A 144179-nucleotide genomic window follows, 5' to 3' on the forward strand; every position below is an offset into this window, starting at 1 on the left:
CTCCCCATAGCCTTTCTCTAAGCCAGCTGCCCATTCCTCCCAGGCCCAGGATCAGGACAGAATTCTTTTCCTGACTTGGTTAGGTACCTGTAACCCACCACCCAGTGACTGGGTGTCTAAAATCCTGATATCTGGTTACCTCTGTGTGAGATTCCTTTTATCTGATTTTGTAAGTCAGAATGAGAAAGTACATTCCTGGGGCCATGACTGGAATTATCATATTCAAGTTATGCTGATAAATTGCACTGACAGCAAACAGTGAATCCTTCCTTACAGACATGCTCAGGTCTTGATTTCTCTAAAACTGAATTTTCCAAGCAGACTGATGGAAGGGACCAAGAAGTGAGAGGTGAATGAAGAGATTTAGGATCAGTTTTACCAGAGTTTTATGTAACCTTGAACATGTCACTTTAACCTTGAGGGACTCAGGTTTCCCACGCACAAAATGAGATCGGATGATGAACTCTGCATTCTTTGATTGTAGGGCAATCATTAAGTCATCTGAGCAGCCCTGGTAGGTTGCTAGAACGTTTTCTCCACCGTGCCTTTCGCATGTCTGTTAAAAGCGCAAGCGTGTATGTGGCGCTGCCTAGGACATTCAAATACAAAGATTCTGGCTTAGATTCCAGGCTGGGAAATTTCGCCTGGACCCTGCAGTTAACTGCCTGTGGTCTGGTGGCCAGGGCGAGTCCGAGAACTCTACACCTACAATCCGGGATGACGGTGATTCATGCGCTTGTCACATCAGCCGACCGTAAACCTCGGATGCTAGATTGTGCTGGGAACAGCGCTGGAGATAAGATAAGACCAGAGAACCGATCAACCCGCAAGTCTTTCCCCAGACTCCCCATGTGGTGGTTTACAGCTTCAGGGCCCTGGAATTTCAGCCTTTCCTGTTTCATTGGATTCCATTTCAAACCCTTCGGTTAACTGTAAGCATGTCCACTTCCATCCCACCCGCAGACCCCCAAGGATGAGTCTGGTGCCAGTGGTGGTGCCTGGTGCTCAGCAGAGCTCCGGATGCAGACGGCTACCAAGTCCCGGCTGCGCCCAATCCCCAGGAGCAGACGGCAGGAACGATCTGCCCTGAAGTCGAACACGGATTGCCTTGACATTGAGGGTTGGGGGAGGGACGGACCGTTTGCCTCGGGACAGAATTGTTCCCGATCTTTTATTTTAAGATGTGAGTTCCAGAATGCGGCAGCGGCTGTAGCCATACATAGCTCCCAGAGTCGGGCAAGCAGCCAAATTTCGAGGACTCTATGAGGAAATGAGACTGGGTCCAACCGGTTAATTTTTTTTTTTTTTTTTTTTTTTTAAGCAGTCAGATCCTGAAGCTCTTGTCTCTCCATTCACAATTCTCAGCAGGCTGCCTCTCTGGCATTTTCCACCGTGGCACCAGATCTGCTAGGCAAACGCCTCCTCCCGGAAGACCACGGGTCGGGGCTGTGGCCGCCACGCGGATTCCTGCAACCCGACCTCTAATCCGTAGGGTGCACGGAAGCTGACTCGACCCTTCCAGGTTCCTTCCCGGTTCCTCAGATTAAAATCCGTCCGTTCAAAAATTAAATTTACAACTATTTCCAAAGAAAAACACAGGACTAAGAAAGATGGAAACGAATTTAACTGGTCCACTCATATCCCGGGAAGGATCTCCCTGGACACCGCACAGGGTGCTATCCCTCTTTACACTTTTAGATGTCGCTTGAACTTGGTCATCCAGTACTCCTCCCCCAGTACCTATTCTTGGCGATCTTCGGACCAGAGTGTGGCGGACACGGTCTTGGAAGAGAATGGGGCGGAACGAGCTGCCCTACCTACAGTATTAAATCTGGAACCCCACCCCTTTCCCCCGCCACTGAAGCAGATGTGCACAAAAAGTCCCCAGACTGGCAACCAAGGCGCCACAATTGACTGAGATTAAGGATGCGATAGTGAGGCATTAAGTGCTTCTCGGAGATAAGGTCCTGGAATCTTGGAGGAATTTAACCTCTCTTCCTTACGTCAGCAAGTTGCCTCTTGTTTGTGTCACCTGCCGCCCCACTCACCTGGAGGGAGAAGTGGACCCCAGACGTAGCTGGGGAAGACCCTCCATTCCCCCACTCCCGAAGGCCACGACACGAGATTTGCTTACTTCTGGCGAAAGTCACAAGATGCTAAGTGAGAAAATACATCAAGGGTCAGGCGCAAGGAAGCTCCCTTTTCATAAACATTATTCCAAATGTGTTAAAGACTAAGTGATTTTTATTGTTTGGAACCTCTGAACACCGTAGGGAGCGGAACTAAGAGAGAATAGTTTCCAAAGGAACATATATGCCACTTAACCTTATCCAAAAGGCTCCAATGATTTTTATTAGGGAAGTTACAATTAAGAAATTACATTTCCAGTTAAATAAAATTTAGTTCTCTTAGTCATTTTACAGTTTTTATAAACTGATGTCATTTGGTTATAAAACTTTACTTTGCAAAAAAAATATTGCTCCTTTTTCAAATGATAGCATCATAGTAGCAAATAGTATGGCCAGCTTTTAATTACAGTCATTTGGAAACAAAATGTTTTCAACTACCTAGAAGCATATACACAACAGTAAAAATAAGGTTATATTTTAGAAATTGTAATCATTCCCCTCTAGATATAAAAATTTACCCCAAGAAAGAACAGCTAAATCTGATTAAACAACTTTTCAATTCTCAGGCATGGGTTGGAAAATAATACACGAATATTTGCAAGAAAACATTAAACAGCATGAAGCATGATAAAAATGCCTGTACAATCTTCCTAGTAAGACATAATTTATCACACATTTCATAGATAACCCCATTAAACTGTCACTTATTACTCTTGCACTTTTATGAAATATATTCACTTATAATATTCATATTTTGTAGCAAAATTGGAAAAAGGTAATATCACTTACCCTAATTTAAAGCTCCCCCAAACGAGAGACTTGGAGTCTAAATAGCAAATATTGAAATTTAAAATGTGAAGGAATTAGCTACTTGAAAATGTTTCTGCAACTTTAGAGGTTGTATTTGTGGGGTTGTCACTCTCTTATTTCTATATTTGACATGGGTAAATAATTGGGTGACCCTCACCATTTTCCCCACATAAGCCATGCATATTAGGTAAGAGAAATTAAATTTGAAATTCTTATTTATTTTTATAGTGATATGTATTATTGTTATAGTGAGGTGAGTAAGCTAAAAGCTTTTTAGTCACAATAATGGAGCAAATATAAGTCCTGCTCTATTGTTGACACTGAAAGGCAAGACTTATAAGCTGATCGATATTTAAAAAAATGTGTATCGAATGCTTTAGTCAGCATAGTTATATAATGTGTGTTTTTTTATTAGAATAAAAATTAACATCAGGATTATAGAGTTAGCTTTATTCTGAATTAAGGAGAACTTCTGAAAACACAGCATAAGAGAGTAAAAAATATCTACCACACACATTGGAAACCCAAACTTCCTATCCCCAGTGAAGCAGGAATAATCCTCTTATTCCATTAAAATGGTCACTAACCTTATAAAAAGAAAGGAATGTTCTAATCTCTTACCTGAAGAAGTCTTGTCAATGTAACAGGAACTGAAATTGTGACTGCTCTGTGGTGCTGCCTATTACAGTACAGGGTTCTGTACAGCATTGCCTTTGTGAAGGCTAAAGTAATAATGTATGACTATGGCCTCCCGGGACCCTTATGAAAATGAGATATGTAGCTGGTTCACATGAATGCTGTAGACCTCAAGGGATGTAGTTGAGAAAAACAAATTATTTCATACACACTAAAACATAATTAAAGTGTTATTCTTAACTATAGTGTTTGCATGTATGTTATTTTGTATGTGCATATTAAAGTTATATGCCATCACAAAGATATGTTATGAAATTTTTGTACTTATGGAAATGTTACTCAGACTTTGTCAAAGGGGCAAAGTTGCCTTAAAAAGCAACTGCATTGTAACTTCCACTTTCAAAGTCTTCAGAGACTGGATATTTTAATTTATTACCCCCCCACCACCACTCCTGGCAGTGCTAGGGGATCAAATTCAGGGCTTTGAGCATTATGGATAAGTATTGTACCACTCTGCAACTCCCCAGCCCACATCTTTTTCATTCTCTTAAAAATTTTTGGCTTCTTCACAGATGGCATTTAAATTTTCTGTTGTTTTTTTTTAGACTCTGTATTTAAGGTTGTATTTTCCATTGACCATCAAAATAAAGTAATTGTTATTTTGGGATATTATATTTATTTGAAAGTGTGTGCATATTTGTTTAAAAGTATGAACTCTGGGAAGAATTCTAATTCTATGAAATATAAGTGAGTTTTATGTGATGAATAGCTACTGTTTCAGCTAATAAAAATAAAATTTGTATCTCAGTAACATTATTAAAATGTATTATTATTTTGTCAACCTACATTCATACTGATTTGAAAACAAGAATAAGCTTTTTAAATAAACTATTGGCAGACTATATGTCATGTATATAGGGTTTTATTTATTTGTTTGTTTGTTGGAAGACTTTAAAGAAATTAAGGTGGATTATCTAGTAAATTTTTCCAGTTTAAATTTTAAGGTGCTAAAACATAATTTAACATTTCACTTTTTGAAGTTCATTTTTAAAAAAAATCTCAAAAATCAAACACTTCTTAGAGGAAAACTCTATTTAAAATCATAAAAGTCATTCACACCTTTAGGTTCACTGAAGTAGAAACATGAAATGATATTATGTAAAAGGAAAATAAAAAATATGACATATATTCATATATATGTGTATGTGTGGCTTTTTTTTAAAAAAGAAGGATAAAAGGATTTCATAATTTTGAGCAGTGGGAAAAGGGATTAACAAACAGCACAATCCAAAGCAAGAATAAATCTAAGAATGGCTTTTAAACAAAGAAGAAAGGGTATATTTAGTTTTATTTGGGGCAGTTGGGATGAAAGAGAAGCAGGTTTTCACTGAATGAAATTATCTGGATTATCTGACTACATGGAGTAATAGAGACATATCCAAATGAGTTATGTAGATACACCCATAACATGAGAATATAGACCCCCACTATTTACTTTTAAATAATTTATATTTTCCTTTCAGTTTTGGTAACATCATTTTGAGACTTAATTTTCAATTACATATTCCCTATAACAATATTCTTTAAGTGCAGCACACCTCTAGTGAGTGCTCACCATTTATATAACAGCTATTTACTGACTGCCTGTTAACATCCAGGCACTATTTTAGGGTCTCCAAAGAGCAAAACAAAGAAAATAACTACCCTAGGTGGAGTTAGGACTTTTTCTGGAGAGTATGGAAATTAATCATTAGAGGTAGAAAATCCTGTCTCCAAAGAGCAAAACAAAGAAAATAACTACCCTAGGTGGAGTTAGGACTTTTTCTGGAGAGTATGGAAATTAATCATTAGAGGTAGAAAATCCTGTAGTTTTCAGTTTATCCACTAGGTGGCAAAGTGTGCAAAACTGACAGCATAATATGCAAAGAATAGAGGCTTTTGGACATATCTTGAGTGAAAATTTCCAGCATATCTTGCTACAAATGTCTCTGTTTGAGTGTTACAGTTAATAGATAAATGGTCAGAATACATCTTGCATTTAATTTTAACAAAGCATTCCTTGCTAGAGATCTCTCCTAGGAAAGAAGAGAGCCAGCTGTATTCCTTAGAGGCCCATTTGCAAGATCCCCAAGCTTATCTTAAAATTTTTCTCTCATTTCCTCCCCTTATTTCTCTGTGCCCCCAGATGTGTATATTGTAGAAATCTGCTTAAGGGTCTGAACAGCTGGCTTTGTAGAAGGCCCAGGGAGCCTGTAATTTTATTCGAACTTATCTAGATAAATTTAGGTTTCACACTTTGGTTCATTAATTTGATGGGGTTAGTGTCCAAAATACAAACACCCTAGAATCATGTCCATGGGAACAAATAGCCAAACACACCAACAGACACATATATGAAATCATGCGTGTATTTTGTTTTTTGAAACCTCTTAAGTGCTACCTAACCCTTACACTGAGGAATTAAGATTACTTAATCAGACCTCTTCTTTGGAACAATTTTGAGATTTTTTTTCCCAAATAAAGTTGGATCCTTGCTTATGTTTAGGTCTCCCCAAAAGATTTTTTTTAAATCTTCACTTCTTTGATGAATGATTTATACAGGACACAGAAATACTTGAAGAGAAAATTAAATGTGGAGTTTGATATTTTTCTGTGCTTATTTAACATATGAAATCAAGATCTTTGTTTCTAGATAAGTGTTCTTTAGATCTCAGAATGAGATGTTAAAAATGAATATTGCTATATGTGAAGATGCTATCTCCAATTCTTCCTAGTTCATGTGTTTCCCCCATAAGGACACAGTATAATATTAACATTTTAGTATATAATTGAAATTTTTCTCCTTACATATTCACTTTAGTTGGAGTGATTCTCAATACATTTGAAATGCATGAATTATAGCAAAGATTATATGTTTGGTCATGAGGTTTGGTAAAAGTTGTGAATAAGCAAAATTTATTTTATACACGAACAACTGGAAAATGCAATTAAGTTTTCTGATAGATGTAGAGTTATCAGAGTTCTAGGATAACTATTGTTTAAAGGAAAGTCAAAACACGTATGTAAAACTCAGTTATTCTCAATGTACAAGTAAGCACCAATTAGAACCCCGGTTGAATCAATAACTTTATTAGTAACTATGCTGTTGTTCATAGAGAAATTATTTGTTTAAAATTTACTTGTAGATCTTAATATAGTCAAGAAAAGGTGGTGGTATGGTATTACTATTGAAAAATCCATTGTTGATTGGATTTTAATTATAAAATGATTTAGTTAGAAAACCATTTTAGGCTTGAGATGTAGCTCAGTAGTAGAGCAGTTGCCCAGCAGGCTCAGACCTATGGGTTCCATTCCCAGTACTGGGGCAGAGGTGCAAGGAGAAGAAAGGGACAAAAAGGAGTTTACTTATTGTTAGTCTAAACAAAAGAAAGGACAATTTGAGGGTTTTAAGTAATAAAGTGCTGTTAAATTGAAGGAATTGAAATCAGCTATTATCTACTCCCACTGATAGCAAAATTAAGTCCTGAAGAGGCTTATGAACTTTATTTTTGAAGAAGGAGGAGGAGGAGGAGAAGGAGGAGAGGAAGAAAGGAAAACTTTTAAAGAAACTGAGATTATAAGAAATGGAATAGATTATAATGGGAACTCAGACTATTTCTCTTGAGGGTGTTTTGTTTGTTTTTGCTTTCTGATCATTTTTATTTAAGCATGAACTTTTAGCATAACTCAACCTAGAGCATGACCTTTGAGTTATGTTTAATAGAGAGTTCAGGTCTGCAGGGACATGATAATGTTGCTGGTGTTAGTACAACTTCATCTAAAGGTGTGAATATGACCTAAAGGAAAACAACCCAAGAAGAGAACCCTGTGATAGCATCTATCATGTTGCAAATCAGTTACCACAGACCCAAGATGACAGTGGCTCTTAGAAAATCTACCACAGAACTTAAAAAAACAACAACTAAAAAAACTTGAGTGGGACAAGGAAATGGGAATACTCTGGTGGGAGATAGGGCCTTCGTCCTTATTTATTTATTTTTAGCATTGCTGGGAATCAAACCCAAGGCATCTTGCATGCTAGGCAGGCACTCTACCACTGAACTACATCCTTAGCCATTCATCCACAATTTTTAAATACAAGCCATTTCAAGATTTGATATTTTCCTTATCCACAAGACAACACTAAATCAACATATATTTTTAAGCAGTATGTTAAAAGAGATTCCATTAGTTTTGCAACCATTTTCTTGAGTATTTCCATTAACTATTTGTAAAAAATAAAAAGACCAAAATTCAGTAGCATACATCATAACAAACATGTGTCCATGTGTAATATCATAGAAAAGAATACATAAAGGACAAACAATAACAATCAAACAAGGGCTGGGAATATAGCTCAGTTGTAGAGCACTTGCTTAGCATGTGCAAGACCCTGAGTTCAATTCCCAGCATTGCATATAACAATAGTAATAATCATATAAAATATGACAAATGGTTGAAATATAGTCCATGTAAATAGTTTTGTGACCAAAAATGTTAATACAGTACTACATGTTATTTGAAACATAAAATTTCTGAATTTTTGTGCTTAATTTTTTTTTTCCGTTGAATTCTTTTTCTCTATACTGCCACTGGGACTAATATTACATCATCATTTTCATGAAGCCACCACCATGAGAACATCTACTTATAAGTCAGTTGTTATGAGATCACAGATTGGCAAAGTGGTGCATAAATGGTCTTGAATGGGACTTTCAGTTGATCACCAAATGTTTCACAGAAGTGGAGTCACCTTTGTCTCCTTAGAACATATTTGTGAAGGCCAAATGAGCTAAAGAATAAAAGCCCTCAGCAGAGTAAGTGTTATAAAACAATGACACATTTTACTTAAAATTTTGATTTCCTTACCATTATTTTCAGTTAAATCTTTCCACAATCTTTTTCAGAGATTTCTGAGATTCAATTTCTCAGGGTATTGTAAAGTTAACTCCCCTACAGGAAACCTGAATTACAAAATACATTTCCAAGATACTGAAACAGTGTTTCCTCCCACAGTCAGGACTCTGCTGTATGGCATGACACAAACATTCCCAGCTTAACAGGGTGGTTTTTATCATGGATGCCAACTGGAAAATAATTTAGAGATGTTTTTGATTGGAAACAAATTTGACCCTTTGGTGCATGCATTACATTCAAAATGTCTCTACTCCAAAGTACTTAAACTTTTATTATTGCATTTATCACATTGTATTACAGTCTTGAGTGAGGTGACCATACATCCTTAGTTTATGCATGTTGTCCTGAAGTACCATCTGGTTTAGCATTTTAGCACTCTCAGAAGTGTCCTGGTTTAGACAATAAACTCCATAGTCCTCCAATTATGAAGCAGGTGCCTGGCCAGAGAGGCCAAGGAGCACTGGGGTGGTCCTAAACGGAGAGTGGGCCTGTTTGACACATTGGTGGTGCTGGTGACCCAGAGATGTCTGGTGGCTTTGCCTGCAGAGGAAGGCTTTAAGGAGAAACTTAGGCTCAAAAGTCAGGAAGAATCAACAGAGGAGAGTTAGAAGGCCTCAAAGACTATGATGAAGCCTTGCAGGGAAATGGCTCCTATTCCCATTTCTGCTAGGAACACAGCATATTCTAAAATAGTGTGGACCCCAGAGAACAGCACCATTTTGTTCTTCTAGGTTTGAGGTTGTATTAGGAAACAGCAGCTTGGTGAAGAAATCAAGCATAATGAAACACATCCCAGAAGATGCTTTGCAACCCTCAACCTCGGTGAGAAATGAAAACAATTCACCCAGAATTTCTCAGGCTTCTGAGAAATACTCAGAGCCCAGGGGGTGAGGTGGGATTGAAGATTGCATTTGTGTGTGTCTTAACAATCAGTGCAAAATTTAATTTTGTTTAGTATAATTTCAGTTTTGAGTATTCCAATTGTAGGGTCCATTACAGTCTATTAGCTAAAGAAGAATATGTTCTACCTGCTTTTTGAAAATTAAAATTTACTTATTTTGGTGCTGGGGATTGAACCCAGGTCCTCACATATGCTAAGCATACATTCTATTATAAGCTACATCCCCAACCCTATTTATTTTTTATTATTTTTAGTTGTTGATGGACCTTTATTTTATTCATTTATTTGTATGCAGTGCTGAGAATCAAACCAAGTGCCTCACACAAGCTAAACAAGTGCTCTACTACTGAGCCACAACCCCAAAGCCAACCCAACCCTATTTTTAAAACTGATACATAGAAACTAGAAGTTGTACATAGTAATGGGGCACCACGGCTGTTTCTATACATGTATACATTATGTAATGTTTAAGCCAGGGTAAAAATATCTCCTCAAACATTTATCATTTCTTTATGGTGAAAATATTCAAAATCCTTTCATCTAGTCTTTTGAAATATACAGATCATTATCTTAATCTATAGTCACCACAACGTTCAATAGTAAAAGAGTCATTTGTTTAAGTAGAACACCTCATGTCCTGGCAAGGACATGGACTGGCAAGAGGAATCTTTTCTGAACAATTTGGTTAGTTTTTAAATTTTAATTGTGAAAGATTCTTTAACTTGAGACAGAGTGGTGTTTGTTTGTATCCCAGGTATGTTATTAAAGTACTTGGATATTTTGGGATGTTTGGTTTGAGAACACTTGTCAAAATCAATTTGTCCTTTCAACAAATACTTATTTTTGCCACTGTGTTAAGTGCTTATGATGATGTCAATATTCATCTATTTCTGTGATTTATTCTACTGTTTCTATGCTGAGGACTCTCTGAAAATATACCAGCCATTATCTCTCGCCTGAGTACTCTATTACATTTACAAACTAATTACTGAATACTTTCACCTAGATGTACATTAACCAACTGACCAATTGCTCACCTACACCCTCTCACCACCACCTTCCTCCCAAGGCAAGCAAACTTGGCTTTCACCTGTGTTTCTTCCAGAATGGCAGCACTTTCAGATTATTTGGAGAATTATTTATTTTTATTTTTTTATTTTTTGGTGCTGGGGATTGAAGCCAGAACCTTGCACATGCTAGGCAAGCACTCTACCACTGAGCTATATTCCCAGCCCTGGGCTAATTCTTAATGACTTCTTCTTTACCTCCAGCAGTCAGTAGGACACTGAGATGGTTTATTCTTGAAAGTGCCTCTCAAATCTTTCCCCTATTCTTTCCACTCCAATAACAGTGCTGAAGTTCAGATTTACTTCAAGTTTCACTTACATAATTACAAGTGTAAAATTACCAGTCTTCATTGATTTCCTCAGACTACATTTCTACTTTTCATTTTTGATAGGCATTAGAAAGATCTTAAAACGGATCAGATATGACACATCTTAAAAATCCCCAATTGTCTGCAAAATAAAAATGCCAACTTTCTATTACAGCTTACTTTTTCCCGTCTTTCCTTTCACTAAACTGCTGCTCACACCTTACCCTCCAGCTCCCACAGGTAATTCTGTACTCCATGATGCCCATCCAAGTTCGTATCTGTGCCTTTGGTCATCTCTTCTCTCAGTAACATACCTATTAAAGTAGCACATTTTCTTCTGCTATTACTCAAGTTAGTTACACACACAAAGTACTTGGGAGTCAGTGTCTTTCTTGATCCCTGTAAATGGTCATATGATCCTCCAAAAAACACCTAACGTCTACCAACCTCTGCAAAATTATGTTGACATATACAAAGTATTATAGGACTGAATATGGCTATGGTTGCCTTCCTCCCGTGAAAGTCCTGACAACAGGGGACAGTTTTCTTCCCTTTTCTCTTTCAGTGCCCCCGTTAAATTCTTTCCTTGCACAGAATGGACTATCTTTAAATGCTTATTTGAATGTTTAAATTACAATTTCACTGTTATATAAAATAATGTCCTAATTTATTGCCATGTTATGGGCACTTGGGTGTTACATTGACCTTGATTATGTGAAGCAGAACTTTGGCATTTGCGAAATTGAGATTTTTCTTCAATACTGAGAAAAAAGCACAAAATGCATCAGAATGGACTGAGGCCTTAGATATAATGAAATTGGCTATATTAAGGTTGTATTAAATCAATGTGATTAGTGGAAGTATTAGAAACATTCTGAGTCAAAGAAAAGGGAAACTGGTGAAGGAAAAACAAGACACTACACCACTTACCAGTATAAAAGAAAAAGAAATCTGGGTTGTGGCCTGGGGATGTAGTTCAGCAGTAGAGTGCTTGCCTAGCATGCCTGAGGCCCTGGGTTTGATCCCCAGCACTGAAAAAAATAAAATAAAAATGGAAGCAAATGTTGGCACTGCCTAGTAGAAAGTGATTTATCAATTTTAAATGTGTAATACCACCTCTACTGAGAAATGCATTTGGCTATTTCAGTCTGACACAAAGCACAAAGTACTTGATTTAAGTAACTCCCCTTACTCTAATTCCACGATTATCAATCAATTTTCGACAGTAGGCTGGTAAATAGAGAGAGAGGGTACTGATCAGTAGGTTATCACTGGAAGATTTCCTTCTGTTCTGAATTTAAAATCAATGTCATGAAAAATACATTTGCTTAAGATGTGTTGACAAAACCAAGTTTTTGAAACCAAGAACCAGACCCAGCATCAACATAAATTCATCATGGTAATAAATGCTCCCAGGGGACAGCTGTTACAAGGCATTGGATTTCACCTAATCCAATATGAGCTTAGTCCCATTCATTTAGGATATTTTTATTTCTCTGGTTTATTATTACTATAGCGATAGTACTTTTGGGATAGGACATTCTAGAAAATTCTATACATTCTTCTAATTTCACAATCAACTAAGGGAAGAGGAAAAATACTTATTTTTTTCAATTTCTGCAGTAAAAATAAAAATCTCCAAAGAGAAGTAAAATAAATAACTCTGCATCCCTTTGTAAACACTATTACCTACATTAGATTTTGCAGTCCAAGCCAGGTATAATGATCAACACCTGTGATTCTAGCTACTCAGGACACTGAGGCAAAAGGATGGCAACTTTGGTAACTTAGTGAGACTCTGTGTCAAAATAAAATTTTAAAAGGGCTGGGGATGTAGTTCAGAAAGAGACTACTCTTTGGTTCAATCCCTAGAACCACACACATGCACACAAACATTCACACACACACACACACACACATACATATTTTGAAGTCCTTTTTTAGGTATTAAATATGTAATGCAGTAACTAAACTGCAGTTGCTACAACTAAAATTCACATCCATTGAAAATAGAGTATATGATTTTTGAGAATTTTAGAAATGCATTAAACTATTTGATGGCCTCAGGATTGAAAGTGATATTTGCTTTGGAAGAAACTAACTGTGGGCCATATGATAGATGACAGATGTACTGGTATACACACAACTATTTTATTTAGCTCTCATTAGTGTCCTTTCAATAAAACCAGTCTTGATAAAAATTTTTAGGTCATTCCACTGGATATTTAATGAAAGTCTGGTTCTGACTGAAGTTCTCTCTCCTTGGGGGGACATACACTCAACTGAGAAAGACAACTACTTTGAAATTGTAAACATGAAGGCACTTTTGTTCATTTTTCATTTTGATAAAAACTGACAAATGTATGTTAGCTAATTTTCTACAAAGTAGTCAAGTGTCTCATATTCTCAAGATATTTTCTATGATGCTCTTATTGGAAAAAATTTCATTTCTTGGATAGCTATTTGAATCAAATGATAAATATTGATATTGTATTGCTATTGATAATTGGTACAAATGCAAGCAACAATTTGCACAATGTTATTGTAATTCAGCATTGATATTATATTTGGTATTGGTAATGGTATTTGGGGTTTAATTTAATTAATTCTTGGTTAATTAAAATACTTGGTTAATACAAATATCAAACACAATAATTGTCCAATATTGAATATAATACCAATACCGAGGCAAAAATTTATATTTATTACATTTATTACCTAATAACTAGCCATATTCAGCAGTTTGGTTTTAGGTAATAATGTTATCATTTTTAAACATAATACATGAGGAAGAAAAGGTATATTAAAAAGTGTTTTCCCTAGTGAAAAATTTTACTTTTCAAGTGCTTCATTTCTTTAGGTAAAAAAAACAAAACAACAAAGTAACCTGAGATTCTAAAATTCCTTATTTGTTTATTTTAATTTTTAAAACAAATTAGGGAGGAGAGGGGGACATTAGTAAAGATTTTGTCTTAAGTACTTTCCATTGGAAAATGTCAACAACTTAAAAATTTAAAAAGTGATTAACCACTTGCAAAGAGACTGAAAACAATATCTTAGGTATGTGTGTCCCTAAACATACATATTTCTGATTTAGACTTTTAAACTGTCAATACCAGAAAGACAATGCCATTGACGTGTACCTGGCACTAGTCCTTCCAGTTAATTTTTTCCCTGGAGAGTGGTTTTGGGCGACAGAGTGGCGTCCGGGCTTCCCAGGTTGTTGCACTGACAAACTGCAGTGGTGGTAAAGTCAAGGAGCTTGACAAAATCTCATTAATCATTTTAAATTAAATCCAACCCTCCTGTCCAACCATGCCAAGAATAAAGCCTTTTCTTTGCTTCTTTCTTCTTTTTTCAACAAATAAAAATTTCCTCAGAAAAAAATTTGGTATGTTTCTCTTCTTGGTCTTTAATTTAGTTAGACAAAAATAAAACAAAACAATCCACTTTTCTAGGCTTGAAAACAAAACATTTGTCCAGATATGATTTAACAGATCAACCAAGTGTCTTTTAAAGATAAAACATATTTTGAATAAAAAGTCATGGAAACATTCTGAGAGGAAATTATACCACGTGGATTAGAAAGATCATTTATCTTTATTTCATTCATAGTTCAATGAATTTACTTTGTTCTAGCTAATAATCCTGCCAGGCATGGTGGCACACGCCTGTGATGCCTAGCAACTTGGGAGGCTGAGCCTGGAGGATTATAAGTTCAAGACCAGCCTTGGCAACTTAGCTAGACCCGATCTCAAAATAATAAATATGAAAAGGGCTGGAGATGTAGCTCAGTGGTAACATGCCCCTGGGTTCAATACACACACACACACACATGAATGCAAGCATGCACATATATACACATGTATATGTGCTCACTCTCATGTGCTCTTTCTCTCTCTCACATATACATACATATTACCCTTAATAGGATTTTAAAGAAGAAATAAGAAAAAATCCATTATAATATGGTATCTTTTATTCCAGTCTCTTCTTTCCATTCATGGTTTATATGATTATTATAATGTGTGTATGTACATATGTATATACACATATAATTTCATATCTTTTATATTTATAAGTGGTTTCCCATATTATTCAGAAACATCATGGCTTCACAGTAACATATCACGAGAATGTATTTTGGTCTACCTGACCAGTCCCTAGCATAGTGTCATGTACATAGTCCATACTCAAATATTTGTTGGTTATTTCTTAAAACTGCCCCAAGTTTTGGGCATTCCACGTGTTTCCATCTTTTTTTTCTTTTCCTTTAAAAATAAGGATGTTATGAAGGGGATACACACTCCCTTTTCCCTATTTTTATTATTTCCTTAGGATTGCTTCCTAAAAGAGGCTCCATTCATTTATGAGTGCTTGAAAAGAAATTATAGGTATTTGTAATATTTAAGAAAACAAAGAACACTTTAGACACCAGAAAATAGGCTACAATTAGAATAAAGAGATTGTTATTTTAAATATTACAACTGAATAAGTCGACTTTCATTAGCTCTGTATTCATTGATATTAATAATATTGCCAAAAATTGGAAAGAATAATTAAAAGAACTAACAAGATTAGACTTAAATTATTGAAGTTAAAAAAAGGGAGACAAATTTAAAGCAATAGTGATTTATCCAGATATTTATAAGTCCTAGAGAGATGAATTTGTTTCAAAAAATACACAGGTTGAACCTGTCTTAAAAATTATTTAAAGTTAAATAATTATATATTGTGTACACCTGAAAAATCTGAATGTGTTTTGTAAAAATGAAACCAGTAAAGCTCTTTCTATATACTTATATAGTAACTGAACCAGAGCTAAAATAATTCAAGAAACTGCTTTTGGGAAACATCTATGTTAAGAACTGAATGAGACATAAGAAGAATTAAATTTCCATCTGCAAGGACTGAGAAAAGTTGTCCTGGAGGGAACAGAATTTGAGAATGTTGAAGGATGAATAACATTTCAACAGGTAAACATGAAGGAGCATTTAACAGTTTCCCAGAAAGCGGAGTGAAAGATGAAAATAGAGCATTCATTACAATCAGAATGTTAGATTCACCAGAACAGACTCAGGAAAAATCATGCTGATGACAAATTTGGAGGAGGCTCTAAAAGATTTAAGTAGTTTCTTCTTTTCTTCTCTGCCCTCTCCTTCTCTCTTTTCTCCTTTACCCTTCTCCTTTTCCTTCTTTGTTTTTCAGCCTTTCCTTCCCCTTTCTCCTCTTTCTCCTTCCTTCGTTTCCCCTTCTTTCCTTTTCTCTTTCACAACATGATCTGTATCTTAGAAAACATAGCCGGTGACTGTGTGGGAAGGATTCACAAGAAGTACCCTACTGGCATAGTGCATTCTGGGCTTGAAACAACACAACCCTTATTGGGGAAGGGAGGTGTAGACAGGCCTAAGCACTCTTGTGGGTTTCAGCAGAGCTCAGATTACATCTCGGGTAAGGGAATATTTGCTAACAACCATATAAAAGCCATTAGCAGTATGGTGATTTTCTAGCCTCAAAGAACTCAGTCCCAGGTGGAAAGGTAGACTCAAGAAGGTTGAGTGTAGATGAGAAAAAACTTCCTTGGGCTGCAATAAAATTCAGCACCCTTCTTGACAATTTCCTTCTTTAGTCATTGGGATACTATTCTTCTCTAGTGTTTCTAAAGGTTTGATGAACCCTCTTTTCTGACTCTTCTTTTTTCTCTACCAAAACCTAAAATAATATATTTTCCAATTATTTCTTTATTCTTATACTTCTAAGAAATGTTAGCTTTTCCATGCATCACTCAAAATGCTTTAAATATTGATGTGTACTCCAACTTACACATCCAGTTCCATTTACTTAAAAAAAAATTTTTTTTTAGTTGTAGATGGATGCAATACCTTTATTTTATTTACTTAATTTTATTATATAGTGCTGAGGATTGAACCCAGTGCTCTACCACTGAGCTACGACTCCGGCCCTCCCTTTACTTTTAACTCTAGTCCTATTTCTGGCTACAGTCAATGAAAACTCTATTCATTCATTGAAGTTCAAAATATGCAAAAATAGGGAAAATTCTTTACATTTTACTCCACCTGTTGCTTTTCCTAGTAGCTACCTTTTATAACAGAACAACCAGGCACTCAGATTAGAAATCTTTTTCCAAAATCACCAAATCCTATCAATTTCCAAATTTATCACTTCTCTTTACATCCTCTGCCACTTCCCTAATTCAGAACTTGAAACAGAACCTGGCTGGTTGGGAGCAGTCCAATCTTAAGATCATGTTTAACAAAAAAGTTGGACATATAGATAATAATAGTATAACTATTATAAAAAAGATATGTACGGAGTGTCACAGTGTACAGAGGAAGAAGTGATTAACACTAGCGGTGTGTCTAACAGTTTGAGAGTTTTGAAAAAGAAATTACATTTGAGGTGACTCTCAGATGATTAGTAGAGGAACATTAGATATACAGGCAAGAAAAAGGTATCAGAGAAAGAGAGCTTATAAAAGGCAAAGAAAAATCAGACCATAGTTGAGGAATGTTATTAGAAATGAAGCTTTAAAGATAAGCTGAGGTCAGATTGCGAAAGGTCTTAAATACCATGCTAAGGAGGTTATACTTAGCTATTTTTAGGGCAAAAGAGGACTTTGAAGTGTCATCAAGATTTGTGTTTTAGAAAGATGTAATTGTTAAATCTGAAAGACGATGCAATTCTCATTATAGGTAATTTGCTTCCCCAGCAGACATCTGAATATATGGAAACATTATTTGTATATAATGACTGGGAGAGGCTACTGGCATCTAGTAGCAAGATCCAAGCATGGTTATGCACTGTACTGTATGTGACATTACATACAATACAAAAATTCATCCCATGATGACGACTAACCTTCCCTCAAAACCAATAGAACCCCTACAGGGAAACACTGAATGACTAATGTAGTGTTTATTATTAAGGGTCTTCAAAGATGGAACATGTTAAAAATTTCTAATCACCTATTTTTAAAAATAATGAGGAATAAATCCCTAATCAGTAATCATAAAAAGAATACTACTCAATTAGAGAGGGTTTCACTTTAAGTGATAGTCAAGTAGCTCTTTCAACCTTCCAACAGATAAAACTACAAACTCTGGGCTATAAAGAAAAATCAGTGACTCAAAAGTAGTAGAAAGCAACCCAAAACAAGCTGATCCTACAAAATTTTGGGTAGTAGAGAACATGGCATTGAATAAACTTCCCATTCTGATCATTAGCCCAAAGGCAGTCCCCACTTTGCATCATGTGGAACCCATTGTTTTGTTGATGTGAAGAACTACAGGTTAGAGTTCGGGGTCATGGCTGCTACTGGAAAATGCAGAGGGAAAGCCTGGCAAGGAAAGAACCAATGAGAGTCTCAAATCCTGTGTATGGACCTTGCCCCCAATTCTGGTGGTCTCTGAAGCATGCACACATAGAAACGACTCAAAGTAGAGCTGCCTAATGAAAGAACTGAACTGAAATTTGAGCTGCCATCAACTACAGGGGAGCCAGAGATTATAGTTGGAAGTTTAGTCAGGTTAACTGCCTGTTTGGGGGCGGAAAAAAGTATCTGGAGAAACATATAGGAATCCAGGGCTTCTATTACATCTTATTCACCATGTCCAGAACACAGTCTAAGTTACTCAGCATATGAAGAAACAGGAAAATGTAACCCATTCTCAAAAGAAAAGAAAACCAAAGATCAACACTGATATGCTCCAGGATATTAGGATGAGCAGACAAATATTTTAAAGCAGCTTTTCTAACTATGCTTAAGAATGTAAGGGAAAATGTGCTTGTAATAAACTAAAAAGATAAGAAATCTTGGCATTGAGATATAAGTTATAAAAGCTAAAGGAAATTTCTAGAATTAAAAAATGCAGCAATTTAAAAAATATTTATTGGAGGCCTAAAAGGAGAATGATTATGTAAGAGTTAGTAAACTGGAATACAGATCAAGAGAAAAAAACCTAAATGAGGAAAACAAGATTAGAAAAAAAATCAAGTCTAAAAAAACCTGAGACTATATGAGATTAAAAAATATTGGATGAAATAAAACACTCAGAGAGAAATGACATCAAACATGGGGAAAACAATTCGAACACTACTGCCTTCTCATCAGAAATAAGAAGTCAGGAAATAGTGAAATAATATCATTATAGGGGAAAAATGTCAACTCAGAAATATTCAGTAAAAAATTCTTCACAAAGGAAAACAGACATTTTTAGCAGACATGAACTGAAATAGAAATCGTTTTTTCATTTTGAAAGGAGCAATACTGCAAGAAAACTTGGATCATCAGATAAGAATATCAGAAATGATAACCTGGGTAAGTATGAAAGAGAATTTTTTCCTAATTTATTTAAAGTGTATATGCTTGTTCAAGGCAAATTACAACATGTAACATATACTGTATGTAATATATGACAAGAATAAGAGTGGATGGGAGGACGGCATAAATGGGTCTCTATAGTCACGCTGGTTTGGCTTGCACAGATACATGTCTATGTGAAGATTCATTGATTAGTACGCAGAAGAGTTCTGTTGCTGAATGTAAGTTTTATCTCAAAGGAAGAAAACTAAAAAAATAGACTTTTAATTAAAGATATGCAAGTTTAAGTCTTTAGGAAAGAAGTGTATTGATGTTTGAAACTTATTTTAACCTGTACCAAACTAATAAAATGGATTCATTGAGGGAAAGAGGGAGGGATAAATATGTGATAAAATAAATACAGTAAAATTTTAATTGTAGAATCCATGTGGTATGTATAGGCATTCTCTGTAAAATATGTCAATGTTTCTATATGCTTGAAAATTTCCATAAGAAAATGTTGGGAAAAAAAAGATATTGCCAATCCACTTTAATAATCGGATCATAGTAATAGAAAAATAAGACTGATAAAAGAGAAAAAATTGGGAAGTGGGGGCTATTAAAAAAAAAAGAGATACTGAAATTTAAAAAGACAGCAATCGAGAGGAATAGAAAAAAGAGGAGTAGACACAGAAGTCTATGTGCCACTGGAATACATGAACAAAAGAAAATACGTTACCACTGCTCTTTGTCTTTTGAAGCTTAATAAATTAGTCTGAACTTTACAAATTAGAATTATTTTGTTATGGAATTCAAAATTATGTACATGTGAATATTACTTAAATATTGATTCAGAATTTAGAAACTGTTTCCTATTAGTTTAGAATTCCCTCTGGCATTAAAAATGATTTGATTACCTTATATTTTGTCTGTGAAAAACCTACAGTACACCACTGCAGCTGTAATATTAACAATCTCTATGGATTCAGGGTCAGATCCGAAAGGAAGCCAGGATTCTACACCTCCAGTATGAAGTCTCCACTCCCACTCCCCTTCCTCAAGCTAGCAGCTCTACCATCACATTCTGTGTCACTCCAAACCTTTTGTTGTTTATCTTACTATGTAAATACAATGTTCTCTATCAATCCAATGCTGTGTATTTTAATCATTAAATAATTATTAAGATGCACTGAATACATTTGCTCTCCATTTCGTAGGATTTATCCAATCATGTAACACCTGTGAATTCAGAACTCATGCCTAGGTATCACTAATACCTAGCACAGTACTTAGCACATGGAAGTCCCTTGATGAACACTGACTGAGTTAATGAACAAAGACTATCATTCACAATATCCCTTTCTTACTGAATTCTGAACAGAGATTATCAATATTATGAAAACAGTCAAGTTTGACTAGTTCAGCTATAAGCAAGCAAAGATTTATCAGAGTTCTAATATTTTATTCTGTTCTGGTAAGTGTAGATGTTAAGTTCAGACATTTTTAAATTCTAAGTGGTTTAAAGGACTTACTGAGAATTGACTAACTCAAAAGTTTTAAAAATGAAAAATCAAATGATAAATTTATATTATACAAATAAGTGCCAGTTTTGCATAGTAATATAGTAACAAATCAACACTCTTGAAAGTTCAAAGACAAGGAAAGCTGGTATTGGTTTCCATCTGAAGCCAGATCCTACTTTTACAAAGACAACAATATTCTCAGATCAGAACCAAATAAATTTCAGAACCAGTTTGAGAGAAAAGGAAAAAAAACTTTAGTTAAAATCTTTACAATAAAATAATTATGATTATAAATCTCTTTCAATATGTACACATTACATGGAATCTTAAAAAAAGAATGTAAATGAATAAAGTTTTTCAGGCAAATCTAATGCACAAATACACCATCTTATAGAGTATAATGTATGTCAGTTTAACATATTTTCAACAGTTGAGTCAGACAATGGCTGTGCTTTGTGCAAACCATGATAAGCAAAATTAAGAAAAATCTTAATTACTTAGTTCTCCAAGAAAATTACTAAAAAATAAAATAGTGAAAGAAAAAGAGGTTGTATACTCAAGCTTGATTGTATACAGAGGCTAGAAGGGCCAGCACTGATGAAACCCCCATATTTGCTAAATAAGTCCTTGGGTAGCTTTTAGTCTGAAGTAGAAAGTTGAAGTCCTAGTAATTGTGCTTTTATGCAGCCACATGGCCAATAAGGTAGATGTTGTCATAAAGGTGCCCTACAAAATCTTCACTAATATTTTGAGCAGCACGACGGGTATTTCTAATAAATTCTCTTTTTGACATCTTATTCTTCACATGAGGGCTAGTGAGGTCAATGGAAAGTAGAATCAAAGAGTAGCACAGTACATAGACAGCATCTGTAAGGAAAAAGAAACATTTGGAATTATTTGATAGTTTAAAAAATATCCCAAAGGTTTTACATAAGGACAAATGTTCATAATTTCAAAGGCTCAAGATGAAAACCCAACTAAACAGGATGACCAGCTCATCCCAGTTTGCCTAGTTTTTCCCTTTTTCCAGTTCAGCACTAAAAGTCCTGGGAAACTCCTCAGGACTGGACAAACTGGGACCGTTGTCCTCCATTCTGAATGCAAATTCAGTAAGCATTTCCTCCCTTCCTCCCTGCCCCGCAACCCGACTGAACCCAGGGCCTCATACATGCTAGGCAAGTGCTGTAGTACTGAGCTACAATTCTGGCCCTCATTGAGTATTTTCTTCAATTCAGAAGAATTTTAGAATAGCTTATGAGTTAATAGTTAAAACACTCATTCTAGATATAAGAATTTCAGAATTAACTTTATTTTCATTTTTGCTTTCAAATGTGATATTTATATCCAACTACCCATTAAAATTTACACCATTAGCATATTCTCCTGTCCTTTAAAAAAGGAACATATTTATTTACAGAGTGCTTTACAAAAACCTAGTTTAATATGAAAGCATTTTAATGACAAGAGAATGCATTACTTGCCACTAAAAATAAAATGTTAACAATTTATAAAATTGTTAAATTAATATTCTCATTTGGAGAGATGTAGTTCAAAAGTCTATGAAATTTACCTATTAATTTCAAAAGTAAATGTTTAGGGAAAAAAATCCCATACCAGAGCACTATGCAACAAAATAATTTTCTTTCTTATATAAACTCAGATCAATACTTGATGTTTAATATTACAATAGTAACAAATGATAGTTGGTCTACTGTGGTGTTTATTTCAGAATCCTACAGTCAACTGAAACATTATGTCTTATAAAGCATGTTCAGCAAATTTCATGTAAGTAAATGTTCCATAATCTCTGCTTAATAAGATAATCAAAATAATTTTTGATATGAAAAGACAAAGCTATATTGAATGAAAAGATCATAGGAGACTAAGGTTGTATCACATGCGCATGTACTCACAAAACACAATGAACACTAATTGTATTAAAAACAAATTTTAGTAGAAAAATGTTACCTATGTAGTGTGTGGATTTTTAAAAGCTTTAAAATAATTTCTCAAGTTTTTAATTACACTAGTAAAACTTCCAACACTCAAATAAGAATAATTTTAAAGAATATATGTAGCTACATCTAACTTTCTTCCTAAATCAATAAATTTACTATATATAAATGATAGCTATGACCAACTATAGTCTTTCTGTCTTCACATAAATGATATATGCCATACATGTAGTCACTGCTAAAACAGTAAAACAAGCATTTTTAATTAATGGAGGCATTTTTCCCCACAGCAAGAAAAATGTCTCATATTAGACTGTTTTTACCTGGAAGTGAGGGGAGAAGGGAGGAAATAATGTACTATATATATTCTTACCAGGACTAAGGCCAAGTTCTCGCATTAAATCAGGATTACAAGCACAGAACCTATGTGAGAACTTTGTAATAAGAGTTTCAAGATATTCTCCACGCTCTTCAGGGGCATGGATATGACGAAAAAATTCTCTCAGTGCATTTGGCAAGAACTGATTTCTAAAATTATGCAATGTTACAAGGTCATCCAAGACATCTCTCCTATAGAAACAAAAAGAGGTACAGCTTTAGTTAACTTTATTAAAAAACGATAGTAATAAAAATAGTAATTTTTTGGATAAAAATAATGGATTATTACTCAATCAGTTAATACTACAAAAGTGTATATTCTTCTTTCTCCTTCTCTTCTTCTTTTTTAATGAATCCAGAGGCACTTAACCACTGACCCATCCCCAGATCTTTTTTATTTTTTTATTTTGAGACAGGGTCTCACTAACTTGCTTAGAACCTCACTAAATTGCTGAGGCTGGCTTTGAACTTGCAATCCTACTTCCTTAGCTGTCTGAGCAGTAGGGATGGATTACCACCATACCTGGCTCAAAAGTATATATTATTCTTAAACTTAAAAAAATTAAGTATGATTATCTAAGAAGTTAAACAATTTTGAACTCTTTCATGACTAGGTTACAACAAAACAAAAGAAAGTACCCGGAGTAATAAAGAAAATTTTGCAAAATTAAAACAGGGTTGTTTCTTTTGAAGTGTCTTCTTGGCTGAGTCTTTATTTTTTAAATTATGAAAGTAACGACAATTTTCACCTACCATACCAAGCTACACCTTCAGAGGTAAAAACTACGTAGAGTTTTAAAAATGCCTACATATTCTATATATTGCTTAGAATTTACTTTTGCTTTTTTCACATGATATATTGTTAACAGCTTTCTCTAACTTCACACATAGATTCACCTCACTGTTTTTCATGGTGTCACAGCAACCATTACAATCCTACTGATGTATCCACCTTCAATCCTACTGTGTATATCCTATTCATATCACATTCAGGTTATTTATAATTATATAAATATTTGAATATGTATATTATATATATTTAATCAACAGCATTCTAATATCTAGTCTCACTTTATTATAATATTCTGCAATTCTTACTAAACTCAACAACGATTGTGATCATAACCTTCAACTTGTACCAACTGCTTATGGCAGGAGAAGGCAAACTATAGACCCTGAGCAAAATCTGGCCCACTGCCTGTTTTTGTAAATACCTATATTAGAACACAATCACAGTACTTTGTTTACAGATTGTGTATGTCTGTTTTCACAACACAATTGCAGAGTTACAAGTATCTGTGACAGAGATTATAAGATTAGCAAAACATGAAATATTTATGGAAAGATTTGTTTCTTTACTGAAAACTGCCAATTCCAAGAGCCTAGCATTTAAAGACAAGAAGAGTCAATGAGAATATTTTTACATATGAGACTTCTTGTAGTGACTATGCACCCTACTCTTTAGCAAAGTTTTCAGAACAAAGTGAAGATTTACAAATTGGTATTGAAAAATCCTGAGAAATAAAAAGGTTGAAAATTATAAGGAAAGGCAAGCATTTTTGTGCCATTTATTAGTTTAGTATCAGATCTATAATTTTTAAAATGATAGTTTGTGTGGCATCAAAATGTCCCTTATTTATTTATTTATTTTTTAAATTTTTTTGTATTAGGGACTGAACCCAGGGGCACTTAGCTACTGAGCCACATCCCCAGCCCTTTTTATTTTTTATTTTGAGACAGGGTCTCACTAGGTTGCTTATAGCCTTGCTAAATTGCTGAAGTTGGCTTTAAACCTGCAATCCTTCTGCCTCAGCCTCCAGAGCCACTGGGATTACAGGTGTGTGCCACCATGCCGGGCTCCAATTTTTTTAATGTCCATCATTAACTAGAATAATGGAGTATAAGTAAGTGACTATTAAATCAGAATAGCATAGTAGTCATTATCTCAATGTGTGTAAAACCACTACTAAATGTCATATTTTCAGAATTTTCAAACAGGCACATGGTATTTCTGTGTAGTATTGCTATACATATATATATTCTTATATTTCTAGGTTTTGATAATTTGTTTTCATAATAGATTTTTATATGAACATTTTAAGAATTCAGAACTTTCGTTTACTTATTAAACACTTAAGATTATAGCTAGTTATTAGGAAAAAGGGCAGCAACTTCCACAGAAATATTTGATTTTGGTTTGTTATTAGAAAAATGTTGGGCGATCACTTTGTGTACATGGACTTATTTTACTTTTATAATGGCAACTTCTTCATTACCAAGTTAAAACTCACAAAACAAAGGATTATAAGATATAGTCATCTTGTCCCATCATTACTCAATTTGCAACTAGTTGACTGTTATGTAGTGTAATTTTTAAAGTAAAAATTAATCAAAAGTATCACAACTCATTTCTGATGAAAACTAAAACTTTTTTTTTTTTTTTTTTTACCTTTCATCAAGATATATTCTCAGCTTTTTCCAGTTCAGTGTTCTTGTACAGAAGATAAACTTTGCTATTTCCTTTGGTGAATCATCTAGGATACCCTTGGACATAAAGTAGTTCACTCCCTAAGGCAGAAAGACAAGTCTACATAAATAAAATCACCCTTTATTTATAAATTTTAACAATTAGGCAATAACAGAACCATAGCTTCAATTTTTTTCCCAGCATTACTAGACTTTCTATAGCTTTATCATGCAATATACAAGCTAGAACCTGAACTGAAACTATTATTTGTGACTGATAGTTTACATGCAACGAAAAGTAGGAAATTCAAAGTTAAGATTCCTAAAGAAATACTAATTTAATTTTCTGGCTCATGTCAGGTAAAACTAACAATACAGAAATACGGCCTAATCTGGGACAGCATGTGAAAGAAACCACTATATAGACTATAAAATAAGACTTGAAACTAATACTTCCCCTGCCTAATAGAAAACATGATTTCTTAAAACTCAGGCCATTTTCAAGGAAAACAGTTTCTTGAGAAAAAATAATATTCTCAAAATTAAGGATTAACAATTTTTATTCTGGAAAGAAAAATAATTAAATATTGAACTTTAAGTAAAGCAGGCCATGTTTCAGTCTGGTTCATGGGTTTTACTACTTTGGTTTTAAGTATCATTACATTTTACAAGAATTTAGCTACAGTGCACATTGAGGCAAAAACAATGTCAAAGTTTTCACAGGATTTATCTTTGAATTTCCTTTTCTCTGCATGCAAAGTTTTCCAGAGAAGCATTACCCATAATTTGCATCTACTTCAGATTTAAACCACCAACAACAAAACATCAACAAAAAATACAAAAAATCAAATGCTGAAATCACTGTTTTCTCACATATATGGAGGTCACATTCAAATAAATGTCTTAGGTGGATTTGAATGTGCAGTATTGAAATAAAATGCAGGTGTGTTTATTTCAACTTGTAGTTATCCAGAGCCATGCATTTCTATGAATGCTTATGTCTGGATACTAGCACTATGTGTGCAGTTAATTGGTAGAGAAGATGATGTATTACATACACAAAACATACTGTTTTCACACATAAATTCCTTCAGCATTTTTACATTTTACAAACATACAGTATGCAGAAATACTGCATGCATTAGAATTTAAAAGGTTGGAATAATTTCTATAAAATACTCAAAGACAAAAGCTTTCTCATAAAATTTTTATATTGACATATTTTAAAAGCAATTTGGTACCATGAGGTAATGCTTTTGAAAGGTTATAATTATCTGTAAACTGTAATTCTAAGATAAGACTTTTTATATAAAACTAAATTTTATGATCCTTCAGAATAATACCTTAATAGCTATGTTACCAACTTTTCTTGTGAATCTTAATAGTATAAATGCAATGCCAAGGCCCTGATTTAAGAATCTACATAAAAAAGAGCAGAGTGTAATAACATGAAGCTTTCAGGTTAACTCAATTGTAAGTCATATTTCACTGAGTCCTGGATACAAGGGCTAGAAAATGTCATATGATCAAGACAGAAAGTCAAATTTTATCTGGAATGAGGAGGCAGGAATGAGAGAACTTACAATGCTTGTTCCATCCTTTCCTCCATTAATTTGAATAATCGAGAGTTGACTGTATGTTTAATCAATCTGCTTAGCAAAAGTTGAGTCAAGTTTGTTTCCAATATTCCTCTGTGTAAAAGAATAACTACTTTCAAATCATTTCCGTGTTTAATTTTAATTGAAGTGATTTAAAGACAAAGGAATGTCAATTAGGTATTACTTAAGAGTCTTTATTCATACCCAAATCATTATTTAAGAGATGTAAAATTAATTCTCATTTATTTATAAATATACTAATAAAGTTCATTAAGTGGGGTATAATTCTGTAATGATATGATATATGTCATTTTAATATCATTTGATGCTATTTAGTTATAAAGTAACCTTAGTATTTGCTTCATGTAATCATCATAAAAATATACTGCTAGTTATTTCCTTTTTTATGGAACATATGGTTTGAAAATTAAATATCTAATCTAACCAGAGTTCTCCAAAATTAATCAAATGTATAGGAGTAAGCACATACACAAAGAGTTTTAAATCCAAACCTGAAAACTAGAAACGTACAGCCTGAAATAAGCCAACTCTATTGGGCTTATGAGGAAAGGAGGTGTCAGTTTCAAGCCTGAGATTTCCCGAAGAGGAAGCACTCTCAAGGTGAACATTAGGACAAACAAACTAGATTATAATTGTCTTGAATAAGCAAGCTGGCAATCAACTGAACTCCTTGTTATGTAATAGTAAAATACACAAATATATATGAACATGATATCTGCTGAAGGATGTTATATTTGTTCAATTAGTTTTTTTTAGTTTTTAACAAATTTTTAGAAGAATGGTACAGAAAGATCTCTAGAACACACAGCACACTAGCAACTAGAACTCTGAGCTATGTGTGTGTGTGTGCACATGCATGTGAACACACTAATTTGTCTTTGTGGTCTCTCATAGTCATAAGAAATCATGAACACTCATATTAGTCTGTATTAATACATATACAAAGACAGTTTGCAGTAAAAGGAAGGTTGCAGCTTGTTATAGTCTATCTGATTACATGATTCACTAAAAAAAGTGTCCAATCTTGAAAGTTACATTTTATGAGGCATACTGACAAATTAGAACTTATGAGAATGGGGAAATCAGGGTGTAAAATTCATGTGATGTAAGAAGGGTCAAGGAATGTAGAGGTATTAAACCAAAGATGGAAACAGTTAGAAAAGAAGAAAAAATAATGACTTTTAAGATATCAGAATAAAACAGCATTTAAAATTTTTTTTTCAGAGTTGGGGATCAAACCCAGGACCTCTCATATGCTAGGCAAGCACTCTAACACCGAGTTACCCCACAGCTTTCCTATGCAATTTTTAAATAGAAATTAAACACCTGAAGTCCATCTAAGGACTGCAAGATAGGACTCCCTATTCTAAATGAGTATAGGAGGATAGTCAGCAAGTGTCAGTTACAGGCAGGCCTTTAGCATCTCATTAGAAAGGCATGCTTACAATTACAGCTGAGTTGTTCAAAAGCCAATAGTTTGTTATTTGCTTAAATCTATTTTTTTCTTTTGTATTTTCAAAATAAACTTAAACTTCAAACCTATTACTATTTAATTTCATTGTTTACAAATTGTTTTCATTGTTTATAAATTTTAATTCCATTATGGAAATTCTATTCTGTTCAACTTTTAGAATTATTTAAATTGTTGCAGTCACAGTGTAGTTTTTTTTTCCATGCAGGGAAGATTTTAAAATATGTCCATAAGATAACTGTGAGATAAATCGTGATAGTGTCAAGATTTGGCTGGCTCCTTAGTATAAAGATAAGCACACATCAGCTGAAAGGAAACTATTGACCCAAATAGATGCTACTTGAAAGAGTTCTAAAGGAAAGTTACAATAGGATAAACAAAATTCCTGTTATGAAAGTAGACATTAGGCCTCATATTTCTTTGGAAAAATGACAAGTTGGTAAATAATATTAGTGCTATAAATCTTAAATTTCTTAATTATTTAATCTTTTTCAAAAGTGTCCATTAACTTTATATTGATATAAATATGAATGCCCAGACTAGTTTATATAATAGATCTGTATATTTACATGTATGTGCATATTTACATATGTGTGCATGTGTGTGCACACATGTTTAGCAGTATTAAGTTTTTCTAAAACAAATCAAAATTCATATATTAAAATGGCCCATATGTCCATTTAAAATTATGTTAAACATTGGTATTAAGTATGTGGTATTCAGTGACAGACACTGAGTAGTGTAAGACAGAATTTTGCCCCAGGAAAATTTAAATTTTGTGGTGATGAGACAGGTACACAAATAACTTGAATATACAATGTGACAAATTGATGATAAAAGGCATGCCCTAAATGAATGGGTATGAAAAATAACAATTTCAATAGTTCAATAAAAGGAAAAATCACAACAAGATGGGACATTTGGATAGGTCTGAAGGAAAGATAAGAGTTCAGATAGCTCTGAATGAGGGCAACACTGGAGAAAAACTTCCGTTAAAATTGTATTATGTGAGCAAAAGCAATATAACATAAAACTAAGTCTATTTTCAGGACAAGGGGAAATATCTTGAGTTTGAGAATAAATCTGGAACTGGACTATAGCATAAATAGTGCTGAATTTTAGGGTAAGATTTTTATTCCATATCCATATGTAACTGGAAGTCCCTGAAGGATTTTTAACATGATGAAGCAATAACCTACAACATAAATTTGACAATACAGTAGTTTTTATTTGTGGTTTTGCTTTCTGTTCATTTAGTTACCCAGTCATCTGTAGTCTGAAAATATTACATGCAAAATTATGGAGTAAACAATTCATAAGTTTTAAACTGTGCACCATTCTGAGTAGCATGATGAAATCTCCTGCTGTCCTGGCTCCATCCCACCTGCTTCATATACTCACTGTATATGGCACTTAGTAGCTATCTTGGCTGTCAGATAAGATCTACTATCATGGTATCATAGTGCTTGTTTCTAATAACCTGTGTTATTAAAAATGACTACAAAGACCAGGAGAAATAATGCCAACAACTCAGATAAGTCAAAGAGAAACCATAAAGTGCTTCCTTCAAGTGAAAAGGAGAAAGTACAATAGAATATGTTGGGCCAGAGGGCACAGTCACATACTTTTTTTTTTTTTTTGCAATATATTGCTATAAATGTTCTATTATTTTTCTTAATATCTTACTGTGCCTAACTAGTAGGTAAAACTATCGTAAGTATGTATGCACTGGAGAAAACAGTATATGCAGGCTCAGGACTATCCATTGTTTCAGGCATCCGCTGTGAGTCTTGTAATGTATTCTCTATGGATAAGGAAGGACCACTCTAATATAAAAAGAAATAACAGAAGATAAATTAGATAGTGGGCTACTACAATTGTTTGAAAGCATGGAAAAACAGTAGAAATAGGAAAGAAATAATAGGGTCTAAAAATATATGTTAAAAACTCCATATATTCCATAAATGAAAAGAGGTGCATGTACTTGACAAATATGCTGGACAGACAATAATGAAGAACAAACGATAACTGATATTTCTAGCTTGATGAAGAGGGAATTGTTTGACAAAAAAAAAAAAAAAAAGACTTATAGGGAGAAGGAAAAAAACAGAAATTACAGAAGGTGTCGATTTGAAGAAAACTGATAAATTTGGTCTTAGGTTGAATTGGAGGTGATGATAGATAAAACCAGAAAGGCATAATACGCAGTTGGCAATGTAATAGGATGTAGAGAAAGAAGTGAGGATTAGAGATATCGATTAAGGATCTTGATTAAGAAGGATCAGCAGGGGAGGTGGTAAAAAAGAGGAAAAGGGTAGAATAAGGTCCTAGAGGCCAAGAGTCTTTGAGATTTTAAAAAAGGGAGTAAATATAGCTACATAGTAGAGTTGAAAGAGCATAATTTTCAGAAGAGGTATCAAACATGGCTCTGCCAGTAAATGATGATGTGACATAAATAATTTACTCAATCTTTCTGAGTCTCAGCTTCCTAATCAGTAAAAATCTTGGATAGCTAATGTGAAGATTCTGAAGTGCCTAGCAGAAGAAACAGCTAACTTACCTTTTCCTTTGGATAGCTCAAATATGGGAGACAAACATGGGAATAGAGGTTACTGGATTTGGTGAACGGAAGAAAAGAAAGTAGTGACTTTCAACAAGTCTCTTTCCATCCAGTAGTGGAGGTTCAAGTCTAAGTAGAAAGCTAAAGAATGAGATCAAGATAAAGAAACTGAGTAAAGTCCACTTGCTTTAAAAATTTATTAGTACAAAAGGAAAAGATAAGTGATAAAATTAACAGGCAAAAAGAGAAAGTGAATATTTTTCAAAATAATTTTGACCTATGCATGTCAGAATACAAAAAAAAGTCAATGAGGAAGAAAAAGCAGGAAAACTATTTGTCTGCAGGAGTGGCAACACAGATAAATGGAAGCAGGGGAAAAGACAGAAAAATACCATTAGAGTACAAAATGCTTTCTAAGTCAGGAGGACAGGGAATAGAGGCAGTGCGAGAAATAAAAAGTTTGATCATTTTCAGAATATGGTATTTAGGCTTAATTGGGATGTCAAGATTCAATTGTAGCCATTTATAACTATAGTCCTTCCCTTTGCCCACCTCAATTTTAAAATTAGCTAATGGTGTAGATTGTAACCCCAAACTCCTCTTACTAGAGTAAGGGGGAGTCCTGCAGTCTGCTAGCCCATGTGCGCTTGGCTAGCCAGGTTCTGCCCTTCAAACAGAAGTAAAGTTTGCCTTGCTCACCCAGAGCGTGTTTGATTTCTTGGGGCAAGTCGGTATTTCTAACAATAGATATATTAAGAAAGTAAAAAGCAGAAAACAGTCTATGTTGGTTTCCTTCTTAAGGAGAATACCCATTTGGAAAGGGATTGAAAAGAGAGAGCTGATCTGGATCCTTGTGCAAAGCAGTGAAGATTTCTATTAGCAATGGTGGGGGGTATAATGGAATCCACTAGTAATAAACTATAATGGTGCTGAGCAGCAATAAGAATCCAGGGAAAGTCAAAGTGAATCAGTCCTCTTTCATGTTAAAATTCTGCAAAATCTATCATATATGTTTAGAATCAGTAAATATATATTTGGGAATAGAATGCATTCTAAAAAATTTAGGCACTTAAAGCCAAATGGAAAAGTACGTTCTACTGACTACTAGCACAGATACCCTGCAGGAACATTGTGTAACAGTTCATGTCAATAAAGGAAATCACTAATATAACAAAACCATCACATACGAGGGAAATATTCTTAAATTGTTTTCTTAGAGAACAGCTTAGTAAAGAAATTTTTGAAAAAAATTGATTTAGCTTGTTTTGTTCAAATTTGTCCTTTTAATCAATGCAAAATCCAGTATCATGATAAACCTATTGTCAGAACACTAACAGAAAGAAACTGGACACTGCATTTAATTTTATTTTTAAAAGGACATTTTAAAAATCACAACTCTTAAATTTTAGCAATAAATATTTATAAAATAGTTCAATCTAGATTTCTAATCTTCCTTTCAATATAAAACTGATATATTAATTTTTACATATACATTTTAATTACAGTGAGATGAACAAATAAAATTTAGTTGAAATGTAGTGTTTTCACAGTAAAAGTAATGTGAAAATTAAGAGATAAGACATGTAAAGAAAATTTCACTTTCTAGATAGTAACAAATAGCATATCAAAACACAGCCTGCTATTGTCTTCTTAGAAGTATTCTCATTGTCTACTTTAAATACAGAAGCAACAATGATTAAGATGACTGCTCTGATAAGATTTCTTCTTTTACAGGATTTCAGAATTGCTAAGATAAATACAAAATCTATTTTGTTCAGTTCAACAGCTCTCACTCTTCCTGTTTACTCAGAGAATATGTGCTCAATAGTTAAGGAAATAAAATAAAAAGTCCACAAAATTTGAATGGCTGAGAATAATTCTGGTGATTTATTTGCAAATAAAAAATCAATACCTTGTTTTTTACATGTAGTAAAATAAAGAGGATTTTTTCACTTGAAGCAATTGAGGGTCTGACACCTGGTAGAGATAACCACAGGTGGTAATCAGATGAATATTACCTGGGAGACTTTACCTGCACAATAAGACAACCTCAGCTGGGTGTGTTTTCTTTCTGTCACCATTCCATAACAGGTCATCACCTTCCTCAGCCTCATGACCCTACTTCTGTCTGTAGCTCAAAATAAGCTTAAGCATTTGGCCCTTTCTTTGATTCTCACAATTTGTATATGGCTCAGATGTTTCTGCACCTTGATAAATTTATGTGCTTATTTCCCTGTTAATCTATTTCCAATTTGTTTTACAAACCAAAATTATCAAAACTTCAAAAGAGAAAATTTTAAAATTCTCCATATTTTATTAATGATAATTTAAGATGCTCATAATGATAATTGTTACTTCTAATCTAGCAACTAGATTCAAAGTTAAAAAGTTATGCCTGTAAAAATGGCTACTCCTTTGTGGGTTGTCTTTTGCAGTTTCAGCTCCTCCTTTTGCCCTGCAGTCTAAGTTCCAAAGAAAAGCTGCGTGGAAATGATCAATCTTTGAAATTGCATAATCTTTCTTTATAGAACCCAGAACATCTGGTAACCTTCACCTTATATCAGAATGCATAAAATGATGCTTAACTTGTAGAAAAATCATGTGTTGGAGCTGGATGAATAACTCAGTGACAGAGAGTCTATCTAGTATGCTTGAGGTTCTGGATCTGATCCTCAGGACCAAGAAAAGAGAAGCAGATGGGGTGGGGAGAAAAACAATCCATTTGTCTACAGCATTTTAGAAATTAGCCCAGGAGATCAAGGTACCTTGCAATGTTCCAGTCTAAGAAAAAAGACACATGCCCTGGATGAGGAAAAGCCCACTCATCACCTAGCCTTCCTGCACATTATGTCAGTGCACCTTTTTTCCCTCCCTATAAAAGTCCTTATAGTCCTGGATTTCCCAAGATGGCCTTCGCGTGGGGGTGGGGTGGGGGGTGGCAGGGATGATAGTTTCTCCCCATCTTCTCAGGGTGTTCATCTTCAAATAATTTTGATTATGTCCTTCCCAACAACTTTCATCTCCTTAGTATTGGTTTTTAAATAGTGAGCAGATGGGCCTGGGTTTCTTAACACCCCCAAGTTTTTAAAGTTGTACTATGTAGACAGGGCACGGTGGCGCATGCCTGTTGTCCCAGCAGCTCGGGAGGCATTACAAGGCAGGAGAATCAGGATGGAACTGGAGACTATCATGCTAAGTGAAATAAGCCAATCTCAAAAAACCAAAGGCCAAAAGTTCTCTCTGACATGGGATGTTGATTCACAATAGGCGGCAGGGAGGAAGGAGTGGAAGTTCACTGGATTGGACAGGGTAGAATTGGGGGAAGAAGTGGGTATGGGAATGGGAAAGACAGTAGAATGAATCAGACATAACTTTCAAATGTTCATATAAGAATACATGACCAATGTAACTCCATATCATGTACAACCACAAAAATGGGAAGTTATACTCCATGTATATATGATATGTCAAAATACATTCTACTGTCATGTATAACTAAAAAGAAAAAAAAAATCTAAAAAAAATCCAATCCCAGCGACTTAGTGAGACCTGTCTCTAAATAAAATATTAAAAAGGGTTGGGGATGTAGTTAAGTGGTTAAGCAGCCCCGGGTTCAATCTCCAAAAAAGAAATATAGAAAGATTAGTTTATGGGGCTAATATGTTTTCCTTCTATATAGGTACCCATAACTAAGTTATGCACTGGAAGACTCTGTAATACACAGAACTAAATGGAAAGAGAATTTTGATGTCAGCTTGAAATCTGAACTGCAGATCTCAGTCTCTTCTTTTCCCTATGAAGAACAAAGAACAGTCACTGTCCACACACGTGGGAGAAAAGAAAATCATGAGAAGAGAATGCATCACTGTCCTGTAGCTAATTCCCTTTACTATAGTTACTGCAATGAATCATAACATCACAATTCATCTGGAAGATAATGAAGAATTTTATTATTCAGATGTGAATGCAGGATGTGGGAAAAAATCATTTTGTTTATGATGTTCAAATTAGCAAGGATTTTAGAAGCTTCTGGGAACTATTTATTCAGAATGCTGAGGAATTACTAAGCACAGTCACATATATACCTGAAATTATTTGTAGCTAGAAATCAACAGGAAATCTCACATAAAGGTAGGACAGTTAAAATAAAAATGAGAAATCTCCTCCAGTGGAACCTAGATAAACTGGAGGGGAGATGTGGGACAGATGTTTGTTTATTCTTCAAGAAAGAGAAAGCCATGACATCAGACAAAATATATGAACCTCCCTGCCTAAAATTTTAAATAAATAATTAAAAGTCATATTAATTATTCTAATAGTTTCAAACAAAAAAATGAGTCACATCTGGGAAAAATAATAGCTCCCAAAACAGGAACACTTGTCACTGGGATGCATCAATAAGATGACAGAGATGAAGTTACTTCACAAATGATAAATTACCAGTAAGAATTAAATGTAACAATAATTATTATAATTATTACTGAGAAATTGCTATTAGTTGAGGCAAGAATCTTGGAAAAAGTCTTCTATCTCTAACCTGCCTCTAAAGTGGAAGGAAGAAAGCATTAGAATTAAAATATGAAAATAAAATTCTATTAAGTTAAGGTACAATTAATAACAACTGAACTAATGATAATGTAATATATTCAACACTGATGTTAGCTAATTTAGAATTTCCACTTTACAAAAATCACACAAACACTGCATTTGCAATGTGCATATACACATATATATAACTATGTAGCTCACTGACAAATAAGGTATAGTTTTTATCATATTATCTTAATATGCACATTTATAAATATTTTAACAGCTCTTAAACAATTATGAAATGAACAACTATTTAAAAATTTTATGGTGCATATCAATTATGCAAATAGGGGTTTCATTGTGGCATATCTGTGCATGTACATAATTGAATCAATTTCACTCTTCAGAACCTCTCCTTGCTTTCCCTTCATCCTTCTCCCTGATCCCCTTCCAGTTTTCATGAGATTCTTTTTATTCTCTAGCTTCCACATATGAAAGAAAACATATGACACTTTAAACAACTATTTTTTTTTTTTTAAAGTCTTAACAGCAGACAAGCAAAGAAAAGCAAGTTGGGGCTTAAATGGTACCTTCACTGCCAATGTATATATACATTTATTCATGTAATGAAAGTGTCTATTCCTGCTACCACCATTTGAGCTGAGACACGTTTTAATTTGGACATAATTTTTGGACACCTAATTACTCTTTAAAATGTCTTTAAAAAGATTAAACTAGGCATCATCATTGAAACAAAATGTTCATTGCACATGCAAAAGATTATTCATCATATGTCAGGAAATACAATTAAAGGCAAAGGGTATCACCAAAGCTTGGAGATTTTTTATGGGACCAATACACCCTTCATGAAGGACTAGTACTCAGGTGTCAAGATAGTTATCTAATAGAATCTAAAAGTTCTAAAACTCCAAGGCCTAAACCAGCATCTGGTTCTTCAAATTTTAAGTTGTTGTAGTTGTACTTCTAGTATAAATACCTAGACCCATTTTGGTGAGCAGTTAGAAGCACTAAGAATTTAACATGTCGTTTCACTAAATCTTTATGGCATCATGTTATACGTACTCTTATTGTACCTTTTTTAAAGAAGAATCAACAGAAGCATTGAGAGTTTAAATAATTTGCTCCAAATCAAAGTCATGAAACTTTGTAAGAGGCATAGATAATAAATATTTGTTGAAAGAATATCTGAACTTAGTGTACAAAGCTCTCAGCTGACATTCAAGAGAAGCTATAAACTTTTAAGAATTATTTATCTAAAAGAAAAAAAGAAAATAATACAACCCCTATAACTATGAGTTAGATTAAACACGAAGGGCAGATAAAACCATATATACCTTGAAATGCCTCAAATTATAAATTCTAAAAGATCAGTGTCATTAGTTCATATAATCAAAAGAAGCATATTACTCTTATGCTATATTTAACTTTTGGTGGCCTAAAGTAGATCATAATTAAAATTTTGATTATAAAAAAGGTAGCTCTAAAAATTTTGATATGTAAGAAGGAAAAATGACATAATCTTATGGATAAATGTATATGACATTATGATTAAAACATACCCTTAGTGTAGTGTTTCTTTCCTATTCCTATATTTTTAAAAACTGTAGTTGATGGTATCCATTAACTTAGACTTGACTACATTCAATAATTGAAGAACTACTGTCATACTTTGCAGTGACACGTACTCTGACAGTAGTAGTAACAACTGCTAAACTCAGAAAAGACATATAGGAGAGACTCCTACCTTAGACATTAAATCTAGACAGTGCTATTAAGTTGCACTGAAGTTGTGGTTACATCAGATAGAAGAAATCATTTTGGACTATCAAAGTGGTCAGGTAGTATACGATAAAGAAAAAAAGGAAAATAGATTTTTCTTTGAAATGTATTTAAAATACTTAAGCTAATATTACAATGTCTCTAAACTGGTAACAATTTAAATGAAGAAAAAATCTTCCTCAGTTCTGTAATCAACACATTGTTCATTAATACACTGTCTACTAATTTCAGATAACTTTTACTTCTAAAGATTCATACCTAGTAAGGTAGCATATTGGTATTTCAGCATTCTGGGAAAACAAAAGCAAAATCCATCGGGTGGTTTGATCAATGAATAAACTATGGGAAATTTGTCTCTTTTAAGCTTCTTCTAAAAGGTTTACCTGGAATCCACAAATCTTTCTGTGGACTGATTATAAACCACATGTTGCAATGACTACTGGAAACAAAGGAGGAGGAGGTGGCCGGAATAGAGTATGCTTAGGGCAAGTAATATAAAATTGACCTAATAGACACAGGATAAAGTTGCCCTCTTAACCATAAAAATCACCTCATGGAGCAGATTAAAAAAGAGGTAGGTGGGTGGATAGACAGACAAATACACATATTCATGCCTTCATATATACATATTCACTTATACTACCTTACCCTCAAAGAAGTAAAAAAAACTCTCCAGATTAGCAAGATTTGACTAGCTGTAACCTTTTGGTTCAAATTATTAATTTGTTTAGACAGAGAATGATATTTAGTGTCTAGGGGGCATAATTTTGCACTTTGACTAATGCTGATCAAGCAGAAGAGGCTTGGTCAATGAACATGAACATTTTAGCACCTTTGGATAAAGAATTCTTAGAAGCTAGTTAAGCTGTTTTTGGTGAGGGACTCTCTTCATTGTTAATTAGCTCTTTTTTCTCTGATTAAATTCTCATCAGCAAATCTGGGGATAAATTAATTTCATTTTCCAATTAGAAATGTTTAAAAAATAATCTGCATTCAGGATTACATATCAAACTCCTATAAGTTTGGTTAATAATGATAATAATAATATATCAGGCTGATTTGTGTTATAAACAATAGAGATCCTGATTCAAAATCAATAAAGGGATAAATTTACTTTAAAATGAAATTATCTTGTAAAACAAGAAGTTCCAAACTAATAGGGCCCTAGGGTTGTTGGGCTCAAGAATGGCAACTCAGACCCAATTTTTTCTTTCCAATCTTCTATTCTGTGTTTCTAATACCCCTCATGACTGCAAAATGGCTGCAAGTGGTTCTATCATTACAGACTTATACACCAATGCCCAGAGTTGTGCATGCCTACACACACACACACAGTACTACTTCCTTTTGTTTCTTTTTACAACCTGGAAAATCTTACATTCCTAATCTCATGAGTCAGAACTGGATTATATGAATGTCATGGAAGCCAGGGGGGAATTGAATTAATGTGATTAGCTTAGAATAAGCTATATTTAACTCTTGAGATGAGGAACGCTACTGCAACTCAGCTGGTTGAGGTTCTTTCTCTAGTGAGGAGACAAAGTAATGGGATCATGTAGGCCTACTGTGAATTTTTAAAAAATTATTTTTGTCATAGAATACAGTCATATTAAAAGGAACTCCAAGGCATCTCTTGAATTCTATCTCTGTTCTCTTTTTCCTCACTGTGCAGTAGTAGCTATTTCCCTCTGGTAATGAAGGTTCAAGCACAACATAACCATCTCCCTTCTTTTTTGTCTGTTTGCTCAATGGCAGACGGTTTAAAATGGTAAAAAGGAAGAGTTAGCTGTCAATTCAAAAGGTTGTGCTTCTGGTGTTACTACTTTTCCTCATACCTCTGACCCAATGGAAACCAAAAAATAAGGGAGACAGAATCACAAATTTTGCAAGTGATCACTAATTAAATTGATGTTATGGATGCTTGGATGCCTTCCCATATGCCATTTCCCACTTTTCTAGCATCTTAAATCAATCTATCAGTCTAAATCAATCATGTAATCCTTCCTATTCTGCTCCCTATTAGTCCAGGCGTGTTGATGTAATTGTGATTCACTTCTACTCATGAGGAAATGAGAAGAGGTATATTGAAGGTTTCTGGAAAAATCTTTTAACTTAGTACATTTAAGGAATGTAAAGAAAGAGCTTCTTTTTCCACCCTTTTTTTTGTGCTGGGAAGAGTATCACTTGAGAATGTGGTATTTTTGAACTGTGACAGCCATCTTGCTACCAAGAGGTAAGTCAATAGGTTGTGAGTCCACAATGAGATCACCGTATTAATCTGGGATAACCACTTCCAGAACCCTTTTGAAATAAACAAATGTATATGGTCTAGGTCACTATTAGCTTAGGTTCTGCTGCTTACAGTAAAAAATATCCTAGCCATCTATACAGGCAGAAGTGGGTGTGGCAAGCAGCAAACCATGGAACTGTTGAATGAAGCAGCATAGTATAGGGCAATTGAGAACTAAATTATTCCTAAATAGACTCTAAATAATAGCCAAGAATTAGGAGTCTGTATTTATCTTTCTTTATGGTCACAGTCATTGTTCAGAGAACACACATCTCACTGTTGTTCTGGTTCACATTCTACTACTACTTCTAAGTTTAGTCCTGAGAAATTAATCTACTTTTGGTAGAATGATAAAGTAAAATTTCTAGATATATAGACCTAAGAATAAAATCTCACAAGGCAGTACATTTTCTAACATAAAAAGCATCTTGTGAAACAGGAGCTACTTAGATTTAATAGAGAAAGAGAATGAGATACTGAGGATTTAATGATGAATAGTTTATTAGTTTCAAATTATTTGACATGGACATTTATATCAGGGTCTACAGGTTGTTGCTTAAATTTAGTATTGCTTTCAGGTTTATTTTCCTACACTTATTTTCCAAATTAACATTTTTTCTTAACAAATTAGACACACAATCAAAATGAGAACATGAAAAAATACCTCAGTCTATCAAGACTCAAACACAACTCTCAGGTTTTTTTCTTGATAATAAGTACTATCAGACAATGTAAAAAAAATAGTTACAGATCTACAGACTTTCATAAGAAAGAATATTACAGGTAAAACTAAAAAATAAGCAATTATGGATCCACAGATTCATTGAGATTCTATCAGATAGTTATAAATTAAGTATTTCAACCATTCTAACATTTATACACAGTAGGATTACAAATAATCTAAAGTAGTGTATCTCAATATGTGTTCCCTGGAATGTTCTTTTACAAAAAACATATATATATATATATATATATATATATATATACACACACATATAGTCAAATAAACTTGGATAATTCTACATATGACATCTCCCTTTTAAAGAGTCACAATGTGCATCAATGTATTAAAGGCTTTGAAAAGTTATGCTGTAAATAAGCCAATTAATCATAACATATGAGGTTCAATTTTATTAGACTTAGAAACTTCCTTTAAGGTAGGTATTTCAAAGAATACACTTGAGAAATGTTTGTCTACATATTCTTATAACATCAGGCAGAGTTTTTCCCTAGGAATAAAAATCAAAGTGACTTTCACCCCTGTTACTCTACTATGAAGTAATGACCATTTTGTTGCCGTATATCAAAGTAAAAATTCAGGAAGATTCAGTATCAGTAAGAATTGAGTATAAACTCCTAAGATCCTTTCTAAAATGGAGAACTCTTACAACTTTCCTGTTTATATTTTAACAGGTCCAACAACAAAAAGAATATGTTGTCTTAAAAATAAATTGCATATTGATTTCTATCTAAAATATGTATATAGGTCAAACTAAAATATTTTTATAATAGAGCTTATCTATGAACAACCTAGTAAATTACAAAAAAGTATGCATGTGGGTCTTTCTGTGTGAATACAGGGGGAAAATACTTTTTTTAAAATCTAACCCCAATGAGGATATAAAAAAACTGTTAAAAATGTTTTCAGAAATAAAAAGCCTATAATAAAATTAAATCATATTCATCGCCAGTTTTTTAGTCTCTAAATTTAAAATACATGTCAAGAAAATGTTTTCATACAAAATATAGCACAAGAAATATAGCTTACTGGTTGGTAAGTAAAATTACTTTATTATAATACTGCTAGTAGAATAAAATCAACACACATAACTCGTACATGCAGGGGAGATACGACTTAATAGAAACAGGTCTCAGCACATTCCTTTACAAGAATGTGGTCATCTGCCACTAAATACACAAGCTCATGCATAAGATCAAGACATTACATACAGCTGAGATCACAACATCATGCATATAACAACAGCGTGCTAGATAGTCGTACCACAAATTGTGCAGATGTTCTCCCCCACCCCATGAGCCACTGCCAGCAGTTGTTGTGGAGTTTGGTTACCCATATCGGTGACATGAACGATGTCCTTTGGAGATTCTTGTTCCCTGTGGCTGTAAGTATTCTTATTTTTATAATATTTTAATGATGCTTACTATTAAAATGTTAAGTACAAAACTAGAAATTATGGAAAGTAGACTTTTATAATACTGAACAATTATATACATCTTATCTCAGGAACCTGTAATAAACACCACTTACATTTAAACATATCATCCAAAGTAATTTACTGCTCAGAGTTAAATGAACTAAAAATAATATTTCTGATGACAGTGCTCCAGTGAGTGGGGGGAAAAATCAATTTCCAAAAAATATTCTTTGATTCTAGTGCTCAAAAACCTTGACAAACATCATTCTAATGACCTGGCTAATGTATGATTCATACAGATAAGTTCAACATAAGAACATCTTTTTGGATAACTTTTACTTTTCAATTTGAAGACTTGGTAAACAATTGACCAAATGGTTATTATTTATTTATATTAGTAACAAAAATATACAATAGTCACTAAAACACTTCCCTTCAATTTTCTGAACATATTAAATATATTTCATTACTTTGTTTTGCCCATTTGTATCCTAACTGCATTCTGATAAAGACAGGATTCTATTTTGCTATCAGAAAACACCTGCTAAATTATTGATATTTATAAGAGCATAGCATCAGAATTCTGGAACCACAACACACTTTGAGTGGTTCAGGTTTCTGCTTTTGACAGCACTATAAGGCCCTTTCAAAATGGTAAATTCGGTACTTTTGGAATGCTCAAGGATATCTTTAAATCAGGCCAAGGAGTAAAGAAAAAGAAAATACAGCCAACTCTCAATAGCAATGGAAGGTAGGATGGATAAGTAAAATCTGATGATCAAAAAAAATCTTATTTAAATTAATAATTTCAATCCACTCTCTTAGCAAACATTTTGACTTAAAATTTTTTAAAACTGTCAGATTAAAAAAAAAAGAATTTGAATTTTACCTCTTTTCTCTGCCTCCCCTCCAAATGCTCTAGAGGAGGTACTAACAAGAATGCTATAGGTTGATATATGTAGTTGTAAAGATGGACTCATATTTTTACGTCTAGCTTTTTCAATTTGAATACTTAAAACTCCCACATTTTAGTGTATGAGGATATATATGTGTAAGTTTATATATAAATATATTTAATCTTTGAATAAAAAGATGGCTTTATGATTTGTTTTAAAAACAGATACTCTTAGCAAGGAATGACTACTTACCATAATCAATATCAGCAGTTACATCCAACTTTTCTCAATTTTATAAATTTATAACTTGGTACTTACCAAGTTTCATTTTCCTTAGAATGTAACATTTTTAAGTCATATCAATTAAATATGACAGTTTTTCTCAACATCAGTATAATTTGTGATAAGATCCAGTATGGCTTAATAAATTGGGTACAATGAAGATTGGGGCTTAACAACAGCTGCCTCTCCTGATTTGTATGTATTCTAGAGTAAAACATGGTATAATTCTGCCTCAGTTCTTCAATTACCTCAAAAAATGGAGGCAAAACATATATCTTGTCATAAAATTTACCATGAGAACTATTTTAATTAGCAATGAATAATGTCTAATGTAAATAATAAAAACAATGAAGTCTCTGAAACCATGCCATTCTCTGATCATGTCTTGAACGGAGTAGGTAAGCCCAAGGTAAGCCCTTGTGTGAGATTGAAAAGGTGACATGCTCATATTCCTATATGTTTACAAGAAAAATAACTGGGATTTGATCAAAAACAAACTAAAAATAAGTGGTTTTTTTCAATAATAAAGAGCATCAGAAAAATTTACAATAAAATAATAAAAAAACCTAACTTACGATAGGTAATTTATCCATTCACTTGCCTTTCTAAAGAATGATCATTAGGTTCTAAAAACAATATTTTATTGGTTCTAAATGTATAATTTGAACTTTAACTTCCAAAGAATCATTCTGTTTTCATTAAGAGTATCAATTTTCTACTTACCTCTTAGAACAGTAGAAAGAGCGAAAGAGAACAAATACCTGAATTTCAAAATTATACTGGGTTTTAAAATATGTAAATTTTGTAAATTTGTGAGGATAAAACTCAAATGATATTTGTGTAACCGTAAATCTTTGCAATGAAACTTTATTTGATTTTTTTATATGTATAAGAAAAATTTAACAAAGAAAGAAACTATATGTAATTAGTGAAAATCAATTTAAAAAATGCTGTCACTGGTATTATATGTATATTTATAAAATCAGTATTTCTGTTTAAGATAAAAATATTGTACATGGGAGAAACATTTCCCTAATAATAACCAAAGTTAAGATAATTTTAGAAAATAATTGGCTGCATAATTTAATGAGTCCTGTGTTTTTTTCCTTGTGGTACTGGGAATTGAACCCAGGGTCTCATATGTGCTAAGTAAGCACCCCACCACTATGCTACATTCTCAGTCCTACATAGTCCTTAAGACTTCAATAAATAAATTTTAAAAATTGGTTTTAAATTTTAAAAATTTGGCTAATTTTTTTCCACCTAGAAGTATTAATTCTGAGTATTGAATAACTTCTACTTAGAATTCAAAGAATTAGTGTAGTAAATATTTAAACAATTCTGAAAGTCAGAACTTTTTCAGAATACATTAAAATGACAATAGGAAAAAAGTAGAAGAATCAGCTTTGAATTTTGATCATTATTACATTTTAAGAAATAAATAATCAATACAAAATTCTTCATTTTATAACAATCTATAAGTACTTTTTATGTCAACAAAGAATTATATTGTTAAAGCTATCAATTAAAGATAACATGTTGATGTTGGAAACTAGAATGATGTTCTTTGTGATTACCTATGATAAAAGTACATCACTAGCAAATAGAAATAATAAACAAAAAATACAGTAGACAACATTTGATGAACATTTTCTATGTTCTAATTATCCAAATTGTCATACTCTCCACTAGTAAGTATCTCTATGAGATCAGCAGAGGACTGCATACGTCACGTGGAAACTGTCATACAAAGTGAGCAGGCAGAGAGTAGAACATGACATAGTAAAGGAAAATGACTATGTCATATAGCAATAACTTAAAATACTAAGCTTCTCAGTGATTGAGAAGGTATGTTCAATGACTTATTTTACCTGCAAATTTGTTATATTAGAAAGCTGCAGTAAGATAGTAATAAAGTTCACATGACACAAACATTCACATTTTTCACTTACCTCATCTGGGTTGGCATTAAAGGTAAGGCTACCTTCATCCAGCTGCATATACAGTTTTCTAAAAGAAAATCCTAGAGGTGGGTTCTTATTGTAAATGGAACAGTGACCCCAAGTGGATTTGCACAAGCTGTAAAAATAAGAGAAAATGAGACAAAAAGTTACTGCATTTAATTTCCTAAGTTAAATATGCATGAACATGATAAAATAGTAATATTAAATGATATAAAATTGGATCTTATAGTTCTAGAGTTTAAAATTTATAATTTTATACTTGATTTTTATTTATCAAATATGATAAATGCCTTAAATTTGGCAATTTTGATAGAACTTAAAAATTTGAGTTACAAAGATTAATAATAATACTCACGAGTACTATCTGAAGTTTAAAAAAAGTATCAATAATAGTAAAAATAGCTGACAGTGCTTACTAGATGCTAGGCACTATTTTAAGTATTTCAATTGTATTAATTTATTCAACCCTCTGAACAATCCTGATATTGGTGCAATCAATAAGAAACAAAAAGACAAAAAAGTTGTCCAAAGTCACACAGGCAGGATTTGAACACAATGAGTCTTACTCCACAGCTAGAAATCTTAATTAAGATGCTAAATGGAATCTATTAGGTAACCTATGCCCTACTGTAAAATAAAAATAAGTGGGATTTGGGGTTGGGCAGGAAGATTGTTGGGCAGGGGAACAATCTTTTGCTTTTTCAAAAATGTATATATTAACAGACAAATTAAACATAGTAACTGTAATGTTACAATTTTAATACATCAAAAATGTAATGTTAAGCACAACTGTTAACACAGTTCTTCAAACACACTGATTCATTACCATTACAATGATACATGATTGTTTAAAAAGTCTATTGAACCTAAAATACTGTTTGCATCTAAAAATACACTATTTTCTGCAGACTAGTATAGTATAGTGGTTTCCAACTTTGTACAGAGGTAACAGCTACAGGTTGTTGTCTGAAAGCTCAAGTTTTATCTTGTTATGAACGCGAGGAAATTCTGGAGTCTTTGCCTCAAAATTATGTGAATTTTTGTGTGTTCAAAACACCTGCAACTTGAGACAAAATGGTTTTACCCTCTAATATTCATTATTGATTTCTGACTCAAATTTCCTTCTTTTCCTTCTCTCTCTCTCTCTCTCTCTCTCAAACACACACACACACACAAACACACACACAGAGGAAAACCTGAAAAAAGTTATTGTCTTAGTAGTCTAAAACATCAAAAATTGTGAGGATAAGTGGTTAAAATATTTGATTTGAGACTATTCTCTTAATAGTTAATTTACACCCCGGCATTACTTTTACTAACTAAATAAAACCATTGACTTTAAAATCATAACTACAATAAATTGTTTAGAAAATTATTAGTATTTTAGCATTCTTTTTATCACAGCTTTTGAGTTTTATTACTAAGCTATGGGAAAGCAATAGAATCTCCCAAAACAACAAATATTCAACACATTCAAAGTTAAAAACTCAGTCAGCCTTTAATTTCAAATAGAAACAATTTATTAATAAGAAAAAATCCAAACAACAATCTCTATCAGAGATCAATCATTCTGATTTAAACTTCAAATGAAAAATTCTGTTTGAGTTCAGATAAGCTTAGAAATGAACTTTTTTTCAAGTTCAAATGTAGGAACACAAATTAAGTTTGAGGGGAATGTTAAAATGTAGAAACAGACTATAAAGGATAAACTAGTTTTAAAGTATTTTAATTCCCTCATATATTCATAGGTAAGTAAAAATTATATTTATTTCAAACACTTCTAATAGAATTTCCTCTCACACGATACCTTCACTATGACAAGGCACTGAAAGAATAACAATAACATACTAATTATTTTATCTATTTAAAAGCTGAGACATGACCTCTATAATTTTATAATATAATTATATAACATTAGGAAGTCTAAGAAATCTCACTACTGGAAATACATTTTTACTAAAGTTTGACAATTTAGATTAACTTATTTATTCCTTCAATTAGATTCCCAGTTAGAAATTATTTAGCTTTAAAAAGATTTTTATTTCTAGATATGTTCTTTATCATTATAAAATACCATTTAAAACAATGAGACTTAAATAAACTTTGGTAAAGAATTCTAGAAAATCTGAGAGCCAATTATTCTCCTATGTTTGGTAACATTTTCAGGACCTTAAAGAAACAAATCACAGGGACCTATGATTTTTTTTTTAAGTATGTAGTGCTATTTAAGAAGTAACAGGTTCAATTACAGACTCTATATTACCAAATGTTCTTAGATTTGTAATTTAATTTAAACTGGTATAATATTCACTAACATTTCTATTATCCACTTTATGCTTAAGCAAATAGAATGTTTATCCCCTTGCTTTCTAATTTTTTTTCTGTGTTAATCAAAGGGTGGTTAAAAAAAATAAAAAGTAGATGAAATTTTCACCAGCTAAAGTTTATGCTAGCAAGCACCTTTGATTAAAAAAGGAATATATAATAAAAACACACACATATACTCCCTTGGAAACCATTAACATCTAAGGACTATTTATTGATGTTTATGTATGCCTGTTCTTCAGAGGGAATACCTGTGGGAAGCACAAATGACAAGAAAGGATGTGAGGACTCCAGGTTGAAATTATAAATTCTCAGAACTTTATCGTACTTTTAGAATAAGCTGGAAATTTCTAATTTATAATAAACTGACATATTGAAATTTACAACCTCTCTTTTCACTGTAAAGTCATTGCTCCATTTTCCTTTCTACTGTCTTTCTTTTTTCAATATCAAATTTGCCTGTTATGATAACTATCTCTATTTTTTCAGGTTTTATTTAATAAAGTGCTATTCAAAGTACAAGCCAAAGCGAAAAACTTATTTTATAATACATACATAATACAAGAAAAACATTAAACCTGACTATGTTTAGAGAGATCTGAATCAAATATTGGTGGGTTTAACTTACCCTTGCCAGAGAAGTTCATCATTAGCAAGGTCCTGCCAAACACATGAAGCCAAGCAGAGGTCAGTTGCATTCAGGTAGGACAAGATGGTAAAGCTTAGCTCAGGAGGCAACATTTCCAAGTTAATGAATCCTTCTTGTTCTTTAGATTTCCTTGCCTTTAAAAGATGATATATATCAATGCCTCCTTGGACTTGTTTACGATGACTGGTGTTAGAAATGTTGCTTGCAGCCATTCTCCTGTTCTGCTCTCTGGTGAGGTAGCCTTGCTCACTATAGCTTTCCTGTTGTAGCTGCTGGTTTCTGGCCACTCTCCACAGCCCTTGACCCATCTGCAAGCCTGAGAGAAAGCCAGAATGTAATAAGGGTAACATTAAAAAAGTAAACCATCTTTTCCAGTAGTACAACAAATTTGACATGAAGCATTCACTTATCAGAATTAAAATTCCTCAATAAAGACTAGTAAAACCAATAGCATATTACAAAGAATAGTGGGAACATTTTAAGTATAAAAGTTGGATGGAGAAAGTTTCAGAAATACTTGGTCTGATCATCACCTTTATCCCAGTTTGCTAACTACTTTTAAAGTCCACGGGTGACATAATCATTTTTCACATGGTAAGATTTAAAAGTTACCGATGTCCTAAAGACTCTTACAAATTATAATTATGTGGACTTATGGGCCAGTATTAAATACAGCTCTGATCAGAGCACAGGACTTTAGTTAAAAGGCCTCCAGACCCTGCTTTTTATCACAATTCAGGCTAAGCTAAACTAGCTCCTTTTAACCAAACTCCCAGATGCATAACAGCTGTGAAACAGGCTTTTGGTTTAATTCTTGCCAGTCTACACTTATGTTGTAGACTGTAATAAAATGTAACATAGGCCCTGAAGTCTAATTCAGAAACCTTATAAATTAGACACCTAGAACTCCATGATAAATAGCTTAGTAACAGTGAACTATTTGATTTGCTTCTTTAACATAAAAATCATAATTTAGACTAATTTTCCAACACTTCTCCACATAGCTCCATGGATTCCCCTGGGGAACCTGGGGAAAAGCAAAAGAAGGTGTGCTCTAGTCTCCCTCACCTCCATTTGACCTGCCACCAGAGCAGTTCTAAATTTTTCAGTTACAGATACTGGACTTGCCCATATACAAATATTTAGAAAACAAGTGGCCTAGATTTCTTATTTAGTCTTGCCTTTAAAATAAGTAAAATAAAATAAGATTTCTTATTTAGTCTTGCCTTTAAAATAAGAATTTTTCAATGATTAAAAATTCATTGAAAAAAATTAATAAGGAATAGCTTTTAATACAAATAATTATTTTAATGATCATTCTTACAAACAAAATATTCTTGCTTTATTAACCCAAGATGACTACTACTAATACCTGCTTGTGTTTAAAAAGTTTGGAAACAAAATACTGATTTTCACATAAAAGCATTAATATTGTCAAATACTTTTCATAGCATTATCTGAATTTAAAATATAGTTTTGTTTAAGCAAAAAAAAGAAAAAGAAAAAGAAAGAAAGAAAAAAACCCCAGAAAGATGAAACAAAATAAATAACAAGTGAATGAACAAAGAACTCCAAAACTGCTGGCAAGAAATTTTGAAAATTCTTAGGAATAACTTGAAAATTAAGTAGAGTTTAAAAGAATATCAAATGCATTATATTCTTAATATTTAAAAAGGAATAATCCACATGTATATTTACTAAATTATGGGTTATTATCTGGACAATGACTATTATGTTAGGTTACATGTTGATCCAAACAAGAATAATACTTAATAATTTTTAACTACTCCTTACATTGAACTGCTTGAAATTCTAGCAGCTTAAACTAGAAATGGTGGCATGTTTGTGTGCATGTTGAAGTTGTAGGTTAAAAGAAAAGGAATATATTAATGATTTTAAAATGTGGGAAAATTTGTTGCATAGAAGGCACAAAAACTAACCTTTCCCCCTCTCTACCATGCACACCATTATAATGCTATCAGTTCCTAAATCAGCATTTCAGCTTTAAAAATTTAATGCTTAAAAAACACAGATGATTAAGAAAATGGAAAGACAAACCACAGACTGGGAGAAAATCTTTGCAAAAATACATATATAATAAAAGACAATAATCCAAAATATACAAAGAACTCTTAAAACCCAACAAGAAACAACCCACTTAAAAAATGGGCAAAAGATCTCAGGAAGAGTCTAGTAAATTGTGTGTGTTCTTTTCCCTGTTTAGAAAAAAAATCTCAATAGACACCTCACCAAAGAAGACATACAAGTGACAAACACATGAGAAGACACTCAACATTCTATGTCATTAGGGGATTGCAAATTAAAACAATGAGATACTATTACACAACTATTACTATTAAAATGGCATATTCAAATCACTGACAATAGCAAACTCTAGTGAGGATATACAGGAAGGTAAAAAGATATAGTTACTTTGGAAGACAACTGGCAGTTTTTTACAAAATTAAACATACTTTTATCATATGATCCAGCATTCATACTTTTTGGTACTTACCCAAATTAGTTGAAAACTAATTTGTGTAGACTAGGTCTACACAAAATCTGCACATGGGTGTTTATAGCAGCTTTATTCATCACTGCTAAAATTTGTAAGCAACCAAGAAGTGCTTAAGTTGGTGAGTGCATACATATGATGGAATATTACTTAGTACTAAAAAGAAATGAGCTATCAAGTCATGAAAAGTCAAGGAGGAAACCTACATGTATATTACTAAGTAAAAGAAGCCTGTATGAAGATATGATCCCAATTTTATGACATTATGAAAAAGGCAAAACTATGGAGTTAATAAAAAACAATTACAGCAAAAAATACAAAATGCCAACAAAAATTTGTAAGAAGTTTTCAGTTTTCTTAATATTTAAATAGGTCATATCACATTATAAGGTAAGCACCCTTAATTTTGACACAAATGTAACATTTTAAGACTTCCAATAAAAGAGAAAGATATTTTATTTTGATCATTTTTTCTGGTCTGTTTAACATAGCAAGAAAATACCTAGCAATCACATGTTGCTAATTACAACTAGTATATCTGTTATTTTAAATAATTTAAATTTATTTTTCTCTTTTGCTTTTGCATCACTGAAGGTAAGTAATCAAACATAGTAAATATAGTGTCTGAAGTCTTAAGATTTAAGACATTTAATAAGAACTTCCATATACTTCCTTTAGAGCATCTTTCTAGTGGCATATGGTTAAGCAGCTGTTGTTAGGGATGTTGCTAGGGAACAAAAAAATCAGAGTGATTTCCCTCAGCTCTGGGCTTTAATGAGCATCATTTAAATTGAGCACTGGATAATGTGATTCAGGAAGCATCCAGCAGGCAGTAAGAGGTAAAGAGCCAGTTGCTGATTCTTTAAAAAAAAAATTGATGGGGAAAGTGGAGAATTGTGGCTCAAAGAAAACTGCAAGGTTACTTATGGGACCTTGAGGAGGTTACTTGACTATTTACTCAAGACTGCAGCTTTTACATATGAGATATGGAAAAATAATAATACCTAAAGTTCAAAAGGCTGTTATATTAGAGATGAGTTTACAAATTCATTTCATGCCTAATAATCAATACATGTTAGGTATTATTTTGTTTTGACAAAATCATTTTGGCTTACGATAAACACTTTCATAAAATGTATTGAAATACTTTAGCTATTCTCAGGCTTTGCCTGCTGAATAAAGTAATTTGTTTGTTTATACTTGCCTAGGTTTGTAGGGCTTATATACACAATTCTATACCTCCTTTAATTATTTTTATATTTTGGTCAAATGCATTTTTGGTTTTGGTTTGTTTTGGTAAATGCAATTCCTTTTTCAATGACCAACACCCAACCACAGAAAAAAGTCCTTAGAAAAAAAAAAAAAAGGTTGTTAATACCACCAAAAAATTTCAGAATGCCTGACACCAATGCCAATAGCAATATCTTGAAACAGGTTTTTGTGTTATCATTAGTAATCTCTTAACATCTGGCTTTAAAATCGAGATTCAAAATATGATATGAAACATGAGGAGATCTAAAAGATGCAGTTCATGCTGGATTCTTGTATTATTGAATTAAACAAAACTTGATTTCAAGGTATGACATTTTTAGAATTATCAAAGTCTTAATTAAATCTTGGCATAAGGATTTTTAACACTGAAGCATAATATAAAGATAGTGCTGTCACTGATAGCAATTTGGTCAAAAAAAAAAAAAGCTGAATAGTTATCACTGAATATACAAAGAATTCCAAGTTGAAAAAAAAATGAACACAGAAGAAGTTTTTGTATTTGAAATCACTAGTTCTGTTGTAATAAGGATTTTTGTGGTAAAGGTACTGCTGGTAACTTATTTGCTCACTACAAATAGGTTGAAGTAAATGAATAATGCTTTGTTGGAAAAAAAATCACTCTTAAAAGAGAATAATTAGTGTATTTCATGTATAAAAAATAGAAATAAAATTTCTTCTTGTTATCCATTGTAGCTGTTTCATAAAATTGCTACAAACACTGAATTAATACTGAACCACTGTTCCTACAGACAATACAGAGATATTTACAACAGCCAAATGAATAAGATTCAAGAACTTCTATTTTCCTAGAATTATGTAAACATGGTTATCAATTAATCCTGAAAACAACAGTAGTCAAGTAAAGCTCCTTATGTCTCAAGAGTCATTATATACTATTTTAGTTTAGGAGCAAAATATTCATGTTCAATTCCACAATGCCCACAAATATACTCATGCAGCACAGTAGTGGACAGGAGACTGAAATCTTCTATTAATGACTGTTGAGTGGGGGACTGGTAACCAAATTGGGTAATCTTGAATACTCAGTTGGAATGCATCACACAAACTGAACAATAGTGATTTTATTAATTTAATATCATGCACAAGGATTTCAAATGTTGGTTGATTTATTATCATATTTTACCTTTCAAATTTAACTTTCTGTTCCTAAAGTCCTATGCTGTTGTGGCATAGCAGCCCCAGTAGCCAGCAGTAGGATGAGGTAAATCAAAGTAATAAGATTCAGAATTATTAAAAAATAAACAAGCCTTAGAAAAATATTTATAAGACTGCACAGAGGTTCTTAATTAGCTAATGTTCTCTTTATGGAATAAACAGCAACTACCACGAAAAAACTATTTCAACATATCTGTAATATGAAAAAGAGAAGGAGGAGTGGTTTCCAAAGAAGTCATGTTGGAAAAAACAAAACAAAATAAAACAGGAGGATAGTCTGGAAAAGTGCAGAAGGATAGCAGAAGTTTATTTACTTTGCAAAATCCCCAAGATGTTTGGGACTCCAAAACATCAGGTAAGGAGGAGAAAAACACAGAGTGAAATGAGTAATAAAACATCTGTGGGTTAATATCTGTGGGTTGCTGTTTCCTTACCTATATCATAAAAATACAATTTTCCTACTTTTATGATTTTTGTGAGAATTAAATGAAATAGTACATGTTACACCACATGTCTAAAATGTTTAGGCATCCACCTCAACCCTTATCCCTTACCAGGCAAATTTTAGCATTTTCTCTTAAAAAAAAAAATGAATGACCACAGAAAAAAGATTCCTCTCCATGACCCTCTTAACATATGTAATTGGCTCAGTATAATGGCTATCAAACCAATTCCCCTAAATCAAGAACCATCAGTCCTATGAGGGTTCACACATCTATAAACCAACATTTTATTGCCTCAAAGATTCAATGTTCAATCATTAAAGTGTTGCTGAAACATCTGCACAAAAATTATTTGATTTGTTTTCTCCTGATTTTATCCAGTGACTTTTCAGTAAAAGTTAACAGTTTAACTCTAATGATAATTTTAATAGACATAAAATTTTATACTCTACATGTTACATATTTTGGGGGTTTGCCCACAGTAGGTACCCTCTGAAGCTGTGTGATACAAGAATACAGGAAGAAGATGCATTTTCCCCCAACTTTCACCTTTCCAGTCCACTTGGGACCCCTTTATGGGCCACTCCTAATGCAATATTTCTTAATATGGATTATCAATGTCCCTTAAGGTAAAAGCAAATGAAAACAAAACAAACTCAATGAGATAATGTAAAAATGAACACTTGGAGCTGTTCTGAAGGCAGCTCCTGTTAGCCCAATTTGGGTCAATTTGGGGAGTCAAATAAAAATGACAGTAATATAATCCATCACATAAAAAATCTTCCAGTCTACATGAATAATCAATAAATACATAACTAAAGAAAAGGAAGTAGGTCTTTCTTAGCATTACAATGCTGACCAATAAAGAGAGAATAATGAAGTTAGAAAAATCACCACTTTACAACCTTCAGAGAAAAAATAATTCAGGCAAGAATTACCAATGGATGCTGAATGGAGTCTGATAAAGAACACAATTTTTATAGTTTCAAGTATTGCCCCACATATAACTCATTGCTTGCAAAAAGAAATTAAGAAACCCTACAGTACTTTAACCAAATGTGCCAATAAAAGCAAATAGACATCATGTGCCTCTGTATGTGATAACTCTGAGACAGACACAAAATTGATTACATTGTATTCCAGACAAAATCCATAATTCAATTGAGAAATGTCAGAGAAACATAAATGGAGTCCATAAAGTAATAGAATTTTTTCTTCAGAAATTCCAATGGTATGAAATAACACCAAAGAAAGACTGGGCAATAGTTTCAGATTAAAGAAGATATCTAAGTGCAGTATATGGAAAGGATCCTGTACTAGGAAACAATTGCTATACAGGATATTACTGGGATAATTGAGAAACCGGACATATGAACTGAAGATTGCATAAAAATGTTATATCAATGTAAATTTTCTGAATCTGATAACTGCATAACAGATATATGAGTATATTCTTGTTCTTAGAAAACAAAACTGAAGCATCAAGGCATGATTTATGTGACCTTCTCTAAAATAGTTCAGAAAAAGTGATGTCTATGTCTATAAGAGAAATAATAAAGTGAAGTGGCAAAATGTTAAAGATTGGTTAATCTGGATAAAAGGTATATAAGAATTATTTCTATTACTCTTACAACCATTATATAACTAGAAACCTCCTGGCTATGGAATCCAGGCATATGAATTCGAAAAAACCCATGTTTGTGTTAGTGTACTAAGGACAAGAACTGCTACCTTAAAGTTCATTGCAATACAGTCTGAAACCCATTACTAAGAAAATAAATAGTATTATAAGAGTAGTAAGAAACCCTTTTAAGGAAAATATCAAAACATTAATTAAGAATTATTTTTGCTAAGGATTTTTTAAAAAGCAGAGAAAATATTTTTAAACAAAATAGGAAAAACATCCCTTCAACTCTTGTGTATGTGTGTGTAGAATTCCTAGCTGTGCAGGGCACTCTTGCAATCCCAGCAGCTGAGGTAGGAGGCTGAGATAGGAGGATCGCAAGTTTAAAGTCAGCCTCAAGTAACAAGCAACAAGCAACTCAGCAAGACTCTGCCTCAAAAAAAGAAAAAAAAAAAAAAAAGAAAAAAAATTAAAAAGACTGGGGATGTGGCTCAGTGGTTAAGCACTGGGTTCAATCCCTGGTATGAAATAATAATAATATTAATAATAATAATAATAATAATAATAATAATGGAATTCCTAGCTGCATTCCCTTCTTTGGAACATCAATAGTGTGTATATAATGTTTATTTACATAGTATTTAGTACTATAAATATTAACAAATACTATTTTGTGCTATAATCAATTTATCTAATACTCTGGGCCATATGCTCTTAAATTTTTTACATATCATCTCATTTTAATCCTCACAACAATCTTAATAGGTAGGTAGTATTATCTTAACCCAGAGAGGTTAAGCAAATTTGCCTAAGATCTCATAGCTGGAAAATGGAAGATTTAAGATTCAAATTCAGGGTTAGTCGAAAGTTTTTATTCCTGCCCAGAGCTATTAGAGCCCACTGATGTCAACAGCATTCTACCATCTGTCTCTTCATCACTGGTGCTCATCTCATTTACCTCTGTCACTGCTTACTACCTCTAGTGTTACTCCCAGCTGCATCTGCTCTTTCAGGTTATTGTACCTGGAGAAAGCACATAAGCTTTGATATGAAAAAAGATCTGGATCCAACTCCAGCGCTGAATGCGATTAGCTATAATCATTCCTCAATTTCCTCATTAGTAAAATAATGAATAATAATTCTTATGCCATGGAACTTAGGATAATGTTTAGAGAAATTAATCCATAGTAGGTAGTTAACAATAAAAGCAGTTTTATATACATTCCTCCAGCCTCTTTAAATGACAACTTTAATTTTTATTCCATTTCAGAGTATACCTCATTATTTCTGATTGAATTACCTAACTAGTCATAATCCTATTCCTAAATTTCATTAATTTAGGATCTATGAAATTTGGGGAGATGCCATTGACTTTTGATAAGAAAAAATAATAACTAGTAAATATAAAAAGTAAGTTGAAGTTAACTTTGCTTAGACTGATACATTATATAAATTAACAGAGTCTGGCAAATAAGGTAAATTATTGAGCCATCAGTCAGTGATAACAGGTGTCACGTTGGAAGTTAGGTGCTTTCATCATTTTTAATCACTATCAATATACTTCCCTGAGGAACTCTAAAAGTTCACTGGAAAACTCAATGAGTCAAAAAGTACTTTTGGAAGAACCACAAAATATATCTTCCAACTAATAAGAAGTTATTTCTAACATAGATCTTGGTAACACCTTCATATCCCCAGCAATTTAAATTATGAAGTGTTTTGTGGATAGCAGGTTAACTTCTTAGACCTTCCAAATCAACGTATAAATGGGTGAGATAAGTTTTTCCAGGTGCATTTCTTGATTATTGTATAATATTTACTCAAACATATGTCTAAAAAGAAAAAGAAAAAAAAAATAACAGAATGAATCAAACAACATTGCCCTATGTAAATTTATGATTACACAAATGGTACGCCTTGACTCCATGTACAAATAGAGAAACAACATGTATCCCATTTGTTTACAATAAAAAAAAGATAATTTAGGAAATCATCTATTATATTGTGCTTTTATTCATTTTGTTATAGTTTGTTACAAGAAAATTTGAATATATAATATATACAAATGTAAGTATAAAATATAAGAATATATATACACCTATATGTATGTATACACAATCCTTGCTTTGTACCATTCATGACAATTACTCGTTAGCAATTACCATGGGACTACCCAAAGACCACAGTGCCCACATGTACTAGTTTTAGTTAATGTGGCACCATGGAAATGAGGACTGCCTATAAGCAGAAGATGAGGAGATGATGCCACACAAAAGTGGATAAATGCAGTACAAAACCCAGTGCCTTGAACATATAAACTGCTCATCAAATATTTGTTGACTGAAGGAATGGTAAACAATGATTAAAAAACTGAATTAGATGAATAATGACCTAAAGCTCACACCTTTTACAAAATTAAATCATAGACAGAGGTGTAAGACATAAAAATATAATTAAAAAAATACATAGAAGAAAATCTTTTCAATCTAAAGCTATGCAGAGTTCCTAGACTTGACATAAAAGCATGATATATAAAAGAAAAATTAATGAAGTGGACAACATTAAAATTATAAACCTTTGCTTTTTGAAAGCTCATATTTAGAAGATAAAAGCATAACCCATGGACTGAGAGAAAATATTCACAAACCACTGATCTGACAAAAGACTAGTATCTAGAAAATAAAAACAATTATCAAAACTCAACAGTAACAAAATAAACAATCCCATTTAAAAATGGCCAAAAGACGTAGACAATTATTTAACTAAGAACATACACAGTGGATAAGTGTGTAAAATGTTCAACATCATTAGCTAAGAGATAAGGGTAGCATGAGGGATTTCTGACTGTAGAGTTAGTTTAATATGAACCTGCAAAGAACTTCATACACACATACCCATTTTGAATCTGAGTAAGACAGGTGGATTGTATCAATGTCAATATCCTTATTGATAGTATATTATAGTTTGCAAAACATTATCAGGGAAACAAGGTAAAAATGTAAAAGAAATCAGTATATTTCTTACAACTGCATATATATCAAAAATTATCTTCAAAGAGAGGGCGGGAGGACAGGACAGAACTGCACATTTAAAATGCGTGAATTTTATGGTATGTAAATGATAACTCAACAAAATTGTTTTTTTAAAAGGAATTAGAAACTTTAAAGAATACTCTGAAAGGAATAACCAAGGACATAGCAAATTTGGTGTGATTTAACAAAGAGTAAGTATTTTAGATTTCAGGAAATTAAGCTAATTTTTAAAACCTTTGACCTCTGATCTCTGATTTCATCAAATTTACCATATAGATCAAAAGAAGACACAATCAAGGAATATAAATACTTAACAGTACAAATGCTAAAATGATGTTTGACAATTATAAATGTATCAATAATTGTGTTGAGATATCAATAAAAAAGATTATTTTTGTGTCTCTTATTTGGTCTATAAAAAAGAAAATGTAGAGCTGGGAATCAGCAGCAGAGCATTCATCTAGCATGCATGAGGCCCTGGGTTCAATCTCCTACAACACACACACACACACACACACACATATACACAAAACAAAAAGAAAATGTAAATGCAAAATACATTAGAAAATTTGTATAACTGCTCATTTTAAAAGTGTATAAAATAGTGTGTTAATTTAGACTGCTTCAAATATTGTCTCTCTAGCATATGTGAAAATGATTTTGTTTATTAGTATTTAAAAAATAAGCACTATTTAATCATTTATATTCTTGTATATCCTTGTCTCTATTAAAATAACAACAGCAATTCTAATAGTAATACTTTTATTACATATTGACCAAATTCTTAATGGGAGAGTCAGTTTAAAAAAATCTAATTGGAAGTACTTGTGTCTTTTTGGTTTTCTTTAAATTCATTTCTAGCTTTATTATGCTGAAATTAGAGAATAGACTCTCTAATGTCTGCTTTAGAGAAAAGTATAGAGGTTTTCTTGGCACTGCTATTGTAGAGGGTGAATTTAAAGCTACAATTATGCCATAACTAACCTAAGGTATTTCAAACAAGGTCATGAGCTTCTGTTTGCCATAAAATGGGGGAAATCAATCCTATCTATTTTACAGGGTTGCTATGACCCTTCACTAAGGTAATGTATATAAAAGTGCTTTCTAATTGGTAAAGCAGTAAGTAGTTCCTAGTTTAATTTCTTTTGTTTAATGCAAAAATCTGAGAAATAGCTTATTTTGAATGTAGTTTTCTCATTAAAAAAAAGAATTATGGGCTTAGTCTAATAATAAAGTGTGTCGTAATATACCATAAAGGAGCTTCTACCTAGAAAGTAGTACAAATTAAAGATTAATTGCCAGCAACTATACCAGTTACTAATTTATAAGAACAATGATAGTTTTCAGTACTATTTACTTCTAGTACATGGCTATGTCTCTAAAGTATGTTTGTATGAAGTGTTTTCAAGAGAGCTGTCTTTCTACAAATAAGTGGAAATTATTTCATTATTAGTTGTATATCAAATATAAAGCTATTTGTATCATCATAGCTTTAATCACAATATTTAAACACAACATGCTAAAAAACAAAGTATTACTCATATTAATAAAAGGGTAGCTGTACTAATGCTTTTAGTAATTTGATGGTACTGAGCATTCAAATGGTATATGGAGACAACTGTATGTAATGAAGAATGATTTATATATACCATGTAGGGTATAAAATCTACATAGTAGAAAATGAGAAGAAAAGAAGCTGGAGGTCTCAAACAAGCATTCTCATTAAATACTTCTGTTTGAGGCAAACCAGTTCCATCAAACACCTTCAGAAAAAGTGTTATACCATTTAGGTAATGATTGACATATGAATAGCCTCATTTCAATGCTCATTATAAATAGTTTTCTTCAACATTTCTTGGAAATTCAAATAAGGGAATTTGTAAATAAATGTTCTACCTCAGATAAAGGTCTAAAATGTGTAAAAAGAGTAATCTCTAAAACACACATTCTATTCAGTTTTAAAGATAAGGAAATTCATTTATACCTCTCAAATATTTTTCAAGAAGAAAGCAAACAATTTGATTTTTGGTTATTTTAGGTTTTAAAAATATTTAAGTGGTATCATGTGATATTATTCAATGGCCTACGAATGTTGAGAGAGTCTGTGAGAAAATATTTTGAGACATTGAGAATCAAATTGGCAGCCCATTTATTTCTCTACTTTCAAAAGAACAGACCACCAAAGTAGTTTTGAATAGAGTGGGTAGAGAAATTTTAAAAAGAAAAGAAAAGACCTGATAACCAATCACACTCCTAAAATTTAAGGGCAACAATTGTAGAGGAATGAAAGAAGGGTAAATCCACAAGGAGGTCTTTCTAAGGAGAAAAGGGAAATAGCTAAGTACTAAGAGGTCACAAGGTACATTAAACACATAAAAAAGGCCCCCACTCATTAAATTTAAAGATCTGGTCCTGCAAGAGCAGTTTTTCTTACTAAAAGGCATACCATTTGTAGGATTTTTTTTAATTCAAAAGGATTTACAATATAACTTTGTTTTCTGAAGGTTTCTTTTCCTGTTCTTTAATTTCATTCTTTAATGAGTTACCAAAATGTTATCTAAATAAACATAAAAATTAAGATGTATTATTTAAAACCTAACCAGAAATCTGAATCTTAGGCTTATTTCATTTTGTTAACCTGTTTTGAAAGAAATGTTCTATCATCTGTGTTAACTTGTAGATTAAAAAAAACTTACACATTTCTCACCAGCATTACCTTTAATTATACTGGTTCTCCCTGAACTATCATTCACTTAGCATGACTGTAATCATCAGCAGCCATGAGAGTATATCCCAACTCACCTCTTCAGTGAATTAAAAAACAACAAAAATCATAATTCTCATAGAACTTATTTTTTACAAAAAAACAAGGTATTAAATACTGAGGATAGCCTGAAATAGCAGGATCAGCAATGTGATGAGAAATATTTAACAGTGAAAAGAGACCAATATAAAACATGGATTGTATTCAGACTACTTCTTTAGTTAGATGTGAGAATTGTGGAAAACATTTAAATTTTGAAGATTCAGTTTTCTCAACTGTAAAACAAAGGTTTTGAACTTGAACATCTCCAAAGTCTCTCTTAGCAACAAAATTCTATGATTACAAGAGCAATTATGCTAGAAAAAGGCATAAAAGACATCCAAGATGGAAAGAAACAAAACTCATCTGTTTATGAATTATTTGATCTTATATGTAGAAAACATTAATATTCTTGAAAAAAAACCTTAGAACTAATAGATGTATTCAGCAAAGTACCAAAATACAAAATCGACACATAAAAATCAGTTGTATTTCTATGCACTACCAATGAACAATTTGAAAAGGAAATTAAGAAAACAATTGCATTTACAATAGCAATAAAAAGAATACAATACTTAGAAATTAACTTAACCAAGCAAATAAAAGACTTCTACAATGAAAGGTAAAATGAAAGAAGACATAAACAAATAGGAACACACTCATATTCATGGATTGGAAGATTTAATATTGTTCAGAAGTCAATACTACATGAAAACAAGTGAAATAAGCCAGTCATAAAAAGACAAGTAATTAAAATTATACATATAGAAAGTAGATGGTAATTGCTAAGGACTGGAGGTGGGATGTGAATCGGTTGTTGAATGGGTGTAGATTTTTAGTTTTATCAAATAAAAGAATTATGGAGATGGATGATGGTGACTACACACACAACATTATGAATGTATTTAATACCAATGAACTGTGTACGTTAAAATAGTTGAGAATAAAGTTTATGTTATGTGTATTTTAAACATAATTGAAAAACTAGAATAAAATTCTATGATCCTATAAAAATAAAATTTTGACAAAAAAAATCCTAAAAATATAAAATGAAGAAGTAATGGAGATGGGTATATGAGTCTGCGTATTTAGCATTCATCCTTCCTACTCCTTCTCCCTGTCTTCCTGATTTTCCATTCAAATACATATATATTGGTAGATATATAAATGTATATACCTATATATACATTCAAATTATATTTATATTAAACTGGGGATTGAACTAGGATGTAGATTTACATTCCTAATTCTTTCTAAAATTTTCTATTTTGATTTTGTGACAGGGCCTCACTAAGTTGCTGAGGTTGGCCTCAAATTTGTGATCCTGTCTCAGCCTCCTGAATCCCTAGGATTATAAATTTGTACAACCATGTCTGTCTCCTTCATTCAAATAGTTTATGAAATCCTATATATTCTATTCTTGAAGAATACACAAACCACTAATTACAGATCTAAACTCCCTAAACCTGCTGCCTACACCTGAAACCACATCTTTTTCTATCTCTGTATAACTAAAGTACTTTGCCCTAAATATGATATAAATTTACTTGTCAATAATAGATGTCTTAGTTTATTATAGAATGTATGTCAAGAAATTTATCAGAAAAAAACAATGAGAGAAAAAGAAACAGGAAACATGTTTCCATAAATAGATGTCTTTCATTTACAAGTTTAAAAATATTACATAAGTAAAATATTCCAATGAAAAATCAACATAAGTTACACAAGTTTTTAGACTTCAGTACTGATGATTTTGCTGCATTATCATGACCAGGCAGTGGAATAGCCTCAGTTTCCAAATTTGCATCACGATGTAGAAAACATCATATAGCTTTACATGAGTGAGTGTTTATGAGGTCACAAATCTGAATAATTTCAAGGACTCTGTGAGTAAAGAAAAGAGGAATCTTTTGGTAATTCAATGTTTTCATATTGTGAAATGAAGAGAATATTTTTAATCTGGCAAAAGCATAGTAAATATACAAAACTGATCCTCACTCAACTTATCATATATAAAAAATTATGATGAATGTTTTGGTTTACCTGGAAGTTATTACTGGAAAATATTTGTGGATGGAAGCATTTGAACTGTACTATTTCCCCAAGCATCTATTTAAAATTGTGCAGGCATCTAAAGGGCCCAACATTGTACCTGTTAAGTGACTGTAACCTACTATAAATGAATTATGTCAACCTGACAGAGAGCCCTCGTTTAAAAGCCACATGTACAATCTGTGAATTGCCATATTCAAGTCAGTGGTAAGCACATGAGGTTTAGAAGATGAACTTAAAATAATATTTTACTAACAGATAAGAATTTACAGTATCTTTCAAACCTGGAGCAAGCATAATCAATTTGACATTGGGTCATAGCCAAAAAATTACCATTAAAAACTGTGGAGCCTGTATCTTTCATTTCCAACAATCTTATATGATTTACTGACAAAAGCTGTGCTTGTGATGGAATGTACAGCCCCATAATGCAGGAAGAAGTGGTACTGCCACCTAAGGACACTTAAGACATCCAAACTACACTTCTTCTTTTCTTTTTTGGTGGGTGCTGGGGATTGAACACAAGGCCTCACTCATGCTGGCAAAGAGTTCTACCATTAAGCTCTATCTGCAGCTCTTTTCATTTTATTTTGAAACAGTCTCCCTAAATTGCCCAGGCTGGCCTTGAATTTGCAATCCTCCTGCCTTAGCCTGAATTAGCTAGGATTAAAGGCATGAGCCACCATACTTGGCCAAAATTAATTTCTAAGACAAAACTTCTCCCAACACAGGCTGCCACTGACCTACATTCTATCTATATTTATTCCTAGCCCCACCCTAATCCCTTTCTGCTTTAAGAGCCATCTTTGCTGATATTTATTTTGAACCAATTTCAACCAAATAAAAAAGGCAGTGGGTAAGAAACACACAATCTCCTGAGGGGTAATGCTCTGCTTATGTAGATTCTCTCACACATATATCATCTCTCAATATATTCCAAGAAAAATATAAAATAAGCCTCTTAAGATAATTATTATGAAAAAAGATAAAAGCATTTTGCAAGAGATGATAATACTAGTATGAGTTTGTTTACTACTTTACAATCAATCTGGAATTTTTCCTTGTTAAGACTGCATTTCTCTTGGACATATTTTTTCTCAGTTATTCTTACCTAGTAATTCCTAAAAGTTGTCATCCAGGATATCTATGTTAGGCAGTCTCTTAAACAGCACCCAGTGATCCCTGTCTCTGGAACTCATGTACTTGTGTAATTCCTTCCCTTTTCATTTTGGGCTGGACTGGATGGCTCACTCCTAACAAATATGAAATGGCAATAGTGATGGGATATAACTTTTGAGATTAGGTTATAGAAGACCACAGCCTTCTTCTGTTTTGGATGCTTTCTCTTGAATTGTTTACCCAGTTGCCATACTGTGAGGCAGCCCTTTGCAGATATTCATGAAGTGGGAAACTTAGATTTGCCACCAACTACATAAGTGCAATTGGGAGTGGAATCTTCTTCATCTCAGTGGAGCCTTCCAATGAGATCATAACTCCCAACTACAGCTTGATGGAACCTCATTAAAAAAACCTGAGCCAGAGGCACTCTGTTAAGCTGTGCCTCTGATGCACAGAAACTGAGATAATAGATGTTTGTTGTTTTAAGCTGAGGTAAATAGGGTAGTAATTTGTTACTCAGTAATAAAGTAGCTTAGCAAACAAATTTCAGGTTAACTAGACAAAAATGAAATTTTATGAATCAACCTGAAAATAAAACACAACTTTTTTATGCTTTATTCTGAAACGTGATATATTTGTAAACCATTTTTATGGAGGGGAGATCTCTTTATCTTAGAAATGTGGTTACCAAACTCCAAACATTAAAAGAAGAAGAAAAAATGATGAAATGGAAAACAAATTGGCTTCATTTGCAGCAAATGGTCATGATTAATTGACCTAGGGAGAAACACCTAGAATCCTTAAAAATAAAAGTTATCGTTGTAAAACAAGTAGACTCAATTATTAGAACCTAAAATAAAACCAAAAAAGTCAAATGCCAGAGAATTGGGATTCTTTTGTGCCATTCTGTCCAATTAGTAATATTCATTAAGCACTTACCATAAGAGACTGGAGACCAGTCACAATAAAACAAAAAAAGCGAAGACAAATTAAAAGTTTAACAAATTTTGTACTAAAATTTGACTGCTTGTAGCAACTGTCAATTTATCGTAACCCTGTGTTTGCATTCATAAAAGAACCAAAAAATGAGGCAAGAGACCCAAACAACACCTGAAAAGCAACACTTGGGTTTGAAGAAAGTAACCCTTTGTAGTTTCTTGGCTTTATTTCGGAACGACGCTAGGTCACCATCTGGGGTCCCAAGTTGACCTATAGCTCAATGGCCTAGAAACAGAAGGAACGCCCATTCCCGCCTCATGACACTGATTCTTCACTTTAATAAGCCATCACCGCTGTCACTCAAGATACGTTACACTGTCATTGGTCCTGAACTCTTACTGGTCGACCAGTTTCTGCCAACTGGCAAGCTCTGGCTGTCTTTATTTCCGTGAAGAAAAGTGAAGGTGAACAGATAAAAAAGATAAAGAGATCTGAAATATCTAGGCTGACGCTAGTACCTGAGCGACCTGCGATCTCCACCGCCGCCGCGACGAATCGGCCTCTGGGCGGGGGCTTTAAGCCAAAAAGAAAATGGCTCAGCCGGGAACTGATGCCCAGGCCATGGAGAAGTCTGTTCAAACTTTACTTGTTCACGCCGGTGAAGATGACGGTGGCGAGAGTACCAGAAACAGCACCAGACCTCTGTGAACTCCGAGCACCTCAAGCTGCAGGAGCCAGAGCTGCGGACTGTCCGGGTTTTGACGTTTCCTATTGTTGCCGGAAGTGACGTTCGGATTCTGGCCCTTAAAGAAAAAGTATTTTAATTCCCATTGTTTAGATTCGCTACAGATTCCTTGTTTCTCGCTTCGCAGTCCGAGCTATTCTAACCATTTAAATTATACTGACTTATAATCTGCAAGCTAATATCGCACTGGACCTTGAGGAGGCTCTCTGCAGAGTCAAGTCACCTCAGGGTCTGGACGAATGGACTGTGGAATCTGCAGCGAGGAATCCTGGAGCGCCAAGGAGCCCGCCGCTTTGAAGATCTTGCCGCGGTGCGCGGCGGGCTTGAACTGGCTGTTCGGATACAAACGGTCGGCGCGAGAAGCGCTCTCGGGCTCAGGATTTGGCTTTCAGGGACTATCTGCTGGAGACTAGTTCGGAAAACGGTCTCTGGTTACAGATGCCCTTTCTCCTCTCCTTGTCGTGCTGGGCTGGCGGTCTTCTTTGCTCGGGGGCTGCCGGGTGAGCCCTAGGGAGCCCTCGAGGCTGCGCCCTAGATTGGACAGAGGTCGCCTCTCTCTGCTATCCTCACCAAGGCCCCGGGTGAGGGGCGAAAGACAAGGTCTGTCTTTTCAACCTTTTAACTTAAATTACGGAACGGGAATTCCAGATGTGCCTTGCCAATATACCCGCCTGGTATATACTTTTTGTTGTTGTTGTTGTATACTTTCAATAGCAACGAGGTAGGAAAGATCGGAGCACCTTATTCAGATTTAAGCGGTGGCTTAGGGTAGAGAAGTTAGTCTTCGGAATAGGGCAAAGAATTGATTCCTAGTGGGTCCTCAGAACTGAGGATGCATCGGACTCCTCCAAAATACTGAAAGTAGTTTGTTTTTCCTTGCTTGCCTTTTCCTGGTGTTTCAAATGTTTCTCCATCTTGAGAATTACAGATTTCCCCCTCACTATAAAAAGAACAATCTTGAAATTTTGATTCTTTTTAAAAATTCTGTAATTGGGGTGAGGTAGATTATTTTTCCAGTTATTAGCAAACCTTTTCACAGTTACTCCCTTTTCCCCCAGTTTCCTTGATGCTGTCCTTTCCTCAAACGTTTCTCCATATCACTTAGAACAGTATTTACTGTCTTTTGTGAAAGTTTTCATAAATTTAATATTTTCTCTTTACTCCTCTTGTTTTTTGACGCATGGTTTTTAGATATTATCAATCGTTTTGGTCTATGTCACAAACCATCCACATTAATTACCACGGTTTAGTTGTTTCATTCTAACAAAAGCATTTGAGTCCTGTGACGTCTCATTGAGAAGCATCATTTTAATGACCTTTAACTGCCTTGTGATTGAGTTAGGTTAAAAATCTTAAACCAAAATTTCTACTTAACAATTGATATTGTTTTTATGCCTTTCTCATAATTTCACTCGCACAGGTTTGACTTGTATACAGAACTCTGGGGGAAGCTAGTTAGCAATATTGAGACCTTAATGATTGAATCCATTCTACAAGCTTAATGATTGAACCTGTGCTACAAACTGAGTAGTGTCTCCTTTTAATTTCCTTTGACAAGGGTAATAAGGTGAAAATGTTAATCGTTTTTTTTAAGTAAAAAAATGACTTTCCATCTCCAAAAGTATAGTGTTAAAATATGCATAAGTAGATTACCTTCTTTTAATATCTTAATTTTAGTGTTTTCTTGTTTACTTTTTTCCCCATTTTTTTAAATCAAAGCCCGTCATGAAAATGTAAATTTTTTCTGTAGTACTCACATTTTCTTTTCTCTTCTGTTTTCCTTTTTTTTCCTCATCACTTATCTCCTTCACCTACAAATCCAAGCTGTATTTGTATCTTACTCTTCAAAATATGTATTCTACTGGTACTGAAGAGAATGTGTTCCAGGGACATACTTTTGTCAGTAATTCCATTACCAGAGTTAGAAATAATGTAAGCACATTGAAATGTGTTTTGGGACTTCAGAAAAAGGAGAGATACCACAAAATTGCATATACTGGAATGATGAAATATACTTAATGAAGGGATTAAAAGAAATCTGTGGGAAGAGATACACTTTACATTAAAGTTAGAGAATGTCTTTTGGGAAGAAGGTGCCTGAGAGGAATTTTGTGAAGTTAGATGGGTCTGGAACCTGTAATACTTCAGACATCTGATATTGTCCAGTGGTAGAACCCAAGATTTTTTTTTTTTTTTCAGTTACTGTCAGATTAGTTTCTACTTCATTGTTTCCCAACAAAGTAAAGGCTAGTCTTGGGAAAACTCTTACTGCTTCCATATATCCATCTACACCCAGGCCTCCTATGAGATTTAAAGATTACCTTCTAGGCCAGTATTTTGTATAATTTGATTTTGGAATTGCATCTGTTTTTTTTTTTTTTTTTCTGGTTATTTCCCATTTGACTGTAACAAAAATTCCCTCTGCTTACAAATGTAAATGTTTAGGTGGTATAATTGATTGGCTGAAAAGTAATGACTGAAATGACCATGGAAGAATGCATAAACGTATATTCAGTAACCTATTCTTCACCATAATAAAGGAGAACAGGCTACAAATAGGACAGAGAGCGTTCCTCAAGAAGAGAATAGTTGCTTCACCTGGGGAAATGGCTACAGAAATGGGCAGCAAGGGTCATAAATAGAAAGCTCACTAAATTTAGGATTTTGCAAAATTGCTAGCCTTAATACCTCTGGTTATGTTTAGATTCAGAGAATGTGTGTGAGGGAATGATTTTTATTCTGATAGCTTCCGAAATACAAGACTAGCAGGGAAAAGATCACACCAACTACTTCACCCAATTTATGAATTGTTCTGTTTAGTTTTGTTTTTAATGTCAATGACTTCATTTTAAAGGAACTTCATTCTCAGAAAATTCTTACTCAAGGAATTATATATTATTTTCCTTTTATGAAGTGTCAATGAAGAGTTGTAGATATTTTTAAGTATGTTTTTGAGTTTTGCCTTACTGATTGACTAAACTTATGATTCAAATCTGTTTATTTCCATCAAGCAAAACTTCTTAACTAATTATCTATGTATTAATTTTATGAACCTCCTTTGGAAACAACCTCCTTTGGGAATCCTGTAGACCAGGCAATAAATGAGTCATTTAGAAATAACTTCCTTGGTATTATTTGGGGGGGAGGAGTTAAAATGATCTTTTAAAAAAAATCTTAGAGATCATACTTGTTTTTATGTTTGTTGTGGTATTTCTGTCATGTACATTCTTGAGTCACTTCTCTATCATAGATCTCTATGTACACCAGCCTTAGTTGATATCACCAATAAGTTTTTCAAAGTAATTGTACTGACCTAATCCTTTCACATCATCGTGTGAGAGTTTCACGTGCACTACAGCCTCATATTTTGGATTTACTTCATAATTTCCTAAGAATTAATGAGATTGAGTATCTTTTTACATGTTCATATATCTTATAGTTCTTGCTGTGTTCTCTTGCCCATTTTTCTATTGAGCATCTTTTTTTTTCCTTATTACTTTGCAGATGTTCTTCGCATGTTCTACATAAGATTATTTTTGTTGATTATATGTATGGCCAGCATCATCTTCCATTCAATGACTTTCACCCTCAGAGTATCTTTTGATGAACAGAAGTTACTAATTTTAATGTGGTTCATTTTATCAGTCATAAGATATTTTCTTTGCCTGAGATCCTGAAGATATTGTCCACTGTGATCTTCACAAAACCTGGTTGTTTGAACTTTCTTTAATAAACCTGGAACTTTGTTCAGGTTGTGATAGAGGCTTCAAGATTTATATGGATATTTAGTTGATGTATTACCATTGGAAAAGACTATAGTTTTTTCACTGCTACTCACTATCACCTTTGATATAAGTCTATTATCAATATATGTGGTGCTTTGGGACTTGGTTTTTTTCCATTGTTCTGTTCAGACATCTTTTCACGAATTCCATACTTAATTTCATAAAACATTTTGATAATGCATGGTATAAGTCCTCCAATTTTGATCTTCAAGATTTTGTTAGTTATCCTTTAACTTTTGTATTTCTGTATAAATTTTAGTCAGCTTGTCAATTTCCACCCTCAAAAAACTGTTTTTTGTTTGCTGTTTGTTTAGTGGTGGTAGGAGGGGATGCATTGAATTCACATATCAAACTATTGAATCAATCTTTGATCAAAATATATGCCTCTTCTCTAGATCTTCTTTACTGTATCTCAATAAGGTTTTATAGTTTTCTGTTTTGAGAACTTATACATCTTTTCCAGATTTATTCATGTTTTATGATATTTATCAGTGCCATAATGAATTATTTATAATGTCATTTAAAAACATTTTAATTATTTGAGGGATAGAGACATGCAATTGATTTTTGTGAATTGACCCATATTCAACCTTACTAAATTTACTTATTTCTTTTGGATTTTTTTCACACACAGTTATGCAATGTGATGTCAAACAATAATGACATTTTTGTTTCTTCCTTTTAAATGTTTATTCCTTCTTATATTTGTGTACTATCTAGGAGCTCCAGTTTAATGTTGAAAAAAAGTGATGACAGTAAATATGCTTGCCTCTACCCAGTCTAGGGAGAAAACAGTATTTCATCATTGAATATGATGTTTATAGATCTTTTTTTTCCCCTGGAGATTGAACCCAGTGGTGCTCTACCACTGAGCTACTCCTAAGACCTTTTCTATTTTTTGAGACAGGATCTCACCAAGTTGTCAAGGTGTTGCCTTAATTCTGAGACTGGCCTCAAACTTGCCATCCTCCTGCCTCAGCCTTCAAAGTTACTGGGATTACAAGCATGAATCACAGCACCCAGCTGTGGTAGTTTTTTTTTTTTTTTTTAGATATTAATCAAATGCAGGTAGTTCTCCTCAATTATTAATGTTCTAAGAATTCTTAAATAAATGTATTTTGTCATACACCTGTTCTTCATTATAAGATTTTCTTTCTTTCATGTGTTAGATTATACTGATTATGTTTTGTCTTGTACTTGGGTTATAATTCAGTAGTTATTTATTTTCCACTCCAGTTGTTTCAGTGGTAACCAATAGGAGCTTCTGTGTCCCTTTGATATTACTCTTCAAAATTTTGTCTGTGGAGTGTTTTCTTATTTTCTGGAAACTACATAATGCTTTAGGTTCATCTTGTGTATTTCTTACCCCAGTTCTAGAATTGACCATTTCTTCAAGGAACCCTGATTTCTTTCATTGTAGACATGAAGATCTGGATGCTAGTTGCCATAGGATTGCTACGCTTTTGCCATAGGATGTTGTTACTTTCAGTAACTTTCACCTGACGGAGAACCAAAATATATGTGTATATGTTGAACTCTACACAGGTTAAATAACTGTTATCTGAAATGTTTGAGGATCATAGTATTTTAGATTTTGAAGTTCTTCAGATTTTGGAATATTTGCATAAGCTATTGGTCAATCATATCTAATCTAAAAATCTGAGATATGAAATGCTGAGATCTGAAACTTTTTGCATGTAGACATGATGCTCAAAATGTTTCAGGTTTGGGAGTGTTTTGGATTTGGGGTTTTTGACTTAAGATTGCTCAGTCTGTGTGCACATATCAATAAATATTTCTTTTTGAAATGATTGGTATCAATATTAAGGTAAACTTGATACTGATGTTTCTAACTGTAATCAGTTAATGCATAGCTGATTCCAGTGTACTCCACTTATCTGTAAATTTCCCTTTCAGTACTAAGAAACCTGGCTTCTGTTATGTAACCATCAATATACATAATTTTAAAATTCCAGTATATCTATATAAGCGTATCAAAATTTTTATCTCATATGCATGTGGGCAAAAACTTTATGAACCAGAGTGCAGTGTTTATGTGCTGTTGTTTTTGACTTTAGTCTCACAGATGCTATTCATTTTCATCCATCCCCTTTAATGCTGTTGTTTTGTACACTGGTAATGTAATTATTATCCTGTCACAGTCTGTACTATTTCCTGTGCAGTTTCCTAAATGATTTTTAAAAATTTTGTACCCATTAGCATTCACTCTTTGGGCTACAAAGTTTCGTGGATCTTGATGAAGGCCTAATTACATTTATCTATCTATAAGATATCAAAATGAATAGATTTCCCTCTAAAATAGTACCCTATATTTCATCTGTTTACCTTCCTCTTCTCCCTCTGAATCTTTGGCAGCAATTGATCTCTAGTTTTTTATTGTCTTTATAGTTTTATTTTTTGCAGAAGATCTTCTCTTTGAAATTGTCTAATAAGTAGCCTTTTTGGATTTGGTTTCACTTAGCAATATGAATTAAGATCTATCCATGTTCTTTTGTAGCTTGATAACTCATTTATTTTTTGTTAAATAATATTTAATTGTATGGATGTACATTACTGTAATATACTTCAGGGTGTCTTGGTTGCTTCCACTTTGGGGTGTTTCTGAATGGAACTGCTATACATATTGATTAGGATTTTATGCATACACTAAATTTTTAAGTTAGTGGATAAATGACTAGTACAATTGCTGAATGTATGGTAAGACTATAATTTGTTGTGTAAGAAACTGCCAAACTGTCTTCCAAAATGGCTATACTATTTTGAATTCTCACTGGCAACAGAGTTCTTGTTTCTCCATATTCTCAAATATATTTGGTAGCAATCGGTTTTTGTTTTTTTGTTTTGTTTTGTTTTGTTTTTGGATTTTAGCAATAGGTTTTTGTTTTGTTTTGTTTTGGATTCTAGCATTCTAATAGGTGTGTAGTAGTATCTTGTTATGATTTGTATATGAGATGTCCTCCAAAAGCTCCTGGGTTAATACAGGAATATTCAGAGGTGAAATGATTAGATTATGAGAGCTTTGACCAAATCGATCCACCCTAGTTTGAATGGACTAACAGAGTGGTAACTAAAGGGAGTCCAGGTGTGAATAGAGGAAGTAGATCACTGGGGCATGCCCTAGAAGGGTTCATTTTCCTGTGGCCCTTTCCCCCTTCTCTCTCTGCCTTCTGGTTGCCATGAGGTGAATAACTTTCCTCTGCCAGGATCATTGACAATGATGTTCTGCCTCACCTTGGGAGCTCAGCAGAGAGGTCTGCCAACCATCGACTGAGACTTCTGAAACCCTGAGCTTCAAATAAATTTTTTCCTCCTCTAAGTAGTTCTTGTCAGGTATTTTGGTCATAGCAGTGAAAAGCCATCTCCTTGTTTTATTTTTATTGTTTTATTTTTTAAATTTGCAATTACCTGATATGTTGAGCATCTTTTTAAGTATTACATATTAATTTTAAAAATTTATTTATTGGTGCATGTTAATTATACAGAATAGTGAATTTTCTCGTAGCATATTTGTACATGCATATAACACATAATTTGATCAATGTTACTCCCTAGTAACTCTCCTACCTTCCACCTTTCCTCTACTCAAATGGTTTGTTTCTATTTTCATGACATTCTTTTTTAATTTCCCCTCTAGCTTTCATGTACAAGAGAAAGCATATGATACTTGTGTTTCTGGGTCTGGTTTATTTTGCTTAATATGATGCCCTCCAGTTCTCATTTTCCTGCAAATAAAATAATTAATTTCCTTATGACTGAGTAAAACTCCATTGTGTGTGTGTGTGTGTGTGTGTGTGTGTGTGTGTTTGTGCGTGTGTTTATACACACTGCATTTTCTTTAACCATTCGTTTGTTAACAGACATTTAGGTCAATTTCATAATGTGGCTATTGTGAATTGTGCTATAATAATCATGAATATGCATGTATCCCTCAGCAGGCTGACCTTAATTCTTTTGAAAACAGGTGTTTTTGTTTTGTTTTGTTTTGCTTTTCTGATCTGGGGGTTGAATCTAGACTCTCATACATGCTGGGCAAGTCCTCTGCTCTACTACTGAGCTATATCCCCAGCCCTGACTTTAATTATCTTGGATAAATACTGAGAGTGATATTGCTGAATCATAAGATAGTTCCATTTTTCGTTTTTTGAGGAATCTCCATACTGATTTCCATAGTGGCTGTACTAATTTACATTCCCACCACCAGTATATAAGAATTCCTTTTCCCCAGCATCCTCACCAGCATTTATTGTTTATATGCTTGATGATTGTTGCCATTCTGATTAGAATGAGATGGAATTTCAGTATAGTTTTGATTTGCATTTCCCTGATGGCTAAAGATGTTGAACATATTTTTATATAATTGTTATATAATAGTTTTAATGTTTTCTTTTGAGAAGTATATGTTCAGTACATTTGTCCATTTAATGGTTTATTTTTTTGAGTTTTATAAGTTCTTTATGTATTCTGAATATTAATCATCTGTCAATAGCGTAACTGGCAAATATTTTTCACCCATTGCAGCTGTCTCTTCATGCTCACTTTTCCTTTGTTGTACAGAAGCTTTTTAATTTTATGTCATCCCATTTATTAATTCTTGCTTTTATTTCCTAAACTGTAGGAGTCGTACTCAAGAAGTCATTTCCTGTACTTCCTATTTAAGTATTTATCCTATTTTCTCTTCTAACAGTTGAAAAGCTTCTGGTGTTACGCCATTTTGAATTGACTTTTGCGCAGGGTGAGAGTATCCTTTCTTATATGCTTGTATGCCACCTGTATATCTTTTGTGAAGGGTTGTCTATTCATATCTTTTGCCCGCTTTTTAAATTGGGTACTTGGTTTTCTGTTCTTCAATTTAAGAGTTTTTTTTGATACTTTGGAAACAAATCTTTTACCCAATAGGTGTTTTGTAACACCAGTCCATGACCTGTTTTTATTGTCTTAACAATATCTTTCACAGAAGTTTTAATTTTAATGAAATTCAGCTTACCAATATTTGGTTTTATGGATCATACATTGATATTATCTAGAAACTCATTGCTGAACCCAAGCTCACATCAGTTTTCTACTATAGTTCCTCTAAGTTTTATATTTTTACATTATACATTAAGATCCATGATCCATCTGAACTAAATTTTGTAAAACATGTAAGGTCTGCATGTAGATTCTTTTTGATTCTTTTCATATATATTTGTCTTTGGTTGCTTTTAGAACTACTGCTTTTCTTTTATGAGATACATCACACTGACGTATCTTGGCATGAGTTTTATTGCACTTATGTTGATCACTCAATGTATTCTTTTAATCTAGAAAATAATGACATTCAGTTCTAAGAGGTGGTTTTATATTATTTCACACTTTCTTCTCTCAGTGTCCCTGATGTCTTTCTGGAATTACCATTCATTAGATGTCAGACCTTTTGGGTTGATCCCTTAGTTTTCTTATACTTACTTTTCCATGTTTGTATCTTTTTCATTCTTTGAAATTTTTACTTTTACTATCCTTTTCAATTGTTTTTGATTTCTAGTTAAATTTCATTGTAGCCTGAAAGCAGAGGTTGTATGATTTCTATTCTTTTAAATTTGCTACAGTGTTTTATGGTCTATTATGTAGTCTATTTTAGTGAATTTTCCATATGAGCTTATGAATGTGTATTCTGCAGTTGTTGGGTGAAGTAGCCTTTAGATATCTATTATATCCAGTTAATCGATGGTGTCATATGTCCTTACTCATTTTCTGCCTGCTGGATCTGGCAGGGTGTCAGAGGGTGTCGAAGTCTCCATCTAAAATAGTGAATTTATCTGTTTCTCCTCAAAGTTCTATTTGTTTTTGCCTCATATATTTTGATACTCTTTTGTCAGGTACTTATATGTTAAGGATTATTATGTTTTCTTGGAGTTTGAATTTATCATTATGTAATGTCCCTCTTTATCCCTGATACCTTACCATATTGTGAAATCTGCTGTGTCTGAACTTAATATATTCCCACCTTTTTTTGATGAATGTCACCGTGTTATATTTTATCTATTCATTTGCTTTTAATCAATATATGCCTCTTTTAAAATGGTCTTCTTACAGAAAGCGTATAGTTGGATCTTGTTTTTTAAAAGTTTACTAACAATCTCAGGCTCATTTTTAAATTATGACAAACTTTTTAATTATTTTCTTTAAGCCTCCTATTCAGTTTTAATATTTTTTCTAATGTCATTGAGAATATATATGGCCCCTAGTTTACCATGAATGGTTTGACTTATGATCTTTAAATTTTACAGTGTGTTTAATGGGAGCAACAAATGCATTTTCTTTCTTATTAAAACAAATAAATGCTGGGAATTGCACTGAAAATGAAAGTCTTAGGACCTTATGCATGCTAGGCAAGTACTCTATCACTGAGCTATATCCACAGCCTGCATTTTTGACTTAACAATATTTTCAATTCAATAAATTTTTTTGAATTTATTGGGATATAACCCCACATCATAAGTCTGTATTATACTTTTCATTTTAAAATTCTTTTTTCTCCTGCATTAATTCTGTATCTACTACATTTTAAAAATTTGTTTCATATTGATCTCTGTCCTGCATGCTGAAGGCTTTCCTCTAATAGTTATTGACCTTTGGGTATACATTCAGTTTTAAACGTGAATGTCTACAAAGAGGTGCTTGGCTTGGGCCTGTGAATGGGACAGCTTTGCTGCAGGTTATTGGTCATAAACCTGGTCTTTTTAGTGGTGGTCTCCCTCAAATGTCAGTAATGGTAAGATAGTATTCTCTAGTTTTATCTACTTTCTCTAGAGTAGAGCTTGCCAGTATGCTGCCATCAAGGATACGTTTGGCTAATAGCCATCCTGAAGCTGAGGTGTAGAAAGAAATTATGCTATTTGATTTTTTTCTTTAATATTTCTGCCTTCTAGCATTTGTTCTATATTCTTTGCCTTGCCTGATGTTTCCAAATTTGGTATCTCTTTGATACATTTTCCTCAGAGTTTAAAATTGTTACCTTTTTTCCAGAAAAAATAGAGTAGTTAACTAGCTAAACTAGTTATTGGATGTAGAAGACTAGAGGGGATAGGAAAAGAATCTAGGGCTTAGCCACACCTTATATGGACTTTCAAATAATTATTCTTATGATTCAATCTCTTGTCCTTACCTCTGTACCTTTCAGAAGTTTTCGTTGCCCCTATTTGTGAATTTTATCTAATTTCTGTTGTTTTCTTCCTAAATTGGCCTTCTGCAGTTCTGCTAGATTGACTGTCATTTTCCAAAATTTTGTTGAAAATTTTTTTGTCACCTGAAATCTCCTCCAGTTTACTTCATCCCAGAGGGTATATATAATTTTTAATTATTTGCTTTCATCTTAGTGGTGTTTAGAAAATGGAAATGAAGCAATATGCATTTAATCTGTCGTACTTAGGTGAACCTTGACATTTATTTATTTATTTGTTTTTGCTCATCCATTTTTATTTGTAAAGAAAGGCATCTTATTGGCAACTGTGTGAGGCCAGAGCCTTGGGAATAATGACTAAGTCTCTACCAAATTTCTGTGTCTCCATTTTTTACTGACTGCATCATATAACTTATGTAAGTATCCAAAATAGTAACTGATGGAGGCCATTTCAACTTGCTTTGTCTTTCCAAATGTTACTTTTTTGTTCAAAGTATTTGAGAGAGTGTCATATGAAACACATTGTACAAACATGAACATAAAGCAAAATTTTTTATAAGGAAAAAATATTGGCAGGGTAGGAAAGAAACTCACTTAATATTCTAGAATTTGTGGTAGATACAAGCCAATAAGTACTTGACAAGTAGGAAAGATAATAGCATAAATAGAGCCAGGATAAAGTCAATATGATAAGTGCCCATAAGAGATGTGTACAAGGAAGAGTAGAGAAGTTTCAAAACTGACTTAACCACTCTTTCATGGATTTTTATTTTTAGGTAATAAATTAGATTATCTCAAGGGTTGGAGCTGAATCTAATGTTAAATAATGGCAACAGGTGACTTAAAAAGAAGTTTACGGAACCTCGAACAAGTGCTTCGCTTATTAAATTATCCTGAAGAAGTAGACTGTGTGGGGTAAGTTATACTATGAAACTTATTTGTATTATTTTTGCTAATACTTTTGAGGGAATATCTAAAGAAAAATAAAGATTTTATCCTATTTAAAGTTCCTTTGAAGTTGTAAAATATTTGAGAAAGTAGGACATTGTAGGAGTTTTTTTTTAAGTATTGATTAATGAAAAATTCCAGCCCAAAAGATTTAAGATACTACTTTTAAGTGCATTGTACACTAATATAAGGTATTTTCCTCTGTAACTTTTAAATTCTTAGAACTATAACAAACAGGTTTTACTATTATAATCTACCACTCATATTCGGTTGAATTATATTTCTTATTTTTTAATATATTCAAAATGAGCAGAAATTGCTTTTTTTGTAGACTGTAGCAACATTTTCCTTTACAAATGCCAATCTAATGTGATAGTCATGTTATTCTTTATCTTTTAATACATCTGTTTTCTCATAGTGTATATTCTTACCTTTATCATTGGTTGGTTGATTCATTGATTAAATGTTTCTCCCAGTAGAATGTAAGCTGAAGTCTGGGACTTTGTTTTGTTCATTACAGAAACTCTACATTTAGAATTGTACCTGGCATATATTAGGAATCGATAGACATTTATTGACTGGAAGAGTATCAAGGGACAAGTCCAAGTTAGGTGTACATTCAAGTAGTGGAGTTAAACTAACTGCTAAGTAGAGCTCAAGTAATGGGCTCTACATAGGAGAATGGATATTCTTATTGTACACTAGGGAGGACTAACCCCAGAGAAGGATGTAAGTGAAAAGATAGGAGAATAAGGAGAAAGTTTAATCAATGTTACTACAGGCATTCTATGTGAGAAACAAAGGTATGAAACAAATGTAATCCATAGTTTGTAGCAGTTATCTTGGCTTCTGAAAATAAGAAAATCTCAACTATCCAGAATTTGTAAAGACTTAACCAGTTTGAGTACAAAAGTTTTTTTTTCTTATCACTTTTGCGTGTCATTTTAAGACATTTTAGATAGGAACAATTCTCAAATATACCAATAGTGACTTGTGTTCTTTGTACAGTTGTTTTAATTAGCTTTTCATTGCTGTGACCAAATACCTGGACAAGAACAACTTAGAGGAGGAAGAATTAATTTGGGCTCATGGTATTAGAGCTCAGTAGTGAGCTGAGTTCACTGCTCTGGGCACAAGGTGAGGCAGGATATGATGGTAGAAGGATTCAGCAGAGAAAAGCTGCTCAACTCATAGAGGAAGCAGATAGAGAGGAAATGGGTAAGAGGTCATAGGGAAGATGCACCCTTCCATGTCATGCCCCCAGTGACCTGCCTCCTTCAGCCACACCCCACCTGCCTGTAGTTAACACCCAGTTCATTCAAGTGAGGATGAACTGATTAGGTTACAGCTCTTGAAATCCAATCCTTTCACCTCTGAGCATTCCTGCATGAACAGAGGAGCTTTTGGGAGACTCTTCATATCCATAGCAACAGTGTTTAAACATTTAATTTTTTTAATTGAACCATAAGCATCATTAAAAATAATGCTTTTTAGATTATTCCCAAACGTGGTAGGGTCTATTAAGGGAAGTATGCTGCTTCTTCCACAGAGACTCAGATTGTTTCCTTCTCATCATCACACATATACAAGTACATACACATAAAACACTCCCCTACATAATTTGATTCTTTCTACTTTTTCTGTAAAATTTAAAATTTTTTTTATTACCATGAACTGTTTTTTGTGTTGATATGCTATTGATTTGTAATATCCTTTTTGTTTTTTACTGTTTCTAATCTGCTAAGTCCTTAGAAGCTGAATAACCAAGGTCTTTGAAATTGCATAAAATGTGTTAAATGTACTCCTGGCTGTCATCTATTCATAAAGTGAATAAAATGAACAGATTTTGCTGGTCAAAGACTTTTCTTTCATTTTCTGTTTTTGGACTGTACTCCAGATAAAGAAGTTTGCCAGAGCAATTTTCTCTTTGATTAAAATATTGCTTTACCCATAAAGAAATACTAAAGAGAAAAATCCTGTGCATTTTTGTGGAAAACTAATAAGGTATAGGTTTCAACTGAGCAGAAAGTGAAATATAGTAAACTGCTTACCTAATTATTGTATATGCTCTTTCTAGTCCCTTTTTCCTTATTTGTGACATAACTCATAATATTTACTTTTGTAAATCTTTGTATCGAACAAATAAGGTAATGTAACAAGTATTTACAAAACCACCAAGTGCTGTTGAGCATTGTGAAGTGTTAATAAAAGAAAATGAAGTAAATTGGGTAAGATGAAGCTCATAAATACTATTGTAAATAGACTGATGGTACTAGATGTTTCATACTAGTCTGGCTAGAGTGGTTTAGAATGGGAGATAGAATCTGGAGGGTCATGTACCCCCTAATTGTATAATGGCTCTAGTATTAAGTTACATATTATTTACAAGATTTTTAATACCACCTTGATCATTCAAATTTTGAAATTAAGCTCATTAAAGCCTTTTTTTTTTTTCTAACAGTTTGATAAAGGGAGACACAGCAGCATGTTTGCCCATCATCAGCTATTCTCTTACTTCATACTCACCTTATGTAACAGAACTTCTGATGGAATCCAACATAGAGCTAATTGCAAAGAATGACTTGCGCTTTATAGATACTGTCTATAAGGTATTTTGAGTTTATGAAACAATAATATTTTAGAAGTTATTAAATGAGTTTTTAAAATTAATGTTTTAATAGTAACTCCTTAAATATTGTCACATGTCACTTAACAGTGGAGATATTCTGAGAAGAGTTGTTTGGTGGTTTTGTCATTATGCAAACAAACATCATAGAGTGTACGTACACAAACCTAGATGGTATGACCTACTACATACATAGGGTATGTGTACAGGCTATTGCTCCCAGTCTCTAAACCTGTATAACACATTACCATACTGAATGTTGTAGACAATTGTAATACAAAATAAAGATTTGCATATTGAAACATATAAAAGGTACAGTAAAAGTATTAGGCAATAGGAATTCTTCAACTCCATTATTATCTTCTGGGACCACTCACATATGTGATCCATCATTGACCAAAGTGTTCTGCAGCCCATGCTTGTGTATGCAGCATATATAGTTGACAGAATATTTTCATATTCATTCATGTCATTAAAATGTATAACCTATGGAAATCAAGATGCACTTCAAGTTTGCTTTATGAATATGAATGTTTCCTACTCTGATAAATTACAGCAACTGTAAACACAAGTCACTATCATTTGCCATTTTCTATCAAATGTTGGTAAAATTTGGTATACTGGCAGAATTTGGAGATGTAATTATGTTCAGTAAAAATATGTAGTTCATAAAATTATAAGTTAATTTAATCATGCATAAGAACTGAAACTTTCAGTTAATTTGTTGAGGTCTGAGACCTTTCCTTATATTGTATCTACTTTAGTATCTACATTTCTACTATGTGTATATTGAATATAATCTCATACTTGATAGTTTTAAAACTATTTTTATCATTAAATTTTGTTCAAGTACTGTAATTTTTTTATGGTAAAGCCTATTTATTAAATCTAATCTAAAAAAATGGGGTTGCTTTTAGTGGAATGGGAGCTTTTATATGTAGCTCCTACTTAATCTTCCTGTTCTTCGCATCTAACCCCAGAAAGCTTCCATAGAAGCCTAAGTAGCATACAAGAAATTTTAGGGCTCCATACAGCAGAACCTTAGAACCTTAGAACCTTGGCCTAGTCTGTTTACAAATGAGAAATTGAGATCAAGAAAACATACTGACTGGTCTAAAAGTGTAGTAGAATTATAAACAAATGGAACTATGGTTTTCTGACATTTAGTATAGTAGCACATGGTTTTCTGATTATCTAAGGATATTTTCTACTACCTATGAAGATTTTTAATTTTTTGATGATTGACTATTTTTGCATTCTCTGGCACATTGCTAGCTACGTGATTTGTTTGTTTTGCTGTAATGGGGATTGAACCCAGAGCTTCTAGGTAATATTAGTGCAAACTGTCACTGAGCTACATTCCCCAGCCCTCTAACTATGTTTTTTACATGGATGTCTCTCATGGCTCACACCAGCTCTGTAAATCTCTGTAGTACCTTTAGTTAATGACTTAATCTTTCTCGTTCTCTCAAAGGTAGCTATTACTCTCCTGAACTAGTAACCATTTATCATTTTGAATAAAAGAAAAAAAATGGCTTCTATTACATGAATCTTTTTCCTCTTTGCAGCTTCTTCGTGATCAATTTAATTATAAACCAATTTTGACAAAGAAGCAATTTATTCAATGTGGGTTTGCAGAATGGAAAATCCAAATTATTTGTGATATTTTAAATTGTGTGATGAAGAAGCACAAGGAATTAAGTAGTCTTAACAAGGTAATTCTATGAATAGATTTGGATACTGACTTATGCTAAATGACCCAGCATTTTAATGTATAAAATAAAGCCCCTGTATAATACGCCAGTTATTGCATAGTACAGTTATTGCATTATTCATAGATTTGGGTAACCTCATAAAGTTCATTTACTTTAAATGCTAATCACTTATTTTTATACACCTGTGACTTGGAACTGCTAATCCTAAACCAACCGTTCAAAGATAGTGTATATTCATCACTTCTTAATTTTTTTTTTTTTTTTTTTGTGGTACTGGGGATCAAACTTAGGACCTTGTGCTTGCAAGGCTAGCACTCTACCAGCTGAGCTATCTCCCCAGCCCACTTCTTAATTTTTAAAAGACATGTAGTTTCATTAGTCTCATTATTTGTTAGATATATTTTATATATGAATATTTAAATGATAGTGAAGTTAAGCATACATTATTCTTTCACAGAAAATTTGTAATTAATGCCTTTTTTTCATACCAAATATTGAACCCAGGGGCCCTTTACCACTGAAATATATCCCCAGTCCTTTTTATTTTAAAATAGGTCTCACTAACTTGCTTATGGCCTTGCCAAGTTGCAATCCTCCTGCTCTCAGCCTCCCAAGTTGCTGAGATTAAAGGTATGTGCCATCCTGCCCAGCTTAATTATGTCTAATATTTTTTTTGTTTTTAGACTCCATCACAACAAAGAAAGAAAATCACTTCTGGTAAGTCAGAACCTTGTTCAAGCAGTGAGAAAGTACTTGTAGAACCTGTTGGCATTGATGTCACGACTGGCAGGTTTCTGACTTCAGGGAAGGTATGAAAATATGAAGAAAACATGTCATGTCATTTAATGAGTGTTATCTGTATGGTAAATACAACTGGGATGTTTACTTCATAGACCATATATTGTTTGGAGAACATTCCTAAAGTTTTAAGAAAAGAATAGACATGTAAAATAAAATAATGCTTATGTTTCTATTTTCAAATTCTGCCTCATTTCCCAGATAAAATAATGGCAGTGTTACAAAGTTTCATTATGCAATTATCTATATATGCTCTTCATTATTATGCATCTGTTCTTCCTAAAATGGGAACATATGAAGAACCTACCATTAATAATAGTGGTGGTTCTGATGATGTTTACATACATTGATGTTTCTACAATTAAGAGTATTGATTATCTAATGGTTGATAATCTGCTAATTTGGAATTGGGTTTTGATTGTTTTGAATATAGGTGCTTTGAATATTTTCTCTTTTTTGATGTCAATTTTTGACTACTTTCAGCACCTGTGCCTAAATGAATCCAGTATATTTAGAGGTATAGTATTTCCATCTCCAAGAGATATTTAAACCAAAATATTATTTTTAAATTATAAATGTACTTTCAGCTGTCTTCCATCTGGCAAAAACTTCCTGAAATTGAAGGATAGCATGCCAGGTGAATAGGTTCTTATGCTATTCCAGTAAAGGAATTCTAAAAGGTGTGAATTCTGAGTAAGTGCCCATAGTTCTCATCCATACACATCTCTTAAATCTTCTAACTCTTGTTAGTTTTTATGATTTTCTGACTGTTAAATGATTTATATTGCATATCCTTCCCCAACTAGAAAATGCATAAACAGGGATTTTCTTATACTACTTTTTTACCTTCACTGTGCTTAGCACAGTATTAGGCATATTTAATAAGTACTTACTACTTTGATACTAAATATGATTTGATATAGCTAAATGTACTTTTCAATCTACTATTTCAGTATGAAGGTTGAGGGGTAATCTAAATTGTCCTAACAAAGAAAAATGCCAAATTTCAAGACGCTCAACTTGTTTTTTATTGTCTTAATTTTCTTTGTTATATATCAAAATTTAATGATTTATTTCAGCTTTTCAGTCTGATGTAATTAACACTTAATCATCAGAAATTTGAATAAATATTAACATTCTAAGAGTTAGAAAAGTTAGAATCTTACGTACATTTCTTTGTCTGTAGGCAAAATATGAGTCAGTACTAAAGCAAATTATCTCCTTCCCAGCACTTTATACAGAATGCTATTTATGACTTTTTTTGTCATCTATATTAAGATTGTATAGTGCACATGCAAACTGTTTGTGGAAAGTAAGTAGACAAAAGAGCCCCGTGTAAATGCATAGTTGGACCTAGTCCTTCTTGTCAGTACTTTCCCTTTGTCATTATTAGGTTTTAATTGTTACATGAAGGTCTAATATATTTTGATTTGTTTCACAAAGAAATTTATGTGAATCCTACTCACAGAACTAGTTCTTATTTGTAAATTATATGGCAACCTCTTTTTAAAATAACTTTTATAATTTTTAGTTTTTATAGTATACTTATTGAAAACATTATCACTTTAACATGTAAATGATGTTTTAAAATTGAGCAGTTTTTTTCTTTTCTTGTGGTAAGTCTGTAATACCATGTGTTTTGTGTTCTTCTGGCACATGCTAATTGGAACAATCAACATTTCAGGTGCTTACTTAAGACAGTGGCTACTGTGTGGAACAGCACAGCTCTTTTAAAATAACACTTTATATTATGGAATATTTTAAACATTAATAAAAGTACCCATTATCTAATTTCAAAAATTTACCAACTGTTTGCTAATCTAGTTTTGCCTTTATTGTAATCACTCTTACTGACATTTTGAAACAAATCCAAACATCACGAAATAAATATTTCAATTTTTTTTCTAAAATAGAAATGCTTTAAAAATAGAATGCTTTTAAAAACATGAACCACAACTTCATGATCACACATAAAATATTATAATAGTATTTTGTAGTATTTTGATACATTATATATGATGACTTAATCTTTTTTTAATCCTTAAAAGAAGATCAAGTATTTTTTTTACAAAATGAGCATGTGTTTGTTTGAAATAATTGTGGGAGTACAACCATTAAAGCGTTTCTTACATATTTTTCTCATGCAGAAGAAAGCTGTGGTGATTCGTCACCTGTATAATGAAGATAATGTTGACAATCCTGAAGAGACATCAAGTTCAGTAACAGATACTAGTGAAGCATTTGATGTGTTGAGCTTAAAGCCTTCTGAAATAAACATTCCTGAAGAAAATGTCCCTGAAATCAAAGATGAGCAACAAGTAAGAATGCTGGACTTCTTAACACATAGCAGTATTTCTTAATTTTGATACCCATGACTATTTCAGTATTTAAACTTTGAAATATCTCTAGCCTTATATTACTCATGTTATCATTATTTAATAATGAGTCTTACTGAATACAATTCAAGAGATATTATTTGCTACTTCTGTTTAGGATTTTGGACATGTGTTGTGAGTAATGCAAAAAAAATAAGACATGGTACTTTGTTTCAAAGAATTTATAATCTAGGAGTGGGAGGGAAGAATAGGAGTTCATTGGATAGGACAAAGGGGAATCAAGGGAATGGAGGGGAGATGGGACTAGGAAAGACAGTAGAATGAATCAGACATAACTTTCCTATGTTCATATATGAATACACGACCAGTGTAACTCCACATCATGTTCAACCACAAGAATGGGAAGTTAGACTCCATGTATTTATAATATGTCAAAATATATTCTACTGTCATGTATATCTAGAAAGAACAAATTATAAAAGTTCTAAAAATTTACATTCTAGTGAGATAGGATATAACACTTTATACAGTGGTGTTTCCCTACCACTTTTGTTCTCCTGTATTGGTGATAGGAAAAGCTTGGCACTTCATTGTCTTTTCATTTTCCTCTGGTTCCATGTTTTTTTTTTCTGTTAGATTACCATTTCTGTTAGTCTTTATGGCCATGGACCCCATTATGTATATGATTTCTACTGCTTTTGCAAAAACACCTTTTTCTATCCTTCTTTTATCTCTTATGTCTTCTGTACATCTCAGTATATAACTGGCATTTATAAAAACTACCAGATAGCCATTTGACTTATTATCCTTTATATGGCACACTGAATAATCTCAGTGAACTGTCGTTTTTGGTCATTTCCTCTTAGCATTGTGTTGTTACAAGAAGCTAGTTAGTGAAAATTTTATTGTACTACCTGTATTATTTAAGAGCATTATACATATTAACTCACAGGAACCATATGAATATGTATTGTTGCTCTATTTTTTTAGATGAGGGAATGAAGGCATCAGATCATACAATTGAGATGAACTAATTTAAGTGTGCAAGTAGTCCCCTTCCAGTGATAGTTCTCATAACTTTCTCGTCATACTGTCTCTCCTAACTATTGAAATAACAGGGTGAAAATGGGAATACATTGACTCTAAAGGTATTTCAGCTTTTAAATTATCTTTACTCTTTTTAATCAATTTAGGATATAAAAGTTACTCTTGAGATTGCTGCACTACAGACCATGCTTGCTGAATGCCAAGAGAAACTTGAGAAGTTGACTTGCATAGAGAAAAGACTAGACTGTTTGGAAGAAAGAATGAAAGGAAAATTGATGGTAGATGAAACAATCTGGACTAATCTTCTAAGTCGTGTCACTCTTCTTGAAACAGAAATGCTTTTGTCCAAAAAGGTATTTCTTTCCTTAGTATGTCTAGAATAGCTCAGATATAATAAAGTGTTTTTTTATTGCTATGTGTGTTTTCTATTGGGAATGCTAAATGTGAGAATATTTAGGTAATGGGAAAATGTTTACTTAGAATGAAGTCCTGTCTAAATATAACCTGTTTTATCTGTGGCTGTTATTTTTACCTTCATCAAATAAGATAATCTGGAAAACCTGTAAGTTGAGCTGTTAGTTGTTAAAAATATTTGAATTACTTAAAATAAGGTAAGAATGTGTTTGACTTTGTTTATAAAACATTTGAAATTAATCTCAGTAGTATAATGTTTGCAGGAAATGTTGCAGAAGATGAAAAATAAACTTTTTACTTAATAACTTCAATTATATTGTGAATAGATATAATGACTAAACTTACCATTGCTGTATTAAAACTGAAATTTAATTTTATTATTTAGGATTCAATTTCTGTTTTTTTCCTCATAGAAAGCAAAGTTGGTAGATTCAAGAAGCTTACATTTGCTTCTGCATTTAAAAGATATGTCTAATTCATAGAAATACTTACCTATTGCTTTGAAAATAAAATAATTCAAGTTATTTAAACATTGTTCCCTTTTAATATTTTATACTTGGCAGTAAGAATATAAAATGAAAACTTTTATTTCATTCTAAATTTTTAACTGTACTTTGCAGAATGACCATACAGACTTAAATACAATGAATGAAGACTGTGCTTCTGGTAGTGATGTGGAGCATCAGACCGTTGGTAAGTAAGTCCCTAAATGGTATTACTGTTGGTGGTATAATAAGGGATTTTTCAGAAAAATAATTTTTATAGGTACTTGGTAATTTTAGTATTCTCAAGCCTTATTTTTTAAAGAAAATGCAAAGAGAAGATAATGAACCTACAGACTACTAAAACTAAAGATTGCTTAAGAGGCCAGCTTACATATCTCATACAACATAGTTGGGTGAATAAATTCCAGTGTTGCAAACTTTAGAGACATCTTGCTTTTTTAATCACTCTAATTTTTAAACTTAAGTAGTAGCATTCTTGAGTGCAAATAATATATGTAAAAGAGGAAAACATATTTGTCAGTAATCTGTGAAGTATTGAAAACCTCTTGCATTTGAATAGTTCACTGATGGTGATAAAAGAAAGATCTAGAATTAGTGACAGATCTTTCCTTTACAAAGATATTTTCAGGGTGACTGAACTACTTGGAGCAGCTTGGATAAGATCTGTTTTTCAGCAACAGTTTTTATTCTTTTGATGCTTACGTTTTTCTTGAAAAAACACACTTTTGTGTCTATGATTAAATTGTATTTGTAGGAAAGATACTTTGTACAATTGAGAATTCATTGTGCAGTTAAATTTTAGTATATGTGAATACTTACATTAAATCTTTTTTCAGCTATTATATATATAATAATAACAATAACAAAAATACATTATAGTGCTAACTATGCCTGGTACTGTTCTACCTGTTATATTATTTAATTCTCAAAATAACTATCCAAGATAAATGCTGTTATTACCCATATTTTATAGATGAAGAAACCGAGGTACAGTGAGATTAAGTAGCTGTGCCAAGGGTCACACAGTTATTGAATGGTGGACAGATTTGGCAATCATTTGTTTTCTCTTAACCACTACTTATTTAATACACATGCCAATTTCATCATCACATAGAACAGTTTCAGTGATTGGGTTATTAATATAATTATTTGAGATGTTATTTCAGCTGCTAAATTTATTATACACTGCAAATTTCAGATTTGATAAAAATGTTAATTTTTTTTCCATTTATCATTCATGCATTTATTCAGCAAGTATTAAAGCTCCACTTTAAGATTCTTAAAAACAAAAATTATCATATGATCTATCTAGCAGACAGGAAGTATATCTTAACTTCTGTATCCACTATCTATAAATAGTAGAGTTCACATGTTTATGCTTCAAAAGAATATTGAATGTACTTTTTGCAAAACATTAACTTTTTTAAGTTTGATTTTGCATATTCAGGCTTACTGTTTTTTAATAACATTATTATTACAGAATATACTCTAAGCCTACATCAGAACACTGTCTGAAACCAATTTTAGATTATGAGTAAGGCAAATACCTGTTCCATACTGTTTATAATCCAACCGAGGTGAATTAGAGTCAAGTTTATAAAGCTTGAACACATTATTCCTTATGTGACACTTGAAAACATAAGGTTTGATTTTATTTGCATACAGAAAACAGTTATTTACCAGTCTAGACACAGAATCCTATTCCATCAGAAATGGTTTTCATGAGGTTCCAGGTTTGTTTCCCTTTATCAAAAGTGTAGTATTCATGGAGAACTATAAGGCAGCTCAGTATCTCAGGAAGAGTAAAGTAGTAGAACCTTTTAAGGACTAAGTTTCTCTTGGGTAATTTTTTTTTTTTTTTTTTGAGAATTTAAGGAAGTGAGGGCTCTTCTGATTTGGGTATTGTCAGGAAGCAGGAGCAATTTGATGATAAGAATGAAATGGAGCTGAAATTTTCAATGGAAAAGAAGTACTCATGTTAGTGAAGAGAGGGCTCTATCTGGTCATTTTTATGGTTACATAATTTACATAATCCCCTGGTTTTGTCTCCTTAGAAATGAAAGTGGTTTTATTTTGATTTTGTTTTTTCTACTTCATGACCTTAGGTAATATTGTTTTTAAAAAAGTTTCGTTCATTATAATGTGTTTGTATTATTTGTGGGGAATACAGTAACTTAGATGTTAATTGTCATTTAGGCCACCCCCACTGTCAGGGCTGTTTATTTTGTTTTTGTCTGGTTTGCTTTGTTTGGGCCTTTCCCCCCATAGAAGTAAAACATATTATTACTTAAGGTCTGATACCACAAAAGGGTGTGTGGTTTGTTCTGGTACAACTAGAAGGAGGAGGGGTACATGTAGGAAGGAAGTTGAAACAAGCGTGGGAAGAGCTAATCATGGAATTTACCCTGGAGTCTAGAAAGATGTTTAGCAAGGCTAATATCCTCAATGTATATCATAAAAGTAGTGTAATGATTGATTAGAAGAAAGTAAGACAAATAAGGACAGTAGTTTAAGAATATGTCATCATCATTATTTTAGAATAATAATAAGTGTGTGAACTAGGGCAACAATTATGAAGATAAAGAGCAGGAAATTTATTTCAGAGATACTTGGGTGTTAAAATCAAAAAGCCTTGGTTATTGAAAGAAGTAGAAGGAATGAAGGAGAGAGGAAAAGTTAAGACAAATAGACTGTTTTCTCATATTTGACTCATGATTGAGTAGGTAGTTGGTACTCTTTAATAAAATAGGAAATTCAAGAAGAAGAGAAGATTTAGGAAAAATTACGAGTTTCCTTTTGAATATATTTGAATATATTTAAGATAAAATATTCAGAACTGGTTGGGTATGCACATAAGTCCTTGATTTGGAAGTATTGGCTTACAAATTATTAAACAGTAAAGACTCACTGGTTCCCTTATTGGTAAAAGGTAATAATCCTCCAGAATTGACAGTCAAAGATAAGTGGTCATGTGAGGACAATTGGCTAGAATATCTAGTGTCCTGTACCTTAGATTTCCTTTCTTCAGAGGAATCTCTTAGCATTCATTACTGAAATGCTCTAATGACTGGCTTCAGGGACCTGGTGTCAGGGGTCACTGCTCTTCATTTTCTTATCCAATCTGAATTTGAGTCTTTTCTCAATTCTCTGCAGCATGGCTAAGAAACCATTATGTTTAAATAGCAGTTTACAAAAGGCTCAAGAAAGCAATAAGAAAAATTGTTATAAAAAATAATATGCACTTAATTCATCTGACTATGAAATATGACTGGTGTTTGTATGCTGCACTAAACAGCGTTTGGAATCCACATGGAGAGATCTGTCTGAATAGCCACACAACCTGAATAATACCAATGTGCAAGGCACATCTTTGAATGAGACTAAACACCTCAAAATTTAGACCCCCAAAACACAGGGCCAGAAAAGCCATTCCTTTACCCCCTTTGTCCTGACTCCTTCCTAGAAATCCTCTTTTTGAAATAACATCAATACTGTCAGAGGATACTTATCTCTACCCATAGAAAATAATAAAAGGTTTAGGGCAAAGTAAATACAATACGTGCTTAGTTTTAGATTATTCCTTAAAATTACTTATTGCCCAAAACTCCTGGTAAAATATCTGTATCTTTCTAGTCTTCAAGTTGTACATATGATCTGGACCCCCCAGGCTCAGCTAATTGGACCAGTAGAAGACACATAACCCAGGGAATACCAATTCAAAGAGTGTTGAGCCAAATTCTCTTATCACTCTTAGAATTTGGAATTAAAACATCAAGAATAACTTGGTGTTACTCATTACCAAATAATGTTGGGCCTGGGCTAGGATGGCCATTTTGTCCAAATTTGTGCTCGTGACTGAACAGTGAACGCCATTCTACAGACAAAAGCAGAGAAAGGGAGCAAGTAACAAGAGAAGTAGGCAAAAGAGACTGTTACTCCATGTGAGATAAAAATTAAAGTCTTATAGTTGTTTCAGTCCTCCTTTATTAACCAAGGTTATCAATAAAGATTTACAATAAAACTGTATTATGTAAACCAGTTCAAATGGATGCCTGATTTTTTTCCCCTTATCTTTGCAGTCAGATTTACTGTGACATACTGTGGTATGACTATAGAAATGACTTGATAGGGGCATGTACTCTCTATCTGATGGTGCATATTTATTGAATTGTAGGAAGAATTTACCATCATTTTGTCAAATTAATGATATCAGGATATCTGAAATGTTAAGATTTTTATTTAGAAAAAGTCTGTGGATCTTGGATTTTGCATATTATTTTTTCCATATATAGTAACTTGGGATAAGGATGTTTCTTGATTTTTTAAAGGTATATATTGTCAGTTTTAGTAGTAGTTGCCATTTACCACAGAACAATATTGTAAATATTTATTAAATACTGATAAAAGCATCATGACGAATTCTTATTTGTTATTTAATATAAATTGCTACCATTTTAAGAAAATATATATGCATCAGTGGCTTAAAAATAAATTACATACTTAACCTATTTATTCACACTGTGTCATGATAAAAATATTTTGCATTTTTTTTTTTAAACAGGGTCTTGCTAAGTTGCCTATGCTGACCTCACACTGTAAATTCTCCTGCATGGTCTTTCTGAATAGCTGGGATTATAGTCATGTGCTACTATGCCCAGTTGCCTTTTAGTTTTAGTAGCCATTTTTTATCATTTAACTTCTCACATGTAAGCTATTCTCTTGAAAGAATACTCTACCAGTAGTCATTTTATAATGATGTTTCTTTTTCTTCCATCTGTAATTACAAGTTTTAGACATTTGATGCTATTGTGAAAGGAAAAGGTGACCTAAAACTTATTTCTTCTCAGATAGAAAAAACCAAGTGGAGTCATCAGCAAATATTCCTCCGTCTCCTGATTTTAGTACAGAATCACCAGAGTCAACTCCCAGAACCTCAACTGTTATTTACAGTGGTTTAAAAGAGGTTTCAAAGGTAAGAAAAACTGACAGCTATATAGATGATTTCCTTTGTAAGGTCAAGAGAAGAAGCAAGCATTGGTTTTAGTTGTATATGCTATTATTAGGAAAAAGCAAAACTGTAGATCTTAATATATCAAAAATTATTTGTGATAAGTAATAATATTCAATGCAATGTTTCAGACTGTATTTTATATATTCATGGTCCATCTTTGAGGATGGTTTACTTTGAGAAATCGCCTAAATTTGTTGCTTTTTAAATTAAAGGAAACAACAATCCAGAAATTGGAAAGGATGAAAAAAATGTAAGTAACAGAAAGGGGCAACAGAAATTAATTTCTCTGTAGGGAATTGTATTGGATTACAATATATATAGAATGTGCATATGTGTTTCAAACCTTAAACGTCTCAATCAGGTGTGGAATTTCCTTCAAGACTCCAGTGGATAATAAATCCACCTACAATTCTGTGTTTGTGAGATGAATCACTGTTTTGGTTTCCAACAAGTGGTATAAAACGTTGTTAATGGAATTAACTGTGGATTAAAGAGTTCAAAGGTATTTTTGGTTGATAGTTAATCAAGTTATCTTTTTTGATAACTGACATCAAAATATTAAATATATGTATATAGATGGTTTAGAGTATTTTTTTCAGTAAGTTATTGATAAAGTGATACAAATAACAGCACTTTTATTTAGTACAAATGACATTGCACCTGATAGTTTTAAAGACGACTTCAAAGGAAATATAAAATGAAATTTTTTAAGAATATTATGCAACCTACCACTTCAGAAAATTTTTTATCTTTTGAAATGTGAGAAGTATTAAAATAACTTATGCTTCAAGAATTGACTATTTTTTGTCTCCTGTGTTATACTTAAGTTTATTAATAGCAACTGTGCCTAAAAGTAGGAAAAAAATATTAAAATTTAGGCTCAAAAGCATAATCCTAACATTTTAAATTTATTCTTCATTATGAATTATTTATTGATATAATGTATCATTTGTTTATTCTGTTTCAGGTTTGAAGAAACAGCAGAGTTACTGAAATGCTCAAGTCACTAATTGTAGAAATTCCCGCACGAACATCTCTAAAACTATGACTACTGTACATGTTGTATATTTTAAAAATTCTCTACATAATTTTAATATACTGCAATATTTTTATTAAGAATTTGAATTCCATTTGATATGAGTTTTTCATTCATTATTGAATAAATATTATTATTGAGCTTTGATTGTACTGCTTTACTCTCCTTCACTTTTCTTAGGAAAAACTTGTTTCAGTACATTGCTTTTAAAGAGTGAAGTCATTGCAGCAAGCACTGTATTTTTGTGTTGACATTTGTTGGCAATGTGCTAAGTAATATGTTTTTTAAAGTACAGACTTGAGGACCGTGGTTTACATCCTGTTGGAAACATTCCAGCTAGGACTTGCATATTGTACCCAGGAGGCTCTCGTACATACCATCTTGCCATCTGTGCTGATGAATAAGTTGTAGTGAAAAGTTTAAAATGCTCATTGAACATTAAAATAAAAATACAGCTTTTTTATTCCTAGTCAAAAAGCAGCAATACCTTTCCAATTAACACTGAGAATCAGGGTATGATTCTCCTTTTGTATTGAAACAGGTCTGAAAGATCACTTTGAGAAATGTGTTGAGTATTTAAGTGCCCTGTTCTATAACACATTTTAAGACCAGCAGCACAGATGCAGATGGTGGGTGTCAGAAGATACACAGGGAAATTTTTTTTTTCTCTTCTAATGATAGGAAGTTGTAAATATTTTTGAAGAGAAAACACCTTAGATGAAGTTCACAATCAAGAGAAAATGAAAGTCATTTTAGAAATTATTATATAAGTATGTTTTTAAACTTTGTAAATAAAAATGTACTAATAATCCTGGGCAATACTCAGGAAAATTGACTCCATTATTGAAAGGATAAAAAGGATTATTTTCTTTTTTATCATATAGATCATCTGATTACATCTTACTTATTCATCTGTTTACAATACACATGTCTAATTTGATTTTCACTGGTAAACAAAATATTTAAGTTTTAAGTAGAGGTAACTTTTGTAAGAAAGCGTGTTTAGTATCCCAGTAAATGTTGTCACTAGACTTTTAAAACTTAACTTTTTATGTTAGCCTATAAAAGCATATAACCTTGAATCTAGTAAAGTTTCAATAATACATCCAAAATTAATGAATCCTGTTAGCTTTATTTTATCAATTACAGGAGTACATTTATAAAACTCCACAGTTTTGAAAGAACTACTACAATATGTCAGCTTCTAAACTATCAGTACTAGTGTGAAATTATAGCACCACCTTGTGGTTGATATGCTAATATTTTACCTTTTGTTGAAAGAAGTAATTTCCCATAAAACAGGATCTTACTTTCCCTTTTGAAAAAAACTCAAATCCAGTTTTAAAGATAAACATTTTTGAAGTTTTCTTGTGGAAGACAGAATAAAAGGTAAGTTCCTTTGTCTCTTCTTATACTCTTCTTTTTATAGAATAAATGTAAAAAGTAGATGATTTAAAATATTTTTAATCTAATTTACATATAATCTGCAAAATATAAGTGTCTATTGAAAATATAATAAAACATTTCTTATTTATGTTACCAAGTAGAAATTTGTAATCCAAATTTGTAATCCAGCTTAACCAGGAACAAACAAAATCAACTCACGTGTAACTATGTGTGTTTATGCTTACAAAGAATCTATACTATTTTGAACAAAAATAAAGTAAATTTGATCTCATCAAAGATATTGAAGATGATTGTCAAATTATTTTTTATTCTAGGTCTTTTAGAAATAGTAGAAACAGTTTTCTCTTTTAGGTAATTTGGAAAGTGGTTTATAACAATAAACCAGCCCCTTTTGGGAGTTTGAGAAGCTGAGGTAGGGAAGTCCTGGAATGATTATCTGGAGTTATATAATTAACCCTTAGTTAACTATGACTTTTATACTACCAACAAAGGCATCAGTAACCTGTGCTCACCTGTTTACACTGTACACTCCACATAGGTCTGGGTAGAGACCATATATAAATACCATGAAGAATGCATATGGTGTAAAATACTAGTCAGAAAGGGTTGAAAATAAGTAACGTCAACTATATGAAAATTCTAGGCAAAGTTAGGGACTATTATGTTGGAAAAAGTAGTTCTGTCATGTTTGTTTTACTCTACTATTTTAATGTGATGTTTTAACATGTAATATATTCCTTGCAAAATAAAACTTAAAGACCTTAGAACTGTGTTTCATGCCATTCATTACTCAGAGCTTTATATAATTGATTGGCACTTGGAGAAGCATTAAAAAATAAAATAACCTTGTCAATTTTATACACTATAACACTTTTTTTTAGGCTCAAATTACATTATAGCTTTAATTTTTACATTTTTAACAATCCCCAGGTTTCTCTGTCTCCTTTCTTTGAAGCCAAAGAATGCAGAGTGTGTAAAGTGGTAGAGGCAGTATGAAACTTTAAACCACAAAATTAAAACTTAATCATTGTATTACTTAAGCTTTAGTATTTCTGGTGAAAATAATAGGTTTCTTACACCACTCAAAGAGAGAGAGCAACTGGAAACAGTCCAGTACTGACAGCAGTAGCATCATTGAGAACATGTGAATTTATTTTTGGGGAATTTTTTAAATCTAAATTTTATCATGATTTATATTTCTAATAATTGTAGGAATGGAGGCTATATAAATGTATATGTCTTTTTTCCTTACTGAAGTTTACTAACTCATAAATAAAAATATAGGTAGGTAGGTTTTTTAATTCTTTAATTATTGATACATATTTGAATTGTTTCCAGTTTGTACATAATGCTGTTGTAAATATTCTTTCACATGGTGAACATAAGTTAGTCATTTCCATTGGGTATATGCCTAATGATTTCCTTTTTTTTCTTTTTAAAGATACATGTCAGTAGGGTATATTTTGACATATTATACTCACATGGAGGGCAACCCATTCCAATTTTGATCCCATTCTTGTGGTTGTACGTGATATGGAGTTATACTGGTCATGTGTTTATATATGAGCACAGGAACGATAACTAAAATGCTTGAGCAAACTAATGAAGATGAGTTATTTTAACAAGGACTGCTTGGGCAGATTTTTCTCAGCCATGACTTCTTATCTCTGGTGTTAAGAATTCTCCTTACACAGAGGACACCTTTCACATAAGATTTTTCTCTCATCTCTGGCGATGAGGATGTTTCTTTTCTCCTGGTATGGAGAAGGGGACATTTTATGTCTGCTGTTTTTGAAGTGCTTTTAGCTTAAAATAATCCATGTGCCAAAAATAGCATGTATTTTAGGGGCATATTCTTTCACTATCAAGAACAGGATACGAAATCTCACTTAGCCAAAGATAACTACTGCTACCAGTCTGCCCCATCTGAGTCCCATTGTTGATACTATGCTATCCTTTATTCTTTATTCTATTTCATCTACTTATCTCTTCCTATTTTCATTGTGTGACCTCAAGGTTTTCTCTTTGCTTGCAGTATTCACTGATCACCCTATTGACATCCTACCCCTTCATTGTATCCACACTGTTACCAAAGTAAGTTTTTTGAAAAGTTCCTTTGATTATGCCTTGTTGCTACTAAAAATGTCTTCAGTTTCTTCTATTCAGCAAAATCCAAACTTCTTCGACTGAGCATCAGAGGCCTATTTCTCTGAAGTCTTGTCTTCCTATCCAGATCATCTGTAGTCCTATAGACAGTGTAGGTACAGTGCTTTCTTAAATTGTGCTTTTGCACATGGTCTTTTGCTGAGAATGACTTTCCCTTCTATCTAGTGAACCTCTTCTGAACCTCAAAGCTACTTCACCTTTCTTGGATAGGCTTCTCTCAACTACAGAGTCCAAATTCATCTCTGCTGCTTTAATGTCTTGTTTATACTTTTAATTTTTACATTGAGTTCATAGCTGTTGTTATTTTCAGTCCTCCAGTGCACCTAGCATTTGTTTATTCAATTTTTTATTCACTACAAACTAAATGGTAATATTTATTGACTGAATGATGATCACTGAATAAAGAAAGTTTCCCAGTTAACTTAAGATTTTATCGAGTTGAAAGCTGGGACCTGTCATTTATGCTATATTCTTTGTATGGAAGGAATCTATATTTACAGAAAAAAGATATAGTCATGTATCCTAGAAAAGAGTCATCCAAAACTGAATACCTCATTATATATTAACAAATGCTTTTAGAATGAAAGTTTAGCCAGTCAGCATGTTGGGCACTGGACATAGGCAGAGAACAAGAAAAAGCTGTTTTCTATTATCACCAAGATAATGACTGAGTAAGAAAGATAACTTAAAACGCAATAACAATGTGTAGTCAGTGCTGTGATAAGGAAAGGCTGATGCATCAAAGTAATCGAGGTTGGTGGGAAGGCTTCTCAGGAAGTGGTGTTCATTTTAAGTCCTAAAGGATGAATGGTGCTATGGTTTGAATCTTAATTTTAGATTGTTTTAATTTTAATTTTATGGTTTGAATTTTAATTATAAGTAAATTTTAAGTCCTAATGGATAGCCAGGTGCTATGGTTTAAATGTGGTTAATTCCCTCCAAAATTCAAGTTGGAGTTGAATTCCTTTTGTGAGGTATTAAGAGGGTAAAAATTGGATCTGACTATGGTATTTTATGGGAGGTGCTTGGGATTATATCATAGTGGAGCCCTGATTATATCAGAGTGGCTTTATAAGAACAGAAGCCAGAAGCAAATGCATGCTCCTTGTCTTGCCATGTGGCGTCGTCCTTTCACATGCACTCCCTCTATGCCGTCTGCCAGGATGTGTCATAAAGCCAAATAGGTGCTCACCAGATCTGGCACTATACTTTCTGGACTTAGCCTCCAGAACTGTGAGATAAATAAATGTCTTTTCTTTCTAAATTACCCCATCTGTGTTACTATATTAATATTAAAACATTAATACATCAGCAAAGATGGTTTACGTAAAAGGACTAGAATGAAGAAAGACTTCAGAAGAAGGATTTTTGAAAGTCATTAGGGCTAGCATACTGAGTGTGCATTGTGTCTATGGGAGCAAGGTGGTTAGAAGTCAGTTTACACAGGCCCCAGGGCACATTAACTTTTTATTTATTGAGAAAATTGAAGCAATAAAGATCATAATCAGACTGGAGGGTTTTTTTTGTTGTTTTGTTTTCAGACTGGAGTTTTTGAAGGATTGATTTTAGTGCTTTAGTATGGAGAATGGATAAGAGGACAAAACTAGAGACAGGAACTGTTCAGGAGGCTGTGATATTAATCTAAGGAAGAGATAGGGTGATTCAGATAATGAGGACAGTGGTGTTGAAGAGAAATAATGGGATTTGACAGAATATTTCTTTTCATTTAAGGACCATCTTCAGTTTGGGGGATGGATGGATATACACTAATGTTTAATACCTTGCCAAATTGTTTCTGGATTAGAATCTTAATTGGAAATGCAAAAGAGCAAGCTCTACTCCTAACCTGAATTGAATTCTGCGTTGCAGCAAGAACCCAAAGTTATTTGCAGGTACCTTAAATTTGAGAAACATTAGTTGATAATCCTCTTGCTTTATTAGCACAATCAACGTGGAGTCTAAACTTTCAAATTTAGGATTCTTCTAAATTGTTTCCATCTAAATGCATGGAACTTTTTATAATCTGTAATTAGTATTTGGACTCAATACTTTTGAATGGATAGAGTGTTAGGGTTTGAGTGAATTTATGTTGTGGGATCTGGTTATTGACGCATAGTGAGACCACCAGAAACTAAAGCTGGAAAAAAGTTCATTTTGAGGAAAGAGAAATTAAAAAGATTGATGCGTCAGGACCACCACTTCAAGTGATACCGCCGTTTACCGGTTCTGCTCCTTCTAATGTTGAAGATTGAACACTAGAGAAGCACGCCAAGGCAAGCATATTAAGCAGGTTTTATTTAAAGGTAATAATACAAATACAAACTTCTCCCGGCAGGAAGAAGGGGGCCATGGCTGATGTTCTAAAGTCCCAAGAAGTGAGTGCACCCTACATCTTTTATAGGTTAAAGTCTCTTTTGTTCTCCAGTTCTCTCCCCCCTTATCTCTCTCTCCTTCCTGCCTACGTGACTAGGCCTGGTTTTGCATTAAGTGAGAAGCCATGGGCAGGGGGAGGGCCCAGGTGATTCAGGCAGGCAAGGGCCCAGGGAGCATTAATTAGCAGCCCCTTGTTTGCAGTCCTTGATAAAGTCAGGTAATTTTGGTAATCAATGGGCTCCTTGACATTCCATTCTTCCAGGGGCAGTCTCCAACTTCCAGAGGCAGATGGCTTTATGGCTTCATTTCCTCGAATTGACCCGATTTCCTATTTCTACACTAACTACCTGTCCTTAATTCTGGCTTCACAAGTAGGAAAGAGCAGCAGTGGCAGTGACTTCAGCAAGCTGGTTTTTTAAAGTGAAAAATCATACACAAAAAATAATCTTGGCAGGTTCACAATAGGGGTCTTTCTTTTTTTCTTTTTCTCATGGAATACAAATAGCAAGCTTTAGTTTATCTATTTTAGGCTGCATCTGGTGGGTTAGCAGGGTGGGCTAACGGGGGTGGGGGGGGCACAGTGCGCTAGACTATCCATATCAAACTGGCAGCTTCCGGGGCCTCTGGAGGGATGGGTTGCTTCACAGAAATAGTCACAATGTCCTTAACTCATGGCCTCCTTATTTTATCTCAGGTACTGTCCTTGTATTTACCACAGTAAGCACAACAATGATTTTATTCGCATCCATTTTGGTTTGGTCCATCTTAAATAGATATATTTGTTTTATATCAGAGGATCTCTACCTTTTTATAAGGGGGTCTCTTTCACATTTAGTTAAACTATATTTTCTTCTTAGTTGAACTATATAGAGCTGGAAGTTAAAACAGCCTTTCTTCAACATTAGGTGTGTATTTTGTGCACATGTGTGGGGCCTCATCAATAATGATCTTAAGTCTGCACAGATCATGCCAGTTATCCTCTATCTTTGAAATAGCTGTGTTTATACAGAGAAATTCTCTAACTTTTCACTTTTAATTATGTTGCCCAAAGTAAAAGATAATCTTCTATAGACAATTCAGTTTTTTCAGTATTGTGCCATGGAGTGACATTTCTGAAGACATGGAAGGTGGCTGTTGGGATCTACATTTAACTTAAAATTCAGCAGTGTATGTTTTTGCTATTTCTAAAAATCATTTGTCAAGTACAACCCAATTTTAGAAGTGTTAAAATGAAGGAAGGAAAACGGCAACTTAAGATTTAAGAAAACATAATACTTAGAAAGCAATTTCAAAAGATTGAGTATGAGGAGAGGAAAGTAAAAACTTTTAACCTCAACTTTACTCTGCATTGCCATCTTCTGTTTAAGTAATTCTCTTAAGTGAGTATCTGGTTTGTGTTTTCAAATTCTGATTTTTGTTACTCTGTTGATATTCAAATTAGACAATTTAAAACAATACCCTTTTAAGGACCTTTTAAGGACCATCAAAAACAAATGTCAAAATGTTTATAATTTAAAAACATCACCAAATTCCCCTTATCCCTTTTTCAGTTTGGCATCACATTTTGACTTACCGTGGTTTATTCTATTTTCCCCATTTAAATACTGTGAAAAAGTTTTCGAAACTGCTAGACTTTCCATGACCTAAAAATACCATTCTATCTGAAATATTCCTTATTCCCTACTCTTCATTAAGATGTCCTGTAATTTTCCTTCATTTCACTTTGTACCTTATTAAACCCATTTGCAGTTGTTAAATAAGGTTTTCCCTCTGCTAAACTGCAAGGACCATGCAAGAAGAGATCCTGAGTTTTATTTACTGATGTATTCTCCATGCTCTGTACAATGCCTGATACATGGGACACTCTCAATTCACTTTGTGGTTTAATACCTCTTCCCCGCCCCCCCCTCCATATTTCTATGTAATTCAAATTCTGTAGGCACCAGGTACTAATTTTTAAATTCAAATCAGTTTCAATTTAATATCAACTATCTATTTAGATGTTATGCTACAGTTTGTGTCTGGTAAACTAATTCCCTAGTTGGTAATTTTTAAAAAGTTTCTCCATCCTATAAGCATTGATATTTTGGAGTTTAAATACAGAGTTTCCCAAGAAAAAGGATTAGGAAATTTTGTGAAGGTTTGCTCAAAAACATACCCTGCATCTCATTTAAAGCACTAAAAGGTAGTGAGGTGTTAGAGAAAATGAAATTTCTGCTTATGGCAACATGGCTGACAAGATATTTAAAAATGTACAAAACCCCTGAAAGAATTCATCAAATATTCTAGCAAAATGCAATAAGTAATTTCCAAAGTTACCACAAAAAATTAAAAGAAATCCTTCAGGGCTAAAAGAAGAGGAAATGAAAATTCAGAATATTACCCTTCCCTAAACAGCAGCTTCCCTGAGGAATTGCTGATGTTAGGAACCTAAGGTCTTGAGGTTATGTTCCTCTCATGTTTTTTCATCACCTTTATTATGGTATGATTTACATATAATAAAATTCATCAATCTAAGTCATACATTCAAGTAATAGCCACCATAATTAATATATAGAAGAACATGCCCCTTTGTAGCCAAATCTCTTAGCAAACATGATTCCCATTGTAATTTTAATGTTGTCATTTCTAGAATTCCACATTAATGTAATCACAGAGTATTTAGTCTTGAATCTGGCTTCTTCACTTCGCATATGCTTTTGAGATTTGTCCATGTTGTAAGTAGCAGTGTAATAGCTGTCTTTCCAGAATTGAAATGTTGTAGACCCAGCCATTGTTCTGCTACCCAGATCTTTCTCCACCTTAGCTTCTTACAGGCAATCATCTCATGCTGAGAACAAAAAACGAATGGAAACTGTCCCTCAAATCCCTGGTCCCTGGCACCAAGAGGATGCCAACAGGACCTGAAGAAAAAGAATTAGAACAGACCTCTGGCCCCACAAGCCTGGGCAAATATACTTTGTTCTTTCCCTATTTAATTTAATTTAACTTGTGTGAGTTGAGGGAAAAGTAGAATAACTGTCTTCTTCATTTGGCCAAACTTTAAATAAATTCAGATTCCTTCTCATATTATTTTAATCTTATTTCAGGTTTTGATGGGTACCAGAGTCTAACCTGTTGGAACCTTCAGAGCCAAGCCTATAGCTGAGGACTAACTATAGTTTGGTAACTATAACTTTGGTAACTGGTAACTATAGTTTGTTCCTTTGTGCCCAAGACTTTGGGCACAGATTTTCACTTCTCTTGGGCAAATAACTAGGAACGGGGTGTCTGGATCACATGGTAAAATGTCTAATTTTATGAGAAATTGTCAAACTTTTCCAAAATGCCCATACCATTTTGCTCTTCCCACCAGCAATGTATGAGAGTTTCAATTGCTTGGCATTGGTGTCAGTACTAGATTTCGTCAGTCTTTTGGTGGGTATATGTTGTAAGGTGAAAATATAAGGCTTGATATGTACTGCCTTGACATCTGGTAAAATTGGGAAGGCCTCAAATTGTCTCACCACAAGATCCCTTCCTGACTCTGCTTCCATGGAAGGGGTTCCCTAGTCAAATATTCCCCTCATCAAGGGACCAGGCTTTTACCCCTGAGTAGCAGGGTTTCAGTTCCATGCCAGCCAGAGATTATCCAAAAAAGCCAATCAGTCTCCTGTTGGAACCCAGGGTCACACCCCCACTTAATAGTAATACTACAAAGTCTGCCTGCCACTTTCCCCATGTGTTCACTATTCCTCAGCACAGCCCCCATGTAGCCCTGCATAATATATAATCCCATGTCCTGTGGGACTCCCCACAGGCTATGAGGACATGTGAATAATAAACTATTGTCATTCTTGTCTAGTGTTTAATATTGTTATAGTTTAGATTTTGTGTCCCTCCACAAAAGCTCATCTGTGAGATAATGTAGGAAAGATTAGAGATGAAATGATTGAATTAATCCCTATTAATTGGTGGCAGCCAATTAATAGGATGTGACTGAAGAAGGTGGGTCCCTGGGGACATGCCTTTTGGATTTATGTTTTGTCCCTGTTGAGCAGAGCTCTCTGCTTCCTGGTACCATGTTCCTAGCTGCTTTCCTCCTCCACACCTTTCCACCATGATGTTCTGCCTCTCCTCTAACCCAGAGCAATGGACTTGGCCATTTATGGAATGAGACCTCTGAAACCTTGAGCCCCCAAATAAAATTTTCCTCCTCTAAAATTATTGTTGTCAGGTCTTTTGGTCACAGAAGCAAAAAAAAAAAAGTTGATTAAAACAAATGTGTGTTTGACCAACCCCGTAACCCTGGGGAGGGAATTCCTCCATCAATGTGATTAATGTGTGACAGTATTCCATAGCAATTTTAGTTTACATTGCTTTAAAATGTTGAGTATCATGTACTTATTTATTTAGTATTCATGTATCTTCTTGATAAGTCTCTTCAAAGATATTACCCACATTTTAATTTGGGTTGTTTGTCTTGTGGTGTTTTGAGAGTCTTTTGTTGAACATGTTTTGCAAAAACTTTCTCCCATTCTGTGTTTTCCCATTCATTCCCTTAATACTATGTTTTAAAGTACAGAAGTTCTAAATTTTAATCACATCCAATTTATCAATTTATTAGTTATTGGAAAGGAGTATCAAAGTTTCCCCCATCTTTGTAGTTGGAGACTACAAAAAATTCTGTTTTTCTGGTTCTATCATGTATTTTTAGACTCTTATTAAATGCATAAACATTCAGAACTGTTATTTTTCATGATAATGGACTTATTTATGAATTGACCCCCTTTATCTCTGTATTCTCCAGATATCTACTATCTCATAATAATATAGGCTTCCTAGCTTTCTTTTAGAAAGTGTTACCACAATACCCATTTCCCATCTTTTTACTTTTAATGTATTTGTATCTGTGTGTTTCACGGGATCTCTTAAAGACAACATAATTTGGTCTTGCTCTTTCATTAAATCTGAAAATCTCTGAAGTGTTTAGATCATTTAATTTGGTTTTGAATATAATTGGACTTAAATCTACCTATCTTTTTGTTTTCTATTTTTAACATTTGTTTTTCCTTCCCTTTTACTGCTTCTTTTTCTGCATTATTTGCATTGAGTTTTCTGGTTTCTTTTTTGTATCTTTTATTGCCTTATAAAACATACACATATGAGCATGTGCGTGTACACTCACACACATGCATGTGCTCCCATGATTGCGGTATATATCTTTAACTGATTACAGATCACCTTCAAATGTAATACCGCTTCAAGTGTAATGTAAGAACCTGAAGACAATAAACTCTCATTACTCATCCCTGTCTTTTTTTGTCAAACATTTATTTCTGCAATGTTATAAACTCCATAAAGCGTTGCCATTATTTTTTGCAGTAAGCAGACAATTATCTTTTAAGAGGTTTAAATCTTTTTTTAAAAAAAGTCTTTTAAAATGTACTCATCATTTCTGATACTAATTATTCTTTTGCGTATATTCACATTTCCTCCTGGTATTTCTTCTGCCTGAAGGGCTTCCTTAATTTTTTTTACCCCTTTTCCAGTTCTGGGGTTGGAACCCAGGGTCTTGCACATGCTAGGCAAATCTTTAACTTTACTTTATAATATTTGCTGATGATGAATCTGAAGAAAAAAAGCATTTCACCTTCATTTAAAACTATATGTTTTTGCTGGGCAAGCAATTTTAGATAAATAGGTTCGTTAGTTCTTTGGGGAATTTAAAGATGCTCATGTATTGCCCTTTTTTTTTGCATTGTTTCTGATGAAAAGTCTGCTATCATTTTTATCTCTGTTCCTCTATGAAATCTGTCTTTTTCCTCTGTCTACTTTGCTACTTTTAAGATTTCTCTTTTATTACTGATACTCAGGAGGGTTATATAGAAGAAACAAAGTACAGAGCAATCTTTAGAGTTAAGAAGATTTGACAGATCTTTGGATAGTAGATCAACACATAAGAACCAATTTTATTTCTATAAAGGAACCATGAATTGAGATTTTTAAAAGATATATAAAACAAACAGGTAATAAATAGTACTTAGAAACAAACATATTAAAAGATGTGTATGAACATCATATAGAATATTACAAATAAAAACATTAAAGAAAACTACATAAATATAAAGATACACCATCTTCAAATTAGGAAGACTCAGTAATGACTGTTAATTCTCATGATTTATATTTTCAATACAGTTATTGCCAAAGTCTGGATATTTCCCCCATAATTTAATACTGTACAGATTAAAGAAAATAAAGATCTGAAAGATAACTAATTCAATTTTGAGAGAGAAAAATAGGATTCGGGGCACTTATCCTATAGGATATTTAAATTATATACTGTAATAATTATAGCAGTAGTTAAAATTTTTATAACAATGCTGGCAGTGCAAGGCAAACATATAGATTAATTGAAAAGCGGAGAGTCCCCAAGCATAGTCTATATAAAAAATAATATGTAACAAATGCTGCATTACTGATTAGTAAGGAATGGGTAAATTATTCAGTAAGAAAATTAATTTAGAATCTTATTTTGTACCATATACAAATCATTTTTATATTAATTTTAAAGGTATAAATATGAAAATAAAGGTGAAAGTAGTTCTGTGAACAGCAATATCAGTATCACCTCCAAGATAAATCAGCATTTAAAAAATATTTTCAGGTACTTCTATGAAAATTAAAGTTGGAGATGCACTGGTAAAGGAGATTGTTTTTATAACTTTGAGGTGGGAAAATGGTTTCTAAAACACAAGATGCACAAGCCATAAGGTAAAAAAAATAAATTTTGTTTCTCAAATTAGATAATATTAATTACTGGCTAAAAAGATGTTGGCTTCCTGGAGGATTGGTTGTTCACACTGAAGGTAGCCCTGCAAATATGACAGACCTAGTTACTTAGAGGTCATCTCAAGCATCCTGCATCCACTGCACAAATAGGTGACAGAAAGCTCAATCTAAATTGTCTTAAGAATGATATGGAATTTATTGGCTCATTGAACAGATAAGCAAGGGGAAACATAACATGGCAGGGGCCAGAAATCCCATCAAGAAGGAGAAGGAGAAAACAGCTAACTTGTGGCTATGTGTGTATTCCAGTCCTGAAAGTTATGGGGATCAGTCACTAGGGCTAAGACCAGTGTGGAGAGCTATGGTATGAGTGAAGGAGATGCAACTAAGGTGGGTGACTGCACCACTACCACCTTCCTATTCTCATGGACATTTGCCTACAAAGTCTAGGTGTGTGCAATGAGGTGCTATTGCCTGACCTTGTCATAGTTAGGTTCAAAAGCTCCAAAACCAACACCCTTAGTCTCTCAGAAGGTGGTTTAGATGTTTGTATTTACAACACAGTATCAACAAGGGCTGTGAGTTAGTGCTATTGGTTATGGCTGTGCTTTCAGGGAGATGTTCAGCTGGTTCAAATGAAGTAGAGATTGTCTCCTTTTCCACCTTCAACCTAGAAAGCCCTTTCAGCCTCAACCGACAAATGAGATAACAGCCAGTCATGACTAAGGGTCAGATTATCCCTATCCATGTTTTCCACACAGCCCTATCTACACCCACCTTCTCTGCCAGCCCTGGTTCTCTGGTAGATCACAGAAGGAAAATGTGTTTATATTTCTTCTTTGATGTCACATACCCATGATGGAGCCAATGCCATGGAAAAGGTAAGGTGGTAGTCTGGATACCTCAGGCACAAATTCTAGTATAAGGTAACATTGACTGAATCCCTCCATTGCTTCTCTGTAGGACCAAACTGCTGTAATGCCCTTTTTAGAGGAGGAGAAAAAAAAACTCCAAGACCAAGGCCACCAGCTAAGCCACCCCTGCCACTCCAGTATGTTTTCCACCCTTTTCTTCCTTCCCCTGGGCTCCTGGGGAAAGTATGTAAGCCTCTTGAGCATTGATTTCTTCCTATTTACAAGGCACTTTGGCTTGTGACTGGTTCACAAGCTGATCACCATAGAAGTTTTGAAGTTTCAAGAAGTCATTGGGGGCCTCACGTAAAAACATAGAAATTACATGAGAAGCCCCACTGGTTCTGAGCCTTCGTCCTCCATAATTCCCAGCTGATACCCCATTCTTTATTTGCAAATTTCACTTTTAACTTCCCATGTAATTTTATCACTGAAAGAAAATTTGAGAATACCTTAAGAAATACTTCTATCAAAAGAATATGTGAAATAATAAAGCATAGATGGAGAATTTTTCACTATAAATAACCAACAAAAAGTTAATTTCAAAATGTACAAAGAACACACATAAATAAGTAAAAAAATTTTTTGAAAGAAAAAGAGAACAACAGATGATCAGAATTCCTAAAAAAAAAAAAAAAAAAAGTCCTGGCTAGGCACAGTGACATATACGTATTGACTCTTCTTTAAAAGTCAAACAGGATTACATTTTGTTAGGGTTATTGTCAATAGGAGTCAAATTCTTCTAGTGAGAGTACAATTGGTGCAAACACTTTGCAAAAATAATTTAGCAAAGTCTAGTGAAGGTGAAGATCAGAATATGTTTAGAACCAGAAATACTCCATTGGGTTATATACATTAGATAAATTCTCTCACAAATGCTTAAAGAATATACAAGAATATTCATAGTACATAGCAACATTGTATGAATAGCTAAAAAGTTTTGCAATAACCATTGGTAAGAAATAAGAATGAAGAGGTAGAATCATGTCTATTAGCCTAGGGAGCTTTTCCCTGTGAAACAGTGGGAAGCCTTGGGGTTCGTAATTTAATTTTATAATGATCACGCTTGTGACATTTTAGAAAGTGAATTAGAAAATGACAAAGGTAGTAGTACCAGGAGTACTGATTAGGAAACTATTACAGTACCTAGAAGAGAAATGGGAACTCAAGGTAGAGAATTGTAGTGGAGATAAAAGAAGACAGGAGAGAGAAATACTAAAGAGATACAGTTGAGGAATTATTGTCTGGTTATATAAGGAAATGAAAGGAAAGGATATTTCTGTCTTGGGTAAATGACAGTAATCCTTTTCTTTTTCTCTTTTTTTGGTACTGGGGATTACAAAACTAAAGCATTACTAGCTCACTTTCTACCCAGGCCTTTTTATTTTTTTGTTTTGAGACAGGGTCTCGGTAAATTGATTGAGACCTCAAAATATTGCTGAGTGCTGGCCTTGAAATTGTAATCCTCCTGCTCAGCCTCCCAAGTTGCTAGGATTATAGGTGTATGCCACCACACTCAGCTCTGTGGAAAATTATTTTTGAACAGCCCTGTCTTCTAATGAGGTTACTAGGATAAATCGTCTCCAACCTGTAACTCCAGGAAATAAATATATTTACTCATAGAATAGACCTGTTTATATGTAGTTGATATGAATTTAGTACAGTGATTCAGTTTCTTTTTTAAAATTTTTTTTAGTTGTTGATGGACCTTTATTTTGTTCATTTATTTATATGTGGTACTGAGAATTGAACCCAGTGCCTCACACATGTGAGGCAAAAACTCTACCACTAAGACACACCCCAGTCCTCATTCAGTTTCTGCATAGTTTAAGTCTTAATTTTCTAGTAGTAGTTTCACAAAGTTCCCAAGGGACCCAAATAGAACCCTTTTTCTTTATGCTACCTATCATAGTCTTTGACACATTATGGAACCATTCCTGTCTTCTCTTTGCTCCTATCTGGGACCTATTTTCAAGTTAAAAACATATCATTGTTCATTTTTTTCTTGGAATTCAAGGCCCAAAATTGGTTTTTAATTTTGGTTGATTTCTCTGAAAAGTGAGGAAGAAAACAATTATTAATGTATAATAATCTATGTAATTGTGATGGGTGTAGTAGGTACTTATTTCCTGTCCCTTCCTTCTGTTTGGGAAATTTACCCAGGTTCCTAATGGGAAGCTAAAGCAGCAGTGGCCTTATTCTCCTTAGAGTTCTTTCACTTATTCCCAGCTACTGACTGACAGATGACAAAATTATTCCTTAGGAAATTTTGCTGGGTCTTCTCGGAGAGAGAGAGACTTTTTTCCTTTCCACAGTAGCTACTAGAAGAGATTCTCTCTTTCTCTGTACAGTGCAGGGTGAGAATGTGAGTTTGGAATTGATAGTTATTTGTACCTGAGTGAAAGTTTTATGGAAATAATGTTAAGGCAGTATTTGAAATGCTGGAGGAAGCTTCATCCAAAGCCAGACCTACTGTGAATTTTTTTGGGTTACTTGAGCCATTGTTATTTGAGGCCTTTTAGGTATAATGGTTTATCTAGAAAATTGTGGCTAATTTTTTCAAAAATTCAAACTCAAAGAAATAGCTTTATTCTTTATTTATTTATGTTTGTTTGTTCTATTTAGATATACATGATAGCAGAATGCATTCTGATTAATTGTACACAAATGGGGTGCAATTTTTCATTTCTCTGGATGTACACAATGTAGAGTCACACCATTCATGCAATCTTATGTGTACATAGGGTAATGATGTTTAATTTTTTCTCATGGCAAAGAAGTCCTAAGTAAGTATGACTTTCAGTGCAGGCCATATAGCCCATCTCAGTAAGTATGACTTTCTAACTATAGTAGTCTGACACATACTAAAGATATTGGTTTTATATATATAAATATAAAGATATTTTATAACTCAAGATCAACTACTGTTAACTTTCCAGGTCCAAGTTATCACTTAACAACATAAATTGAGACAGTTTTTAATTTGAAGTTGCACAGAAAAATGTATGATAAACCCATTAGCATTTACATTTAGGAAAGCAATTATACTTTTCCATTTTATTAGGAAAGTGAATCATGATGAGTAGGAAAATATCCCAGGAAAACACTTTGTTCAAACACAAAAATATTACTACTTAAATAAGAGTCCTAAGAGTTTTCAGAAGTTGTTAACCCTTCTGCTCTTAGAACAGAATTAACTGATTTGATTTTCAGTTGTAAAAGCTAAAGGAAACATGCTTTAAAATTGTTTTGATCTATCTTCAAAGTAAAAAAAGTTTTAAATTAGTCAATGTTAAAATATATTTGGTAGGTTAGCAATAATATTTTGCTTCCAGGGTAATGTTCTCACACTTTATAGTTTCAAGAATGTACTTCACTCATGGGAACTAAAAATGTTATGCTTAGAGAAACCAAAAGGGAAAAGTTCAAAAGGTAGTCCATGCATTTTTTTTTTTTTGGCTTAGAAAGAGGATAAGACTGTTTGGATTAGGTTACTCTCTAATTTAGTAAAAAATAATTATTAATGAATATATGTTAACCTTTAGGTTATCATCGTTCTTGCTCAAGATAGATTTATGGTAAAAATAGACTACTGAACTGTCTTGTTAAATGTTTAAAGATGAGTTTGGATGAAAAGCAAATAACATCCTCTACCCTTAGGTCAAAAAGAATATGTAAACCCAAACAGTTTTAGATAAGAATACTTATTATAGTTTCAACTTTCATACTTCCTATTAAAATAATTATATGAAAATTTACATCTTTTTAAAAGTTTTTATTATAAATATGTTCTGAATTTTTAATATATTCCTTTTTACACATGTCCAAAGTAACATCTCTTTATTTTTATTTTTAAAATGTGAAAGAGTACAAAGGACAAATTTTCCCTGGAAATAACCTTTGTTAATATTTCAAAGTCTCACTTTTTACATTTCTCTGTCTGTATGTATACTTATGTGGATTGTATTGATTTTTAAAATTGAAGGTCATATCATAGATGCAATTTTCATTTATTCATGGAAATCATGAACATTTCATTGAAATATGTTTCAAATGTAAAATATGGATTTTCATAATAAAATATTCTGTCCTAGTTCAACATTGAACTTTTTCCATGAGCTAAATCCAGCACCATAATCTTTTATATCACTTTCTGTTATGTATTTCACTGGTTTATAAAGTTCACTAATATGAAAATTAGTGAAAATTTTCTACATGTAAATTTTTAATAATATGTATTAATACTTTTTAAGGATGTGTCTTTAGTGTATGCAGTGGTTAAGGTACTTGATATCTATTGCTGGCTTTATATCCACTAAAATTATCCCCTTCTTTAGGAGTTTTTATTTAAATGTACACTCATCACAAGTGAACATTTTCGCTTATTAAATTTCTTCTAATTAGTACATAAATTGTTACTTCATCATTTTATTTATTACTCATCCTTTTCATTAAGTTAAGATAATTGCTTGGTTTTTTATCCCCTTTGCTCCTCTTCACAGAGGAAAAATCTTTGAATATTTTACTGTTTCTTCTGGTATCTAACTACATATTTCTAAATCATATGGTTCTGGCTTTTGTTTGATCTACCTCAGACATTATTTTTGGTTACCTGTTATGGAAGGAGGCGAGAGCACTCCAATGTGCTCTAATTCCTATCCATCTATCCTGCCCATATATTTATATTACATTTTAAATCTATCATTTTGTGTTTTCTTTCTAGAACCTTCCCAGGTGGAGCACTTCACCCTCTTGTTCCTTCTTTAGCAACTGCTCCCCAGGCCTTCTTCCATCCATTTCATCATGGAGCGCCCCTTGGTCACTCTCCTGGATTTAGTCTTGTTTCTTGGATCTCATCCTTTAAGCATGCATTAATCATGACCACTTACTGTTCTGATTCATCTGTTTGCTCAATATATGGGGTGAGAATCAGAGTGTGCCTTTGGCTGTACTATGATGTTTTCACAGAGCTCATCACCAAGTCCAGAGGCTTCCCCGAATTCTGTCTGCAAAGCCAAGTCCCTCCTCAGCCTCAGCTCTTTCAGTGTGTGTACCCCACCCTACAGCTTTTTCCTGCCTGCTACATAGTGAACTCTTCTCTAATTTTTATTTTCTTAAAATATCTGCTATCATATTTCTTCATTGTCATGGTAAGTGAGGGCTAGAGAAGGTGAAACAATACATACTTTCTTAAAATAGAAGCTCTACTTCATTAACTTAAATTTTTTAATTAGCTTTAGAAAAATGATACACTCTGCACAAGACAATTAGAAAAAAAACATTAAGCACTATCAAAGTAGTACATCCTTATGTTCTTCCTACTGATTATTAAATTGACATATAGGTAAAGTATTGTGAATCCAAGATGGTGAGAGGAGTAAACATTGACTGAGGGAGGTAAGAATTAAGATATGTAGTTCAACAGTGAAAGCAGCAGGGAAAGAGGTGGGCAGGGCAAATAAAACCATCTCCTTTGGGTTGAACACTGAAGGCAGTGTTCCACATAAGCTGGGACAAAATGAACAAAATAAAGTTTCTTGTACCTAAGTTCCCTAAGTGTTTATTGAGCACCTATTCTAAGCCAAACCATGTCATTCATTAAAATGGAGTGAGAGGGGCTGGAGTTGTGGCTCAGTAGTAGGTAGAGTGCTTGTCTCACATGTGTGAGGCACTGGGTTTGATTCTCAGTACTACATATAAATAAATGAATAATGTGAAGGTCCATCAACTACTAAAAAGTACTTTTAAAAAATAGAGTGAGAGAGGTAGTGGCAAGGGAAAGAAGGGAAAATAATGGGGACAGCATTTATTCATTCTTTGAACAAGCAATACTGACCAGACTCCAGACTCATTCTATTAATTTAAATCAACCCCATTTTATAGAATACATTTCCATAGGTCATATTTAATAGACCTTAGTTCCATTCATTGACTTCTTATAATTCTAAAGTGTAATTTTTTTCTCATCATTTTCACCAAATAAAATTCGTATTAATTTCAGGAGCATATTTACAATGGAAAATATGTCCCCAAATAGTCTGTATCTCAGAGTGACAGATATTTTATGTGCTTCACATTTGAACTGCCTTGAATAGCAAAGCATACATTGCTCATGACCGCTAATTGTTCTGATTCAGATGTTTGCTCAATACATACAATTAGCCTGAGAGTGTGCCTTCAGATAAAAAGAATATCATTTAAGTTGAGCGGATCCGTGACCTCTGACTCAAGCAATGTAGTTCTGGAGCAATAAATAGTTTTATGCCTTGTTGGAGAGACATAATGCTTAGAATCAAACCTTTTTCCTTACTAGAACTGAGGTCTAGAACACAGACATTCCTCCCTAACTAATGCATTTGCTAATAGAAATATCTGCCAGGATGTTGATCCAATAATTCTTGTGCAAAGCAGAGTCTCTGGAATTGACTGAAAATGGAAAACTGACTACACTGGGTGCAGCGGACATTTGTATTTATAGAAACACTTTAGATAAGACAAGACTTTTTAAAAGCAATCACTTTTAAGGAGTATTTTAGAAAAATTGTTGTAATCTCTTATTTTTGTAGGAATAAAAATGATTGTCATATTGATATTGATAAAAATTGTATGACTAGTTGGATATTTTAACCTAAAAGGTTGAATTTCTCCAACACTGGTTTAGAATTTTTTTTTTAACCATATACAGTTTGATTTTGTGGTCTGGCAAATGCCCAGTGGTCATTTATCTAAAATGAATACATTTCCACAGCTGGATTTTCAAATATGATTATAAAGTTCATAGGACAGAACTATCCTGAAAATAAATATGTCAGCAGGCTTTGCTGTATTTTATGTATTTATTCTGGATGTAACATAACTTCTTACACACACAGACTACAATTTAAGACATTTTGCCAAGGCTATTCAAGTATAGCTAGTGTTGTTTGAGATTGTGGAAGGTGAGTTAGAAACACCTGGGTTGAATATTTATATCCATGCCTTAAATTTAAAAGCCTTGCAGTTTTATAGTCCTTTTGGGGAAAGACAGGAACTGCATTAACACTTGTCAGTGTAATAGTTAATGCACTGCTGAGACTGATGTAAAAATTTTGAAAATTATGCAAAAAAACAAAACAAAGGAACACTAAAGAGGCTTACCGTCTGATCAGCATTTATAGATTTAGGAATATATATCCTAGAATCTATTTTTAGCAAAATAATTTAATATTTTAGGGTTTGAGAGGATGAAGTGAAAATTCTTTGGAATAAAATGTTTAATCTTTTCTTTAAATGAGTATAATTGTTTGTAATACTATCAAAAGGAATATAGCTTAGAGTCTCAGTTAATAGTGATATGCTTCTCAAGCTTGCCGTTGTTGTCCTCTTGATACCTCTTTTTTTATACTGGGGACTGAACCCAGGGGCAACCTACTACTGAGCTACATCCCCATCCCTTTTTATTTTTTATTTTAAGGCATAGTCTCTGTAAGTTTCTGAGGTTGGACTTGAACTTGCAATCCTCCTGTGTTGGCCCCCTGATTCACTAGAATTACAGTCCTATGCCACTGCACCCTCTATCTTCTTAATGATTTTTTTTTATATTCTCTCCTTCTCCCCTCCCTTACATCTGCTTGATATAAATTGTTGTTACACCAGACAAAAATCGTATTTAATTTGAAAGAACAATATAAAATGATAGATTAGTAGGAAGAAGAAAGAGAATGTCTGTTTCTCGTTTTACTAGCAACAAATTCACATCTAAGAGCAATCATGTGAAGGACATCTCCAACCCTCTTATAAGAATGGTTTTTCTAACAGTGGTAATAGGAGTGTAAAGCTGTAGCTTATGATGTAAATATTTTCTCAGGGTAGGAAGTTTACAGGCTATCAGATAACACATTAGTCAGATGACATACCACACTTTTGGAAAAGTCCCTCCATAAGATAACCTATATCAGTAATAATGATAATAATTATTACTAATGTGTTTGAGCACTTACTCTGGCCAGGTTCAGAGTGGTTTACCTCCTTTAAATCTCCCAACAATTCTATTGGGTAGATACTTTTGTTATCTCATTCTACTGATGAGATACCTTATCAATTATCTTTTATGATTAACCCAGAACTTTGAAAATTTGTGACTTAAATTATCAACACCTCATTTATTTAACTCATGATTCTGTGGATTGGTGATTTGATGATTTGAGCCAGATTTAGCTGACTGGTTCTTGGTTTTATTCAGGCTTAGGTGATCTTGGCTGAGCTCAATGAGCTTGTGATCAGCAGGTGAGTCAGTAAGACTTTATATGGGCCTCACTCCAGAATACTCTGTCCACACGTCTCATCCTTTAACCTACTAGCCCAAGCTTGTTCATGTGGTAGTCTCATATTTTTAATCTCTACAATTGTAACTATTCTTGATGTCCAGGCTTGGAACCAGTCTAACATAATTTTGAGGGCTTTCTATTGGTCAAAACAAGTCACAATTGTTTCCAGATTCAAAGGGTGAGAAAACATACTCAACTTCTTGGTTTCACTGTGACAATATTTGCAATCTAACATTGTTTTTGAGTCTAAGAGGGATATCTTGACTTGCTAAAGATCACATCGTTACTGAAGGAATTAGATTCAACTCCAGTTTGAAGTCACTACACTACACAATTCAGCGTAGTGTTCAAACGTCAATGCTAACCCTTGGCCTCATTCTTCATTTAATGTTAAAGATACATAACAATCTCTAATTATGATTTGTATTAAAATGATAGCATTAGTTTTGAATGTGCAAACTGGAATTCATTAAATAATCACTGTAAATCTAATTAATCTAGACCAGAACATTGAAGACTTTCCACAAGTCTCCAGAGTTCAAGCCTCTTGGACAAGGGAAAAAATGGAAGGGTATCGTATCTGAGAGTTCAGATTCACAATGTGCTTTTCACCTTTTCAGAACGATCTCTGGGATAAGAAGTTAATGGTATAGATTGAGAGTGGCATTTGGGATGTGAGACCAGATTTTGGGGCAAGGCAATGGAAACCAAATATACAGAATGCCCTTCCCTACTACAATCCTCTGTCCATTGTTTTACCCAGCCCGCATCTACTTTAGTTCAACTATGGTTCAAATTACTAATAGCGATTTGAAATCATGGGGACTCCCTAATGGTTGCTGGTTTTAATTTGGGGTTCTAGATACCGTAATTCTTTTTCTTATGTTATTTAGCCATGGATTCAATTCAGGTCTAGCAACAAAACAGCTTTGATATTTTTCTATTTCCTAAACCTGTGAACTCAGGTTCAATTTAAATATTGGTATTCCAGTCCCCAGCCTTTTCAAATTAGAAATATGTTTAGCTCAAATTTATCTCAAATTTCTTTCCTCTATAGTTGGTCCTAGGGAGCATTTTCCTTTTCCTTCCGGGAATTCCACTTTTCCCTTTGAGTAAAAAGAAAAGAGAAAGAATTGGGCTCAAAGTTTTCTTCCTCCTCCTCCTCCTCCTCCTCCTCATCCTCCTCCTCCTCCTCCTCCTCCTCTTCTCATCTTCCTCCTCCTCCTCCTCCTCCTCTTCTCATCTTCTTCCTCCTCCTCCTCCTCCCCCTCCTCCTCTTCTCATCTTCCTCCTGGTCCTCCTTTTTTCCATTGCCATGCTCTGCACTGTGTATTCTGGAGAGGGATGGAAGGCAAGCTCAGGACTCAGTGCAGGGTCCCATGGATGATAAATGCTGTCAACACAACAGCTGTACTCCAACTAGTCCAGGTACTCTTACTTTACACTCTCTACTTCTTGATATTAGCAATGGGGGTGGGAGAACAGTCTCAAAAAATTGTCAGCTTCTTTCCAGAACCATGAGGCACAGAGAATGACTGCAGATTAGATACTTCAATCCAACACTCCTTTTAGAAAACTTCCATCCTTTATATGTGTCCCTGAAACTGTCTGGTCCTTCCTTATATTTTCAAAAATGATTATATTTTTATTTATTATCTTGTGTATATTTAAAACTACTTTCTTGTTGCTTATTAAGTGTTGTTTCAGTCAGTTTTTTTTTTTTTGTGCTATGACCAAAAAACCCAACGAGAACAATGTGGAGGAGGAAAAGTTTATTTAGGGCTCATGGTTTTAAAGGTCTCAGTCCACAGATGGCTAGATAACTTTGGGTCTAAGATGAGACAGATCATTGTGGGACTGAGGAAAGCAGATCAGAACATCAGGAAGCAGAGAGAGAGCTCTTCTCAACAAGGATGAAATATATGTCCCAAAGGTACACCCCAGTTACCCAGCTCCAGCCAAACCCTACCTGCCTACAGTTACCATCTGAATGTTCTTGTGTTTTCTCACATGTGAGCTTTTGGGGAACACTCATATCTAAACCATAACAAGTATTTAGCATTATTCTAAGTGTTTTACCAATATTAAGTAACTTACCCCTTATAATAACTATATCTGGTTGTTGATAAATGCTATGATGAAAATTAATGGAGTAATGTGATAGGAAGTTACTAACCATAGGCATCAATTCTGCCATTCCTAAATCTTCATGCTCCTTTTTAATTTGTATTATCCTCTACTTTTTTTCTCAGGGAAGCACTTATCTCCTTTTTGTCACTGTATTTTCCATGTTCTAGAATTTTAAATGCATGAAATTACAGTGTGCATACAACATAATGATGTGTCAATATTTTATTCCTTTTTATTGCCAAATAGTATTTCACACATGGATTTTCCATAATTTTTATCCATTCACTTGCTGATGACATTTGAGTTGTTTCCAACTTTTGATTATCAGTTGAACTGCTATATTAGTAATCTTTATATGGATATATGTTTTGATTTCTCTTGATTAAATTGCTAGTAGTTAGATATATATTTATTTTTAAGACACTGCCAGACTGTTTCTGACAATGGTTATACTGTTTCTGACAATGGTTATAAAATTCCTACCAGTATTATGTGAGTCTAGTTGTTCTATATCCTTGCTGTCTCAATCTGTTCCTGCTGCTATAACAAAATGCCTTAGGCTGTATAATTTATAAATAACAGAAATTTTATTTTTCATTGTTCTGGAAGATGGAAGTCTAAGTTCAAGGTGCTGGTGTGTTTCCTGTCTGTTGTGGGTTGCTCTCTTTTTCCAAAGTGGAGTCTTCTTGTGCATTTTTGCGTGTTGAATGGTGGAACAGCAAAAGGGACAAATACTGTTAATTCCCTGCTTAGTCTTGGCAGATTTTATATCACAAAAAAATTTTTTTGGCAAAAAATGAGGTGCACCCATTATGTGAAGCTTTTCTGCAAAAATGTGCTGGTACTACTTAAACATCATTTATTACTATACTGTCTTTGGTGAATGTTTGTTATTTCAGTGGTGATTATTATACAGTGAAATACTACTGTTTCTCACATGGCAGGAGAGACAGAAGGACCGAAGGGGTGAATGCTTTTACACCTCCTTTTTAAAAGGATATTAATCCCATTCACTGGTGTAAAGTTCTCATGATTTAATTACCTACTAAACACCAGACTTCTTCACACTATCACACTATCACATTTAACAATTAAATTTCAGCATATGAATTTGGGGGGACAAACCATGACATTCTATCTAAAGTCCATGTCCTTCTCACGTGCAAAACACATTCATTTCATTCCAATAGTCTCAAAAGTCTTAATTCATTCCAACACCAGCTCAAAAAATTCTAAATCGAATGTCTCATGTAAATATCATCTACATCATATACAGGGTGACATTCAAGGCACAATTTATCTCAAGGCAAATTAAATAAACAAGTTGTATGCTTCCAATGGTGGGGCAGAAATAGGACAGACATTCCCATTCCCAAAGACAGAAATAGGAAAGAGGAAAGGGGTAATAGGTCCCAAGTAAGTCCCAAACCCACCAGCACAACATTATAACATGAGACTGGAGAATAGCCTTCTTTGACTCTGTGTTCCATCTTCTGGACACATGGGGTAGGGTTTGGGTCCTGACAAACAGATTATAGTTAAGCACTTGTGGCTCTGCCAAGGATAGTGTTACATTCCTGTGACTCTACTGGTCTGTGGCCTCTTGGGTGGCCTGGCACCTGTGACTCCATTAAGCATTACCTACTGGGGACTGTCTATGGTGGTCTCACCTTTGTGGCAGTTCTTTTCCTGGACCTTGGGAGACTGAAGGACTTCCTTTGAAGTCTACATGGAGGTAGCCATGTGCCTACATTTTGTGCACTCTGCCCCTGGAGACCTCGTACATTGTGGATACCACTAAGTTTGCCACCTATGACCTCTAGAGTGCTAACTGTTGTAGACTGCACTGCACCCAGGTCCACGGGAGCCACACCTGGGGTGACTGAGGAGCACTGTACCAAATGCAGGAAGTGGAAACATGAGGCAACCCTGGGCAGTGAATGCTGAGGTTCTATGGGTGCTCTGAGGCCCTATTTTGAAACCATCCTGCCTCAGTGATACTCTGGTGAGAGGGGCAGCCTCAAAGATCTCCCAGGTGCCTTTGGTATCATTCTCAGTGTCTCAATCAATAGCATCTGCTTCCTTATATCCACACTCTTTAAGTTCTGCTTCCTTTTTGATTGTAAATTTCATCTTTAGTTCATTTCTCTTTTCTCAAAGTATATGATAAGCAGTCAGGAGAAGCGATACCACTTCCTCCACACTTTGCTCAGAGATTTCTTCAACCAAATACCGTAGTTCATCACTCTTAAATTCTGCCTTTCACAAAGCACTCACAGCCACGTTCTTTGCCACTGTGTTATAAGGATGGACTTTCTTTCAATTTTCAATACCTTGTTCCTCATTTCTGTGAGATCTCATCAGAGTTGCCATTACCATCCATATTTCTGCTAACATTCTCTTCGTGTCTAATTAGATAATATTTAAGACTTAAGTACTCCCTTATGAGCCCTCACCCAAATCACCCTCAATGCTACATTCGCAGCGATTTAGGCTTTTGAAAGTATGTGTGTCCAAACTCTTTCAGCCACTCATTAGCCAGTTCTAAAGCCACTTCCGCACTTAAAAGTATTTGTTATAGAAACACCCTAATCACCAATACCAATTTCTGTCTTTGTCCATTCATGCTGCTATGACACCGTATCACAGACTAGATAATTTATAAATAATAGAAAATTTTCTTACAGTTCTGGAGGCTGAGAAAGCCAAGATCAAGTTTCTAGCAGTTTCAGTGTCTGGTCAAAGCTAACTGTCAGGTTCATAGATGATGCTTCCTGATACATCCTCCCATGGCGGAATGGCCCAAGGAACTAGAGTGCTCCCTTGAAATTATTTTACAAAGTTATTAATTCCATTCATCTATCACCTTCTAAAGGCTCCACCTCTTAATATCACATTGGTGAGTAAGCTCCAACTTTTGAATTTTGGAGGGACACTTGCACACTACAACTTGATATGGTTAGTGTTTTTAATTTTATCTAGTAGTTACTGGTATTGTAGTGGTATTTCACTGTGGTCTTAATTTGTATTCCTCTGTTGACTAATGATATTGAACATGTCTTTATCCACACATCCATGTTAAATTATTGTCAGTATATATCTATATTATTTTGTGAAAGGTATATCAAATCTTATGCCCAGTTATATTCTTAATAGAAGTCTTTCATCTGACATGTACTGTGAACATTTTCTCCCAGTTTTGGGATTGCTTCTTCATTTTCTTTATGGCATTTTTAAGGAGCAAAAGTTTTTCATTTTAATGAAGTCCAACTTATCAATTCTCTTTTTTTTCAGTCTTGTGCCATTGTTGCTCTGTTTCAGAAAAAATGAGTGAATAAAAAGTATTCGAGAAGAGTCAAAGTGTGTCTATAAATGTCCAAGGGTGTAGCCTGAAGTGGTCCTAAGTGTTTTGCTGTCAATTTCATGTGAATTTTGCATTGTATTTAATAAAGTAAACTTACATGCTTTAACATTAAAATAGTGCTGTTCTTATGAGTGAGTTTGGTGCTCCAAGGTAAAGTTCACAGTTATTTGATGGCATAGTACTGTATACCTTCATAACAAAAGAACCCTAGGAACTCTAGGCGAGAGTCATAGAACTGAACGGACAATGGCCTCAGAAACCATAGTATTATCATTCATGAGTTCCAGTACATACAGAAGGGAAAACTCACAGATAAAAATGGAATTGAATAAAAATTAATATGTGTTATTCTTTTCTGACCATTGACTCTATTAACTTTCTATGAAGAATCAACAATTCAAGTGTTTGAATGTATCTATGCTACCAGATATACTCATCTGAATGAATAACAGATGAACAACTGAATATAAATGAAAACAGATGGCCTTAAAGAAGAGGATCCAGACTTGTCATCAACTCTTCACAATCACTACATGTTTTCTCTAACAAACTCATAAGCCCACAGTGCAATGCCAAAGTTTATTGACTTATTCCAAAATTCTTGTGTGAAATGATGATTATGATCTCATGGAGTCCAGGATTGCTGACTAAAGGGCAACATCCTTCCCAAGGCTGTTCTTCCAGAGAAGCTGGCACCCCCAGGAGTGCTGGGGGAAGGAGGCACACAGGACATTATTAGCTAAATCCTGTTGCATGATCTCAGAATCTTCCTAAATTTTACTTCTTTCAAATCTGAAAATCCAGAGTCATTCCATGGTTCAAAGAAATAAATGGAATTTGGCATTTGAATATCAAATACTACCCCTGCATTTGGTATTTAGAGTCTTTTGTCTTTAAGACATTTATGTGTTGATTTGATTTATTCGTATCAATAGTATTCCTATACATATACACACATTCTTGTACAATAATGTATTGATGATATATAATAAAAAATGGGTAGCATAATTCTTTTTAAAACAGAGCATAGTGGTTTCTGTTCTTTGATATTCACTCTAGGTTTAATACACATTTCAATGTCAGCATTAAATATCTTTTTAAAAAATTATTATTTATTTATTTAATTTTTACAGACTGCATTTTGATTCAAAAGTGATAACAAGTTGGATAGCAAACAACTGAAAATGGCAGCAAAGACTAAGGTATATTACTAAATTTTCATTCTCACTGGACAAATCCTAACAGGCAGAAAACTCATTTCATACCTTGCTTCTGCACATGCTTCGTATTGATTTAAATACTTAAATACTTTCATGGAGCTATACCTTTGATTCTACTTATATATATTTATTTTTTTCTGACTCCTTTTCTGATAAAAGTTGTCAATGCTTATCTCTTAGTACTAAATAGTATTCCATTGTCTGTATATACCACAGTTCATTTATCCCTTAACCTATCAAAGGACATCAAAGCTTTCAAGCTTTGACAATTATAAATAAGCTTATATAAATATCCATGTACAGATCCTTATGTGGATGTAAGTTTTCAACTCTTTTGAGTAAATACCAAAAATATGATTGCTAGATTATGTAGAAAGTATGCTTAATATTTGTAAAAAACTGCCAAGCTCTCTTAGGTGACTACCAGTTTTGCATTTCCACAAAGAATGAATGAGAGTTCCTATTGCTTCACATTTTCTTCAGCACATTAATTTAAAAATTTTGATTTAACTTGATATGGTTAGTTACATCATGGCTATTGACATTAGTGTTTGACATTGTTAGTGTTCTGAATTTTGGCCATTCTAACAGATGTGTAGTGAGATCTCATTGTTGTATTAATTTGCATTTTCCTGATTACACATGACTTGGGCATCTTTTCATTTCTTTATTTCTGTTATTCTTGGTGAGTTGTCTCTTAAAATATTTGGAGCAATTTTTAACTGGGTTGTTTGTTTTCTTAGAACTGAATTTTAAGAGGTGTTTGTATAATTTAAGAGTTCTTTATTAGATAAATCTTTTGCAAACATTTTCCCCCAGTCTTTGGCTTATTTTTTCATTTACTTCACAGTGTCTTTCACAGGGCAAGACATATTAATTTTAGTAAAGTTGAACCTATCAATTCTTTCACGGATCCTTGCCTTTGGTGTAATATGTAAAGTCTTCACCAAATTCCAGGTCACCTAGAGTTTTTCCTATGTTACTTTCTCGGAATTTTATAGTTTTGTATTTTATTTTGCATTTAGGTCTACGATGCATTTTTGAGTTAGTTTTTGTGAAAGGTGCAGGGTTGTGAAAGTTTGTGGCTAGTTTTCTTTGTTTGTTTTGCATGTGGATATCCACTTGGTTCAGAAACATTGCTCCATTGCTTGAAAAGCATGATACCTATTTTAAATTTATGTGGCTTTATGGTGGAGCACTTGTCTAGCATGGGCAAGGCCCTGGTTCAATCCCTACCACTGATTTTTTTTTTTATTAAAATTTTTTTCTAAAACGTCATAACAATGTTTTATGTTTTCTCACTCTATTCTTACCTTTCCTTGGAGTAGGTACCAGACTATGTACCCTGGTACACTAAGAATCATTTTCTTATAACACAGCCCAACATGCCCCTAAAATTAAAAAAAAAAAAAAAAATAGGACTGATGTGTTAAGATAAGCACAACATTTCTTGGCAGTGTTCCAGGGCCCTTCTTTCCCAGACTGTTTGTCTGCCTTCTGCATATCAATGTCTAGGGCCCTGAGCACTGAGTGGGCCTCACTAAGTAATTGCCAAGGTCTATTTATAGGTGGAAATATAAATTCTGCTTAAATTATTTATAGGCAGTGTATCAGGCATTTTAAGGAGAAATGTGTGGTAAGTATTAACTTTGTCATCAAGAAGTCTCCAGTTAGGGCAGTAATTTTATATTTAAAAAAAAGATTTGATGTTATATTATTTTAAAATTAATTTTACATATTTCTCTAGGAAGTGGAACTAATGCATGTCTTTAAAATCTTCAAAAATACAAATAAAAAGCAGAATTGGCCTTCCTGACGTTTCTTCTTGTCCTACTAAGTCTATATAAAGGCCAATATGATCAAATCTTTAGAAACTTCTTCAGTAGACAGAGGTTAGTGAGGTGATTAATTGAATAGGTTTTGAGAGGAGATTTATTTTTAACTGAATTCTTAGCTTTACTATGTACTATTTTGGTAAACCTAGACAAATGATTTTATCCCACTAAGCTTCAATTTTCTCACTTATAAAATAGAGATGCCGCTATCTTTCTCATTTGGTTGTATGAGGACCATACATGTGAAATGTCAGTTTACATGCTGGTGTGTGTGTGTGTGTGTGTGTGTGTGAGAGAGAGAGAGAGAGAGGGAGAGAGAAAGAGAGAGACACCCCCCCCCCCCATATTTTCTACTTTCTTTCAAGCAAATTGGTGCAGGGCAGAAAGTGGAACTGGCTTTCAAATCATTCTCTTTTATTATTCAAAAGCCACAAACCTTCAGAGAATTTAGAGGATTTGGAGGAAGCAGGAAAAGGATGGGGTGTAATCTGAAGCCAGAGATAGAATGCTTTGAAATAATATAAAGGAGCAAATGTTCCTCCAGAGTACAAAGAAGCTTCCCAAGGATGAAGAGGAGGAGGAGACAGACTTAAGGATGCTGAGAGCAGAGGTGATCTGCATTCATTTTTTTTTTTTTTTTTTTTTTTTTGATGCAGTTTCCAAAAAGTCAGCAAGACTTGAAAGAGGATGGGCATGCAGTTCTCTGGCAGGGGGAAGCCCTGGGGAGTCTCACGGTAGATTCCTCAGTCCACGGGGCTTCAGTGGCAAGGTTACAGAATAACTTGGGTAATTGTAAAGAAGGTTGCAGATAGCCAGAAGCCCACATGTCATTTTGTGTGACTCCAGAACCACAGCATGACTGCGATTGGGGCAGGGAAATTTTCCAGGAAGGACTCACAGTAGCCCTGTGGGATAGGGCTGAGAAATTGAATTAAGTCGCTTTATTAAAAAATAAATAAATAAATAAGTCTCAGGTACAACTGAATTTGTGAATTCAGATTCATGTCCAACATCCTCTCAAATAGTGTTATTAATGGCAAATTTAGCCTATTATTAATATTGAAGAAAGTAGAAAAAGGAGCACTCCCTAGCTGATATCTTTTAATATTTCTGCCTACTTAAGGGTCTAACTTGATCAGTTGTATCTAATTTTAACAAGTTTTGAATCCTTTTCTTCCAGGATTTGCCTCCAAACATGCTAAAAGTTTCTCTTATCCTCAAACAAATACTAAATTCTCTTGCTCCACCCTTCTTTCAAGTTCTTGTATTCTTCCTTCTTTATCACATTTCTTAGGCAAAGTCATACTTATCTGCCCACTTGCCTAACTCCCCTGCACTCTGTTTATAGTTTGGTTTATTTTCTTGCCATTGATGGAAACTGTTTTTACTAGGAACATCATGACCTCTTGCAGGCCAAATCCAATATTTTTTTATACTGCATCTTAAATAGCCTCTGAAGAGTATTCGACACTGTGTAACAATTCAATGCGTCAAAAAGATTTTTTTTTTTAATTCAGAATTGTACAAGAATTTTAAAAACTCTGCATAAGGAAATATTACTAGAAATGGATGTCACATCGCCCTGGCCTGATACCTAATCTAGTGTTTTATAGTCTAAACTTCAGTTAATTTCTTTATTATGACACAGTGCTCCTGGATTAAGATTTCATCATTTCTTTCTTCTCCAACACTCACATCCAAGAGGATACCAAATCCTGCAGCCTCTACCTAAGAAATAATTCTTAGTCATTTTTCTTCCAGCTTCCACTGTGATAGGAATCTCTCAAGATTTAGTAATTCCTAATGGATTTTCCTGTTACAGGTCTCCCTATTCCAGTCATATCTCACATTGACCCCAAAGGCAATGATATGGATCTCCTCTCTGTAAAGTTGTCTCTTGTCTTTTCATTGCCCGCAGGATGAAATCCAAACTCCTATCTCAGTATTTCCAAGGGTGGTCTGGAGGGAACATGTTAGCAAAGCAGTCTTGGGCTCCATCCCAAACGTACTGAAACCAAAACGCTTCAGTCCAATGATAAGTGATTTTAAAAGCCTCCCCTCCAACCAGGTGATTCCAATTCACCCTCAGTTGTAGAACCACTACCAGGACTGGCAAGGAGAGGATCCTGTAGATTTGTCTGCTCCCAGACTTCACAGTCTCTTCTGCATTTAAGCTTTGTTCTCATCAATTCTTTCATCTTGCAAATGCCAGACTTTCAGACTGTCCTTCCAGATTGAAATGCCACACCTGCATTTTTCTTTTTCTCTTGGAAAATTGCTATGATTTCTTCAACATTAGTCTAAAATGCTGTGAGAATTCTGACTTCCCTCAAGGAACAATGCTTGCCCTGTTGTCTGTTGACATTTTGCTCACATTTCTGCAATAGCACTTAGCATGTAACATCTTAATTTATCTCTTTCTGTAATATTTTCCTTGTTAGACTATGAATTCCTCAGTATATAGACTAGGTCTCATTCTTCTTTCTACCCTTAGTGGCCTAACTTGCTGTTTTCTGGTTTTTTGTTTGTTTTGTTTTGTTTCTTCATTTTTGTTCCCTTTTCACAAAAAAAAAAAAAAAAAAAAAATTAAGACAGTGAAGAAATATTATTGAAATGCAATGTTTCAGATCTGTGCCATAATGATCAACAGGAAGCTTGGCAGCCAGTACAACTTTGCATACCAGAGCAACCAGTTTCCAATTGCTCTTTTGTCCACCTGCATACATAAAATGACAGAAATTGTTTGAGCAACAGACTGATTCCTCTCACATATTTACCATATGTTATTTCTATTCTACTTTATCCATGGGTCCCAACAGGCCCCTTTATACAACTTCCTATGTGACCCTAAGATTCTGACAATAGGATATAATGTTTCCCAGGTGATTTCTCTTTACTATGCAAAAATTCTATTGCTTTTGGTGCAGTTATTGAAATCCCCTCTGCTGTTTTTTTTTTTTTCTCCTTAAATCTGATTGTCATTTTCTTGTGAAGGAATGTTGTATGTTGAAGAGATAAAACAAAAATCAGCTATACTAGCACAAGCTCAGATTTGGGATTCTGATGGCCTCTTTCACTAAACTATAGTCCTCTCCCCCTTTTTGATCTTTAATTCATGAAAATGAACATTAAAAGAGAAAACTTAATTGTGGGTATGAAAATAGATGCATTTAGAAAAATAGGAGCTGGTATTTGCAGATTATTTCGGGGTAGCTTTGCTATTACTATTGATTTGCTTCAAGTGCCTTCTTGTTCCCGTAGCTTGATGTTAAACTGCTTAGTAAATAACTCTCTCAAAGCACCAAATTTAATTCATTAGCTTAAAAGCTTAATTCAGTTTCAACAAGTAATTGTACATTTACAGAGTATCATGTGCCTTCTTTCAGAGAAATGAAATTTAGAAGCTAAGCAAAAGAAATAATTTAATTACCAATAAAGCAGTCTGGAAACTTTTTTTGATTAATATCTAATAAAACAAAATCAACTAATAATTTTTCCATGGCCTTTTAATTTCATCATGAGTATTCAATATTCCTTGATTACTTCCATGGATTTATTTTATATGATGTGTAGAAAACCACATTTGCCAAGCCAGAGTGCAGTGAATTTTTAATGTGGCTTTCATCGTGGTTGTAAGAGACAGATTTTTGACAAAGCTCAGTTCTATCTTTGAACTATTACACTCATGTATTTTCCAGCAGCAAGTAATTCCACCTCCACACATGGTTAATGTGAAAGTCAAGTTCATCAGCTAAGTCTATACCCTGAGAGTTAAGGGTTGGCTATATCCTGTAGGGAAGCCTCAGGGTTAACCAGTAGCCGTTTCTTATAGCAAAGAAGCAGAACTGCTACAATAGTTTTAAACTCCAGATAAGTGGGAGACATAAAACTAATGTGTTTTTGATGTTCCACTTCAAGACAGCATAGAATCTACTCTTAACATATATACAGTTAAAGTTATTTGAGCCATGGAATCTATGAGGAGAATATAATCAAAGACCAACTGTTTGAAGAGCTGAACTGCCCAAATGTCTTGGTCTGCTGTAATGGACCACTGAGGCCATATAATACAACACCCCCCCCCTGCAGGCTCTGAATAATCTTCTTCCTTTCTATGTCATCCTGCAATAGGACTGTGCACTTGAATCCTTCAGCCTCTGCCAGTGGCCAGAAGTTGTTAATTAGCTACCATAAATTTGCTTTATCTGAGTGCATCCAAATATTTGACCCAATTTTGCCTAGTATGGTAGACATTTGTTATGAATATTCCAAAGCATAAGAATAATTAGCCTCTCTCTGTACCCTAACATGTAGAGACTGGGATTAGATTGACTATGTGGGAAGGAGATATTACCAATACTGGCAGAGAGAAATCACCAATAGACAAAGCACAGCTCCCCTAGTATTAGCAGCTCTGAACCTTGAGTGCCAGTGGCTCTCAGTTCTTTGACCACCCTCTTTGACCTCCAGCCACCCTAAGTTATCAGTCCCTTACTGACCACTTCCAATGCCAGCAGCCTTTAATGTTACCAGTTCAGCCTGCTCTACCTGAGATAGAAAGCATGAACAGGGAAAACACAACTATCAGAAAGGAGGCTTTATTAAGACTTATGCTGCAGCATAAGGGGAAGCAGGAACTGTTCTAGTGATAGATATACAGTGGAACCTGCTTAAACAAACCAAAGGCAGGCTCACACATGTGCAGTGACCTCCGGCTAACTGCAGATTTTCTACTTGATCATAGGAAAGGGAGGGGCTCCTTGCCAACTGGATTGGGGACAGCTATAACAGTCATAGAAGTGTGGAGTTGTCCAGAGAGGCTGTGGGGCAGAGTCATCTGGAATAGATCCACCACTCAGTGCTTCCATAATTAAAGTCTCACAAGTGCTGGGCATGGTGGTGTTGGCCTATAATTCCAGAGACTTGGGAGGCTGAGGAAGGAGGATCTGCAGTTCAAAACCAGCCTCAGCAATGGCGAGAGGCTAAGCAACTCAGCAAGACCCTGTCTCTAAATAAAATACAAAATAGGGATGGGGATGTGACTCAGTGGCCAAGTGCCCCTGAGTTCAATCTCCAGTACCTACCACTGCACACCCCCCTCCAAAAATAGTCTCACAAGTGACCCTGGGGCGTCTGATGTAGCAGTGACTAAACATGAGGACTTTGGGGGCAGCCACAACTATCAAAAACGGAAGAATAAAAGATACCTTTGGGGAGCATCAGACCATTGCTTTCTGTCTCAGAAAGAATGTAGCAATTTGCCTCAGGAGAATCTACCCTTGTATCACAATTATATTTTCCAGCATTGAAATTAGGTATTAAACTCAATGATAAAATCAACATCAGAATCATTTTGTGGTTATTTCTTCCCATTGTCTTCTGAGGGGGCTGCTGTCTCTGAGTGCCCTGGAGAGTGCTGGCAGCTGTAGAGAAAGGCAGCGATGGTCGGCGGGTGCACTTTGTCCAGTGTGCCGTGAGGTATATGTGAATATTCCAATTAACACTCCATTTTCATCAGCCACCCTTCCACCCTTATAAGTTAGCCTAGAAAAATAGGCAGAGGATAAGAAACTTCCTTGTGATCCTGTGATTCACAAAAGCCATGGTGCATCTGTCCCCTTCAGATTGAGGGGGAAAGTTTAGGTGATCCTCTGAAAGAACTTAGTCTCAGTCTCCCTGTGAGGAAGATTTAATGCCAAATGTTCACTGATAAGCCTGGAGTTACAATTAAGGAAGCTGTCTGCGATTAAAAATGACAAATTAGTTAAAGTGATCAGAAAATTAAGACCCAGATATTGGTTGGGTTTTTGTTTTAGGGAAGGAAGAAACTCAGACAATACTTGCTTTCTTCCTGCATAGCTGGTCAAAGATTGGGTACTGATTTCTATTGACTTTGACTAACTCAGACTGTTTCAGGCTGATAATGCTCGTGGTTTAAATGAATAAATAGTGTTTGTATGTTTAGCACTTATATCCAGTTGTGGCTTTTGCCTATGTATTAATTTATTCATCAAATATTTATTAATCCTTAACTATGTTCTAGACACTAACTGGCACCAGGGACACTCTTTCAAGGAAACTAGAGCATATTTTGATGACAGTATGATGATCTAGGCAGCTCACTTACTTCTCTGGGAAACATGTCAAAGAACAACTGTTAAAGTAAATTACTTAAGCCAGGTGCAGCAATGCATGCCTATAATCCCAGTGACTGGGGAGGCTGAAGCAGGAGGATCACAAGTTCTAAACCAGCCTCAGCAATTTAGGGAAGACCCTAAGCAATTTAGTGAGATTCGACTCAAAATGAATAATAAAAAGGACTGGTGATGTGGCTCAGGGGTAAAGCACCCCTGGGTTCAACCCTCAGTACTTAGAAAAAAATGATTTGAATCCAACAAACCTTGATAGTTCTTAACGTTATGGGAACACATGTGTCACACTATTAGAGAAAATCTATAACTAAATAATAAAGCTTTACATCCTTTGGTGATAAACTGACAACGCTTAATGCAATTTGACTATAAGACTGTCAGACAGAGCCAAGCACGGTGGCACACTCCTGTAATCCCAGCAACTCCAGAAACTGAGGCAGGAAGATCACAAATTTGAGGTCAGCCTGGACAACTTGATGAGACTCTGTCTCAAAACAAAAAATAAAAAGGTGTGGGAATGTAGCTCAGTGGGAGAGCACTCCTGAGTTCAATCTCCAGGACTAGAAAAAAAGAAAAAGAAAAAAAAAGATCAGGCAGAAATTCTACATTTTAAGCTACATGTTAGTAACTATAGTTTGAGATTGACTTATTCTAATTTATTCAGTCAACTGCTTTTGAATAATAGAATAAATAATAGAGGTAAACTGAGGAAACTTCTTTAGTACTTTCATTATAATAAAATTGATACTCATTCATTAATTATTTCCCCACCAAATTTTTGAATAACCAATCAGTAGTGTGTCCAAGAGCATGGTCTTGGCATCTACTGGGGGATGCCTTGTGCCATTTCAGCACAGAAGAGCAGAATGTGCATGGGAGAGAGCAAAGAGCAGCGGCCAAATCCACCCCTCCGTCAGGAATCCCATGGGCTCTGTGGGCTTCTCTCACTAATAGCTAACTCCACATGGTTCATAATGGCATTAATCCCCACCATGGCAAAGCCCGCACGACCTAACCACCTTTTAAATTTCCCATCTCTTAACATGATTGTATTGAAGATCAAGTTTCCATCACGTGTGCTTCGGGACACATTCAAATCATAACAGCGCTAGAGGCTAACAGTCCAGGAGAGGACCAGTAAGTACATTTAGAATGTGTAAAATCTGAAACAGAAGCTTTATGGCTATAGGAGGGCAAAAAAAGTCACAATAAAAACCAAAGAATAATCTAGTTAACTGGCTAAATAACATTCTCTTAAACACTATTTCTCCTTCCTTTCCCTTACCCAACAATGTCAACCCGCCCCACCTTTAAAAAACCAAGCAAGTAATAAAATCATTATCAGACATGATCATTAGTGGTCAGGTATGTATAGTTGTTATTTTAAACCTGTTTTTCTGTATCACTTCCTTCCTTCCTTTCTTTCTTTTTTCTTTTTCTAGTTTGACTAAAGGGCTTTACTTGACTAAACTCTTGATAGGTAGAGGCAGGAGCTACAGGATGCTCACAGGCTCCAGACAGAAACTCTGGGAAAAAAAGCTCCTGGGGAATCCCAGAACAAAACTCAGGGGTGAATGGAATTTTCTTGATTTAAGTGCATTTTAATGCATTGTGCTAAAAGTCAATCCTCCTCCCAAACAATTGGTTCAAATTATTCATCATGTAATTGGCTCAAAGTATTCACCATGTGCCACAACCCCATCTCTCAACCATGACCTTTAAATTAAAAAAAAAAAAACCAGTGGGGGGTGATGGGGGATTGAGAGAAGACAGACCTACGTAAAGAGAGAAAAAGTTGAGACCAGGTGGGACATCATCCTTCATCAGAGCTAGTACACAGCACGTTTATTATATAAGTTTCACCAAAAGGTTATTTGTGGGAAAGTTTCAGCAAAGCTGGCAATCCGAAGGATGCAGGACTGGTGAGACATTGGGCTTATCTTGCTATGATCAGAATTCTCTATTGCCAGGAGTTGGTGCCTAAGCTCAAGTTCCCAACTGATAATAGCTCTGCGACTTTGCACAGAGCCTTCTATTTTTTTTTTTATTTATTTATTTATTTATTTTTTTACGTTTACATAGGGTAATGATGTTTATTATATTTTTCCCCTCCCCCCCACCCCTCCCACCCCTCCCACCCCTCCCACCCCTCTTTTCCCTCTACACAGTCCTTCTTTCCTTCATTCTTACCGCTCTCCTTAGCCTAACTCTAAACCTAACCCTAAACCTAATGCTAGCCCGTCCCACCCCCCATTATATGTCCTCATCCGCTTACCAGCGAGATCATTCGTCCTTTAGTTTTTTGAGATTGGCTTATCTCACTTAGCATGATATTCTCCAATTTCGACCATTTGCCTACAAATGCCATAATTTTATCATTCTTCATTGCGGAGTAATATTCCATTGTATAAATATGCCACAGTTTCTTTATCCATTCATCAACTGAAGGGCATCTAGGTTGGTTCCACAATCTGGCTATGGTGAATTGAGCAGCAATGAACATTGATGTGGCTGTATCTCTGTAGTATGCTGATTTTAAGTCCTTTGGGTATAGGCCAAGGAGTGGGATAGCTGGGTCAAATGGTGTTTCCATTCCAAGCTTTCTGAGGAATCTCCACACTGCTTTCCAGAGTGGCTGCACTAATTTGCAACCCCACCAGCAATGTATGAGTGTTCCTTTTTCACCACATCCTCGCCAACACCTATTGTTGCTTGTATTCTTGATAATCGCCATTCTAATTGGGGTGAGATGAAATCTTAGGGTAGTTTTGATTTGCATTTCCCTTATTACTAGGGATGTTGAACATTTTTTCATACATCTGGTGATTACTTGTACATCTTCTTCTGTGAAGTGTCTGTTCATTTCCTTAGCCCATTTGTTGATTGGATTATTTGTATTCTTGGTGTAGAGTTTTTTGAGTTCTTTATAGATTCTGGAAATTAGCGCTCTATCTGAGGTATGGTTGGCAAAGATATTCTCCCACTCTGTAGGCTCTCTCTTCACATTTCTGATAGTTTCCTTTGCTGAGAGAAAGCTTTTTAGTTTGAATCTATCCCAGTTGTTTATTCTTGCTTTTATTTCTTGTGCTATGGGAGTCCTGTTAAGGAAATCTGATCCTGAGCCAACAAGTTGAAGATTTGGACCTACTTTTTCTTCTATAAGATACAGGGTCTCTGGTCTGATTCCGAGGTCCTTGATCCATTTTGAGTTGAGTTTCTTGAGCAGGCTTCACCAGTCTCTGGTTACAATTTTAACCTCAAGAGGATCAACTCTGTTGCCGCCCACGGCAATTTGTTACCGCCTGCAGCAACAATTGCGCGGGTATTTATCGGAGGTGACTGGAATACTGAGCTACTTCTATTATCTTTCTCTTTAGTGCGCTGCTTTCTTGCTTGTTTGCTTGTTTATAGAGGATAGAGGAAATGAGGCTTACTTGCTTTGAGAGGAGAGAGAGAGAGAGAGAGAGAGAAAGAGAGTGAGGCTTTGCATAAAGAAAGAAAGAGAGACTTTGCTTAAGAGAGAGACTACACTTTCAGAGACCTATATCTTCTTAGTTCTGCTGCTTCTTCTTAAAGGTGCATCCTGCATCTTGCGTCCTTCACTCTGCTATCTAGAGGTGTGGCTTTTCCTTTCTGCTAGCTGCTTATCCGGTTAAATTTGGCGCTTCCTATAGGTGTGTCTTATATACCTAAGGCAGCCAATCAGCTTAGAATTAGACAATTGAGGCACACCCCTCGGTACCAATCAAGAAAGAATGAGGAATATTTGTTGACCAGTAGCACAAAGGAGACATTAACTAATTAGGCAAAGGTAGATCATGCTGTGTTAACATTAATTATACGCCACCTCTTAGCTCAAGGCCAGCCACCATCTTAGGGTTACCCAAACATGTCTTCTGCACAACTCTTTTTTTTTTTTTTTTTTTTTTGCGGTGCTGGGGATTGAACCCAGGGCCTTGTACTTGCAAGGCAAGCACTCTACCAACTGAGCTATCTCCCCAGTCCGAGGGTCAACTCTTTATTTTCTAAACAAATGACAAGACAAGTGAAAAAAAAAAAAAAGATAGTTCCAAAATTTACTGGTTTACTTCAAGGCATACAAAAGCAGAATAAGCAAAAATAATCAAAAGAAATATATAAAAATATAGGCAGAAGTAGGTAAAATAAAATTACTCTAATGCAAGGAAGTAAACCAAATACCATGCACCCGTGAAAGAAATTGTCCAAATGGTCTCAGAGATCAATGACTTCAAGGTGACACCCACGTGGGTCCAGATCACACTCAACTCATCGGCAAAGAAGCAAAGGACTTGTTTACTCCAGCAGAGACTCTGGTGGCCCATTCCAATTCTGCAGGAATACTTCAGAGCGGAGTCACAGCAAGATGTGTTTCAAATGGTGATGTATTAGCTCAGCTTCCAGAAGAATTTTGGCTAAAGTCCTAGACACCAACTATGTCATTTGCATTTTTGTGTACAGTGGTCAATGTGACTATCAGTCATCTGGTTTTTGAGATGACTGTTATTCATCTACTTGGCTCTGTTCCAAGAGACAGTTCAGAATGGAGTTAGTTGTCAAGGCATAATCACACTAATCACAATTAAAACACCAATTTACTTAGATTCACAAGGAACAGAACATGGCAAAATGTACATTATAATGGAGAAAAGATTCACAAGAAATAATACAAAATAGACTATAGTCAAGCTTCAGACTGTGTAATATAGATGTTCTGAGAATTGTGTTGGTTTTTGTAAGCACGGGAGGCTTTGCAAAATATGAATGAATAGAAGTCATGGAACTGAGTGCTTTTACAGGCTCCAACCCTTGCCCCCAGAGTCATCTTGGGGAAATGTTCTAACACTTTATTGCCTAAAGGTTCTCACCTGAAAGAGGGTATTAAAATGCCTCTCTTCCTTGCTAAGGATTAAATGAGATACACTTTGGGGAAGTCATGACTTAGCTGGGTGGGGTAGTGCATGCCTGTAATCCCAGTCACCGGGGAGGCTGAGGCAGGAAGATTCCAAGTTTGAGTCCAGCCTCAGCAACTCAATGAGACCCTATCTCAAAAGGACTGGGGATGTAGTTCAGTGGTAAAGCACTCCTTGTTTCAGGCCCCAGTACCAACAAAAAGGGTATGTCTTCCATTTCAGTAATTTTCAGATTTTCAGCCTGATTACACCAATTTTGTCTTGTTAGACTACAGAGGTAACACGATGTAGTTAGAAAATATTATTCTAATATTTGGTCCAGAATTCCTTTCGATGAGCTGTTTCTGTTCAGAAAAAAAGGTTCCTAAATACTAAGAGTGTGTCATCTGGTGACTTCAGGGGAAAAGAGAAGCTGCTATGCATGAGGTAGGAGGAGGAATGTGTCATTTTGCTTCTAAGGAAGACTGCCGGAGAGGAATGGACAAAGAATGTACAGAGAACAGCAGAACAGAGTCAGCAAAGAAGAAAAGCAGAGAAAAGGAGCCGGATGAGAAACTTCTGGTGGTGAGTGGTACAAATGGAGCTGGGTGGTACAATATGATCAGTGACGTGCCTTTCCCGCCACGACCCATGCCTACTCCATCTCTCCAGTTGTCAGAAAAATCTATCTTGCTTACAAATGCTTTGGTTCTATTTTTGAATGATATAATAAAGGTGCTGCTTTATATCTGATTTGACATGAGGCAGCACCTCATGTTGACCCAGATATAAACAAGAAATAAGAGCCCAAAAAGCAAACAAAGTTATGAGACACTATGCTGTCCAGAAATTAGCCCATGATTATGGAATGGATTTGGACTTCTGCAGCAAATGGAGAGATGGGGTTTATTCCAGGTTATTCTACATTGTCAATGGTCAGATGAACTCTCATCTGGCGTGTGTCTTCTCTCTACTTTTAAGGACATCAGAAAAGTTTACAGTGTTTCAAGTGCCTGTTTGTTTTTAACCTGCATCTGATCTTAGATTAAGAGACACCAAAATACGGCATCCTGGTATAAGCAGAAAGGTCATTCTCTGAATTTCTCCTGCCTTTCTTCTCTGAGACCATGAAACTAATTGTCTCCTCCTTCTCCGCTAAAGACCCTGTGTGTAGGTTACTACCCTACGCCCACAGGAAAGGAATGAAGACACAGAGACATAGGGAAGAATCCCAACAAACAGGCATGGCTGTTTCCCTGTTATTACCATTAAATCACCCTTTTAGTCCAATGTGACTTCTGCACAAGAATCTGAGGCATTTGTGTGACTCTCATGTCATGTAAAATTTTGGATAAAAAATTCCATTATACTTTTCTCATGTTGATCTGTCTTTTGGTACAGAGATGTCAGCCATAAACCCTGAAATGGTGAGAAAAACTGCTTTTTTCCCTCCTACACATCTAATGAAATACTTCAGTTTAAACCAGTTAACATCCCAGATCTCCTGTGTTTACCTGCACTGACTGGGCCTTGACTTTTCATAAATCAAATGCATCCCTGTGGCTCTATTATTCTCATTTACATGATCTTTAAAACAGAAAAACACTTTACTGGAGACATGACGACATGCTGTTCTGTAAGGAAGATGCTTTAATACACTAGTTTTGTGCCATTCTTCTTACACTGGCATTTTTAAACTTGTAATTCACAGTTCTGTTCTTTGCAACTTTGATTTTAAAATTTTGTTGTCATTTAAATAATTTAATTCAGAAAAGGAATTCTTCCTGTATTCAGTGACCTTATTACCTTACATCTTGGTCACTTCCTCCCTTTTCCCATCAAGACCCCTCTGCTGAATCATGCTCCACATCCCCAATTCCTTTTCAGATTATCTCTATAATGGAAAGTGGAGGCGTGGAGAAGCTCACAATCACAACAAATTCAGACCCAGTCAGCTGTAATAGTGTCAGCCCAACCAATGCAGGCAACTTGTAACTGTGAGGAGACATATGGTAACATTGCAATAAAGTATTACACAACTTCTTTGTCATAGAAATGTTCCATGACACTCTCTGAGAACACTTTCCACTGCATAAATCATTTCTTGTGTTGCCTGAGAGAACGACAACTCTTGCTTCAAAAATTATTCAAAACTTCCTAGAAAACCAAACCAAAGCAAGTCCAAAACCACACTGTATTTTTATTGTACTGGTGAATGTATATATTTTTCCTGTTCATATTTAGGTTGCTGTGAGAGTTAAATAGCATATATAGGAGTACTTTCATTGTAGAACATGTTCAAACACTCTTGTTTTATTAGCTGTTTTCAAAATGCCCCAAACTAACAAAATACCCCTTAATTCCCACAGGGTAATAATGAACTTGGACACAAATCCATTCATTTTTTCCTTAAAATCTATTTTGATCACACTTCTCAGGTTGGTCAGTTATATTTAGGTGTGAAGAAAAGGTGAGACAGACTGTCACTGGTCAAACAAGCAGATCCAAGTGTGTTTCAGGTCAGTCGCAGAAAGTTTCATCATGTTGCAGGGTACCCACTCCAAGGAGAGAGTTCTCTTTCTTGTTCCCATGGCAGAAAGGGTTTAGCTTTGGTGAGCCTTGGTTATGTTATTTGGACTCTTGAAAAAAATGTGGACACGATCCTGAAAAGAAATATGTGTAAGTGCACAATTCTAAGAGTTATTGTCTTCAAAATCATAAATATACAACAAAGTAATTCATAGAAAAAAGAGGCACAATATAGTATTATTATTTTTAAAGAAAGTTAATAGACCAGGAGAGACAAAGTGATATCATATAGTCATGGACAGACTTTGATTTTCAAGTTGGATCTATCTATGTATTGCACTGATATGAACTGAAAAAAAAGTTCTTGCTCAGCCACTTCGATAGAGTTCATCGCAGCAGCTTAGCTTACTTCCTTTGCTTATAATAAGTTCAGTGGGCTTCTCTGAGTCATTTTGCTTAACTGGACAAGTGAGGTGTTTGCTTTTAGCCAAGTGGGCTTAACAAAGGTACTGCTTGCTGTCTATGCTGCAAATTGATGAATTGTCAGCAGGTGGCAGTAGTGTGCAGCTGGTGTTTTGGCTCACCCTAGGATTGCTAACCAAGGACTATGAATTTAGTAGATAGAATGCGCTGCTTTTCTTTCAAAATAATGATATATTTTAAAAATACGGTGTTATTAATTTTATCAGTATGTGAATAATAGATAAGTACAGTGCTTTAATGGCCCATGGGGAATTTCCTTTGTTGATAATCAATTTTTATGTATGCTAAATTAAGTTGATCTCAATTCTGCTGTTCTTTCATAGAAGATTAGGTTAATCTGTGTTTCTTTCTCTTAGGCTATCAGAGGAATTTAATTTTCATGTTTGCTAAATGTTTTGCTCTGTCTTCAAAAACTGGGTCACTAGAGTTTGTGTCTGAAACTCTTCATGCTCAGATTACAGTGGATGTTTTGAAGATTGAATCTGGTCAGTCTTATTTGCCTCTGAGAGCAATAACTTCCCTCCCTCTTCTATTGAGCATGTCTTAATGTTACTCGTAGGCTATGAAATGCAATCTAGCCTGTGGACTACCTTTATTACTTTTAAACTTAGTGGCTAACACAGTACTTTATAAATACACTGGGGCTCCACAAATGTGATAGTATTGACAAAGGTACCGTATGATAAGCAATATCTTTCTTACATTTCATAAAACTAATACTTACTAAAGGAGTGTTTACTAAATGACAGAGCACTGTGATACATTCTCCTAATACGTTCATTCGTTTCTCATAATTCTATTTTGCAGATGAGGAAATTTTGGTCTTAGAGTAGGAAGCTTATTCAAGTAGTAGGAATTGAATATAGGGCGCTTTACTACTGACCTCAGCCTGTTTTTAGATTTTATTAGAGCCAGGGTCTCCCTGAGTTGCTTAGGGCTGTGCAAAATTGTTGAGGCTGGGTTTGAACTTGAGATTCTCCTGTCTCAGCCTCCTGAGTCTCTGGGATTACAGGCATGTGCCACCATTCATTAGGATGAATATTTTTATCCTAAAAAATAAGTTTGATTTGAGTTGTCACTGGAATTGTCAGACATTCTGTATGAGATTTTATGAATGATAGCTGGCATTTATTTGTTCTCAGAATGCCAAGCATTGTTCTAAGTGTTTTATATATATTAAATTATCCTCACAGTAACCCAAGGAGACAGGTGAATTATCATCGTATTTTGGAGACAAAAAATTCAGACATTGATAAGTTTGTTAACTAAGGATTAAGAGGTCCTACAGTTAACTGGGAAAAGGTCCAGTCAAGAATTAAATCCTGCAAGTCTCTTCAAAGATGGGCTCTCTGCTGGATTGTTATTCAGCCTTTCATTTAAAATTAGATTTTTAACCCAGCAAGTGAGGGATCATTTAAGAGTCTGCTTATCATTTTAAATAATTTTCTGTTTTTCTAGCAAAAGTTATTTAATGTTACAGAGTTTCACTTTACATTTTTATAGCATTATCTCATCAATATATTAATGTCATCAGAAAACAAAATAAAAACCCAGCTTATACACATCCAATTGACTTTTTGTGGGGGGTGGGACTTGAGGGGGCATTCCTGGGTATGGAAGCTGGGGCTTTGGACATACTAGGCAAGCACTCTACCAATGATACATTTCCAACATCTACTGAATTTTGACAAATGCATAGAAATGATTCAGTACAGAAAGAGTAGCATTTTCAACAAATTGTGCCAGAGTCTTGGACATTCATAAAAATGAGTCTCAGTCTAAACTTCACACTTTGCTTAAAAATGAACTCAAAACACATCACATACTTAGATATAAAATGAAAGATTATAAAAATGTTGAATAAAGCAAAGGAGAATACCTTTAGTACTTATGGCTGGGCAGAATTCTTTAAGATGACACCAAAACATGATGCTTTATATATATATATATTAGAGCCCATCAAAAATTTTTTAAAAAAGTTCTGCTCTATGAAGAACCAGTCATGTTAAGAGAATAAAAACACAATCTACCCGGTGGTAGACAGTACTTTCAAACCCTATATCCCACAAAGGAATTGTACCTAGAATATAGAGAGAGTTCTCTGAAGTTAACACTTTAAGAGAGACAAGAAAATAGGCAAAAGGCAGACATTTCCCTAAGGGAAGACATGGATGGCAAACAAGCATGTGAAATAATGTTCAGAATCATTTGCAATTGGGGAAATGTACAACCTTGATGAGCTATTGCTACATGCTTATCAGAATGGCTAAAATATAACCCAGTGGCTGCACCAAATGCTGATGAGAATGTCAAGACTCTGTCTCTCATACATTGCTGGTAGAGATCTAAAGTGATCCAATAACTTTGAAAACAGTTTGGCAATTTCTTCCTGGGAATCCATGTACTATTTTTGTAACTCCCTATGAATCTCTAATTATTTCAAATAAAAAGTTAAAGAAATTACATAAACATAGTGAAATGGTAATGAGTTGTTACAGTATTGGTAATAATATGTGTAACAAACATGTATTATTTATTTTTTAAACTTTTAATCTCTAAATTGCATCAGATTGAAATATCTAAAATATTCTAGCAGTTAAAAAAAACCCTTTTAAAATGCTTGTCATAACTTGCTGAAGAAAAATGGTTTTTTTTTGCATTGAACTGTATATTGCTTTTTTATTGTAAACAAATGGGATACATGTTGTTTCTATGTTTGTACAGGGAGTAAAAGCATACCATTTGTGTAATCATAAATTTACATAGGGTAATGTTGTTTGATTCATTCTGTTATTTTTTCCCTTAAATTCAGAGGGGCCACTGGGTGGCAGTAGAGGTTTGGGTTTTGTGGGGATTTTTTTGGAAAGCTGAGAAAAGGGACTAATTTGTCAAATTAGCAAACAAAAAAAATCTGTTAATGATAGATATTATTGCTGATTGGCAAGGTTTAAAAACTGTAAATCCAATAATTAAAAGGTCAATGTTGGTGTAAGTTAAATAAAGCACAATAAATAACATCTACTGAGAAGGAACCATATACAGAGTAGTAAAACCTCGTAAAAATTGACCTGGGGTCAACAATTAAGATAAAAATGAACAATTTCAGAGAAGAAAGAGTTTGACATTGAGCTCTGTAATCATATTTGGGATTTTTTTGGTTTGAAATCTTAATGACTTTCAGAAATTCTAAGTAATCCCTTTATTTCTCCACCTCCTCCCACTAGTAAAGATATAAAACACAGCTGCATTTCATTACTTATCTGGGAAGAAGTCTTCCTCTTTTAGATTTAAAGATTAAAGCAACCAGAATATGAGTCAGAGGAACAAAAATCTGCGATTTTGTGATATCACATTTCAAAATACTCGATGTCTTTTCAACTTGATAAAAGGGAGGGAACGTCTCTATGCAACTTTCAGTAAAACCTGTTTGCTAGGGGCAAATTCGGACTCTGAGTCACTGGAACTCTGAGGTTCAAGAGATCCTACTTTCTTTCCTTTTTTTTTTTTTTTTTCTTTCTTTTTTCACAGTTTAACCTCATTAATGCATCTCATTCTGAATACACATCACCATCAAGGATATTTCTGATTTCTGAGGTATTTATTTGCATATGTTCTGTTCTTTTGTGTTATTCTATCATCAGATGGAATAAAACAATGGATAATAGATCTGAGACTCCTTATGCAGAAGAGAGACATTTACAGTATTTCTGAATATTGGTGTTAGTGTTGTCAAACCAAATCTCTACATGAGTCCATTATAATAAAAAATTATAATCAAATGACCCAATTTTTAGTCTGCCTTCTATGATGTCATCTAAACCTTATAGATGCTAGACAGTGAGGGAGGAGTGGAATCAATGTCTATAATGAATGAGGCTGGAATAGTAACATGTGATAGAACTAGTGAGTGGTTTTGGACCTGGATAAATTGCTGAGATTGACCTTGAACTTGCATCTTCCTGCCTCAGATTCCAGAGTTACTGGGATTACAGACATGTGCCACCATGCCTGACTCTGTTGAGCGTTTTGAATGTGATCGTATAAAAAGGCTGATTACTATACCTACCTCAGGGCAGATGCTCAATAAAACCCATCCGCTCTGAGAACATGGTTGGATGAGAATATTCTCATGTATAGCAGACTCAGCACAGCAAACCATTTAAAAATAAAAAGCTAATATTAACATCTTCATAGAGGGTTAAATGTAAGCTTTCTCATTTTTCTTATTTACTTTATCCACACCAGCAAACCTCAAGAATATGATTTTCATGACATAGTTATACTTCCAGATAACAAAACAAGCTTTCTGAGGAATGTGGAAGACCTGTTTTTTGTGAGGAGAATAAGATTATTTTCAGTGTAGTTTTGTGAGTTGATAGTAAAGTAGTGAATTCACAAGGAATAGGAATATGTTTGCTATAACAGTTTAGTAACAAGATGAAGCAACTAAAGCGTTCTCAATCCTCAATATTAGTTTTCTACTTTTTCCTTAGGGGTGATAACAAACATTATCCTAGATTTCAAGATCAGAATGTTTTCTAAAGAAAATTTTCTGGGGACACTGAAGCTAATGAGAAGAGATCAATAACAATGATTCTTAGAAATTCCCCAGGGCATATTTATTCGTCTTGTCTCCCCTCAGTTTTTTTCTCAAAAACTTGCACAAAATGTATTTCCCATTCGTCTTCATTCTATATCTCCTACCCTCACAGTTTCAACCCTGCGTTTTTCTATTTGTTCTTCATGAATTTCCCAGTTGAAAATCTACCTCTGATTTCTGTAAATCTTTCAGGTGGTACTTGTAATACAAATAGCTACAGACAGGCATTCAGAAAATTTGGCCATGGAGCCCAGAATATAGTGCTACATTTATGAAGATGAATAAGTACTGAACTTTCCAGGGTTAAATTTCATCATATTTAAATAAGTCTTTGACCTTATCCAGATGATTGGAAGTTGCATTGTTTCTTGAAGTTGGCCTCTAGAATCTCCTAGCAACACTCCTCAAGTGACTTCTTTTTTAATACTTTCAGGAGAAACACCAGGGGAATAGATTAATGTTTTATTGTAGGAGTTAATTTGATTCATGTGCACAGTGTCTGTACCCCAAAGCAGTACATTCCTGAGAAATTGCCTGAATCTTTGCAAGAAAGAAATTGCTCACTGCGTCATAAAGAAGAGGCCCTTTGGAACACATCTTGCTATAAATTTTTATGCTCTAAAATAGTAATAGATAAGTCAGAGCATTCTCCTCCAAGCATGCCCACAGCAGTGACCTGATTACCATGACTGCCTTTTACACGGAGCCTATCTTTAAATGCTCGGATTTTTCTTAAATAGCATCATGTTCATTCTTTTCTTGGCCCTCTCAGCAAAGTAGCAAGAGTTAGTCACTCCATTTTGTTAATGACAGCATTAAAACAGAGAGTTAGAATATGTTGGAGTCGGTTGTCCCCAAACCTTTTTAGAACCATTTCGCACATATACCAAATAAGGTCCATTTATTCTTATGAACAGATGACTAATCTGTGCTACCGAATTTATAACTAATGGAAATCAGGCAAGGATATATATGTATTCCCCAACATAGTTAGATCTTATATGGTTTTAATAACTAGTATGTGATTCACATTGTACCAAGCACCATAAAATGATTTATCAACCTATCTTCATAATCCTGTGATGCATATTTCTTCTTACACATGAGGAAACTATAATGCAGAAAGTGAGATGATTTATGTCATGCAGCTTGGAACAAGTGGAACAAGATTTCAATCCCTAATTTGTCCACCTGTGAACCTAGCCCTATCCATGGTGAATAAGAAGTGAGCTCAATTAAAATTCTCTTTCCATCCAGATAAATGGTCATTCTAATAATCATCACAAAGGGTATCACGTGTTTATTCTATCTTTCTTTGAAAGTGTGGAGACTTGGCATTTCAGGATCCAATCTCTGATTTGGAAGTAACACCTTAGAGCTAGGCAAATGTCTAGCTATGGAACCCTATAAAAAGCCATGCAGCTTTTCTGTACTTCAGTTTATTTCTCTACATTGTTAAATTTGTACAATACTATTCAGTAGGTTGGAGAGAGAATTCAATGAGAAAATGTACCTAACGTAGTTAGCATAGTGCTTATCATGAAGTTAAATGGTTATCGAGGTATTTGTTTTTGTTACTCACTTGTAGCTAGCATCCAGATCTAGATTATCTAGGGTTTTGCTGTTCAAAGTGTATCAGAAGACCAGCAGCAGTGGCTTTAACTAGAAGCGAGGAAGCTATGAAGAATCCTAACTACAATTCCCAGCCCGGACTTATAAATTGGAATCTGCATTATGATAAGATTCTCATTTTTTTTCTTTTATATGCACGAGAGCTTGAGAAGCACTCAAATATCAAGGTATTTTCTTTTCATTGGCCTCTCTAATGGGTATGTTGTTTTGTTTCTTTCCTTTGTATCTACAATATCATCCCTCTGTGTCTCAATGTACACATACGTACCTGCCC

General features: G+C 34.0%; 2 protein-coding genes across 3 annotated transcripts; one reads left to right on the forward strand and one right to left on the reverse strand.

Annotated features, from left to right (window-relative positions):
* Window positions 1–14744: 14744 nt before the first annotated feature.
* Window positions 14745–65737, reverse strand: Fbxo8 (F-box protein 8). Its single transcript, XM_047549487.1, has 6 exons — window positions 65485–65737; window positions 47971–48307; window positions 45006–45132; window positions 25433–25551; window positions 22979–23175; window positions 14745–21517 (listed from the first exon to the last, which is right to left on the reverse strand). Exons 2-6 carry the CDS (start codon window positions 48297–48299, stop codon window positions 21330–21332), a joined length of 960 nt encoding a protein of 319 aa, XP_047405443.1. The 5' UTR covers window positions 48300–48307; window positions 65485–65737; the 3' UTR covers window positions 14745–21329.
* Cep44 (centrosomal protein 44) lies at window positions 65438–93260 on the forward strand. 2 transcript variants are annotated; one of them, XM_047549485.1, is made up of 11 exons: window positions 65438–66311; window positions 77453–77591; window positions 80086–80233; window positions 81819–81965; window positions 82649–82774; window positions 84911–85081; window positions 86293–86499; window positions 87181–87253; window positions 91914–92038; window positions 92290–92327; window positions 93045–93260. In XM_047549485.1, exons 2-11 carry the CDS (start codon window positions 77503–77505, stop codon window positions 93085–93087), a joined length of 1167 nt encoding a protein of 388 aa, XP_047405441.1. In that variant the 5' UTR covers window positions 65438–66311; window positions 77453–77502; the 3' UTR covers window positions 93088–93260. The 2 variants fall into 2 exon arrangements, with proteins under 2 accessions (XP_047405441.1, XP_047405442.1); XM_047549486.1 differs by lacking the exon at window positions 92290–92327.
* The last annotated feature ends 50919 nt before the right edge of the window (window positions 93261–144179 follow it).

This window comes from Sciurus carolinensis, chromosome 4 (genome assembly GCF_902686445.1).
Source record: "Sciurus carolinensis chromosome 4, mSciCar1.2, whole genome shotgun sequence".
NCBI classification, from domain to species: Eukaryota; Metazoa; Chordata; class Mammalia; order Rodentia; family Sciuridae; genus Sciurus; species Sciurus carolinensis.

Bases quoted from the DNA above. Each gene is read 5' to 3' on its own strand.
- Cep44 (XM_047549485.1), top strand. From the start codon at position 77,503: ATGGCAACAGGTGACTTAAAAAGAAGTTTACGGAACCTCGAACAAGTG. The intron at 80,234-81,818 runs GTATTTTGAGTT...TCCTCTTTGCAG, and splicing joins TTATAGATACTGTCTATAAG to CTTCTTCGTGATCAATTTAA. The intron at 87,254-91,913 runs GTAAGTAAGTCC...ATTTCTTCTCAG, and splicing joins TGTGGAGCATCAGACCGTTG to ATAGAAAAAACCAAGTGGAG.
- Fbxo8 (XM_047549487.1), bottom strand. From the start codon at position 48,299: ATGGGTCAAGGGCTGTGGAGAGTGGCCAGAAACCAGCAGCTACAACAG. The intron at 25,552-45,005 runs GTAAGTGAAAAA...TTTCTGCCTTAG, and splicing joins TTAATGCCAACCCAGATGAG to GGAGTGAACTACTTTATGTC. The intron at 23,176-25,432 runs GTAAAAAAAAAA...TTGTTTCTATAG, and splicing joins AGAATATATCTTGATGAAAG to GAGAGATGTCTTGGATGACC.